The sequence below is a fragment of the Camelina sativa genome, chromosome 2 (genome assembly GCF_030686135.1).
Source record: "Camelina sativa cultivar CO46 ecotype springtype chromosome 2, ASM3068613v1".
NCBI classification, from domain to species: Eukaryota; Viridiplantae; Streptophyta; class Magnoliopsida; order Brassicales; family Brassicaceae; genus Camelina; species Camelina sativa.
The window spans coordinates 3,014,399-3,125,081 of NC_141881.1; the positions used below are offsets into that span (position 1 = coordinate 3,014,399).

The 110,683-nt window shown below is 35.2% G+C and overlaps 11 protein-coding genes, 1 long non-coding RNA gene, 4 other non-coding genes and 6 pseudogenes across 21 annotated transcripts; 9 read left to right on the forward strand and 13 right to left on the reverse strand.

The window, feature by feature from the left end:
• The first annotated feature begins 6,353 nt into the window (after nt 1-6,353).
• On the forward strand, nt 6,354-9,899 carry LOC109126295 (uncharacterized). The gene is made up of 5 exons (XM_087465677.1): nt 6,354-7,368; nt 7,486-7,686; nt 7,780-7,898; nt 8,061-8,431; nt 8,672-9,899. The coding sequence occupies exons 1-5, from the start codon at nt 6,354-6,356 to the stop codon at nt 9,897-9,899; spliced, it is 2,934 nt and encodes a 977-aa protein (XP_087321803.1).
• Nucleotides 9,900-10,209: 310 nt separating this feature from the next.
• Nucleotides 10,210-10,988, forward strand: LOC109126293 (secreted RxLR effector protein 161 pseudogene; annotated as a pseudogene).
• A 411-nt stretch (nt 10,989-11,399) lies between these two features.
• Nucleotides 11,400-12,074, reverse strand: LOC147948189 (putative lipid-binding protein AIR1 pseudogene; annotated as a pseudogene).
• Nucleotides 12,075-17,920: 5,846 nt separating this feature from the next.
• Nucleotides 17,921-18,543, reverse strand: LOC147948190 (putative lipid-binding protein AIR1 pseudogene; annotated as a pseudogene).
• Nucleotides 18,544-25,962: 7,419 nt separating this feature from the next.
• Nucleotides 25,963-29,508, forward strand: LOC147948191 (uncharacterized). The gene is made up of 5 exons (XM_087465697.1): nt 25,963-26,977; nt 27,095-27,295; nt 27,389-27,507; nt 27,670-28,040; nt 28,281-29,508. The coding sequence occupies exons 1-5, from the start codon at nt 25,963-25,965 to the stop codon at nt 29,506-29,508; spliced, it is 2,934 nt and encodes a 977-aa protein (XP_087321823.1).
• A 310-nt stretch (nt 29,509-29,818) lies between these two features.
• LOC147948192 (secreted RxLR effector protein 161 pseudogene) lies at nt 29,819-30,597 on the forward strand (annotated as a pseudogene).
• Nucleotides 30,598-31,008: 411 nt separating this feature from the next.
• On the reverse strand, nt 31,009-31,683 carry LOC104716155 (putative lipid-binding protein AIR1 pseudogene; annotated as a pseudogene).
• Nucleotides 31,684-37,500: 5,817 nt separating this feature from the next.
• On the reverse strand, nt 37,501-38,203 carry LOC104716163 (putative lipid-binding protein AIR1 pseudogene; annotated as a pseudogene).
• Nucleotides 38,204-49,561: 11,358 nt separating this feature from the next.
• On the forward strand, nt 49,562-49,627 carry LOC147948193 (small nucleolar RNA U49). Its single transcript, XR_015586454.1, has one exon. It is a non-coding gene; the product is annotated as a small nucleolar RNA U49 (small nucleolar RNA).
• Nucleotides 49,628-49,732: 105 nt separating this feature from the next.
• LOC147948194 (small nucleolar RNA snoR2/U65) lies at nt 49,733-49,888 on the forward strand. The gene has a single exon (XR_015586453.1). It is a non-coding gene; the product is annotated as a small nucleolar RNA snoR2/U65 (small nucleolar RNA).
• A 59-nt stretch (nt 49,889-49,947) lies between these two features.
• Nucleotides 49,948-50,031, forward strand: LOC147948195 (small nucleolar RNA snoZ7/snoR77). Its single transcript, XR_015586430.1, has one exon. It is a non-coding gene; the product is annotated as a small nucleolar RNA snoZ7/snoR77 (small nucleolar RNA).
• A 133-nt stretch (nt 50,032-50,164) lies between these two features.
• On the reverse strand, nt 50,165-51,040 carry LOC147948196 (uncharacterized). The gene is made up of 2 exons (XR_015573528.1): nt 50,844-51,040; nt 50,165-50,752 (listed from the first exon to the last, which is right to left on the reverse strand). It is a non-coding gene; the product is annotated as an uncharacterized LOC147948196 (long non-coding RNA).
• Nucleotides 51,041-63,276: 12,236 nt separating this feature from the next.
• Nucleotides 63,277-64,247, forward strand: LOC147948197 (heavy metal-associated isoprenylated plant protein 47-like). Its single transcript, XM_087480000.1, has 3 exons — nt 63,277-63,503; nt 63,610-63,685; nt 63,995-64,247. The coding sequence occupies exons 1-3, from the start codon at nt 63,495-63,497 to the stop codon at nt 64,138-64,140; spliced, it is 231 nt and encodes a 76-aa protein (XP_087336126.1). The 5' UTR covers nt 63,277-63,494; the 3' UTR covers nt 64,141-64,247.
• A 267-nt stretch (nt 64,248-64,514) lies between these two features.
• On the reverse strand, nt 64,515-68,954 carry LOC104716179 (external alternative NAD(P)H-ubiquinone oxidoreductase B2, mitochondrial). 2 transcript variants are annotated; one of them, XM_010433563.2, is made up of 10 exons: nt 68,146-68,954; nt 67,503-67,782; nt 67,166-67,369; nt 66,758-67,008; nt 66,411-66,627; nt 66,203-66,307; nt 65,841-66,116; nt 65,614-65,735; nt 64,962-65,081; nt 64,515-64,872 (listed from the first exon to the last, which is right to left on the reverse strand). In XM_010433563.2, the coding sequence occupies exons 1-10, from the start codon at nt 68,232-68,234 to the stop codon at nt 64,785-64,787; spliced, it is 1,752 nt and encodes a 583-aa protein (XP_010431865.1). In that variant the 5' UTR covers nt 68,235-68,954; the 3' UTR covers nt 64,515-64,784. The 2 variants fall into 2 exon arrangements, with proteins under 2 accessions (XP_010431865.1, XP_010431858.1); XM_010433556.2 differs by having other exon boundaries at nt 67,166-67,372; nt 68,146-68,505.
• Nucleotides 68,955-70,784: 1,830 nt separating this feature from the next.
• LOC147948198 (uncharacterized) lies at nt 70,785-71,711 on the reverse strand. The gene has a single exon (XM_087465719.1). It carries the CDS (start codon nt 71,709-71,711, stop codon nt 70,785-70,787), a length of 927 nt encoding a protein of 308 aa, XP_087321845.1.
• A 5,374-nt stretch (nt 71,712-77,085) lies between these two features.
• LOC104747811 (F-box protein At4g05010) lies at nt 77,086-78,559 on the reverse strand. The gene is made up of 4 exons (XM_010469511.2): nt 78,523-78,559; nt 77,817-77,989; nt 77,653-77,727; nt 77,086-77,554 (listed from the first exon to the last, which is right to left on the reverse strand). The coding sequence occupies exons 1-4, from the start codon at nt 78,557-78,559 to the stop codon at nt 77,339-77,341; spliced, it is 501 nt and encodes a 166-aa protein (XP_010467813.1). The 3' UTR covers nt 77,086-77,338.
• A 1,612-nt stretch (nt 78,560-80,171) lies between these two features.
• On the reverse strand, nt 80,172-82,061 carry LOC104716193 (vacuolar protein sorting-associated protein 28 homolog 2). 3 transcript variants are annotated; one of them, XM_010433590.3, is made up of 3 exons: nt 81,805-82,061; nt 81,499-81,571; nt 80,172-81,025 (listed from the first exon to the last, which is right to left on the reverse strand). In XM_010433590.3, the coding sequence occupies exon 3, from the start codon at nt 80,956-80,958 to the stop codon at nt 80,326-80,328; it is 633 nt and encodes a 210-aa protein (XP_010431892.1). In that variant the 5' UTR covers nt 80,959-81,025; nt 81,499-81,571; nt 81,805-82,061; the 3' UTR covers nt 80,172-80,325. The 3 variants fall into 3 exon arrangements, with proteins under 3 accessions (XP_010431892.1, XP_010431885.1, XP_010431899.1); XM_010433583.3 differs by having other exon boundaries at nt 81,499-81,581; nt 81,805-81,868; XM_010433597.3 differs by lacking the exon at nt 81,499-81,571 and having other exon boundaries at nt 81,805-81,935.
• A 441-nt stretch (nt 82,062-82,502) lies between these two features.
• Nucleotides 82,503-84,122, reverse strand: LOC104716216 (uncharacterized). The gene is made up of 2 exons (XM_010433606.2): nt 83,505-84,122; nt 82,503-83,244 (listed from the first exon to the last, which is right to left on the reverse strand). The coding sequence occupies exons 1-2, from the start codon at nt 83,974-83,976 to the stop codon at nt 82,634-82,636; spliced, it is 1,083 nt and encodes a 360-aa protein (XP_010431908.2). The 5' UTR covers nt 83,977-84,122; the 3' UTR covers nt 82,503-82,633.
• A 3,332-nt stretch (nt 84,123-87,454) lies between these two features.
• Nucleotides 87,455-91,198, forward strand: LOC104716230 (uncharacterized protein At4g04980). 2 transcript variants are annotated; one of them, XM_010433619.2, is made up of 8 exons: nt 87,455-87,795; nt 87,993-88,376; nt 88,497-88,592; nt 88,739-88,862; nt 88,944-90,087; nt 90,160-90,325; nt 90,404-90,721; nt 90,790-91,198. In XM_010433619.2, exons 1-8 carry the CDS (start codon nt 87,730-87,732, stop codon nt 91,009-91,011), a joined length of 2,520 nt encoding a protein of 839 aa, XP_010431921.2. In that variant the 5' UTR covers nt 87,455-87,729; the 3' UTR covers nt 91,012-91,198. The 2 variants fall into 2 exon arrangements, with proteins under 2 accessions (XP_010431921.2, XP_087336123.1); XM_087479997.1 differs by having other exon boundaries at nt 87,478-87,795; nt 88,722-88,862.
• On the reverse strand, nt 91,143-92,617 carry LOC104716221 (uncharacterized). Its single transcript, XM_010433611.3, has 4 exons — nt 92,386-92,617; nt 92,241-92,310; nt 91,569-92,141; nt 91,143-91,464 (listed from the first exon to the last, which is right to left on the reverse strand). The coding sequence occupies exons 3-4, from the start codon at nt 91,711-91,713 to the stop codon at nt 91,268-91,270; spliced, it is 342 nt and encodes a 113-aa protein (XP_010431913.1). The 5' UTR covers nt 91,714-92,141; nt 92,241-92,310; nt 92,386-92,617; the 3' UTR covers nt 91,143-91,267.
• A 3,587-nt stretch (nt 92,618-96,204) lies between these two features.
• LOC147948199 (small nucleolar RNA R71) lies at nt 96,205-96,311 on the reverse strand. The gene has a single exon (XR_015586246.1). It is a non-coding gene; the product is annotated as a small nucleolar RNA R71 (small nucleolar RNA).
• A 5,185-nt stretch (nt 96,312-101,496) lies between these two features.
• On the reverse strand, nt 101,497-102,988 carry LOC104716247 (uncharacterized). Of its 2 annotated transcripts, XM_019229697.2 has the most exons (5): nt 102,791-102,988; nt 102,641-102,704; nt 102,424-102,532; nt 102,006-102,301; nt 101,497-101,920 (listed from the first exon to the last, which is right to left on the reverse strand). In XM_019229697.2, exons 2-5 carry the CDS (start codon nt 102,700-102,702, stop codon nt 101,863-101,865), a joined length of 525 nt encoding a protein of 174 aa, XP_019085242.2. In that variant the 5' UTR covers nt 102,703-102,704; nt 102,791-102,988; the 3' UTR covers nt 101,497-101,862. The 2 variants fall into 2 exon arrangements, with proteins under 2 accessions (XP_019085242.2, XP_087332810.1); XM_087476684.1 differs by having other exon boundaries at nt 102,641-102,988.
• Nucleotides 102,989-110,683: the final 7,695 nt, after the last annotated feature.

Here is a 110,683-nt window from a genome sequence, read left to right on the forward strand (position 1 = left end):
GTGACCAATTATCATGCCAAAAGGAGATACGTTCCCCATTTTTAACCTCATATCGAATATAATCAGCAGCCACTGTGCGGTATTTAAGCAGTTTGCGCCACATCCAAGAACCTGAGGTGGTGTTTACTGGAACTGACCAGAAAGAACCCTTTTTAAATAAATATGTCCGAAGCCAAGTCGCCCATAGTGAGGTTGAGGATAATAGTCTCCAAATGAGTTTCAGGCAGCTTACCTTGTTGACTTCTTGCAATGACCGCAGACCTAAACCACCCTCATCTTTAAGCTTACAGACGTCATGCCAAGAAACTTTCGCTTTTTTGGTGTTAAGTGATGGCCCTGACCACAAGAAAGCAGAACACAAGCCATCTATCTCCTTAATACATGCCGTTGGCAGTCTAAAAGCGGACATCCAAAAATTAGTTAGGCTGTGGATGACTGAGTTTATGAGTTGCAGGCGACCGGCAAAGGAGAGATAGCGACCTGTCCAGCTGCTGAATCTATCTCGAATGCGTTCAATGAGTGGTGTATAGTCCGAGGTTGTCATACGTTTGGTAAGCAGAGGAAGACCAAGATAATGAACAGGCAGTGTTCCGGATGCAAAAGGAAAAGAGCTAAGAATTGTTTCACGATCAGCGAGTGTAACTCCAGCCATATACAGTGTGGATTTCTCCAAACTAATATTAAGACCAGAACTCTCAGCAAACTCAGTGAATACCTTGAGAATGCCCTCAATTGATGTTTTCGTGCCATCTGTGAAGACCAGCAAATCGTCTGCGAAACGCAAGTGTGTGAGTTTAACATTTTTGCAGCGTGGATGGTAGCCAATGTGCCTCTCCTGAGCCGCTTTATCCAGCATTAACGACAGCACTTGCATGCAAATAACGAAGAGGTAAGGCGATAAGGAACAACCTTGCCTAAGTCCTCTTGCACTTTGGAACAGTCCTGACAACTCACCATTAACTTGAACCGAGAAAGATGCCGTGGTAATACAAAGTTCAATCCACCTAATAAACTGTAACGGGAACTGCAAGGTGCGAAGGATACTGAACAGAAACGGCCATTGAACCGAGTCAAAGGCCTTGGAGATGTCAATTTTGATAGCACTTCTCGGTGAGATTGTTTCACTGTGACAATCTGCAACTATCTCTGAAGCCAATAGAACATTTTCCATCAAGAGACGGTCCTTGACAAAAGCGGATTGGTTTGGAGAAATGAAATCTGGTAGCAACCGTTTAAGCCTATTCGCAAGAATTTTTGAAATCACCTTATACGTCACATTACAACAGGAGATAGGCCGATAGTCTTTCATTTCTTCAACCTCTTTCTTCTTAGGGATTAAAGCTAGGATCGTCGTGTTGACACCCTTTGGTATGAAACCAAACTGGAAAAATGACTGAACAGAGGTGATAAAATCCTTCTTAACTATCGACCAAGTCACGATGAGGAACTCAACAGTATACCCATCAGGCCCTGGGCTTTTATCTTTCGGCATGGAGAACAAAACATCTTTGATCTCTGTTTCTGTCACGTCCGTCACCAGTGTATCTTGATCTTGTGCAGAGCAACGATAGCGTAGCAACTCAGATAAAGCAGCCTCGTTAAACGGTTGATAATTAGCTATCTTGTGTCCAAGAAATTCCCGGAAAAATCTCTCTGCTTCAATTTTTATAGACTCTTGCGTGTCTGCTATAATACCACCAGGGCAGAGAATTTCTTTGACCGCATTTCTAATCTCCCAAGCCTTTGCTGCACGATGAAAAACCTTGTTATTTCCATCTCCCACTTTTAACCAATGCAGTTTTGAACGCTGCTTCAAAAAATTTTCCTCCAGCCGCAAAACAAACAACCACCTGTTATAAGCTACAGATTCACACCGCATAGCCTGATCAGTAGGAGTTTGCATAGTCTCCATCTGACATGCACATAGATGCTCGAAAGCCTCCTTTGCCTTCTTTTCCAAATCACCAAACCTTTCTCGACTTAACTGTTTTATTTTCGGCTTCAGAGACTTCAACTTCTTTGAAAAACGAAACATCGCTGAGGTGGAATGGTATAATTGATCTGTATCTTCCCAAAATTCTTTTACCATTGGCAGGAAATCCGGATCTTCAACCAAGGCATTCGTGAACTTAAACGGCCGACGAAGCTTTGGTTGCTCTCCCCCAATCTTGATCCGACACCTTAAGTGATCTGAGCATCCCCCAGCCTCAAACACACCATAAGACTGTCGAAAAGTAGTGAGCCATGAATCATTTACAAGAATTCTATCAAGTTTTTTGCAAATGAGACCAAAATCCGGCTTATTACACCAAGTATACAAAGGACCATGAGACGGCAGATCACTCAATGAACAATGCTGCACAGCCTCTTGGAAGTCATGCATTCCCGGAAGCACTGTGGGATTAGTGTCGTAAAGAGAATGTTCCTCTGCCTTTAATATGTCGTTAAAATCGCCAAACACCATCCATGGCTTATTACGAAATAATGGTGAATCTTGGTGGTATTTCAGATCATCCCATAACACTTTGCGGTCCTCCACACCGTTTGATTTAAAAAAACACTATGATTTGATTATTAAAGAACACTTAGTTTGATTTAAAAAAAAAGTTTTCATCATTGTCCAAATTAACTGGTAATCACTAAAAGTTTATGGTTCTAACTTTAATAAACAACTTAGGTGTGGTGGTAATAATTTATATATCCATAAAAGAAATTTGGTGGTTGAAGTCGATCTTGATACAAATTTACGAATTATATCAATATGTACAGGCCTTCACGATATTATTCAAAAGTTAAACAAATATATTAATTTTATTTTAGAAATTAATTGTGCAAAGTCTCATAAATTATGTATTACCGTTGTAATATTATATATCCGAATATCCATAATCAAATCCCATACTTATCATCTTGGTTGAATTACCTTTTTTTTTTGTTGCATGAAGATTTTTTTTTTGTTTCTTTCAATGAGATAGATTACTATCTACAGAGTATTATCTAAAGCCTTAGATATAGTATGTGTGTTATCCGTTATTTTAGAAGGGGATGATTCGGTTGGCGAGTTTTACTCTGTTGTGTTGACTAACAACTATCAGCAAGCTGATACAGGGACTAAGATGATTCACAAAGGGAAAAACACAAAAAGTAGAATCATTTCAAAGGGGATATCGGCTGGGCACTCAAGAAACTGTTACCGTGGTCTTGTTCAGGTTCAGTCCAGAGCTGAGAATGCTAAAAATACTTCGACTTGTGACTCAATGCTTATTGGTGAAAAAGCAGCTGCTAATACCTATCTTTACATCTAGGTAAATATATCTATGATCTAATCTTTATTAGAGACTCTGCTCAGAAACTAGGCACCGAGGCTATGTTTGGTGCTTTTGATAGGGTGGCTAAAGAGATGAGTGTAACTGAATACAGTGCCATGATTGGAGTTTACTTAGAGCATGCGGAGAAAAGCAATGATCTAAATTATGCTTTTGACAGTGGCGGACCTACGTTCAAGTAAACCAGGTCATGTGACCTGGGTAAATTTTAAAATTTTCCTAATGGTTACTGAGAAAAAAACACATATACTCTCATCAAAAAATTTTTTTACTTGTGTTTGACCTGGTATAAAATTCATCCTGGGTCCGCTATTGGCTCTTGACCATGTCGAGAAGGCTTTTGAGCTTTAGAAATCCATGAGAGATCGCAGATTCTTTTTTGAAGAAAGAGTTTACGGTCCTCTTCTTGATTATTTGATTGATATGGATATGGTAGAGGAATTCCATAGATTTAAGGATGTGATTAGTGAGGCTATTCCTGGTTTGGTTGAGAGACTTGGTTACTATGAAATGCTTCTTTGGATCCAACTTGGCTACGGAGAGAAGATTGAAGAACTTTGCAGTACAAATGATGGTAATAAGGGGGAAAGCTTACAAGGTTAGCCATATTCAGTTTATGACAACTCTGGTGCATGTTTTGTGGAAAAGTGTTAACCTTTTTGTTTTATCTTCAAATAACAAAAAAAATATCTGCTTGCACTATGTAAGAAAGACCAAATGTACCATCTTCAGAGTCTCTTAGAGATGGTAGATGTCACAAAAGTTCATTCGTCGGACCTATTGTCAAACATATTTGAATACCTTGGGAGGTTTTCATTGGATTCTGTTGCAAGAAATTTCCTGTGTGAACTAAAAGAAAGTTGTAAGAGTGCGTTTGACATAATCCAAGAAAATTTTCTTGATGTTGACTTATTGTACAATAACATGCTTATGCTTCTAGAAAGTCATTGTTATAGCATGTGTATTATGTATTTCATTAACATGCACAGATGAAGGAGTGAAGAACGTTTCAAAGTTACCTACGATACACTAAAGATTTAATTTGGTCTCATACTGTTAAATTATAAAAACTATGCAAACTTCACATTTCTATACGAAATTCACAAAAAAACTTCGAATGTGAATAAAGGAAGTTATTGAAAAACTACATAATATTAATTTACCCGGTGTTTTGTTTTAATATACCAGATATAACCCGACGTTTGATATAATTTACTCTATTTAGAAAAATACTTAGGTTCAACCTCGCTTGTATTCACCCCTCTTCTCTCAGTCAATCAGAATCATGTATATAATATTTTATTTAAAAAATAAATTAAAATTAAATAAAAAAATAAAACAAATTAACGAAACAAATTCTGTATACTTTTAATTAAGGAATGTTAAATATTGGCTTGGTTTAGATTTTACAATTAAAATGAAATTACATGTCGGTTTGGGTTTATAAATGAGAATTAAGGTTTAGATTTTACAATTAGAACGAAATTATATGTCGGTTTGGGTTTACAAATGAGATGGTTAGGGTTTAGATTTTACAATTGGAACAAAATTATATGTCGGTTTGGGTATACAAATGAGGTGGTTAGAGTTTAGATTTTACAATTAAAAAGAAACTATATATCAGTTTGGGTTTACAAATGAAGTGGTTAGGGTTTAGATTTTACAATTAGAACAAAATAATATATTGGTTTGTGTTTATAAAATAGCGGTTTGGATTCTTTATTTTACAATGATATATACATATTTTATTTCCTCATTTTATAAAGGGTGAATACATAGGTTCACCCCTAGGGGTGAATCCAAGTATTGTCCCTCTATCTATAACGAATGACCTACATACATACAATATATATCACACTATATAATTTATATTCAAAATCAAAGATGCCCAATCTACCTATAATACAAAATCAGATATAGGGTATAACAAAAAAATATTAGAAAAAATAATTGATCCGTAGTGTACCACCGGATAAAACCTAGTTAATATTCTAAAATTAACTTAATCTTGTTTTTTTGAGGTTTAACCGACTCTTGGCTTTAGACTTTTCGTACCGTCGATCTTATTGTAAGGCCTGATTTTGATTAATTCAAAGACACCACGTTTTAGAGTTTCAGAGTACTATGTCGCTAGATGCTATAAACACTGTAAACCATGCATGGCTTTTTGATGCAGAAATAATCAATCAAAATGTCAACCAAACCGTCATAAAGCTTTAAACGCGGTACAAAGACAAACGGTTTGTCACAAACCCCAGATTCTAGGTCAACCAAACCGTCAACGAGGCTGCAACACGGCTAAACCAGAGAAGCACCTAGCTCACATTGAACTAGTTATGCGCGTTAACGCAAACACCAAGCTTCAAAACATCTTTTGGGCATGTCTCGACGGCAGGAGCGCTTCGGGTTGGCTATGGTTTGTAAGAAGACGATGGTGGACAATGGGAAGGGGTGGCTTCAGTTAGGGAAAAGAAGAGGATGTTAAAGGCAAGGAGCCAAGGAAAGTGGCAACAGAGTTATTAGGATACATGAGGATTGGTTATTGATTGGTTCACAACCGGTTAACCCTGGTTCAATTAGTTTGGTTCATATGTGTTAGTATATAAGAAGATGAGATTAAGAGAGTATGGTCAAGCTTTGTAATATACACTTTATTTTCCGATAATAAAAAGTTTGTTAGAGCTCTCTGAAGCTCGCTTCTCCTCTTTCTTCTCTGTTACCTTTTCCGGTGTATCAGAACTTTAACATGGTATCAGAGCAATGCTCTTAAGTCTTCCGCTTCGATTGATATCATCATAATCTTTGTGAGAAGCTCGATTGAGAAAGATGAGTTGTTCAGTTTCGTTTCTTCGGATTGTGAGAATTCCTATCGCAGCGATTTTAGAACTTTTCGTTGGTGTATTCTTTGGGTTTTTTATTCTGCTTTTCATTTCTCGCCTTTGATTGACCTTGATCATGGCAAATTTCTCAATTTCTTTTATCAATTTCGTCGCGATTTCTTGAAACTTTCTTATTCTTTCATTGAGAATGGAATCTTTTGTTCCTCTTTCTTCGGGTAACCCAACAAATTCAAACTCGCGTGAGACAGTTGAATCTACGCGTTTTCAGATGGATCAATATGAGAATCCCTATTATTTGAACAGCAATGATCATGCTGGACTTGTTTTAGTCTCTGATAGGCTTTCTACAGCTTCGGATTTTCCATCTTGGAGGCGATCTATGTTGATGGCATTGAATGTGCGTAACAAATTGGGATTCATCAATGGTACGATCTCGAAATCTTTGGAATCTCATCGTGATTTTGGCACTTGGTCACGTTGTAACGACATTGTGAGTACCTGGTTGATGAACTCAGTAGATAAGAAGATAGGTCACAGCTTGCTTTATATTTTTACTGCTGAGGGAATGTGGAAGAGTATATTGTCTAGGTTCAAGCAGGATGATGCACCTAGGATATTTGCGATTGAGCAGAAACTTAGCAAGATTGAGCAAGGTTCTCTTGATGTTACTACCTATTATACATCTTTGGTTTCTTTGTGGGAAGAACACAAGAATTATGTAGAACTTCCGGTTTGTACGTGTGCGAAGTGTGAATGTGATGCAGCTGCTAAGTGGGAAAAGCTACAGCAGCGTAGTCGAGTGACTAAATTCCTTATGGGTTTGAATGAGAGTTATGAACAGTCTAGGCGTCACATTTTGATGTTGAAGCTAATTCCTACCATCGAAGAGGCTTTTAATATGGTCACCCAAGATGAGAGACAGGGAACTATTAAGCCACTTACTAGGGTTGATAATGTAGCTTTTCAATCCTCGGCACCTATTTCTTTTGATGCTGATGGTGCTTATATTGCTGCTTACAATACAGTGAGACCTCAGAAACCTGTCTGTACACATTGTGGGCATCTAGGACATACAATTCAGAAGTGTTATAGACTTCATGGTTTTCCTCCGGGGTACAAGACAAATACTGGTGGCTATAAGGGAAATAATATGAATTCATCGTCTTTCAACCCTCATATGCAGAATACTCAGTTGCAACCTCGTATGCCTCAAAGTCAACCGAGAATGCCTTAGGATCCTATTCAGAAGGCGAATACTGTTGCTAACGTCTATGCAGAGCAGGTTCCATATTCTTTGATTGGTTCTTATCCGTATGCAGCACCACCTGAATCAGTTCCTGTTTCTGCTATGACCTCTAGACCTGATGGTAGTGCTTTTCAGACTCCACTCTTTACTCCGCAGCAGTTACAACAAATTTTATCGCAATACAATATTCCAGTACCAGCTCCAGAGACTGCGGCTACTTCTAATACTGCAACTGTCACTGAACATGGTCTCATGGCTCAAGCATCTACTTCTGGTACTTTACCTTTTCCTTCCACTAGTTTACGATATGAAAATCACATCCTTACATTTCATAAACTTGCTTTATCTTCTCTTCAGAATTTTCTAGCCCCTAATGATTGGATTATTGATAGTGGGGCGTCTAGTCACGTTTGTTCTGATTTAGTGATGTTTAGAGAGTTAGTTCCTGTTTCTAGTGTTACGGTGACTTTACCAAATGGTACGCAAGTTCCTATTACACACACAGGCACCATATGCATTTTACAAACATTGATATTGCATAACATTTTACATGTTCCTGACTTTAAATTCAATTTGATTAGTATTAGTTGTTTAGTTCAGAATCTATTTTGTTCTGCTCATTTCTTTCCACATTGTTGTCTTATCCAGGAACTTTCTCAGGGATTGATGATTGGGAGGGGTAGACTCATCAATAATCTCTATATTCTTGAGACAGAACAACAGACCCTCTCACCATCGCTTCCTGCTGTTTGTTCCTTCTCTGCTTCTGTGTTGGCTGATGGAGTTTTGTGGCATCAGCGACTTGGACATCCATCATCTGCAGTTTTAAAAAGTCTAGTTAGTTTGATTCCTTCTCTTCGATCAGTTTCTTCGAATGTTTCTCCATGTCAGATATGTCCATTAGCAAAACAAAAACGCTTAGCTTATGTTTCTCATAATACTTTAGCTTCTAAACGTTTTGATCTAGTTCATATGGATATTTGGGGTCCTTTTAGTATTGTGTCTGTAGAAGGTTTTCGGTATTGGTTGATGATTGTACTCGTGTAACCTGGGTTGTTACGTAATAAAAGTGATGTTTCAACAGTCTTTCCTAATTTTCTCAAAATGATTTTAACACAATATGGATCGAAAGTAAAAGTCATACGATCTGATAATGCTCCAGAATTAGCATTTAGTGATATCATCAAAGAACATGGTATGTTGCATCAATTTTCTTATTGGAATGAATGTGTATTAACTGCAGTTTTCTTAATAAACAGAATGCCTTCACCATTGTTAGATGATAAGTCTCCTTTTCAACTACTTAGTGATAAGCTTCCTGATTACACAATGTTTAAAAGTTTTGGTTGCTTATGTTTGGCATCCACTCACACTCATGAAAGACATAAGTTTTCTCCTCGATCAAAACCCTGCATTTTTCTTGGCTATCCCACTGGTTACAAAGGATACAAACTTTTGGACTTAGAGTCTCATTCAATTTTCATTTCTCGTAATGTGGTTTTTCATGAAACTGTGTTCCCATTTAAAACATCGGATTTGTTAAACAAGACTATTGATATGTTTCCTAATAGTATCTTACTGATGCCAGCGCCTTTACATTTTGTTGATTCTATGACTTCCCTTGATAATGTTGACATTGATATACCTGAGAACACTGATACATATCATACATCTGCATCACACACAACACAATTGGAACCTCGTACTGTTTGTGTAGAGCTTCCTCCCATAGCACAGGATGCAGTTTCTGATTCTCTACCTATTGCTAGGCCTAAACGAACGGTAAAGGCTCCTTCCTATCTCTCTGAATATCATTGTGCTCTAGTTCCTTATATTTCTTCAGAACAATCTTCTATTCGTCTTTCTTCTTCTCTTTCTTTACCTACTACAGTCTTTTCTCCTAAACACCATACTACACCTTATCCTATTTCTTCTGTTCTTTCTTTGGATCGTTTCACTCCTGCTTTGCAATCTTATATTTTCTCTTACAGTCTAGAGACTGAACCCAAAACCTTTGCCCAAGCTATGAGATCAGAAAAGTGGACTGATGCAGCTGGTGAGGAGCTTCATGCTCTCGAGCTTGCTAATACTTGGGATGTTGAGACTTTGCCTCCAGGTAAAAATGTTGTTGGTTGTAAATGGGTGTTCACTATTAAGTATAATCCTGATGGCTCAGTGGAACGATACAAAGCGAGGCTAGTTGCACAAGGCTTTACGCAACAAGAAGGTTTGGACTATATGGATACATTCTCACCTGTGGCTAAACTAACAAGTGTAAAATTTCTCCTTGGTGCTGCTGCTAAACAAGGATGGAGTTTGATACAGATGGATGTGTCTAATGCCTTTCTTCATGGTGACTTGGATGAGGAAATTTATATGAGTCTTCCTCAAGGTTATACTCCTCCACCGGGTGTTGTCTTACCTCCTAATCCGGAATGTTGTCTTCGAAAATCACTTTATGGTTTGAAACAAGCCTCTCGGCAGTGATATAAACGATTATCTTCGGTCTTCTTGGGTGCTAACTTCATCAAATCTCCTGCTGATAATACTCTCTTTGTCAAAGAAAGACCAGGATCTTTTATCGCTGCTTTGGTCTATGTGGACGATATAATGATCGCAAGTAATGATAATCAAGCGGTTGAGAGCTTGTAGGTTTTGTTGAAATCAGAATTTAAAATAAAAGACCTTGGTCCGACAAGATTCTTCTTAGGATTGGAGATATCTCGTTCTTCTCAAGGCATTTCGGTATGTCAAAGGAAATATGCCCAGAATTTGTTGGAAGATGCAGGGTTACTTGGTTGTAAACCGAGTCCTATACCTATGGATCCTAGTCTTCATCTTACTACAGCTATGGGAACTCCTTTGTCTAATCCTCGTTCTTATAGGGAACTCATTGGACGGCTACTTTATCTCACCATTACCAGACCTGATATTACATTTGCCGTTCATCAATTGAGTCAGTTCATTTCAGCACCTTTGGACATTCATCTTCAGGCAGCTCACAAGGTTTTACGGTACATTAAGGCTAATCCTGGCCAAGGACTTATGTACTCTGTTGATAGTGACTTGAGCTTGAATGCCTTTTGTGATGCTGATTGGGGGAACTGTAAAGATACTAGGCGGTCTATTACTGGTTATTGCATATATCTTGGTAACTCGCTTATCTCGTGGAGATCAAAGAAGCAAGGAGTCACTAGTCGGAGTAGTACAGAATCTGAGTACCGTAGTATGGCTCAGGCGACATGTGAACTCATTTGGTTGCAGCAATTGTTTAAGGATCTTCGTCTTCCAGTTCCAGGACCAGCTAAACTCTATTGTGACAACAAGTCGGCTCTGCATATTGCTATGAACCCTGTTTTTCACGAAAGGACAAAACATATAGAGATAGATGGTCACACGGTTAGAGATCGGATTAAAGCAGGTACTTTCAAAGTCTTCTATGTTCCTTCGGAGAATCAACACGCTGACATCCTCACCAAGCCACTTCATCCAGGTCCTTTCTATGGATTGCTTTCTAAGATGTTATTATCAAGCCTGTATCTTCCAAACCAGACATCTTTGAAGCTACAGACTTGAGAGGGGCGTATTAGGATACATGAGGATTGGTTATTGACTGGTTCACAACCGGTTAATCCTGGTTCAATTAATTTGGTTAATATGTGTTAGTATATAAGAAGATGAGATTAAGAGAGTATAGTTAAGATTTGTAATATATACTTTATTTTCCAATAATAAAAAGTTTGTTAGAGCTCTCTGAAGCTCGCTTCTCATCTTTCTTCTCTGTTACCTTTTCCGGTGTATCAGAACTTTAACAAGAGTTTCTAAAGAGCCATTATGCTTAGCGTTTTGAAACAATATTGAGAGAGTGTATTGGTCAATATTAATAAGATAGGTGTGTACCGAGTACGGACCATGTGGTTAGCCCTAGCCCCTAGCAACTAGGGTAGTTTAGCTGGCGATCTGAAGTAAAGCGTTTGGAACGCAATGTTAAGTGTAATAAGTGAATTATTTATCAAATTTTAACGGCACGGTTACAAAAAGACGGAGGAACAATAAAGCAAAGGAGTACATACTTGCTGGCGAAAATAAAATAAAGGGAGTACAGACTTGCCGATTACAGATAATCCATTATTGCATGAGAACGTACGTTCCTTATAAACAATAATCCAAGTAAAATACAAACAAAAAAAAAACCTTAAAATAAAACGAGAAGATAAGACAATAGGTTCCAGATTCATAAACTGTATGTTATAAATATTCAACTTACGCGCACTGGAAGTTCGTTGGGGCTTTTCTACCGCAAATATTGAGGAGTACGCTGAGATCGATGGGAAGGTTAAGGTTGATTCCAAGAATGTTAACCTTGAGCAAAGTGCATAGGCAGGCTGCAGCCTCAAGGTCAACCAAACCTTGGATGAGAGAGCAGCATGGCTTTACAGGTGGGTTTCCCAATGTTAGGTCCACTAGCTTGAGAACATTGGCACAAACACCGAGCTGTAGGGAATCTTTAGGACAAGCCGCAGAGGTGTAAGTGACAAAGAGAAGGTTGAGAGAAAGGAAGAGTGCAAGGGAGGTTCTTGGAGCCATTGGTTTGTGGAGTTGTAAGGCTCAAGAAATAGTAGTGAGTTTAAGTTTGTTTGAGATTGGTGGAGATAAATGTTAAGTGTTTAGTGGGTATTTATAGGGTTTTCATTAGGAGAGAAATGTGAAGGTTCTGATTAGTTGATTAATTTTTTTTTTTATAGATATGATTTGATTATTAAAGAACACTTAGTTTGATTTAAAAAAAAAGTTTTCATCATTGTCCAAATTAGCTGGTAATCACTAAAAGTTTATGGTTCTAACGTTAATAAACAACTTAGGTGTGGTGGTAATAATTTATATATCCATAAAAGAAATTTGGTGGTTGAAGTCGATCTTGATACAAATTTACGAATTATATCAATATGTACAGGCCTTCACGATATTATTCAAAAGTTAAACAAATATATTAATTTTATTTTAGAAATTAATTGTGCAAAGTCTCATAAATTATGTATTACCGTTGTAATATTATATATCCGAATATCCATAATCAAATCCCATACTTATCATCTTGGTTGAATTACCTTTTTTTTTTTACATGAAGATTTTTTTTTTGTTTCTTTCAATGAGATAGATTACTATCTACAGAGTATTATCTAAAGCCTTAGATATAGTATGTGTGTTATCCGTTATTTTAAATCATGTGCAATTTCTAATTAGAATACATACACAGTTTTATTGTTACAATTATTTTTTTTCTTATTTTTTCCTATAACTAAGAAAGAGGTTCTATGCCAAATTTTGATACGTTTCTTTAAACACAAGCCAACCTTTAATAAGTTACATATACGTATCAATTATCACTGGATTGTGACCTTTTATATAGACTACATACTCCTATTAGCACGTTACTAAAGAACAATTATTCACAGATCGTTATTAGTACAGCACCAAGTAATAAGCAAATATATTACCTACATTGCAAGTGAGTATATGTATCTAGGTTTTTTTTTCGTTTTTTTCATAACTAGAAAAGTTGAACCCAAATAGCGTTAGTTCCTTTAAAAGACGCAAATTATAGTCAGACATCTATTTCTGTGAGTTTTTGGCAACCTCGGCCAATATACGTAACTAAGCACATCCCAAGACTAAACGGTTCTTTATTCCTTCACGCTTGTCACGAAGCAGACTTCTATGACCATTATTTCTGAAACATCATTTGCATGTGATAATTGTTTACTCATTATAAACATCATTAGTCTACTCATAATCTCACACAAAGACAAAGTTTATGACTTCATTTGCATGTGATAATTGTTTTGGTAAATCTCAAATGGTTAGACTTATAAATCATTCCTTATAACAGGGGTTACAAGATGGACAGATAGACTAGTTTGGATATTTAATAATAATAATAATAATAATAATAATAATAATAAGATTTTAATGTCCAATTAAAATGATTTGATAAGTCTAACCTAATAATAATCGTATAGTTTCAACGTCATCCTTTCCCCATTTTATTAGATGGTTTAAAACAACACTGAGATCAAAGCTCAAATTTTTAGTGTGGAAAAAAAATGAAAATCCCAATTCGAGTAACTTAAAATTTAGGAATACTTATGCGCCCAATTGCAACTTTGCAATGCATGCAATCTTCTCCAATCCAATATGAATAATATAAAAGAATTCGTTAGAGTAGATCCAAAATATAATCTATATATTAAGGTGTTATAACGAGAAAATCGTCGTTATTATTTCTCTTTTGGATAATAAATTTTTTTTTTTTTTTTTTTGTCAACGATAATAATTTTCTATTATTTATATTGAATGAGATATATGTTCGAGATCATACTACTTATATCCTTTTCCTGAATATATAACATAGTTTCGTAGATAAGTCGTGTTGATTTTATTATATTCCGTAATAAAATAAGGTTGAACATGCCAAAATATGGTTCACGGCAACTAGCTGTACGTAGGAGAGATCGAGAATTTAGCTTTCCCTTCGACAGGCTAGTAACAATATGAGAATCATCATGCCAAATCATTCAATTTATTGATCAAATATTTATATTCTTAAACTTAATATTGAATTTCCTCTTTAATTATCTACATAGCATTTCTAAAAGAAGTGAAAAGTGAATGAAGTTGATATTTCGGGCAAAGAAGTTGATATATATAGTTCAAATAATTTATACCAAGTAAGATATTGTGGTGATTCTAGTATTGTACGTTGATTATGGCTAAGTTAAATTTTAAAAAACCATAGCAAAAAAAAAAACGGATAAATATATGTTTCCATTCGAATTTTTCTATATTAATAGGAAATAAGTAAGAAGTGTAGTAAATATTATAAAATATCTAACAGAAAAGGATAAAAAAAATACTTATGTACGGTTACATACATGTAATAATGGCATAAATCAATGCATATAAACAATCATCAAGTGAAAACGAAGTTGAGCTTTTTCTGCGGATCCCGATGGACTGTCCACTGCTCTTTACAGGCACTGCCATGACAACCTTATCAATTTCACCTAGTCATTGTTTGACAGAGACCAATCCGTCTAACACCAAGCTTTTCGTGGCAAATTTTGATTCCTCGAGTATTTACCTGATATACTTAACCGCAAGGCAGTATATGCGGAGTCAAATTCACAAAGACCAATGATACACTAAATATTTGCGAGATTTGTAAATAGCTAAAACATTGGTTTCAGAAATTGTAAATAAAAGTGCAAGAAATAAAAGGATTTAACTTATGAGATTAAAACATTGGATCATAGGGTATTTCAGAGATCAATGATCAATAGGGAAATGAAACAAGGAATTCAATAGTTAATAACTATTCTAGAACATGAACACAAGATTTGACTAACCCTCTTTCAAGGTATTATCACTAAAATTGACTACTCAATTACTAAACTTTCATTTGTATCTCCTAATCAAATTTGCATTCAAACAAGTTCACTAAGTTCACAATATCCCCTAACATCAACTTTCACAGGTTAGAGAAATATGGCTCAATTCATATTGGATCATGCATTCTATCGAACACTTATGATGCATAAAAAAAACTAGAATATAGAACAAGGTGATCAGTCCTATTCTAGCATTAAGAGCATATGAATCAAAGAACCACAAAAAAAAAAATAGAACTCCCAAGCAACAATTAAACCATTAAATCATTTGATCCCCTACTTAGAACCCTAATACCCAATTAGGTGACTAATTACACATATTGAAAGCAACAACACAAAGAGATGAAGAAGAGATAATTAAATTGATGAAATTAAATGAGGAAAGAGTTTAGAAATCTTCTCCAAATTGTCAAAGAGGATGAATCTCTAATCTCCAGAAATGGCTTACAAAGTCTCCAGGTGCAGAAAAAATCAGAAAAGTAGAATATAGCTTACTAATTAGGTTTTCGGGGGTATTCATACTCCTATTAACATAAAAGAAATAAAATAAAAATGAAAATAGAAAAATTTAGAAAAAGGAAGTAAGTATCTGGATTATAGTCAAAATGACAACACACTTGTCCAGAATTTAGTAGACTTGTGCATAAATTTCAGCAGACTTCACCAGACTTGTGTACAACATCACCAGACTTGTCTACAAACTTCACCAGACCTCTCTAGACTTCTCCAGTCTTGTCTACAGACTTCACCAGACTTGTCTACACACTTCACCAGATTTCTCCAGACTTCATGATTCAGTTCAATTTGGAGATGTCCAAAAGTCACTTCTTGCTTATTTATTCCCGTTAAGCTCAAATCCAACCAAAATGCTTCAAATCTAACACATTGTCTTCACACCTAATCACAACTCAAGAAAAAACCAAAAAAACACAAAAAACGGAAGAAAATGCGACAAATGACTCAAAACAATAGTAAATAAAGGACAAAAGACACCAAAAACACAATACATCAAATTTATCGACAAACTGTGACCTTTCATGTGACATTTGCTTCTTAGATAGTGTCTCAAAGCTCTGTTGGATCATATTTATTATCTATATTTGTTTAGTATTGGGGATTGTCTTTGTTGTAATTTTGATTTCAAATTTGGATTTTTGTATCTTCTTTCCTATACTTGAATTTATGAGAATGAATCAAGTATTTTGACAAAAAAAAATAAAAATAGAAAAGTAAAAGTGTAGTAAAAATTTTACTACAAACAGATCAAAACAATAATCAAGTGAAAACGAACGAAATTGAACTTTTCATGTATGTTCTCTGAAGGCGTAGATCTTCTTTTTTTTGTTTTTTTTTTTAAAGTTGACCCGATATTTTTGGGATGTGCATGATGCTTAGGTTTTCATAAGATATTATTGTTACCAAAAAACATGGTTCACACTTCATAATATTCGTTAACTAATCATAACCCAAACTCGCTATACATTAGTTCAAATATACAAATGTAACGGTCTCTATTGGATTCTCATTGGGTCAGAATTTTTAAATGATTTAGAAAAAAAGGAAAAAAATAACGATTTATTTTATTATGAAATTCAGTCTACAAAAATATATAGTTAAAAGCTATGTTGCATGGGAACGGAAACGGATACGCGGAAACGAAACGTTTTGGAAACAGGAAACGGGTTTTTCCAAAAATTAAGTAATGGAAATGTGTAGGAAACGTATATACATATATATATATATATAAATATATATATATATATATAATAAATCCCCAAACATAAAAACCATATTAAAAAAATCTGAAACAACACAAATTCAAAATATAAATATTAAATAGTTTAATTAAAAGTAAAACTGTAAAAAAAAAAATGTTCAAAATCAAATTTTTTGACCAGCCATATATTTAGGGATTTTAACTTTTAAGCTACTAATTATATTATATTTATTTATCACTATATGTATCATGAATTGTTATATTTTCAATTTATTTATTTATTAAATTTTGAAATTATAAAAAAAAGTTTCCGTCGTGTTTCCAAAACGGAAACGAAGTTTCCATCGTGTTTCCAAACAGAGATTTTTAGGAATCGTGTTTCTGTGACTTATTTCCGAGTTTCCACGAGTTTCTGTTTCCGAAACGTGTCGGAAACACGAAACGCACCTCAAAAAGAGTTTCCATGCAACATAGGTTAAAAGAGTCATTTGCGTTAGAAAATCTCACATCGACAATGACTTCTAAAATATATTATCTCAAAAACAATGATCAATTTACTCATTACAAATTAATTTTGATTGTGGATCTTACAAAACCTAATAATCTGTATATATATATTTAACATATATAATCCAAACTCGCTACAGCTATACATAGTTCGCATATCAAACATTAATATTCTAAAATTAACTTAATCTTGTTTTTTTGAGGTTTAACCGACTCTTGGGTTTAGACTTTTCGTTCCGTCGATCTTATTGTGAGGCCTGACTTTGATTAATTCAAAGACACCAAGTTTTAGAGTTTCAGAGTACGTTGTCGCTAGATGCTATAAACACTGTAAACCATGCATGGCTTTTTGATGCAGAATTAATCAATCCAAAATGTCAACCAAACCGTCAATAAGCTTTAAACGCGGTACAAAGACAAACCCCAGATTCTAGGTCAACCAAACCGTCAACGAGGCTGCAACACGGCTAAACCAGAGAAGCACCTATGCTCACATTGAACTAGTTATGACTTATGCGCGTTAACGCAAAAAACAAGCTTCAAAACATCTCTTGGGCATGTCTCGACGGCAGGAGCGCTTCGGGTTGGCTATGGCTTGTAAGAAGACGATGGGAAGGGGTGGCTTCAGTTAGGGGAAAGAAGAGGATGTTAAAGGCAAGGAAACTGGCGACAGAGTTTCTAAAGAGCCATTATGCTTAGCGTTGAAACAATATTGAGAGAGTGTATTGGTCAATATTAATAACCATGTGGTTAGCCCTAGCCCCTAGCAACTAGGGTAGTTTAGCTGGCGATCTGAAGTAAAGCGTTTGGAACGCAATTTTAAGTGAACAGTGTAATAAGTGAATTATTTATCAAATTTTAACGGCACAGTTACAAAAAGATGGAGGAACAATAAAGCAAAGGAGTACATACTTGCTGGCGAAAATAAAATAAGAGTACAAAGTTGCCGATTACACATAATCCATTATTGCATGAGAACGTAGGTTCCTTATAAACAATAATCCAAGTAAAATACAAAAAAAAAAACCTTAAAATAAAACAAGAAGATAAGACAATAGGTTCCAGATTCATAAACTGTATGTTATAAGTATTCAACTTACGCGCACTGGAAGTTCGTTGGGGCTTTTCTACCGCAAATATTGAGGAGTACGCTGAGATCGATGGGAAGGTTAACGTTGATTCCAAGAATGTTAACCTTGAGCAAAGTGCATAGGCAAGCTGCAGCCTCAAGGTCAACCAAACCTTGGATGAGAGAGCAGCATGGCTTTACAGGTGGGTTTCCCAATGTTAGGTCCACTAGCTTGAGAACATTGGAACAAACACCGAGCTGTAGGGAATCTTTAGGACAAGCCGCAGAGGTGTAAGTGACAAATAGAAGGTTGAGAGAAAGGAAGAGTGCAAGGGAGGTTCTTGGAGCCATTGGTTTGTGGAGTTGTAAGGCTCAAGAAATAGTAGTGAGTTTAAGTTTTTTTGAGATTGGTGGAGATAAATGTTAAGTGTTTAGTGGGTATTTATAGGGTTTTTATTAGGAGAGAAATGTGAAGGTTCTGATTACTTGACTAATTTTTGTTTTTATAGATATGATTTGATTATTATTATTATTTTTTTTTTGAATAAAATGTAAAATTTATTCGAAAAAAACATTGTTACATCAAGTGCAGCTTGAGGCTGAGTGTTTTTGAAGTTTTAAACATGATTTTAGACTGTACAAATTTTAAAGAAATAACGGTGTAACCCCAGCTATCTCCTCAAACGCGAAGCTAGCCATCGCTCCATACAGCCAGCAAATTTTCCGGTGGTTGGAAGGGAAAGCAGCCGATTGCGTACTTGTCTGTCAAGGCGTGTAACGAGCAGAGTGGAGATTATCGGTGGCTCCCCATGTCGGCGGTTATTTCTCTCTTGCCAGAAGGATTGTAATGAAGCATGGAAAGTATAACGCAGCAAAAACAGAGTAGGGGTCCCCAACGAAGTATCCCGGAGGAGAGATAAGTTGGTTTCCCAATCTGTAGAGAAAAGTCGTGCAAGAAGCTGAGAGGTGAGGCCTGACCATACATCCGTCGAGTATGAGCAAGTGAAAAACAGATGGTTGCGGGTTTCTTGTGGTGCACCGCATAGAGAGCAAGAAGCATCAATCTGAGCATTCCATCGTAACATGCGATCTCCTGTAGTCAGGCGATTTTGTGCGGCGATCCAAACCATAAAGGAGTATTTGGGCGTGGCCTGTTTGAACCATACACCGGTGGTCCACGACTTCCTCTGACCAGAAATCCGGGTACGTTCCCAGGTCTCCTGTGTGCTAAACTTCTGCTTGAAAACATCCCCTTTCCCTTTCCAGAGAACCACATCCTCTGCTTCTACCCGTCCTCTGTTTCGAATATTGTCTAATGCTTGTTCCATTTGGTTCAAATGATCCACACGATGACGTCTCGGTCGATGATTGAGAGCCTCCGCAACTGTAGCATGAATTGTGATTCCCATGTCGATAGTTCCCCGTTGTCCAGCAAGATTAAGCAAGCATCCCAACGGTGACCAATTATCATGCCAAAAGGAGATACGTTCCCCATTTTTAACCTCATATCGAATATAATCAGCAGCCACTGTGCGGTATTTAAGCAGTTTGCGCCACATCCAAGAACCTGAGGTGGTGTTTACTGGAACTGACCAGAAAGAACCCTTTTTAAATAAATATGTCCGAAGCCAAGTCGCCCATAGTGAGGTTGAGGATAATAGTCTCCAAATGAGTTTCAGGCAGCTTACCTTGTTGACTTCTTGCAATGACCGCAGACCTAAACCACCCTCATCTTTAAGCTTACAGACGTCATGCCAAGAAACTTTCGCTTTTTTGGTGTTAAGTGATGGCCCTGACCACAAGAAAGCAGAACACAAGCCATCTATCTCCTTAATACATGCCGTTGGCAGTCTAAAAGCGGACATCCAAAAATTAGTTAGGCTGTGGATGACTGAGTTTATGAGTTGCAGGCGACCGGCAAAGGAGAGATAGCGACCTGTCCAGCTGCTGAATCTATCTCGAATGCGTTCAATGAGTGGTGTATAGTCCGAGGTTGTCATACGTTTGGTAAGCAGAGGAAGACCAAGATAATGAACAGGCAGTGTTCCGGATGCAAAAGGAAAAGAGCTAAGAATTGTTTCCCGATCAGCGAGTGTAACTCCAGCCATATACAGTGTGGATTTCTCCAAACTAATATTAAGACCAGAACTCTCAGCAAACTCAGTGAATACCTTGAGAATGCCCTCAATTGATGTTTTCGTGCCATCTGTGAAGACCAGCAAATCGTCTGCGAAACGCAAGTGTGTGAGTTTAACATTTTTGCAGCGTGGATGGTAGCCAATGTGCCTCTCCTGAGCCGCTTTATCCAGCATTAACGACAGCACTTGCATGCAAATAACGAAGAGGTAAGGCGATAAGGAACAACCTTGCCTAAGTCCTCTTGCACTTTGGAACAGTCCTGACAACTCACCATTAACTTGAACCGAGAAAGATGCCGTGGTAATACAAAGTTCAATCCACCTAATAAACTGTAACGGGAACTGCAAGGTGCGAAGGATACTGAACAGAAACGGCCATTGAACCGAGTCAAAGGCCTTGGAGATGTCAATTTTGATAGCACTTCTCGGTGAGATTGTTTCACTGTGACAATCTGCAACTATCTCTGAAGCCAATAGAACATTTTCCATCAAGAGACGGTCCTTGACAAAAGCGGATTGGTTTGGAGAAATGAAATCTGGTAGCAACCGTTTAAGCCTATTCGCAAGAATTTTTGAAATCACCTTATACGTCACATTACAACAGGAGATAGGCCGATAGTCTTTCATTTCTTCAACCTCTTTCTTCTTAGGGATTAAAGCTAGGATCGTCGTGTTGACACCCTTTGGTATGAAACCAAACTGGAAAAATGACTGAACAGAGGTGATAAAATCCTTCTTAACTATCGACCAAGTCACGATGAGGAACTCAACAGTATACCCATCAGGCCCTGGGCTTTTATCTTTCGGCATGGAGAACAAAACATCTTTGATCTCTGTTTCTGTCACGTCCGTCACCAGTGTATCTTGATCTTGTGCAGAGCAACGATAGCGTAGCAACTCAGATAAAGCAGCCTCGTTAAACGGTTGATAATTAGCTATCTTGTGTCCAAGAAATTCCCGGAAAAATCTCTCTGCTTCAATTTTTATAGACTCTTGCGTGTCTGCTATAATACCACCAGGGCAGAGAATTTCTTTGACCGCATTTCTAATCTCCCAAGCCTTTGCTGCACGATGAAAAACCTTGTTATTTCCATCTCCCACTTTTAACCAATGCAGTTTTGAACGCTGCTTCAAAAAATTTTCCTCCAGCCGCAAAACAAACAACCACCTGTTATAAGCTACAGATTCACACCGCATAGCCTGATCAGTAGGAGTTTGCATAGTCTCCATCTGACATGCACATAGATGCTCGAAAGCCTCCTTTGCCTTCTTTTCCAAATCACCAAACCTTTCTCGACTTAACTGTTTTATTTTCGGCTTCAGAGACTTCAACTTCTTTGAAAAACGAAACATCGCTGAGGTGGAATGGTATAATTGATCTGTATCTTCCCAAAATTCTTTTACCATTGGCAGGAAATCCGGATCTTCAACCAAGGCATTCGTGAACTTAAACGGCCGACGAAGCTTTGGTTGCTCTCCCCCAATCTTGATCCGACACCTTAAGTGATCTGAGCATCCCCCAGCCTCAAACACACCATAAGACTGTCGAAAAGTAGTGAGCCATGAATCATTTACAAGAATTCTATCAAGTTTTTTGCAAATGAGACCAAAATCCGGCTTATTACACCAAGTATACAAAGGACCATGAGACGGCAGATCACTCAATGAACAATGCTGCACAGCCTCTTGGAAGTCATGCATTCCCGGAAGCACTGTGGGATTAGTGTCGTAAAGAGAATGTTCCTCTGCCTTTAATATGTCGTTAAAATCGCCAAACACCATCCATGGCTTATTACGAAATAATGGTGAATCTTGGTGGTATTTCAGATCATCCCATAACACTTTGCGGTCCTCCACACCGTTTGATTTAAAAAAACACTATGATTTGATTATTAAAGAACACTTAGTTTGATTTAAAAAAAAAGTTTTCATCATTGTCCAAATTAACTGGTAATCACTAAAAGTTTATGGTTCTAACTTTAATAAACAACTTAGGTGTGGTGGTAATAATTTATATATCCATAAAAGAAATTTGGTGGTTGAAGTCGATCTTGATACAAATTTACGAATTATATCAATATGTACAGGCCTTCACGATATTATTCAAAAGTTAAACAAATATATTAATTTTATTTTAGAAATTAATTGTGCAAAGTCTCATAAATTATGTATTACCGTTGTAATATTATATATCCGAATATCCATAATCAAATCCCATACTTATCATCTTGGTTGAATTACCTTTTTTTTTTGTTGCATGAAGATTTTTTTTTTGTTTCTTTCAATGAGATAGATTACTATCTACAGAGTATTATCTAAAGCCTTAGATATAGTATGTGTGTTATCCGTTATTTTAGAAGGGGATGATTCGGTTGGCGAGTTTTACTCTGTTGTGTTGACTAACAACTATCAGCAAGCTGATACAGGGACTAAGATGATTCACAAAGGGAAAAACACAAAAAGTAGAATCATTTCAAAGGGGATATCGGCTGGGCACTCAAGAAACTGTTACCGTGGTCTTGTTCAGGTTCAGTCCAGAGCTGAGAATGCTAAAAATACTTCGACTTGTGACTCAATGCTTATTGGTGAAAAAGCAGCTGCTAATACCTATCTTTACATCTAGGTAAATATATCTATGATCTAATCTTTATTAGAGACTCTGCTCAGAAACTAGGCACCGAGGCTATGTTTGGTGCTTTTGATAGGGTGGCTAAAGAGATGAGTGTAACTGAATACAGTGCCATGATTGGAGTTTACTTAGAGCATGCGGAGAAAAGCAATGATCTAAATTATGCTTTTGACAGTGGCGGACCTACGTTCAAGTAAACCAGGTCATGTGACCTGGGTAAATTTTAAAATTTTCCTAATGGTTACTGAGAAAAAAACACATATACTCTCATCAAAAAATTTTTTTACTTGTGTTTGACCTGGTATAAAATTCATCCTGGGTCCGCTATTGGCTCTTGACCATGTCGAGAAGGCTTTTGAGCTTTAGAAATCCATGAGAGATCGCAGATTCTTTTTTGAAGAAAGAGTTTACGGTCCTCTTCTTGATTATTTGATTGATATGGATATGGTAGAGGAATTCCATAGATTTAAGGATGTGATTAGTGAGGCTATTCCTGGTTTGGTTGAGAGACTTGGTTACTATGAAATGCTTCTTTGGATCCAACTTGGCTACGGAGAGAAGATTGAAGAACTTTGCAGTACAAATGATGGTAATAAGGGGGAAAGCTTACAAGGTTAGCCATATTCAGTTTATGACAACTCTGGTGCATGTTTTGTGGAAAAGTGTTAACCTTTTTGTTTTATCTTCAAATAACAAAAAAAATATCTGCTTGCACTATGTAAGAAAGACCAAATGTACCATCTTCAGAGTCTCTTAGAGATGGTAGATGTCACAAAAGTTCATTCGTCGGACCTATTGTCAAACATATTTGAATACCTTGGGAGGTTTTCATTGGATTCTGTTGCAAGAAATTTCCTGTGTGAACTAAAAGAAAGTTGTAAGAGTGCGTTTGACATAATCCAAGAAAATTTTCTTGATGTTGACTTATTGTACAATAACATGCTTATGCTTCTAGAAAGTCATTGTTATAGCATGTGTATTATGTATTTCATTAACATGCACAGATGAAGGAGTGAAGAACGTTTCAAAGTTACCTACGATACACTAAAGATTTAATTTGGTCTCATACTGTTAAATTATAAAAACTATGCAAACTTCACATTTCTATACGAAATTCACAAAAAAACTTCGAATGTGAATAAAGGAAGTTATTGAAAAACTACATAATATTAATTTACCCGGTGTTTTGTTTTAATATACCAGATATAACCCGACGTTTGATATAATTTACTCTATTTAGAAAAATACTTAGGTTCAACCTCGCTTGTATTCACCCCTCTTCTCTCAGTCAATCAGAATCATGTATATAATATTTTATTTAAAAAATAAATTAAAATTAAATAAAAAAATAAAACAAATTAACGAAACAAATTCTGTATACTTTTAATTAAGGAATGTTAAATATTGGCTTGGTTTAGATTTTACAATTAAAATGAAATTACATGTCGGTTTGGGTTTATAAATGAGAATTAAGGTTTAGATTTTACAATTAGAACGAAATTATATGTCGGTTTGGGTTTACAAATGAGATGGTTAGGGTTTAGATTTTACAATTGGAACAAAATTATATGTCGGTTTGGGTATACAAATGAGGTGGTTAGAGTTTAGATTTTACAATTAAAAAGAAACTATATATCAGTTTGGGTTTACAAATGAAGTGGTTAGGGTTTAGATTTTACAATTAGAACAAAATAATATATTGGTTTGTGTTTATAAAATAGCGGTTTGGATTCTTTATTTTACAATGATATATACATATTTTATTTCCTCATTTTATAAAGGGTGAATACATAGGTTCACCCCTAGGGGTGAATCCAAGTATTGTCCCTCTATCTATAACGAATGACCTACATACATACAATATATATCACACTATATAATTTATATTCAAAATCAAAGATGCCCAATCTACCTATAATACAAAATCAGATATAGGGTATAACAAAAAAATATTAGAAAAAATAATTGATCCGTAGTGTACCACCGGATAAAACCTAGTTAATATTCTAAAATTAACTTAATCTTGTTTTTTTGAGGTTTAACCGACTCTTGGCTTTAGACTTTTCGTACCGTCGATCTTATTGTAAGGCCTGATTTTGATTAATTCAAAGACACCACGTTTTAGAGTTTCAGAGTACTATGTCGCTAGATGCTATAAACACTGTAAACCATGCATGGCTTTTTGATGCAGAAATAATCAATCAAAATGTCAACCAAACCGTCATAAAGCTTTAAACGCGGTACAAAGACAAACGGTTTGTCACAAACCCCAGATTCTAGGTCAACCAAACCGTCAACGAGGCTGCAACACGGCTAAACCAGAGAAGCACCTAGCTCACATTGAACTAGTTATGCGCGTTAACGCAAACACCAAGCTTCAAAACATCTTTTGGGCATGTCTCGACGGCAGGAGCGCTTCGGGTTGGCTATGGTTTGTAAGAAGACGATGGTGGACAATGGGAAGGGGTGGCTTCAGTTAGGGAAAAGAAGAGGATGTTAAAGGCAAGGAGCCAAGGAAAGTGGCAACAGAGTTATTAGGATACATGAGGATTGGTTATTGATTGGTTCACAACCGGTTAACCCTGGTTCAATTAGTTTGGTTCATATGTGTTAGTATATAAGAAGATGAGATTAAGAGAGTATGGTCAAGCTTTGTAATATACACTTTATTTTCCGATAATAAAAAGTTTGTTAGAGCTCTCTGAAGCTCGCTTCTCCTCTTTCTTCTCTGTTACCTTTTCCGGTGTATCAGAACTTTAACATGGTATCAGAGCAATGCTCTTAAGTCTTCCGCTTCGATTGATATCATCATAATCTTTGTGAGAAGCTCGATTGAGAAAGATGAGTTGTTCAGTTTCGTTTCTTCGGATTGTGAGAATTCCTATCGCAGCGATTTTAGAACTTTTCGTTGGTGTATTCTTTGGGTTTTTTATTCTGCTTTTCATTTCTCGCCTTTGATTGACCTTGATCATGGCAAATTTCTCAATTTCTTTTATCAATTTCGTCGCGATTTCTTGAAACTTTCTTATTCTTTCATTGAGAATGGAATCTTTTGTTCCTCTTTCTTCGGGTAACCCAACAAATTCAAACTCGCGTGAGACAGTTGAATCTACGCGTTTTCAGATGGATCAATATGAGAATCCCTATTATTTGAACAGCAATGATCATGCTGGACTTGTTTTAGTCTCTGATAGGCTTTCTACAGCTTCGGATTTTCCATCTTGGAGGCGATCTATGTTGATGGCATTGAATGTGCGTAACAAATTGGGATTCATCAATGGTACGATCTCGAAATCTTTGGAATCTCATCGTGATTTTGGCACTTGGTCACGTTGTAACGACATTGTGAGTACCTGGTTGATGAACTCAGTAGATAAGAAGATAGGTCACAGCTTGCTTTATATTTTTACTGCTGAGGGAATGTGGAAGAGTATATTGTCTAGGTTCAAGCAGGATGATGCACCTAGGATATTTGCGATTGAGCAGAAACTTAGCAAGATTGAGCAAGGTTCTCTTGATGTTACTACCTATTATACATCTTTGGTTTCTTTGTGGGAAGAACACAAGAATTATGTAGAACTTCCGGTTTGTACGTGTGCGAAGTGTGAATGTGATGCAGCTGCTAAGTGGGAAAAGCTACAGCAGCGTAGTCGAGTGACTAAATTCCTTATGGGTTTGAATGAGAGTTATGAACAGTCTAGGCGTCACATTTTGATGTTGAAGCTAATTCCTACCATCGAAGAGGCTTTTAATATGGTCACCCAAGATGAGAGACAGGGAACTATTAAGCCACTTACTAGGGTTGATAATGTAGCTTTTCAATCCTCGGCACCTATTTCTTTTGATGCTGATGGTGCTTATATTGCTGCTTACAATACAGTGAGACCTCAGAAACCTGTCTGTACACATTGTGGGCATCTAGGACATACAATTCAGAAGTGTTATAGACTTCATGGTTTTCCTCCGGGGTACAAGACAAATACTGGTGGCTATAAGGGAAATAATATGAATTCATCGTCTTTCAACCCTCATATGCAGAATACTCAGTTGCAACCTCGTATGCCTCAAAGTCAACCGAGAATGCCTTAGGATCCTATTCAGAAGGCGAATACTGTTGCTAACGTCTATGCAGAGCAGGTTCCATATTCTTTGATTGGTTCTTATCCGTATGCAGCACCACCTGAATCAGTTCCTGTTTCTGCTATGACCTCTAGACCTGATGGTAGTGCTTTTCAGACTCCACTCTTTACTCCGCAGCAGTTACAACAAATTTTATCGCAATACAATATTCCAGTACCAGCTCCAGAGACTGCGGCTACTTCTAATACTGCAACTGTCACTGAACATGGTCTCATGGCTCAAGCATCTACTTCTGGTACTTTACCTTTTCCTTCCACTAGTTTACGATATGAAAATCACATCCTTACATTTCATAAACTTGCTTTATCTTCTCTTCAGAATTTTCTAGCCCCTAATGATTGGATTATTGATAGTGGGGCGTCTAGTCACGTTTGTTCTGATTTAGTGATGTTTAGAGAGTTAGTTCCTGTTTCTAGTGTTACGGTGACTTTACCAAATGGTACGCAAGTTCCTATTACACACACAGGCACCATATGCATTTTACAAACATTGATATTGCATAACATTTTACATGTTCCTGACTTTAAATTCAATTTGATTAGTATTAGTTGTTTAGTTCAGAATCTATTTTGTTCTGCTCATTTCTTTCCACATTGTTGTCTTATCCAGGAACTTTCTCAGGGATTGATGATTGGGAGGGGTAGACTCATCAATAATCTCTATATTCTTGAGACAGAACAACAGACCCTCTCACCATCGCTTCCTGCTGTTTGTTCCTTCTCTGCTTCTGTGTTGGCTGATGGAGTTTTGTGGCATCAGCGACTTGGACATCCATCATCTGCAGTTTTAAAAAGTCTAGTTAGTTTGATTCCTTCTCTTCGATCAGTTTCTTCGAATGTTTCTCCATGTCAGATATGTCCATTAGCAAAACAAAAACGCTTAGCTTATGTTTCTCATAATACTTTAGCTTCTAAACGTTTTGATCTAGTTCATATGGATATTTGGGGTCCTTTTAGTATTGTGTCTGTAGAAGGTTTTCGGTATTGGTTGATGATTGTACTCGTGTAACCTGGGTTGTTACGTAATAAAAGTGATGTTTCAACAGTCTTTCCTAATTTTCTCAAAATGATTTTAACACAATATGGATCGAAAGTAAAAGTCATACGATCTGATAATGCTCCAGAATTAGCATTTAGTGATATCATCAAAGAACATGGTATGTTGCATCAATTTTCTTATTGGAATGAATGTGTATTAACTGCAGTTTTCTTAATAAACAGAATGCCTTCACCATTGTTAGATGATAAGTCTCCTTTTCAACTACTTAGTGATAAGCTTCCTGATTACACAATGTTTAAAAGTTTTGGTTGCTTATGTTTGGCATCCACTCACACTCATGAAAGACATAAGTTTTCTCCTCGATCAAAACCCTGCATTTTTCTTGGCTATCCCACTGGTTACAAAGGATACAAACTTTTGGACTTAGAGTCTCATTCAATTTTCATTTCTCGTAATGTGGTTTTTCATGAAACTGTGTTCCCATTTAAAACATCGGATTTGTTAAACAAGACTATTGATATGTTTCCTAATAGTATCTTACTGATGCCAGCGCCTTTACATTTTGTTGATTCTATGACTTCCCTTGATAATGTTGACATTGATATACCTGAGAACACTGATACATATCATACATCTGCATCACACACAACACAATTGGAACCTCGTACTGTTTGTGTAGAGCTTCCTCCCATAGCACAGGATGCAGTTTCTGATTCTCTACCTATTGCTAGGCCTAAACGAACGGTAAAGGCTCCTTCCTATCTCTCTGAATATCATTGTGCTCTAGTTCCTTATATTTCTTCAGAACAATCTTCTATTCGTCTTTCTTCTTCTCTTTCTTTACCTACTACAGTCTTTTCTCCTAAACACCATACTACACCTTATCCTATTTCTTCTGTTCTTTCTTTGGATCGTTTCACTCCTGCTTTGCAATCTTATATTTTCTCTTACAGTCTAGAGACTGAACCCAAAACCTTTGCCCAAGCTATGAGATCAGAAAAGTGGACTGATGCAGCTGGTGAGGAGCTTCATGCTCTCGAGCTTGCTAATACTTGGGATGTTGAGACTTTGCCTCCAGGTAAAAATGTTGTTGGTTGTAAATGGGTGTTCACTATTAAGTATAATCCTGATGGCTCAGTGGAACGATACAAAGCGAGGCTAGTTGCACAAGGCTTTACGCAACAAGAAGGTTTGGACTATATGGATACATTCTCACCTGTGGCTAAACTAACAAGTGTAAAATTTCTCCTTGGTGCTGCTGCTAAACAAGGATGGAGTTTGATACAGATGGATGTGTCTAATGCCTTTCTTCATGGTGACTTGGATGAGGAAATTTATATGAGTCTTCCTCAAGGTTATACTCCTCCACCGGGTGTTGTCTTACCTCCTAATCCGGAATGTTGTCTTCGAAAATCACTTTATGGTTTGAAACAAGCCTCTCGGCAGTGATATAAACGATTATCTTCGGTCTTCTTGGGTGCTAACTTCATCAAATCTCCTGCTGATAATACTCTCTTTGTCAAAGAAAGACCAGGATCTTTTATCGCTGCTTTGGTCTATGTGGACGATATAATGATCGCAAGTAATGATAATCAAGCGGTTGAGAGCTTGTAGGTTTTGTTGAAATCAGAATTTAAAATAAAAGACCTTGGTCCGACAAGATTCTTCTTAGGATTGGAGATATCTCGTTCTTCTCAAGGCATTTCGGTATGTCAAAGGAAATATGCCCAGAATTTGTTGGAAGATGCAGGGTTACTTGGTTGTAAACCGAGTCCTATACCTATGGATCCTAGTCTTCATCTTACTACAGCTATGGGAACTCCTTTGTCTAATCCTCGTTCTTATAGGGAACTCATTGGACGGCTACTTTATCTCACCATTACCAGACCTGATATTACATTTGCCGTTCATCAATTGAGTCAGTTCATTTCAGCACCTTTGGACATTCATCTTCAGGCAGCTCACAAGGTTTTACGGTACATTAAGGCTAATCCTGGCCAAGGACTTATGTACTCTGTTGATAGTGACTTGAGCTTGAATGCCTTTTGTGATGCTGATTGGGGGAACTGTAAAGATACTAGGCGGTCTATTACTGGTTATTGCATATATCTTGGTAACTCGCTTATCTCGTGGAGATCAAAGAAGCAAGGAGTCACTAGTCGGAGTAGTACAGAATCTGAGTACCGTAGTATGGCTCAGGCGACATGTGAACTCATTTGGTTGCAGCAATTGTTTAAGGATCTTCGTCTTCCAGTTCCAGGACCAGCTAAACTCTATTGTGACAACAAGTCGGCTCTGCATATTGCTATGAACCCTGTTTTTCACGAAAGGACAAAACATATAGAGATAGATGGTCACACGGTTAGAGATCGGATTAAAGCAGGTACTTTCAAAGTCTTCTATGTTCCTTCGGAGAATCAACACGCTGACATCCTCACCAAGCCACTTCATCCAGGTCCTTTCTATGGATTGCTTTCTAAGATGTTATTATCAAGCCTGTATCTTCCAAACCAGACATCTTTGAAGCTACAGACTTGAGAGGGGCGTATTAGGATACATGAGGATTGGTTATTGACTGGTTCACAACCGGTTAATCCTGGTTCAATTAATTTGGTTAATATGTGTTAGTATATAAGAAGATGAGATTAAGAGAGTATAGTTAAGATTTGTAATATATACTTTATTTTCCAATAATAAAAAGTTTGTTAGAGCTCTCTGAAGCTCGCTTCTCATCTTTCTTCTCTGTTACCTTTTCCGGTGTATCAGAACTTTAACAAGAGTTTCTAAAGAGCCATTATGCTTAGCGTTTTGAAACAATATTGAGAGAGTGTATTGGTCAATATTAATAAGATAGGTGTGTACCGAGTACGGACCATGTGGTTAGCCCTAGCCCCTAGCAACTAGGGTAGTTTAGCTGGCGATCTGAAGTAAAGCGTTTGGAACGCAATGTTAAGTGTAATAAGTGAATTATTTATCAAATTTTAACGGCACGGTTACAAAAAGACGGAGGAACAATAAAGCAAAGGAGTACATACTTGCTGGCGAAAATAAAATAAAGGGAGTACAGACTTGCCGATTACAGATAATCCATTATTGCATGAGAACGTACGTTCCTTATAAACAATAATCCAAGTAAAATACAAACAAAAAAAAAACCTTAAAATAAAACGAGAAGATAAGACAATAGGTTCCAGATTCATAAACTGTATGTTATAAATATTCAACTTACGCGCACTGGAAGTTCGTTGGGGCTTTTCTACCGCAAATATTGAGGAGTACGCTGAGATCGATGGGAAGGTTAAGGTTGATTCCAAGAATGTTAACCTTGAGCAAAGTGCATAGGCAGGCTGCAGCCTCAAGGTCAACCAAACCTTGGATGAGAGAGCAGCATGGCTTTACAGGTGGGTTTCCCAATGTTAGGTCCACTAGCTTGAGAACATTGGCACAAACACCGAGCTGTAGGGAATCTTTAGGACAAGCCGCAGAGGTGTAAGTGACAAAGAGAAGGTTGAGAGAAAGGAAGAGTGCAAGGGAGGTTCTTGGAGCCATTGGTTTGTGGAGTTGTAAGGCTCAAGAAATAGTAGTGAGTTTAAGTTTGTTTGAGATTGGTGGAGATAAATGTTAAGTGTTTAGTGGGTATTTATAGGGTTTTCATTAGGAGAGAAATGTGAAGGTTCTGATTAGTTGATTAATTTTTTTTTTTATAGATATGATTTGATTATTAAAGAACACTTAGTTTGATTTAAAAAAAAAGTTTTCATCATTGTCCAAATTAGCTGGTAATCACTAAAAGTTTATGGTTCTAACGTTAATAAACAACTTAGGTGTGGTGGTAATAATTTATATATCCATAAAAGAAATTTGGTGGTTGAAGTCGATCTTGATACAAATTTACGAATTATATCAATATGTACAGGCCTTCACGATATTATTCAAAAGTTAAACAAATATATTAATTTTATTTTAGAAATTAATTGTGCAAAGTCTCATAAATTATGTATTACCGTTGTAATATTATATATCCGAATATCCATAATCAAATCCCATACTTATCATCTTGGTTGAATTACCTTTTTTTTTTTACATGAAGATTTTTTTTTTTTTTCTTTCAATGAGATAGATTACTATCTACAGAGTATTATCTAAAGCCTTAGATATAGTATGTGTGTTATCCGTTATTTTAAATCATGTGCAATTTCTAATTAGAATACATACACAGTTTTATTGTTACAATTATTTTTTTTCTTATTTTTTCCTATAACTAAGAAAGAGGTTCTATGCCAAATTTTGATACGTTTCTTTAAACACAAGCCAACCTTTAATAAGTTACATATACGTATCAATTATCACTGGATTGTGACCTTTTATATAGACTACATACTCCTATTAGCACGTTACTAAAGAACAATTATTCACAGATCGTTATTAGTACAGCACCAAGTAATAAGCAAATATATTACCTACATTGCAAGTGAGTATATGTATCTAGGTTTTTTTTTCGTTTTTTTCATAACTAGAAAAGTTGAACCCAAATAGCGTTAGTTCCTTTAAAAGACGCAAATTATAGTCAGACATCTATTTCTGTGAGTTTTTGGCAACCTCGGCCAATATACGTAACTAAGCACATCCCAAGACTAAACGGTTCTTTATTCCTTCACGCTTGTCACGAAGCAGACTTCTATGACCATTATTTCTGAAACATCATTTGCATGTGATAATTGTTTACTCATTATAAACATCATTAGTCTACTCATAATCTCACACAAAGACAAAGTTTATGACTTCATTTGCATGTGATAATTGTTTTGGTAAATCTCAAATGGTTAGACTTATAAATCATTCCTTATAACAGGGGTTACAAGATGGACAGATAGACTAGTTTGGATATTTAATAATAATAATAATAATAATAATAATAATAATAAGATTTTAATATCCAATTAAAATGATTTGATAAGTCTAACCTAATAATAATCGTATAGTTTCAACGTCATCCTTTCCCCATTTTATTAGATGGTTTAAAACAACACTGAGATCAAAGCTCAAATTTTTAGTGTGGAAAAAAAATGAAAATCCCAATTCGAGTAACTTAAAATTTAGGAATACTTATGCGCCCAATTGCAACTTTGCAATGCATGCAATCTTCTCCAATCCAATATGAATAATATAAAAGAATTCGTTAGAGTAGATCCAAAATATAATCTATATATTAAGGTGTTATAACGAGAAAATCGTCGTTATTATTTCTCTTTTGGATAATAAATTTTTTTTTTTTTTTTTTTTGTCAACAATAATAATTTTCTATTATTTATATTGAATGAGATATATGTTCGAGATCATACTACTTATATCCTTTTCCTGAATATATAACATAGTTTCGTAGATAAGTCGTGTTGATTTTATTATATTCCGTAATAAAATAAGGTTGAACATGCCAAAATATGGTTCACGGCAACTAGCTGTACGTAGGAGAGATCGAGAATTTAGCTTTCCCTTCGACAGGCTAGTAACAATATGAGAATCATCATGCCAAATCATTCAATTTATTGATCAAATATTTATATTCTTAAACTTAATATTGAATTTCCTCTTTAATTATCTACATAGCATTTCTAAAAGAAGTGAAAAGTGAATGAAGTTGATATTTCGGGCAAAGAAGTTGATATATATAGTTCAAATAATTTATACCAAGTAAGATATTGTGGTGATTCTAGTATTGTACGTTGATTATGGCTAAGTTAAATTTTAAAAAACCATAGCAAAAAAAAAAACGGATAAATATATGTTTCCATTCGAATTTTTCTATATTAATAGGAAATAAGTAAGAAGTGTAGTAAATATTATAAAATATCTAACAGAAAAGGATAAAAAAAATACTTATGTACGGTTACATACATGTAATAATGGCATAAATCAATGCATATAAACAATCATCAAGTGAAAACGAAGTTGAGCTTTTTCTGCGGATCCCGATGGACTGTCCACTGCTCTTTACAGGCACTGCCATGACAACCTTATCAATTTCACCTAGTCATTGTTTGACAGAGACCAATCCGTCTAACACCAAGCTTTTCGTGGCAAATTTTGATTCCTCGAGTATTTACCTGATATACTTAACCGCAAGGCAGTATATGCGGAGTCAAATTCACAAAGACCAATGATACACTAAATATTTGCGAGACTTGTAAATAGCTAAAACATTGGTTTCAGAAATTGTAAATAAAAGTGCAAGAAATAAAAGGATTTAACTTATGAGATTAAAACATTGGATCATAGGGTATTTCAGAGATCAATGATCAATAGGGAAATGAAACAAGGAATTCAATAGTTAATAACCATTCTAGAACATGAACACAAGATTTGACTAACCCTCTTTCAAGGTATTATCACTAAAATTGACTACTCAATTACTAAACTTTCATTTGTAATCTCCTAATCAAATTTGCATTCAAACAAGTTCACTAAGTTCACAATATCCTCTAACATCAACTTTCACAGGTTAGAGAAATATGGCTCAATTCATATTGGATCATGCATTCTATCGAACACTTATGATGCATAAAAAAAACTAGAATATAGAACAAGGTGATCAGTCCTATTCTAGCATTAAAGAGCATACGAATCAAAGAACCACAAAAAAAAAAAAATAGAACTCCCAAGCAACAATTAAACCATTAAATCATTTGATTCCCTACTTAGAACCCTAATACTCAATTAGGTGACTACTTACACATATTGAAAGCAACAACACAAAGAGATGAAGAAGAGATAATTAAATTGATGAAATTAAATGAGGAAAGAATTTAGAAATCTTCTCCAAATTGTCAAATTGTCAAAGAGGATGAATCTCTAATCTCCAGAAATGGCTTACAAAGTCTCCAGGTGCAGAAAAAATCAGAAAAGTAGAATATAGCTTGCTAATTAGGTTTTCCGGGGTATTCATACCCCTATTAAAATAAAATAAAAATGAAAATGAAAATAGAAAAATTTAGAAAAAGGAAGTAAGTATCTGGATTATAGTCAAAATGACAACACACTTGTCCAGACTTTAGTTGACTTGTGCATAAATTTCAGCAGACTTCACCAGACTTGTGTACAACATCACCAGACTTGTCTACAAACTTCACCAGACTTCTCTAGACTTCTCCAGTCTTGTCTACAGACTTCACCAGACTTGTCTACACACTTCACCAGACTTCTCCAGACTTCATGATTCAGTTCAATTTGGAGATGTCCAAAAGTCACATCTTGCTTATTTATTCCAGTTAAGCTCAAATCCAACCAAAATGCTTCAAATGTAACACATTGTCTTCACACCTAATCACAACTCAAGAAAAAACCAAAAAAACACAAAAAACGGAAGAAGATGCGACAAATGACTCAAAACAATAGTAAATAAAGGACAAAAGACACCAAAAACACAATACATCAAATTTATCGACAAACTGTGACCTTTCATGTGACATTTGCTTCTTAGATAGTGTCTCAAAGCTCTGTTGGATCATATTTATTATCTATATTTGTTTAGTATTGGGGATTGTCTTTGTTGTAATTTTGCTTTCAAATTTGGATTTTTGTATCTTCTTTCCTATACTTGAATTTATGAGAATGAATCAAGTATTTTGACAAAAAAAAAATAAAAATAGAAAAGTAAAAGTGTAGTAAAAATTTTACTACAAACAGATCAAAACAATAATCAAGTGAAAACGAACGAAATTGAACTTTTCATGTATGTTCTCTGAAGGCGTAGATCTTCTTTTTTTTGTTTTTTTTTTAAAGTTGACCCGATATTTTTGGGATGTGCATGATGCTTAGGTTTTCATAAGATATTATTTGTTACCAAAAAACATGGTTCACACTTCATAATATTCGTTAACTAATCAAAACCCAAACTCGCTATACATTAGTTCAAATATACAAATGTAACGGTCTCTATTGGATTCTCAATGGGTCAGAATTTTTAAATGATTTAGAAAAAAAGGAAAAAAATAACGATTTATTTTATTATGAAATTCAGTCTACAAAAATATATAGTTAAAAGTTATGTTGCATGGAAACGGAAATGGATACGCGGAAACGAAACGTTTCGGAAACAGTAAACGGGTTTTTCCAAAAAATAAGTAATGGAAACGTGTAGGAAACGTATATACATATATATATATATATATAATAAATCCCCAAATATAAAAACCATATTAAAAAAATCTGAAACAACACAAATTCAAAATATAAATATTAAATAGTTTAATTAAAAGTAAAACTGTAAAAAAAAAAATGTTCAAAATCAAATTTTTTGACCAGCCATATATTTAGGGATTTTAACTTTTAAGCTACTAATTATATTATATTTATTTATTATTATATGTATCATGAATTCTTATATTTTTAATTTATTTATTTATTAAATTGAAATTATAAAAAAAGTTTCCGTCGTGTTTCCAAAACGGAAACGAAGTTTCCATCGTGTTTCCAAACAGAGATTTTTAGGAATCGTGTTTCTGTGACTTGTTTCCGAGTTTCCACGAGTTTCTGTTTCCGAAACGTTTCGGAAACACGAAACGTACCTCAAAAAGAGTTTCCATGCAACATAGGTTAAAAGAGTCATTTGCGTTGAAAATCTCACATCGACAATGACTTCTAAAATATATTATCTCAAAAACAATGATCAATTTACTCATTACAAATTAATTTTGATTGTGGATCTTACAAAACCTAATAATCTGTATATATATATTTAACATATATAATCCAAACTCGCTACAGCTATACATAGTTCGCATATCAAACATTAATATTCTAAAATTAACTTAATCTTGTTTTTTTGAGGTTTAACCGACTCTTGGGTTTAGACTTTTCGTTCCGTCGATCTTATTGTGAGGCCTGACTTTGATTAATTCAAAGACACCAAGTTTTAGAGTTTCAGAGTACGTTGTCGCTAGATGCTATAAACACTGTAAACCATGCATGGCTTTTTGATGCAGAATTAATCAATCCAAAATGTCAACCAAACCGTCAATAAGCTTTAAACGCGGTACAAAGACAAACCCCAGATTCTAGGTCAACCAAACCGTCAACGAGGCTGCAACACGGCTAAACCAGAGAAGCACCTATGCTCACATTGAACTAGTTATGACTTATGCGCGTTAACGCAAAAAACAAGCTTCAAAACATCTCTTGGGCATGTCTCGACGGCAGGAGCGCTTCGGGTTGGCTATGGCTTGTAAGAAGACGATGGGAAGGGGTGGCTTCAGTTAGGGGAAAGAAGAGGATGTTAAAGGCAAGGAAACTGGCGACAGAGTTTCTAAAGAGCCATTTATGCTTAGCGTTGAAACAATATTGAGAGAGTGTATTGGTCAATATTAATAACCATGTGGTTAGCCCTAGCCCCTAGCAACTAGGGTAGTTTAGCTGGCGATCTGAAGTAAAGCGTTTGGAACGCAATTTTAAGTGAACAGTGTAATAAGTGAATTATTTATCAAATTTTAACGGCACAGTTACAAAAAGATGGAGGAACAATAAAGCAAAGGAGTACATACTTGCTGGCGAAAATAAAATAAGAGTACAAAGTTGCCGATTACACATAATCCATTATTGCATGAGAACGTAGGTTCCTTATAAACAATAATCCAAGTAAAATACAAAAAAAAAAACCTTAAAATAAAACAAGAAGATAAGACAATAGGTTCCAGATTCATAAACTGTATGTTATAAGTATTCAACTTACGCGCACTGGAAGTTCGTTGGGGCTTTTCTACCGCAAATATTGAGGAGTACGCTGAGATCGATGGGAAGGTTAACGTTGATTCCAAGAATGTTAACCTTGAGCAAAGTGCATAGGCAAGCTGCAGTCTCAAGGTCAACCAAACCTTGGATGAGAGAGCAGCATGGCTTTACAGGTGGGTTTCCCAATGTTAGGTCCACTAGCTTGAGAACATTGGCACAAACACCAAGCTGTAGGGAATCTTTAGGACAAGCCGCAGAGGTGTAAGTGACAAAGAGAAGGTTAAGAGAAAGGAAGAGTGCAAGGGAAGTTCTTGGAGCCATTGGTTTGTGGAGTTGTAAGGCTCAAGAAATAGTAGTGAGTTTAAGTTTGTTTGAGATTGGTGGAGATAAATGTTAAGTGTTTAGTGGGTATTTATAGGGTTTTCGTTAGGAGAGAAATGTGAAGGTTTTCATTAGGAGAGAAATGTGAAGGTTTTTTTATAGATATGATTTGATTATTAAAGAACACTTAGTTTGATTAAAAAAAATTTTCATCATTGTTCAAATTAGCTGGTAATCACTAAAAGTTTATGGTTCTAACTTTAGGGGGTGTTATTGGATGGAGGTTTTTAATGGATTTGAATTATTAGTGGATTTTAAAGTTCAATAGATTTCTAATGCATTAGACGAAGATTTGATGTCATTATAGGTGGATTTGAAAAGCATAACTGATGGATTTGAAAGTTACTACTAATGGACTTTTTTTTTTTTAATTTTGAAGGTAAATAAAAAATATTACTTATCTATAAATTGTGTTGTAAGGAACATCGACGTACGCTTCCTCTCTTCCCTATGCATGGTGAAGATCACATAAATGGTGCCAGCTGGAAGAATGGCAAATTGGACAGTCGTGATTGACGTACGCTTCCTCTCTAGTGATCTATACGTATTGTTAAATGATACTTGATATTAAAGTTGATGCAGAGCTCCAATGATCTATATGTATTCTTAATCAATGATCTATACGTATTCTTAAATGATACCGTCGATGAACTGATGCAGAGCTCCAATGATCTCCCATACCGTCGATGAACTAAGGATGGCAAGTTCAACTGAACGTGATGACGATGATGACGGTTATGACGGTGATGACGATGATGATGATGGTTATGACGGTGATGACGATGATGACAACGGTTATGACGGTGATGACGATGATGACGACAAAGACGAAGACGATGATGACGACGAAGACCAAGAACGATGATGACGACAATGACGAAATGACTAGATGTTATCGATCGGGAGAGATACTTATGAGAAGTGTGAGAGATGAAATACTTAAAAATTGTTAGGATTGTCTTTGTTCATGTTTTGGATGTAAAATACTTTAAAATCTAAAGTGAAACAAAATCCATTGAAAATAGAATAACAGCAATTTGGTAAGTGATTTAAAATCATCCAACAAATGTTAAATCCAATAACAGCAAATTTTAATGTACTTTTCAAATACCAAATTGAATAACGCTGGATTTCAAAATACATCAAATTCTTTTAAAATCTATTATTCAATAACACCCCCTTAATATATAAACAACTTACATGGTGGTAATAATTTATATATCCACCAAGAACGATGATGACGACAATGACGAAATGACTAGATGTTATCGATCGGGAGAGATACTTATGAGAAGTGTGAGAGATGAAATACTTAAAAATTGACGACGAAGACCCCCTAAAAATGACTAGATGATGACGACGAAGACCAAGAACGATGATGACGACAATGACGAAATGACTAGATGTTATCGATCGGGAGAGATACTTATGAGAAGTGTGAGAGATGAAATACTTAAAAATTGTTAGGATTGTCTTTGTTCATGTTTTGGATGTAAAATACTTTAAAATCTAAAGTGAAACAAAATCCATTGAAAATAGAATAACAGCAATTTGGTAAGTGATTTAAAATCATCCAACAAATGTTAAATCCAATAACAGCAAATTTTAATGTACTTTTCAAATACCAAATTGAATAACGCTGGATTTCAAAATACATCAAATTCTTTTAAAATCTATTATTCAATAACACCCCCTTAATATATAAACAACTTACGTGGTGGTAATAATTTATATATCCATAAAAGAAATTTGGTGGTTGAAGTCGATCTTCGTATCTAATTAACAACAATACAACTCCCAAATTTACGAATTATATCAATATGTACAGGCCTTCACGATATTATTCAAAATCGTGTCAAGCTTCTACTCCGTGTATACCTTCTCAAACCGGTGAAAAACTCAGTCTTGACTCCTTTTCTAACGCCAATGCGTCTTATGACAGTGGCTACTTCTCATCCGTTGATTTGTTTTATGGAAGAGTTTGTCGACAATCTTAATTTTACATGTACCAAGATTTCTCCAAATTTCTGGTTCAAAGTTCTCAGGAACCTTTTGCCTACTATCCTTATTTTTGCTTTGTCTTTTTGTTGTTGTGGTATTGGGGAATGTCCTTGTTTTTTGTTTTCTAAGCTTTGTTTATATGAACCTTCTCTTCTTTGAGTAATGAATGCAAGTTGTTTGACTATCTATTATCTAAAGCCTTAGATACAGTATGTGTGTTATCCATTATTTTAAATCATGTGCAATTAAGAAAGAGGTTCTATGCCAAATTTTGATACGTTTCTTTAAACACAAGCCAACCTTTAATAAGTTACATACACGTATCAATTATCACTGGATTGTGACCTTTTATATAGACTACATACTTCTATTAGCGCGTTACTAAGAACAATTATTCAGGTCGTTATTAGTACAGCACCAAGTAATAAGCAAATATATTACCTACATTGCAAGTGAGTATATATATGTATCTAGGTTTTTGTTTTTGTTTTCGTTTTTTTCATAACTAGAAAAGTTGACCCACTAAACGTTAGTTCCTTTAAAAGAGGGAAATTTTAGTCAGATATCTATTTCTGTGAGTTTTTGGCACCCTCGGCCAATATACGTAACTAAGCATATCTAAAGACTAAACGGTTCTTCGTTCCTTCACGTCTGTCACGGGGCAGACTTCTATGACCATTATTTCTGAAACATCATTTGCATGTGATAATTATTTACTCATAAACATCATTAGTCTACTCATAATTTCACACAAAGACAAAGTTTATGACTTCATTTGCATGTGATAATTGTTTTGGTATCAAATGGTTAAACTTATCAAATCATTCCTTACTAGTAGATACCCCGTGCTTTAAGCACGTGTCAACATTTTAAAAAAAAAATTATAATATAATAATAAAAGTTATTGTTATATATTTTAAAAAATTTTATTTTGTTTGAGATAATATTTATTTTTTATTGTTTTGTAAATCTATTAGTCTATTTGAATACTAAGTATTTTAGAATATTATAGTATTTTATTTTTGACGTATATTACAGTTTTATATTGTTTGTTTGTTGTATTTGCATCATTATTTTGTGAAATATAATGTAGAATTTTAATATTATAATTGTGAGAAGATAAAAATTATTAATTTATCATCTATATAAATTTAGTTTTACCAACCCGCCAATGTGGAAATTAAAACATACATTTTCATAAATTTATTAATATATCTTTGTTTTTAATAATTCAAATCACAACATATGCAGAAAAATTCTACATTTTATTAATCATAAGTATTATATGAAAATTCCAAAAAATTGTAAATAAAATAAAATAAAGATGATAGGAGAATCATAATTTGAAAGCTTAACAAAATTTTCGAAATTTAGTTATTAAAAATAATTATATTGTATATTTGGATATAAAATCTTAGTTTTTAAAATTCAGATTGATTTAAAAAATATTTAGTAATTTCGTCCATAATTTATTAGAGAGAGAAAATATATTCTTTTCTAGATTTTTTTATATTTGATCTATGGTATTTTTTTGTTTTTTTTAATTAATTATATCTATTTAAATTAATTAATTAAGCTTAATTAAAATTTTCTAATGGCAATTGAATGTAATTTTTTTATACATTTTAAGGTTAGTTTCATATTTGTACTTTCCAACTAAAATAGTAGAATAACAGATAGACTAGTTTGGATATTAAAAAAATATATATAATTATAATACTAAGATTTTAATATCCAATTAAAATGATTTGATAAGTCTAACCTAATAATAATCGTATAGTTTCAACGTCAGCCTTTCCCCATTTTATTAGATGGTTTAAAACAATACTGAGATATCAATTATTGTGGTGATCCTAGTATTGTACGTTGATTAAGGCTAAGTTAAATCTTAAAAAAACCATAGCAAAACAAAAAAAGGATTAATATATGTTTCCATTCGAATTTTTCTATATCAATAGGAAATAAGTAAGAAGTGTAGTAAATATTATAAAATATCTAATAGAAAAGGATAAAAGAAATATACTTATGTACAATTACATACATGTAATAATGGCATAAATCAATGCATAAAAACAATCATCAAGTGAAAACGAAGTTGAGCTTTTTCTGTGTATTTTTCTCTTTTTGAAAGTTGACCCGATATTTGTGGGATGTGCATATATTTGATTCACATATATAACCAATAGTCTACCAAATAAACATGGTTCATATATAACCAATAGTCTACCAAATAAATATTCGTTAACTAATCATAACCCAAACTCGCTATACTTGAGTTCTTATTACAAATATATCCATGTATTTTCGATTTTCATTCGGTCAGAATTTTAAAAAGAAAAATAAATATGTTAGACTGGGTCAAAATTTTGAAATGAGCTATAAAACGGAAGAAAGAAGTCAATGGATTAATCTAGTCAGAGATTATTAAAATAAAAAGTGCACAGCTTGTAAAATAAATTTTGAAATCAAAGATAAATTAAAAAGAAAATTGGATGTTTTAGTAATTCTAGTATTGGTAAGGACATAGACATTTAACTTACTCAGTTAGGAATCCATATTATTATGTTATAAGTCCCACACATACTAACTTAAATATGTAAGAATTACGAACAAATGAGTATGAAAAGAATAGAGAATGTGATAGAATGATCAAGAGAGAAAGGGAGAAAGAGAGAGTGACTAGGTTAAAATAGAGGAGAATGAAAGATTCTCATTCCTTAACAAATATTGACCTAGTTACAATCTATTTATATGGATACAAAGAGATCAACAAAAGGAAATTTCTTAAACTATACAAAACGACATATAAATATATATAACTAAGGATTTATCGTCAAAAAAAAAAAAAAAAAAAACTAAGGATTAGCGTGTTCATCTTAATACTCCCCCTCAAGCTTAACCGTGTGAAAGCAGTTGAGCTTGGAACTATGAACACCCACCTCATTAAAAACCTTAGTGTATAAAACCCATTTGGGTCAAAAACACACTAAGGGAAAAAGAGTATGGGGTCAGTAGTTTAGGGTCTTAGCTTGTTGCCTAGTTAGGTCCATGAGCCTGACTTTGGAGTGTATATACTCACAAACCTTTGAACTTGCTGCTTTGGTGAAGATGTCTGCCAATTGTTCATAACTCTCGGTGTGGCATGGTAAGATCACTCCAAGTTGAACTTGCTCCCTGACTTTGTGACAGTCCACCTCTATGTGTTTAGTTCTTTCATGAAATACTGAGTTGGTTGCAATGTGAATAGCAGCTTCATTATCACAGTGCATTGTGATCGGTTTTGAAGTGTTGATGCCTAGGTCCTTCAAGAGGGCTTTGAGCCACATTAGTTCGGTTGTGAGCTTCCTCATTGCCCTGTATTCTGATTCAGCACTTGAGAGAGAGACCACTTTTTGCTTTTTTACTCTTCCAAGTGACAAGGTTTCCTCCCACAAATGTGCAATAACCCGTTGTTGAGCGTCTATCTTCACAATCTCCAGGATAATCTGCATCACAGTATCCTACAAGCTCCGTATCTTTATTACATCCCATCCAAATGCCTTGTCCAGGAGCTCCTTTGAGATACTTAAGTATGCGGCTCACCATCTCCCAATGATGTATTGTTGGCTTTTGCATATGTTGGCTTACCTGGTTCACAGCAAAGCATATATCAGGTCGAGTTGTGGTGAGATAAATCAGCTTACCTACCAACCGTCGATACTGTTTTACATCTTCGAATGGAGCTTCTTCAGGCTCCTCCTTACGGTTTGATTTGTAGTTTTCTTCGAGTGGTGTCTCAACTGGTCGTGATCCAAGCTTGCCTACATCTTTTAAAAGATCAAGTGTGTACTTTCTTTGTGATAGGAAGAGTCCTTCTTCAGAACAACACACTTCTATCCCAAGAAAGTACTTTAGTTCTCCAAGATCTTTAATATCAAATACAGATTTAAGGTACTGTTTGGTATCTTGAATGCCTACCTTGTCATTCCCATAAATGATAATATCATCAACATATATGAGAATGACTATAATACCTCTTTGGCTTGGATACATGAACAATGTGTGATCAGCTTCTGATCTTCTAAGTCCTTTATCAATAAGTGTTGAGCTAAGTTTGATACCAGGCCCTTGGAGATTGTTTTAACCCGTAGATGGCTTTCTTGAGTTTGAACACCTTTCCAGGTCCAATAGTGCCTTCAAGACCCGGTGGTGGTCTCATATACACCTCATCCTCCAGTTCTCCTTGTAGGAACGCATTCTTCACATCCATCTGCCATAATTCCCAAGAGAGGTTAACAGCTAGTGAAAGAACTACTCTTACCGTATGAAGTTTGGCTACTGGTGCGAATGTCTTGAGATAGTCTTCTCCATAGGTTTGGGTGAATCCTCTAGCTACAAGCCTGGCTTTATATCGTTCTATCCCTCCCCCCCCATCACTCTTGTACTTTATAGTAAATATCCACCGAGATGTCACAGCTTTCTTTCCCTTTGGTAAATCAGCTTCATCCCATGTATGATTCTTGACCATTGCGTCAGTTTCATCTCCCACAGCATCCCTCCAAACTTTGTGTTCTTTAACTTCCTCATAACTTTGTGGAATCCAATGTTGGGCGATTTGAGTAAGAAAGACTTGATGTTCGACAGGAAGGTGTGCAAGAGTGCAGACTGCTTGTATAGGATGAGCCACAGCCTGACTATTGTAGTAAACACGAGTATTTTTCTTGAGACGTTCACTTCTGCGGAGTGGGATAATATCGGTCTCCACCACTTGATGTGGATCCTCTTCTGTTTCGGCTTCTTCTCCTTCTGAGGTAAGGTCATCCTCTGATGTAGGATCCTCACTGTTATTAGTACCAAGTGAGTTTAGATTTTCCTCACGGTTATTGTTAATTCTATCCTCGTCTTGATGTTGTCGAGCATGTTCTGCTGGTGAACTACTCACGTCTTCAGTTGTTGATTCAGGATGATGTAGCTCAATCAGTTCGTTGTCAGAGGCACTCGGCGATTTACTGATGATGGATGACGGTTGGGGCTGGTTATCTTCAACTCCAAGCCTCTCTAGAAGGATTTGAAGGTTGTTTGCTCTGTCAGTTTGAGAATAGGAGAGATCTTTCAAGTCTTCCCAGTTCTTTTCATCATAGAACCCCTTGGATTCTAAGAATTTTACATTCCTTGAGACCAAGACTCTTCTAGCTTCTGGTTCATAGCATTTATATCCCTTTTGTGTAGTTGAATATCCAATAAACATGCTCTTGACACTCTTAGCATCGAGTTTGTCACGTTGTTCACATGGTTTTAGGACATAACATACACAACCAAATACACATAAGTGATTAATAGATGGTTTAATCTTGTTAAGCACTTCAAATGGAGAGATATCACCCAATATTTTTGTTGGGGTTCGATTGATCAGATAGCATGCTGTGACGACTGCATCTCCCCAGAACTCCTTTAGTACATTTGAGTGAAACATCATGGACCGAGCAACCTCCATAAGATGTCTATTCTTACTTCAGCTACACCATTTTGTTGAGGCGTATAGGGGCAACTTGTTTGGTGTACAATCCCATGTTTGGCCAGATGTTGTTTAAACAGATTACTTGTGTACTCCCCACCATTATCTGATCTAAAAATCTTTATCTTAGTATTAAATTGGTTAGTCACATAATTCTGAAAGTTTAGAAAAGCTTCAAGAACTCGATCCTTAGATGGAAGCAAAGTTAACCAAGTGTATTTCGATTTTTTATCAATAAAAGTGAATTAAAATATTTCTGATTTTCACGAGACAAGCATGGTGATGTCCAAACATCAGAATGAATTAAATCAAAACAATGCTCATACATAGTAGAAGAGTTGGGAAAAACTGTTTTGCAATGTTTACCAAGGATGCAAGCTTCACAATCATTATTTAAAAAAAAAAACTAGGTAAAACTAGTTGCAATGCACGAAAATGTGGATGACCAAGTCTAGTATGCCAAATTGGACCATTTGTCTCATCGATTATTGACTTAAAGCAAGAAGATAAATCAGTAGTGAGATTCGAATCCTCAAGCACATAAAGACCATCTTTAGTGCTTCCTTTGCCAAGAAATTTACTTGTTTCAATATCCTGAAAATACACATCATTATGACCAAAGATTGCATAACAATTAAGATCATTAGTCACTTTCTTAACAGATAACAAATTCGAAGTGAAGCTAGGCATGTAAAACGCTTTAGAGGTTCTATCAAACAGATTTAAATTTCCAATTCCTTTAATCGGTATCTTATCTCCATTTGCTATGATCACATTCCCTAGAGTTGGTTTGATATCACTAATTAGCTTAGAGTCACTAATCATATGGTGAGAAGCTCCAGAATCCACAATAAGAGGTTTCATAGCATTAATAGTGAGATAAGCGTTACCAGAAGACTCTTTTAAAGCCTTGATGAGAGCATCGAGATCGGACCTCCTCACCAGCTCCGAGGAGGCTGCTAGTGCTACTCCATTACCTCCAGTGGTTTGAGTCGTCACCTGAGCTTGACCTTCACCATATCCACATGCTTGGTTTGCCTTTGGATTAACACTTCTTGGTCGGAGGTGAGGATGAAGATTCCAACATTTATTCTTGAAATGACCCGGTTTCTTACAATGGTCACATATGACACGGTTCCTCCCATCATTTTTGTAGTAAACCTTGTTTACTACAGCAATCTCTCCATTGTTGGCGGTGATAAGATCTCCTTTAGCTCCAAACAGACCAATCGAGTCATGCTCTTTTTGAATTTGATTACACACATCTTCGAGACTTGGAAGTTTATCTGAACGAAGGATATGTTTGATGAGATCATTGTAAGATGAGTTTAACGTCAAGAGAAGACAAAACACTTTATCTTGCTCACGACGTTCGTTTAGGATCGCTGGATCCACCGAGCTAGGTCTTAACATCTCTAACTCTGCCCAAAGAGATATGAATTTCCCAAAATGTTTGGTGAACTCCATCTCTTCTTGATTAAGGTTGTTGATGGCTCTCTTTACCTCAAATACACGGCTGAGGTTTGAGACATTTTCAAACACATTTTCAAGGTATCCCAAAGATCCTTAGCCGTCTCGCAGTAAGAATACGACTCGAGGATCAGAGCATCCAAGGAGTTTTGGATAAAAGCCAAGACACTTTGATTCTCTTGGAACCATTTGTCACCATCACAAGCCACGATCTCCTTTCCTTCTTGTATAGTCGTTATCTCCTTTGTAGCTTCATAATTCTCAATTTGCTTCCAAAGTCCACGACCACACAGCGCTGTTTTTGTAGTCCATGCCCATAGCAAGTAGTTTCCACCAATATTTTACGTGTTCATCTAATATGACTAAGGATTGGCGTGTTCATCTTAATAAAATCAAACCAATATTTTGCCAAAAAAATAATCGGATCGATTAAATGAAAAATTTTTAAGACTTAAAATGGATCCTACCGAACTGTGACAAAATTTATTTTATAAAAAAATTCAGTCGAGTCATTTGTGTTGAAAGTATCACATCGGAAAACGACTTCTAAAAAACATTATATCAAAAACTTTAATCAATTTACAAATTAAAAGATTATATCAGACCTAATAATCTGTATAAATATAACAGTCATAATCCAAACTCGCTACAGCTATACATAGTTCCCATATAAAACATTAATATTCTAGACTAGGGGGTTATTGGTTCTATGATTTTAATGGATTTAGAAATCCAACCAAAAATCATGTGTTATTCAATCATTGATTTTAAAATACTTGTCAAAATTATGTGTTATTGGTTCTATGATTTACAAATACTTGTTCAAATCCCATGTTATTCATTTAATGATTTGTTTTTGGATTTCAAAATCCACATTATATTTTAAATGGATTTGTATGGATTTGAAAGTGTAAAATAGAAGGATCCAAATCCAAGGATAAAACATGTTATTTCAAAATTCATGTCTTTTGATTTCTAGAATTTATAATTCCATATAGAATTAGAAATCATCTATCCAATAACAAACTTACTCGTGGGGTTTAGTGGATCAGTCCGCTGACGTTGATTCAATCAAAAGTACTAATGGGAACAAATTTTGATTTTTGTAAAATAATTTATATTAACAAATTTTTGGAGTTCAGAGTTCGTAGCTTATTTTCTAAATAAATAGAGGATTTATAGGAGTATAGTTTATAACCTTTTTCAATATTCTATAACCCCTGTTGCTAGTTGCTATAAACTGTTAAATTTGAGCTTATAACCAAGGACCACATGTGGGATATTAACACGCCTCCTCGAGATGATAACTCCATCTCGAACCGATCTCACTTAGACCGACAATAAACCCCTTCTTGGGCCCCCATTACTCGGGTTAACAAGAGGCATGTTTGTATCCACTTTTCTATGTCCACCAGAATTTTAACCTTGGGCTTTGATACCATGTTAAATTTGGGCTTATCTTAGGCTTCTAACTAAAAAACCAATTGGCAATTAGTAGATTGACCCTAACCCTTTATATATTAATGATAATCCCTTTAAACTTCAGATGTGGGACTTGGATTGTATCCCAACATAAACATTGTACAATGCATAGCTTTTTGATGCAGAATTAATCAATCCAAATGTAACCTTACCGTCAACTTCTGAGTCAACCAAACCGTCAATAAGGCTGCAAGACGGCTTAAGCGGAGGATTCAAAGCATCTTTTGACTCTCGTTCACTAAACTCTGCAACTTGTTCGATTCAAACTCCATTTACTCTCCACCTGCAACATTGTAACACAATTTTACTCATTATTCTTCAAAACAGAGCAGGAAACCCCCCATAAAACATGAGTACATAACAAGACAATACCTTTCTCTAGCTAAGATTGTAGGCACAACATGAAACGGGAACCGCAGCAAAAAGATCAACTCCTGGAAGAATCATCCATGTGGGGTTTCCTAGGGGACATGATATCCACACGTTGGAGCACACTTGTTGAACCAATGGTTTGGTTCAGTATAAAACAATGGTCTTCGTAGCTCGAGCTCTCTGATTGCATTCCTCCCCTTGTCATTCTCCACGATCTCTAGTGGCCCCAAAATACATATGTGCTCTTAATGGGCCACACGGTAACTCGATCAAACACTGAGTTTTCAACTTTTAAGTTATGCTCTTTAAAAAAAAAATAACTTTTAAGTTATGCCGCCTTATACACGCTAGGGCTTTGACTTATGCCGCTTCATACACGCTAGGGCTTTAAGTTATGTCGCCTCATACACCCACTATATAATAAATTCAGACTCTCTTCTCTGTCTCTAGCTCATATCTTCAACAACTTTTCTAGCTTTGTTAACCTAATTTTAGACAATTCGTTAGTTTATTTTGTTATTCCCTGTTTGCTGCAAATCGTTTTGTTTCGATACGAAATTTGATTTTTTTTTTTTTTTTACCCGATGAAGAAGAAATCCCAAAAGATAGGAAGTGCCGTATGACACTTTACACAACAGCGTGACTGAATTTGGATTATTGCATCCACTGTTCTGTGTCTGCTGTGTGGTTGATTTGACAAGGGTCCGCTGAGGGTTTTCTGTTTTTTGTTCTAATTAAATTAATTGAAATAGTCCGATGCCACGTTGACGGTAGCTTTATTTTGTTGGCGATGATCCAAGTCGATGCTATATTGGACATAAACAAATGTTCGTGTTTCGCTTACTGATAGGAACCTGTGGATCTTGTTTTTTTCTTACGATCTACGGAGCCATGGCGATTACAATTTAATTTGTTTTTCTTGTGAAAAAAAAAAACTAATTTCGATTTGATTACTGGGGAGATTACCGATAATGACTATTACTAAAATATTGGAATTACCGTCTGAGTATATTACTTTGATGTGAAAAACGCTGGCTTACCGCGCGAGGCTTTTCCCAATTCGTAATTTTTTTTTATTTTTTTTTAAACTGAAAGTTTTTTCTTGTCAAATTATTCAATGTGACCTATAAACCAATTAGAAATTTGTCAAGTACCAGTAAGAGTTATGAAACGAAAAAGGTGTTCAACAAATTGTGTTAATGACTGTATTAATAAAGACTAATAGCATTCATAATCAATAGTCTGTTTTAAGATCTTATTGAATTTAAATAAACAAGAAGATCAAACTGAAAATTGAAGTAAAATTTGAGGGGAAGAATCTTTTGAGGTGTTAAAAGTGTAGAACTCTTCATCACCTAACAAGCCATGCCTTTGTCTTTCTTTGACTTTGTCTTTAACAATCTCGTTATGTTATGCGTCCCTTTATTGAGTAAAGAATTGAGATGCCGAGAAAGAGGCCAACTGGTGATCATTGACATGTTGTTCATGTTTGTGAATTGATAAATCAAAGACCAAACGCAGCTAAAAGAAGAGGATCACAGAAAGATATTGATATATTTTTTAGTGAGATGATGATATTGTCTCATGTATCTTTGTGATGGTCTTATACCAACAAGTCCAAAGAGGACTCAGTCTAATGCTGCGTATATGGGGACTTATACCAACAAGTCCAAAAAGAGCCCCGTATTTGTCTGCTCTAATCGAACCATGAGGCCTGTAGTTACTTAAACAACACGACGGCTTTCAACTCTCGTTAATCCTATATTCCCTCTACAAACACAATTAACACCTTCATTAGAGAGCACGCGTGTTAAATGTAAAAAAACATATACTATAGCTTCCAAGGAGTTACGTTACTTACACTAGAACTGTAGAATCTGCGGCTGTTCCGAATAGACCATCAAGATATAATACAAAAGAAGGTGCGAGATGTAGTCTGCTTTAAAATAACCATAATTCCTTACATGTTCTAGTAACCAACTTGCAAATTCTTTTTCTCTAAGCAAGGTTAGATTATCTCCACTTATGCCAGGATTAGCAGCAACCATGAATTTATTGGACAACCTACATAAAAAAATATCCCCTTTATAATAAAACGGAAGTACACAACATTGTTTTGGTAGACTTTATAATTTTAATAAATGGTTACAAATAGGTTATACATAGATTATGAATTAATCCATATATTAATTGTTACAAATAAAATCTTAATTGTAACAGAAAATCTTAAACAAGTTATTTCAAATTGATAGTTCATGGATATTCCAAACTTTATTTTCGGAAGATCACATATATGGTTCCAAATATCTAGAATCACAATATTACCAATTTATTTTTCACAGATTGTATTCATAAACCACATCAATAAAAAAGTTATTAAAGGGATAAAAATATATTCTCAATCATAAAAAAGGAATCAAATCTCGCTAATTTAACAAGATTAATTGTGATCTTCGGGATCGTATTCAGAAATTAAAAATTAAACCTTAATGCTAGATTAGGACCATGCTAGCTAGAGCATGGGTTGAAATCCCTTTTATTTATATTATAATTTTAGAGTAAAATATAATTTATATGATTGATTTTAAAAGTTTTTAAGGTCCTAATCTAACATTAATCGTGATCTTCGGAATCATATATTATAATATAAATAAAAGGAATTTCAACCCGTGTTCTAGCACGGGTCCTAATCTAGTTAATTATTAAGAAACATAACAATGTTTTATGTTTAGCCACTAATTAATGAAAATGTAACATGTTTTTCACGTACCTTTCAAATGATTTTAACAACATTTATTTACAGTTTAACAATCATTTAGTGTTATAACAATTTTTTTTGTTTATATTCATGTTGTTTCATAGATTAATTAAGTGGTGGACATGAGATGGATAGACATGAAGTAATCTTATGAAGAATATTTAACTATAAGTTAAAATAGTTATCTACTTTATAAACAATACAATCATTTCCAGTTTTTAAGGATTATTATGAAATGTTCAAGATGTAATTGATTAATTTATAGAATAAAGTTTTTAATTAGTAGTTTGTTTTTTCCTTAATAAAATACAATAATCATTCTCTATGTAAAAGTATATTTAACTGGTTAATCAATGTATGTTTGATAAAAAAAATATCATAATACCATTACAATAGTTATGACTTAAATTATCGTAGCAATTTTGTAAATGTTTGAGACAATTTTTGTCATAATTTAATTTGTAATCGTAGTATTATGACCAAACAATTACGAACTTGTTATAATTTTTTTTCTTCCCAATAAAGTATCTAAAAGATCACAAATGTGTGACAAATAATTTTGTCTCAAATGAACGTCACTATTTGTGACTACATATTTGTAATAAAACCGTCACACTTGTTACGATTAATAATATTGACACTACTTAGTAGTTAATGGTGAGAATTTTTAGTGACGACTTAATCCGTAATAATATTGTAACGAAATAGTTACGAATTTATGACTAAAAAAATGTCACAACATAGTATCTAAATGTCACAAATTTGTGACAATTTTTTTTGTCTCAAGCTAACGTCACAATAACCCTTTTTTATTGTAGTGCCAAGAAAACTTGTGACTTTGTTTTGCTGCATTTGGAAAATTGGAAAAAAGCTAAGCCAGTGGAGAGGAGAAGTAAAAGCAAAGCTAGTACTGGGAAGCAAGTTAGGAGCGCCATCTTATTAAGAGAATATGTAAATTTTAATATTAATCATAATCCAAATGGTCAAAAAACAAATTTCAGCATAGTCAAAATATCAATAAACAAATCCCGCTGAAATTGAAAAATTTCGCTGTTAAACCATTGTATGAAGGAAGGCTGAATGTCTTATTCCATGTGAGTATTACATTATATATAGCATGTACAAAGGTAATTAGGTTAAGATAAATAACTCTCCTATCGTTTCTATATATACATCACCTACACGCCCCCTCAAGATGGAGGGGCTTTAGTGACTCCAATCTTGGAGACCAATTCTTGAAACCGAGGTCGAGAAAGAGCCTTGGTTAGTGGATCAGCCAATTGATCATGCGTGGAGACGTGTGTAACGCGCAACGTACCAGCTTGAACATTGTCCCATATGAAATGGTAGTCTAGCGCAAGATGCTTCATTCTTGAGTGAAAAATATGATTCGCCTCAAGATGTGTAACCCCAATATTATCACAGTATATCACGGGCACCTCGGGGATGACCACACCAAGTTAAGTTAGAAGAGACGATATCCAACGGATCTTAGACGCTGTGTTCGCAACAGCCCGATACTCCGCTTCAGTGGATGAGCGAGCAACGCCTGTTTGTTTCCGTGAGGACCACGAGATCGGACTTCCCCCAAGATAAATGACATAAGCGTTAGTGGAGACAAACTTGTCGGTGTCACCTGTCCAATCTGCATCAGAAAAACCACGGAGAGTGAATCCATGAAGAGAGAACGGTGTGTTGACACGGAGAAGGATGCCGTGAGATTACGTGCCGGCCAAGTAACGTAGAACCCATTTCACCGCATACCAGTGAACATCAGTGGTTTGGTGTAGGAATTGTGATAGGCGGTTAACGGCAAAAGCAATATCCGGCCGTGTGAAAGAGAGGTATTGCAAACTACCAAGCACGGCACGGTACTCACGAGGATCAGGAAGAAGCGTGCCACTGTGGAGACTCAATTTCGGATGCGGGGACATTGGCGTAGAGACCGGTTTAGCATTCAGCATTCTCGTCTTTATGAGTAAGTCGACAATGTACTTTTTCTGCATAAGATGAAGACCTGCCGAAGTTCTTGTAGCTTCGACACCCAAAAAATACTTCATTTCCCCAAGGTTCTTCAGAGAGAACCGATCACCAATCATGCGAATGACATTAGCAAGCAATGTAGTGTTGCTACATGTGATCAACATATCATCAACATACACCAAGATATAAATAGTATCATGACCCTCATGCTTGATGAACAATGAAGTGTCCGCAACCAAATTTTTAAAACCGAGATGAAGGAGATAGTGTCTCAGTTCCAGGTACCAAGCTCGCAGAGCTTGTTTGAGACTGTAGAGAGCCTTTTTTAAACTACATATGTGGTGTGGGTGATCAGGATCAATAAAGCCCGGCGGTTGTGTGACATACACCTCATCATGTAAACGACCTTGAAAAAATGCATTGTTCACATCAACTTGTCGAACATGCCAACCTTTGTTAACCGCAACTTGGAGAAAAGAACAAACCGTAGTGGACTTGATAACGGGACTGAACGTATCAGTGTAGTCTCGACCAGGTTGTTGATGAAATCCACGAGCCACAAGCCTCGCTTTATACCTATCAATAGAACCATCAGCTAAATACTTAATACTAAAGATCCACTTACACCCAACAATATTTTTGGCTTTAGTCAGAGGCACCAGCTCATGAGTTCCATTTCGTATTTGTGCATTTATCTCCTCACACATGGCATTACGCCACTTAGGATCACGCAACGCTTCAGCCACCGTCTTCGGTATTGATGGTTTAGGTGTGGTAAAGTAATACGATCTCCCTAGGATAGAACTCCGATGAAAGGCTGTAGACTAGTGACTGGTGGTGAGGTTCGATGGTGATGGTGCGAAAGTGACAAATACGATGGAGATAGTGATGATCGAGTGATAGAACAATGATACGATGGAGATAGATGTTTAGGTGGTTGTATGGATTGAAACAAAAGTGAAGAGTTTCTGAATCACAAAGTGTATAGAAACTCAGAATTCAAGAATGCATTCAAGGATTCGAATTGAGAGAAGAAAGATTCAACAATAGTGTTGTTAAATAAATCTTCTTCGCTAAAGAACAAGAGGCGTAGCTTTGGGGTTTTATAATTAACCCTAGGCTCGACACTCCAAACAACAGGCAGTTTAAAATAAAACAGCAAGACGTTTTAAGGAAATAAGAAAACAGCAAAACGTCTAATTGACTTGTAGTAGTGCAGAAGTCACTTGTACTAGTACAGAAGTACATTATTCCCCATTGGTAATGACTTCTAGATAACTCGACGTAGTGATCCATTTGCCTCATTAAAAACCATACTGAGAAAACCCATTGGGACAAAACTCAGCTATGGGAAAAAGAGTACAAACTTCACACCTAAGTTATCTAGTTATCATTACCGGGTGAAGTCTTCAAGGTGGATATGTTGAAGACTTGGATCCTCGGTAGGTCAACTATGAGTGAGTGAGCTTCCTTGGCCATCTCCTTAGCTCTTGAACGAGTGATCCTTTCCACCATCTCCGGTTTCTCTGCAGCCTCTGGCTCCGTGCTTGCCACGATCATATCATCCTCCCCCTCTTCAAAAGGATTTGTCCTCAAATCGGAATCTGCATAGTAAGGGAGCAAGTCAGAAACATTGAATGTTGATGATATGGTATACTTACCTTGAAGATCAATCTGGTATGCATTGTCATTGATCCTCTTGATGACTTCAAATGGGCCATCAGCTCGTGGTAGAAGCTTGCTCTTCCTCTCTTCTGGAAACCTATCCTTGCGTAAGTGAATCCACACTAAGTCTCCTTCTTCGAAAATGAGCTCCTTTCTCCCCTTGTTTGCATGCTTCTCGTATTGCTTGGTCCTTTTCTCTATGTTCTCCTTAGCTTTAGCATGTATCCTCCTCACATGTTCAGCCTTTTCTTTGCCATCAAAGCTACACTTCACACTTAAAGGTAAAGGAATCAAGTCTAGAGGTGATTGTGGATTAAAACCATAAACAATTTCAAAAGGAGAGAATAGAGTAGCAGAATGCTTAGCGTGATTATATGCAAACTCAACATGTGGTAGACATTCTTCCCATGACTTGAGATTGCTTCTCACTAAGGTTCTTAGGAGTGTAGATAGCGTCCATCTGTTTGCGGGTGACATGTGGTTGAGAATGATAGCTTGGTTCCTAATTTAGCCCATAACGTCCTCCAGAAGTGTCCTAGAAACTTTGTATCTCGGTCTGAGACGATTACTTGAGGCATTCTATGTAGACGTACTACTTCCCTGAAAAACAAGTTAGCTACAATAACAGCATCGTCCGTCTTGTAACTTGCAATGAAGTGAGCCATCTTGCTAAACCTGTCAACCACAACAAAAATCGAATCTCTACCATTTCTGGTTCGAGGTAAGCCAAGAACAAAATCCATAAAAATATGAGTCCAAGGTTGAGAAGGAATAGGGAGAGGAGTGTACAAGCTGTGGGGCTGTACCTTACCCTTCGCCATTTTGCAGATATGGCACCTAGAACAAACCTTCTCAACGTCTTTCTTCATTTGAGGCCAATAGAAGTGTTCTTGCAGTCCAAGTAGAGTCTTTGACACTCCAAAATGTCTAGCTAGTCCACCTCCGTGAGCTTCTCTGATCAGCAGCTCTCTCATGGATCCTCTTGGTATGCACAATCGATCCTTATAAAATAGATATCCATCCTGCCTATAGTAGTTTTCAAAAGCAAACTTATGACATTTGCCATAGCTCTCAGCAAAATCGATGTCAGTTTCATAAAGTTCTACTATTTTCTCAAATCCTTCAAGCTTAGAAGACAAAGTAGAAACGAGAGTGTACCTCCTGGATAATGCAGCTACGACTACATTATCCTTACCTTTCTTGGGCACAAGCAAAACGGGTTCTGCCCATGGACTGAGACTCTCTCTAATGTGTCCCTTATTCATCAGCTCCTCTACTTGCTTCTGAAGTTCTTTAGTCTCTACTAGATTTGTTCTGTAAGCGGGTCTGTTCGGTAGTACTGAACCTGGTACCAAATCGATATGATGCTCTATCCCACGTGTTGGCGGCAAACTTGGAGATATCTCTTCTGGAAATACACCCTTGTACTCCTCTATAATTTCTATCATCTCGCGTGGAAGCTCTTCTGCTGGCTTAGTACTAGTGAATGTCTCCTTATGCACAAACATGAATTTGGTCATCTCTGGATCAAATAGCTTGTTGAACTCGCTGTGATTGATGTACAGGCTGTGAGACACTTTCTCTGTATCCTTGCGGTTCGTGTGAAGCTGGTTCTTGTAGATTTCGCTGGGTGTAAGTGGTAGAAGAGTAACTTTATGTCCCTTGAATTCAAACGATCACTTGTTGGTGTGGCCATCATGAACCACTTTTCTGTCGAACTGCCATGGTCTTCCCAACAGAATATGAATGGACTTCATCGGAATCACATCACATAGCAGCTCATCCTCATACTTCCCAATCGCTAGTTTCACCATCACTTGCTGCGAAACTGTTAAAGCTCCCTTGTTGTTCAACCACTGTAGCTGGTAAGGTCTTGGATGTGAAGTGGTCTTGAGATTAAGCTTCTGTACCATCTCTTCACTAGATGCATTAGTACAGCTTCCACCATCAACGATCAAGGTACAGACCTTGTCTTGAACCATACACCGTGTGTGAAATAGGTTCTCACGCTGTCCTCTATCATCTGGATGAATCTGAACACTTAAAGCTCTACGTGCTACCAACATCTCTCCCATGACTGCTGGTTCACCTTCTTCACCGAATTCAGACTCTGGTTCACTCTCTGAACTGTCTACTGGCACAATATCTCCTCCTTCTTGAAGAAGAAACATCTTCTTGTTAGGACAGTCTCTGGAATAATGCCCCATTCCTTGGCATTTGAAACACCTGATATGACTTGTAGAGGTACTACTCTTGGGCTTGTAATCGATCTTAACCTCTTCTTTGACTGTGGTTATCACGGGTTTGCTATCCTTGGTGAGTGCGGGTTTACTGAACTCTCTCGGCTTGGACATGTTAGGCGTAAATGTAGACCTCACTCCCTTTCTCTTGATCTGCGATTCAATCAACTCTGCCTTATGTACCATTTCTTGCACATCTTCATAGTCCTGCAACTCTACCTTGTCTTGAATCTCTCTGTTTAAACCTCCAAGGAACCTCGACATAACCATGTCTTCACTTTCTCTTAAATCAGCCCTGATCATAAGTGTTTCCAGCTCTTGATAGTAGTCTCTAACAGACTTAGTACCTTGAATGAGACGCCTAAGCTTGTTGAGAATCTCTCTCTGGTAGTGTGTAGGCACAAACTTCTTTCTCATCTGCGTGACTAACTGTTCCCATGTAGTGATAGCAGGCTCTCTCTGTCGATGTCTAGTAAGTCCCAACTGCTCCCACCACAACAAAGCAAAGCCATTGAATTCAGATATGGCTATCTTCACCTTGTTCAACTCATAAGTACCTTGAACCTGAAAATTAGATTCCATCTTCCTTTCCCAGTCTAGATAAGTCTCTGGATCATTGGTTCCATGAAAAAAAGGATACTGAATCTTGAGGTGCTTCAGCTGCTGCCCCAAAGGATCATAATCCCTACCATGATCTATGTTTCTGTTTCTCCACATTGTTTCTTGACTATGATCTGAAACTTCTTCTTCTTCAGAATAATCTCTATCTGACTCAATGTATATTTGATGCCCAGCTACTTGTTCAGCTCGTCGTGGGCGTGTAGGGTCTCTACCAGTTCTGCGATGCTCTCTTTCTGTGCCTTGAGTGCTTCTTCTCTGACTGAAACAAGTCTCTCTTCCCCCAGTAGGTGACTGAACTGTCCAGATCCGTGTCTGTTTGGAGGAAGTTCCCACGTGAGCCTTCCCTTTAGCTAAACGAAGGGCTTCATTAGGACTAGGCGGGTCTGAAGAACTCTTATCTGAAGCGCTAGTTGCTTGAGCTATATCTTTGATTTGCTTCTCAAACTTGTTACTGAGCTGCTCCATCTGTTGCTGAAACTGAGTAGACATTGTCTTATTTGCTTCGGCAATCTGCTTAGACATGGCTTTGTTCAAAGCTTCCATAGCTTCTGGAGAAAACTCCATTGTACCTGCAAATTAAAGAAGGAACTCGAAGTAAAATGTTCCTTGAATGAGAGAAACGAAAATAAACTCTAAGACTCTGAATTTTAAACAAGAAACACACGACTACAGACCTAGTGTCGGGCGACACCACAAGAGAATCGATCGACACCCAACCCTATAACTAACAAACTCAAAATAATTAAACCCTAATGCAATCAAATTTCGAAAACAACACAAAACTAAATCCTAAACTCACAGAACTCGATCTAGGCACAAACGAATTAACAAAAATCAAACCCTAAAACTAAACAAACGAAATTAATCAAAAACACAAGAGATTAGGGTTTAGAATGGCTTAGCCTTTGGCACTGAGTTGGCTCTGATACCACATAATACGATCTCCCTAGGATAGAACTCCGATGAAAGGCTGTAGACTAGTGACTGGTGGTGAGGTTCGATGGTGATGGTGCGGAAGTGACAAATACGATGGAGATAGTGATGATCGAGTGATAGAACAATGATATGATGGAGATAGATGTTTAGGTGGTTGTATGGATTGAAACAAAAGTGAAGAGACAAAAGTGAAGAGTTTCTGAATCACAAAGTGTATAGAAACTCAGAATTCAAGAACGCATTCAAGGATTCGAATTGAGAGAAGAAAGATTCAACAATAGTATTGTTACATATAACTTCTTCGCTAAAGAACAAGAGGCGTAGCCTTGGGGTTTTATAATTAACCCTAGGCTCGACACTCCAAACAACAGGCAGTTTAAAATAAAACAGCAAGACGTTTTAAGGAAATAAGAAAACAGCAAAACATCTAAGTGACTTGTAGTAGTGCAGAAGTCACTTGTACTAGTACAGAAGTACATTATTCCCCATTGGTAATGACTTCTAGATAACTCGACGTAGTGATCCATTTGCCTCATTAAAAACCATACTGAGAAAACCCATTGGGACAAAACTCAGCTATGGGAAAAAGAGTACAAACTTCATACCTAAGTTATCTAGTTATCATTACCGGGTGAAGTCTTCAAGGTGGATATGTTGAAGACTTGGATCCTCGGTAGGTTGAATGACCCGTCAACTATGAGTGAGTGAGCTTCCTTGGCCATCTCCTTAGCTCTTGAACGAGTGATCCTTCCCACCATCTCTGGTTTCTCTGCAGCCTCTGGCTCCGTGCTTGCCACGATCATATCATAAAGTGGGCATATTTTTGGTTAGGTTTGACAATATTGTTTTTGGCACGGGTACGCATGGCATGGTTATTGGGAGGTGGAGGCGAAGGAGAGGGAGAAGGACTTTGCGAGGGTGTTGTGTTGGTGGTGGATGGCGATGTCGTGGAGATGGGAGAAGATGAGTTTGGTGATGAGGCTATTGGGCTGTGTAATGAATTTGGGCCTGGTATTGATGTTGGGCTTGGTGGTGATGGTGGAATAATTGAATGTGATGAAGACGATGACGTCGACGTTGCGGATGATGGTTGCGGTGATGGCGGAGGAGTAGGCGTTGGAAGTGGTGAAAGTGGAACCGGCGGTTGAGGATCCGCGGGGGAGTCCGGGACATGAGCTTGTACGAGTGAACGAACCGGAACTATCGTTGAGGCAGGTTGAGACGCTACCTCTGATGATTTTTGGAAGCTCGATACTGGAGGTGAGTCACGACGCGACGGTGAAGCAGCAAACGAAAATGCCGATTCGACAAAGTGGACGTGCCGTGATGTGTAAACCCGACCAGAGAGTGGACCCAAGCACAAGTATGCACTTTGAGTAAGAGAATACCCCAAGAAGACACACGGTAAGGAACGAGCATCAAGTTTATGTGATGTGTACGGACGCAACCAAGGAAAACACAAACAACCATATACCCGAAGCTTATGATAATTTGGTACGTCACCAAACAACTTCTGAAACGGAGAAGTATGATTCAAAACCGGAGTAATCATGCGGTTAATGAAGTAAACAGTGGTGGAGAAAGCATAACTCCAGTAAACTGTAGGCATCGATGCAGTGCTAAGAAGCGCAAGACCTGTTTCAACTATGTGGCGGTGCTTTCGTTCTGATATCCCATTGTGCTCTGGAGTGTGTGGTGGTGTAGTAAAGTGACTGATCCCACGTAGAGCCAAGAACGACCGTAACACGATAAACTCCCCTCCGTTGTCAGAGTACAACGTACCAACTCTTTGCTTGAAACGATTTTCTACCAACGGTACAAAGGACATGAATATGTCTTTAACTTGAGATTTGAGCTTCATCGGATAGAGCCAGGTATAACGCATATAATGATCAACCAACACCAAATAATTTAAAACCATCAATGGACACAATCGGTGACTTCCACACATCAGTATAGATGTATTGGAGAGGATGATGAGACGTAATGGTATTAATGTGAAACGGGAGTTTATGACTCTTATTGATGAAGCAATCAGAACATGACAAAGGAGGTTGCAGAGATGTTGAAACAGGTAAAAAAAACTTGGAAACTAATGTTTTTAAAACAGGTAACGCCGGGTGACCGAGTCTTGCGTGCCAAGAAAGAAGGTCCAGTTTGGTTGATGGTGAAGCAAACAACGAGACCGGTGATGAAATATTGACAGGCCACTCGTACAGCTCATTTCTAGTCCCCCCCTTGGAGCAAGCGGACCCCCGTTGCAAGATCCTTCACCTGAAATTGGTCGGGTGAGAATTTCACCGTAACTTGATTAGCATTACACAGGCGATAAACCGATATTAAGTTCTTTTTAATGTCAGGAACATAAAGAACATTGTTCAAGGATATATCACGTGAGGAGGTGGGAAGAAAGGTTGAACCAGTTTGTGATATAGGGAGTGTAGACCCATCAGTAATGGTGATATCCTCTCCTCCATTGTAAGGTTGGTGAAGAGCTAAGTTGTTGAGGTCCGATGTTACATGATGCGTCGCACCGCTATCAAGAATCCAAGGATTAACATCATAACCGGACCCGGTGACAAGATTTGCCCGTGAATGCCAAGGAGCATAGGCACGAGGATGGCTCGAAAAACCGCCTTGATGAAGCTGAGAGCAGGTTCGAGCACTATGACCATGAATGCCACAGATCTGGCATCTGCCTTGGTAGCCACGGGACATGCCCTTGTCCGAACGAGACATACCAGTCTTGTTGGGAGTCGAGTAGTTGGACCGGTATTGTTGCTTGTGGCGTTGCTGATTGCGATTACCAGAGCCACCAGAGGAACCACCACAAAAGTTGACCGCATTGGTAGTGGCTGGGAAGGACGGAGGAGAAGTAGCAGCAATGGTCTGAAGTTTAACCTCATGGTGTAGTAGTTTTTCGTAAACTTCAGGGAGAGTTGGTGTTTTCTCCCGACCTTCAAGTTGATCAATCACTGTTTTAAAGTCATCGGTCAACCCACGAAGAACAGCCTCAACTTGATCTTCATGAGCCATGGAAGCACCCAACACCGCAAGCTTATCAAACCGCATTGTAAGACCAAGGAAATAGTCATCCACCGGTTTGGTACCTTTCTTCCACGCCTGGATCTGGTGACGTATCTGTTGAATGTGACTGCGACTTGGTGCAGCATAGGTGGTTGTGAGTGTAGTCCATATCTCGGTGGACGTGGTGGCTCGGGAAAGGAGAGGTTGGACAGTGGTGACAATGGTGCCTAGAAGAGAGCTGTAGATCAGGCGATCCTGACGTTTCCACAACGTGTAGTCAGGATTGGGAGTCGTTACACCGTCGGTAGCGACTGTAGGAGGTGGTACAACGACAGATCCATCGATGTAACCTGCGAGATCATATCCATTAAGGAAAGCATGAACCTGGCGGCTCCACATGATGAAGTTAGAAGCAGTGAGCTTCGTGACGTTAGACATATTAACGCTAAGGAGTTGAGGAGTATTGACGATAGCAATAGTCTCACTCGTGGCCGACATTGTTAATACAGGACGACGGTGGAAAAATTTTGTGTTGTGTATTAGGTATAGATCGTAAGCTCTGATACCATGTATGAAGGAAGACTGAATGTCTTATTCCATGTGAGTATTACATTATATCATGTACAAAGGTAATTAGGTTAAGATAAATGACTCTCCTATCCTTTCTATATATACATCACCTACAACCATGACCGGCGGTTCAACCCGTTTTATCCGGTTAACATCACTTTTTAGGTTTTATATATTTTCAAGTTTGCTTAGATCTTTTCATTGGTTTGACATTACTTTGTATTAAGAGGTCAATAATATTCGTTTTTACTCGGAAATACGACCAGGGGCCACTTTTATTAGTTTTCTTTTTAGGCCATCTATAATTCAGGACCGGTCCCGATGGTACTGATCGTCTGACTTTTAGATGTGCATGAAAAAATACATATAACCCTTATATTACCGGACCAAAACTAACCCTTGTGAGCTAAGCTAGTACTAGTATATTTATATTGTCCACTTAAACGTCAACACATTTTATACTATATTAAAGGACTTAACTACGAAGCAGTTGCATGAAAAATTCCTCTGCTATTTCGTGGCAATTAATAGAGAAGAAATATGTATATGCGTGTTGAGCGATATGTGCCACGATAAAATGAGACAAGCACTGCCTTTATATATCATCTATTCTCTCATTTCTTTACGGAGTCACGCGTAAAACTATAATCACGTAAACCAAAAGAAAGAATTAAAAAAAAAAAATTCATTTTATCTCCCAAGAGGTTCCAAAATGCCCAAGGTACGTATATACGATTAACGTTTTTTTGCACTAAAAGTCCAAAATATATACGGAAGGTTTAGCAATCTGTTCGCTAGTATTACTCATTTAAAAATTTCATGAGCAGAAAATCTTGATGTCGGTGAGTATGAGGTGCGAAAAATGTCGTTCGGAAGCTCTCAAGATCGGAGCCAAAACCACTGGTACGATATCCCATTACACCTTAACTAAACAAGATTTTGATATGTAACAACAGGGCAGCAAATATAATTAAAATAAATCTTGAATACATTAAAATTGCAAATAACTGAATCCTTTATATGGATATGTGTAATTTATATTTGGGGTTCCGTAATCTATCAAAAAGAGAATTTATAAATGTCTCCGGAACCGGCATTGGGTTATGTTTATATGTATATAGCAAATTATGTTTGTTTGTTTCATCCTCTTTTGCTTGATTTTTCTCATTAATATACTTTTAAACTATTGGTTGAAAAACAATGATGGAGCAGGAGTGACTTTTGTGGGAATAGAAGGAGAAGAGAAAGACAAAGTGGTGGTGATCGGAGAAGGTGTCGACGCTGCATGTTTAGTTGTCCGGCTTCGCAAGAAAGTTGGTTTCGCTGATCTTATCAGCGTTGCAGATGTTGACTCTTAGAAATACAAGTCTTTATTCTAGTATTACATTCTTTCTTAAACGCTTTTCAACGATTGATTATGTAATTTCTCAGTTTTCTTTCAGAAACCATATACAGATTTACATAATCGCAATTTTCTCTAGCCATCTAAGGAACAAGACAGTTTTAAAGTTTTTCTCTAATCATTCCATACTTTCTATAATAATTGAAAGTGACTAATTAAAACCAATTAAAGCTAATCGATGATATTAAAAATAGCTACATTTTGGGAAAACAAAAACCATGATAATGAAGAAAAAAGATAAGAGAGAGTAAGAAATAACAAAAATCCATTTTGTTATCGGCCTATACAAAAAATATGAGGAAGGAGCTTAAGAAAAAAAAAGGGGTGAAATAAAAGTAAAAAAAGGCCACCTGAAAAATATTAGCAAAAACAGAGAGTGCAGTTCTCGGGATTAGGGACGATATGGCCAACGTAAGAGGCAATCTCTCCTCGTTACGTGTGGTCATTTATTTTATTACAAAATTATATAATAAAGCCGATTTGGAATTTTTTCTTCCTTTTCAAAAGGGAATCAAAATTTTGTACTCATGAGAAAGTTAGTGTAGAGAGATAGAGAGAGAGAGAGCTGTATTGGCTGGCATTTGTGGGGGGGGGTTTTACTCAGATGCTACTTGAATCCCTACCAAAGATGAAACGCCTCATCCAATCTGAAACCACAAGCACTCTCGTACGCCAGCTCACTTGCTTACTGTTCCATACCAAAATGTTTTCTTTTTTAAGTATAAAAACACTTGTTTGTAGATTTGTTTAGAAAAGAAGTTTTTTTTGTTTTTTTACCTTGCGTAGACGGAATACCACAGCCACTGACTGCTATGTCCAATAGACACCCAATCTCCTGGAAGTTGTGCTGCCGTTTTTTCCCCTCCCAGTGGTGCAAATTGTCCCAAATGCTTGTACCTGTTACACCCGCCAATCCGATTTTTAACCAAACCGAAACCCAAACATCATCCAAACAACAAAACCGGATTTCACAATTGTTTTGATTTGTCTATATCCAAAGGACCCAACCCCCAATTAAAGCGGGGCCATAAATGAACCAAAACTTTGATCTCTTTTAAAATACTTCAAACTAAACTTGTACCAAATGGATCAAGACGATTACAAGTTGGTTACTACACTTTCAGTAAACAAGAATATTGATGTTGAGGAATTTCCAAAACACAGTGCAATTTGTTAGTCTACTTGTGTATTAGGCAGTGAGGTTTACTGTTTTGGAATAGCCTCGACTCTAGCTAAATACTACGAGTCATGGGCATTGGACCATAAGGGTGTAGAAAAGATGGAGTTTATGACTTATATTAGGTAAGAAAAAAAGAAATGTTAGGAAGCACATTTAGTGAGTTTATATTAGCTTAAATGTATATTAGTTAGGGTGGATCAATCAACAAAAACACTCAGATATTGATTCAGATTTTTTGGGAGGACTAACCTGAAGGGACGGAAACGGTGACGACCTTCTCCTCTCATCCTAATGGGACCTTCTGGATTCTTCTCACACTCTTCCATGCGATCAAAGCATTTAGCTAGGTAAGCACCTTGCTGCGCAGCAACCTAAAAAATCCACATATAACAACCAATTGATAAGAATCCAGCAAACAAGAGTTTTTACTCAAAGATGAACAAAGACTTAAATAGCTAAAACTCCAACCGAAGTACCTGTGCTGTAGCTGGAAGAAACTTCACTTGTGAGTCAACCTGAGAAAGAGCAGATTTGAATTCTTCGATCTTTAGGTCGATGTTCTTCTTGGAACCATCATCAGTTTCAGCTTCTTTTAGAAGATCAGCAATGCCCCGCATACGTTTACTCTTCAAGTAGAGCTCCACTTGAGGGTATCTAACACAAATGTCATCCATTGCTTCTTGAAACTCTTTGAGTGTTAGTGTCCCAGACTTGTCTTTGTCTGCTTTGCTAAATATAGCAGAAACATCTTCCTGCAACATGAAGCCATTGATATTTTTTGGTTTATAATCTAAAACATTAATCCAGAATTTGGGAAGCAATATAAGCGTCAAGCTACCATGACTTTGCGCTGGTTAATTGTTGCGCAATCGCCAAGGGCATATATGTTATCACATCCTTCTACGCGAAGCCATTCATCAGTGGCCAGAGCACGTCTATTACCCTGCAATTACAAGAAAAATTCTTAGAGCGAGTTGATGAAACGTGTTTGCTAGGAAATGTAGAAGAATGTACTGTGTGAGTTTATCAAGAGCACATTACTTTACCTGACCAATTTGTTTCATAAAATCTTTTATGACAGGACGAGTTCCAATACCAGTTGACCAGACAATCATTCCATAAGGAATTGAGGAAACCTCTCCTCCTTTGGTTTTAGCAGATATATCTTTCTCATTCACTTTAGTTACCATCGACCCAAGTTTCACATCAATTCCATCTCTGCTAAACTTTTCTTCAGCAAACTCAGTGATTCTCTTGTCAAACCTGTGAAAGAAAAGCTTTCATGAATCAATATACAATGTTTTTATGGAAACATGAAACTTAAAAGATTGCTCACGTACAAAAGAAGAAGAAGAAGATTGATATTCAGAAGTTTAGAGGTAAGAAATTCTACATGGTCAGGATGTGGTCTGCGGCCTCCAGAAGAGTGATCTGCACTGAACCCTTGGCTCTAGGGTAGAGACTCACTAGATCCTCAGTAACAAAATCATGCAGTTCAGCAGCAAACTCAACACCTGTTGGCCCACCACCAACAACCACAAAATGCAGAATTCTCTTCCTCTCTTCATCGCTTAGTTCTGGTAGACTTGCCTTCTCAAAGGAATCAATTACAGTTTTACGGATTTTCTGAGCATCTTCAACTTCCTACAAGCAGGTATTGAAACCAATAAAAGCATCAGAACTTTAACAACCATACAAATGATCAGTCAATATATATGCTTTTTAGCTGTAAACTATCATTGCTTACCAAAAACACATACCAAGAGGTTACAAAAGGGAGTTAAGAGCCAAGAAAACTTACTTTCAGAAAATGACAGTTCTCCTCCACTCCGGGTATGTTAAAGGTGTTAGACTGAGCTCCAGTAGCAATTACAAGGTAGTCATAATCGACAGAAAATTCTTTCTTTCCATTTGAAGCAAGGCCTTGTTTGGATCGGCAATACACTTTCTTGCTTGATGGATCAATTTTGAAACATTCTGCCTCCAGGTAAGACGTATCAACATTCTTCTATTTGTAAAGGCAGGAAACAAAGCGTGCATTAGCATTTTAAAAATTGTAGCAATCAGAATATGAAAAGAAGACAAGATTGACATTTAAACTTTAGTCATATATATATATATATTTACAGCAGAATTACCTTTCTTCCAATGTTACGAATAGGCTCAACAACGCTGCGAGCTTCAACAGTTCCACAGGTAACACTAGGTAGCAAAGGAGTGAAAGCAAAGTAGTTTCGAGGCGAAATAATCTGAACCTCGTATTGAGAATTATTCAAATTCTTCAAGAAACTAGTTCCAGCCCAACCAGTTCCGAGCAGCACAACCTTCTTCTTCTTGGTTCCAGTTTCAACAACAGCAGCAGAACCGTTCGATCCATAAGATGCGTTTGCCTCAGAATAAGCTATAAGTCCACCACCACTATAAAAACGATGTTACAGTACATATCATCAGTAACAAACAAAAAAAAAACTTAAAATCTAACTCAAATCTTTGCATTTAGAGACACAGAACATAACGAAACCTAGAAAAATTATACATCTGAAAAAAAATCTGAGATCTGGAAAATTCGACTATCATATTATACGAAAATCAAATGCGTTCTTCCTGAGAGATTCGGTATGTAGAAAAAAACAAGTGTAGCGTGAATCATACAACCTAGAGAGAATATCTAACTTTTTTTTTTGTTTGTGAGGAAACTGTTCGTACGTAGTAGAGGATCTGTGGTAAGGTTTCAACAACAGAACGCAGAAATGAGAAATAGAGAGGGAAGCAGGAAAGGACCTGATGGTGGAGACGACGATGATTCGGGTAAGAGAAGGATGATCTTGAAAAGCTTTGGAGAATCTCTCGAAGAAACTGAAACTTCTCATATTCGTTTGTTCTTCTTCGATTCAATCGCAGAGGAGAAGAAGAAGAAGAAGAAAGATTTGTTGACAACAACGAACAGTAACGCCAAGTATCCTGGAGAGAAAGGGAAATAGAGAAGAAAGAAAGAGATCTGGAGGGGCCAACACGACGAATGAGACGGTGGAGAAGTAGAGTTTGGCGAACGTTTTGGTTGACCACGTGTCCTCCGTGGAAAATATCAGTCAAAATTTTAAAAAATGGAAAGAAAATAGAAAAAAACAAAAAAGCGAGCTCAACGAGGTTGGGATTGGTTGAGAATATTTTTTTTATTTATTAAATTGTTTTCTTTAATATATTTATCAGTTTCGTCACGTATTAGTTATGACATTTCAAAAATATTAATATTGTGACGGTGAGAATATAGAAATATACAAAACGATCTAGGCTTGGTGACCAAGGCCAGCCAGATCCTCTATGAATCTGACCATCTCTGACCATGTTACATATACATTATAAGGAAATCGTGACGACATTACGTTACTATTAGAGAACAAATTCAACTTTGTTTGTTAAAAATAAAAAAATAAAAAAAAAATAAGATACTTGAAGGAATCAAATAATAGTCAACAAAAATTTGCTGCCATAAGAAATAAATAATACTGTAGTCAGAATATTTTTCTGTAGCCCCAGTATAATAGGAAACTGAACTACTTGCCAAAAAATAAAAAATTGTTCTCGTATATACAACGCAACTATATTTTCATTTATTAGTATTTATTTATCTTCGGCATATTTGTTTTTCTAGCTATAATTCTACAACAGAAATATTTCATGAAAAAATATCAATCTGATAACGATGGGAATTTGAATCATCTTTTTATCTCCATCTTCTTCGGTTCTTCCCATATCAAGCTCACATTTTCCGGTTAACTCCACTCATCAATAACGGGGGAATCGCTTGTCCAATTCGGAACCGGAATTCAAATCCGGTTTAAAGATTGGTAACAGTGGGAATTTAAATTTCTCCAAACCTCACGAACCGGGTCCGAACTTTTACATCAATAACCGGGGGGGAAGTCAAGTTCGGAGTCAGAATTCAAATCATATTCCAGTTTAATTGACCTTTCAATCCTCATGAACCGGGTCAGATATTTTCTTCAATCATAACCGGGAATTCGCGGTTCAATTCGGGATTGGAATCTAAATCAGACTCCGGGTTGAACCGGATACATTGATGAACATTGACATAACTAATCATCAAATGACAGATATAATTTTCGTTACATAATTATAAAATGGTAAATACTACGTTTAATAGAATGTTAGTAATGTTTTAGTTAATCTTGGAGTACTATTTTTATACATTCATAGCCAGGTGTTTAAGTTTTCAGAATGATAACAAATAGCTTAATCATGTTTTATAACGTCAAAATGACATATTGGTACATCACTTAAATAACTCTAGTCACTTTCATTTTACTAAAAGGCTAGTGTATTATTCATAGTTTATAACTTTATATGATCTTTGGTGTATATTAGACTCCTTGTTACAAGATCATCATGCATTGATCCTTTTCTGATTTTTTCCCAATGCAGAAATAGTTTTTGTTTCAGGTTTTCTTTCATTTAATACAGTATTGTTCTTATGTGTACTTTTGTCTTCGATGTCCGAATGATCTCCTATATAATAAAACGGAAGTACACAACTTTTTTTGGTAGACTATATAATTTTTATAAGTTGATTACAAAATAGGTTATAGATTAAAGTTTATGCGTTGGACCTAGAAAGCCAACTGCCGCAAAATGTACCACGCCCACGCCGTCATGAACTTAAGAATATCCCAAAGAATCCTCTTAAAGAAAATATTCCAATAATTTATACAATTTCCAAAATAAAATCTTTAGTATTCCATGTATTGTTACAAAATATATACTATTAGGCATAAAATATACTGTTAGGCATAAAAAAAAAAAAATTCTTAACAATTTATCACACTTAATCGTGATTTCTGAGATTTGTGCTGTTAAAAATAAAATCTTACATAAGCACGGATCATATTAAAACACTTTCACCAAACATGTTCAAAAATTAAAATGAAAACAAACAACAAACATAACTATTTCTCATATCTAAAATTTCAAAATTAACAATATAAAACTTACAAAATAGGTATTTTTTTCAAGTCATCATATTTAGCATATGATTTTATTGCATAATGTTTTATCCAAATTTTTTTTTAAAACAATCATATAAATTATATTTTATTCTAAAATTATAATAGAAATATAAAAAACTTAACACGTGCTAGAGCACGGGTCCTAATCTAGTTTAAACTATTATAGTGAGATTACTTATGGTTTAAACATTTTCTTAAAAACGAATCACTCTTTTTTTTTTGTCAACTGATGTTGTATTGATAGATAAAAGTTCCACCCGATTTACAATCAGAACATACTTCCTATAGATCAAAGGTATACACTTCTACCTTGATCGGCTAATTGAACCCAAAAAACCAACAGGCCTATACATAATTTCCTTGTATAACCCACCCTACCAACTTTAAAACTCAAATTCAATCAGAGGTGTGAAGACTTTCCTCCGTAAACAAACCATTTAACCAAGACGGATGGCCTGTGGCCACATACAATTGCAACATACAGTCGTTAGTGACACTCTGAGCTATGATCGAAGCTCCTCTGTTTGAAAATGAGTTTTCCAAAAAGAATTTCCATTCATTAATAGACTTGAGAGACAAACCAACCTTCATAGATTGATATCTAAATGAAGGAGAAGCAGCAGGATTGGTAATCGCATTTACCAAAAACACTTCCTGCAACCCAAAAACCACTTTGTTCACCTGGTGACTAGCCATGCTATCAATTGCCCACAGCAATCCTCTGAGATGAGCTTCTTGTTTATCCCTACAACTGGATATAGCTCTTCTACTATGTAACAACACCACGCCTGCATGATTTCTCAAAACCCATGCACAACCCGCGAGTCTATTTCTGTTTGACCAAGATAAGCCAATATTACATTTTAACCAGTTTGAAGGCGAACGCATCCAACCTTTCCTATTCCTTCCCCGTCTAACATTCTCTCGACCCCTATCTGTTGCTTCTGTTCTCTCTTGCTCCATCTCTCCTTCCTCGTCTACCTCTTGTGCCTCCACCCAGTCCCCCCAGTCATCTCTTATCTTTTGAGCAGATTCCAAAGGCAAGAAGTTTTTTCCTTCAAAGGCGAACATATTTCTGTTCTTCCAAATTCTCCAAAGCGTCCACGAGAATGACTTTCTTAGTTCATCTGGCCACAAAGGGTTTCTAATATTCATTAGGAGGTAATGTATATTAGAAAAAACCGATCCATTGTGGAACCCATCTTCTGGTGAAGGAATTCCGGTTAAAGCCCAAATTTGTCTCGCCAAAGAACAAGAGAATAATACGTGATTAACCGATTCAGGCTCGCCTCCACAAAACTGACACCTAGGATCCACATTCATACCTCTTCCATTCAACTTTGATGCAACAGGTAGAGCTCCACATAACACTTTCCAGAGAAAAACCTTTAACTTGGGGTCAGTATGAAGCTCCCAAACTTTGGCTTTAAGATCATTCGTAGATGGTTGTTGATTTGCTTCAGTTTTGACAAGAGAATTGGAGGATTGATAACCCAACCAATATGCTGACTTAACCGAAAAATCACCATTTTTGTTATGCTTCCACGAATAGAAATCTTCCTCTTCCGTTGCTGGTTTGATCTTCATTATTCTGAGAATATCATCAGGGAAACAAAGTTCCTGGATTTTCTGGGAATTCCAGCTACGTCTCTCCACGTCAATCAGCTCAGAAACTCTCAAGTCAAGATTGAAAAAGTCATTTCTCCTCCAAGGTGCTTTCCATCCCTCTTCATCTTCAATCCACTCATCTAACCAGACCTTGAAAGATTTTCCATTTCCTACATTCTTTTTTAACCCTTGAACTAGTAAGTCTCTTCCAAACAGAATGCTTCTCCAAGCGTAGGAAGGTCTCGGTCCTAAGGGAGCTTCTAGGAAATGTGACTGAGAGAAATACCTACTCTTCATCATTCGAGCAAACAGACAATTAGGATATTGCAGAAATTTCCATGCTTGCTTGGCTAACAAAGTTTGGTGGAATGTTTGAATGTCCCTGAAACCTAAACCTCCTTGATCTTTCGGTAGACAAAGTTTCTCCCAACTTAACCAGTGGATATTATTTGAATGCTCAGTAGTACTCCACCAGAAATCCGCCATTACAGCTCACATGTCGTCTTAGGGAGCTTAAAACATGACATTACAAAGACTGGCATCGCTAGCGCGATTGACTTCAAGAGAACTTCCTTCCCACCTTGTGACAGCAATCTAGAATACCAACCAGAACACTTATCTTTCACCCTATCTTTAATGTAACCCAATAAATCGACTTTTGAGCCAGAAAAACATTATGGCATTCCCAAATAGGTACCAGCTCCTCCTTCATTGAGAATACCCATCTTGTTCTGAATACTGCTTTGATATCCTGATTAACCTTGGACCCGAAAGTGATGGAAGACTTACTGAGGTTTATGGCTTGACCTGAAGCAGCTCCATATCTATTCAGAGTGTCTATTAAAAAGGAACATTGAGTGACTGAAGCTTTACACATGAAGAGGCTGTCATCTGCAAACAAAAGGTGATGAACCTCCAGACCTTCCTCTATGAATTTTATGCCTTGAAGTAGACCATTTCGTTGTCCCTGGTTGAGTAAGTGTGTTAAGCCTTTCGTGCAAAGCACAAACAAGAAGGGAGACAGCGGATCGCCTTGTCTGATGCCTCTTTGAGGAATGATCATTCCAAAAGGCTGATCATTTATTAGAACCGAAAAGGTAACCGTCGAAACACACATGACCCACTCTACCCATTTAATGTGGAACTAGATTAGGATCAGTGCTAGAGCACGGGTTGAAATTCCTTTTATATGATTTTTTTAATATAATTTATATGATTATTTTTAATATTTTTTTGAATAAAATATCATAGGACCCGTGCTAGAGAATGGATTGAAATTCCTTCCATTGTCATTTTTATTTTTTGTGTGTTTCGGTATGAATATGAGCAATGTATTCTGGTGAAAGGAGATTTGCATGATTTTTATTGAAAGTTTGGAAGATTTTCATTGAGATTTTATTTTCAATTGCAGAATAAGGTCTTGGAAATCACGATTAAGTGTGATAAATTGCCAAGATTTTATTCCTTTTTTTTATGGTTCACAGTATAAATCTGAAATATTATCTTTAAGATCTTTGGAAACAACATGCTCTAGCAATAAAAATCTTCCAAAGATAAATTTCGGTTGCACCCACTATTTAACTTGTAACCAATTAATTTATAATCTATTTGTAACCAACTTATTAAAATTATATAGTCTACAAAACAATGTTGTGTACTTCCGTTTTATTATAAAGAGGATCCCATAACTATCAACAAGGTCCTCAAATCACTCTAACTAGATAATTATTGAAGGTCTATAATTTGTTTTTATGAAAAGAACAAAGTTTTATAATTTGTTGTCACTGAATGTTACTCGTTAAAACTAGACAAATACTCCTTCCATTTCAAAATATAGGATGTTTTAGTTAAAACACGCATATTAAGAAATAATTACTTTAAAAAAGTTCAACCAATTAAGCACAAGACTATATAATATGAAATATAAAATTTATCTTAAAGCTGCATAGAAAATCGGAAAACATCCTATATTATGAAACAAAAATTATTCTTTAAACATCCTATATTATGAAACAGAAGGAGTATTTTGTAACTAGACATTGAATATTCGTAATATTGATTTATTCATGTGAATGTGATGGCCGGGTAGTTAATTTATTAGTAGCACTTTTTTTGCTGGTCAATGCCAAAAAAGGCGTTTTCCGTTGAACTCATCTTCCCTTGACCATTAAAAACTTTAAATGACGATTATAAAATCTAATTGAGTAACCTTCAATCCAAAGTTAGTCACCTGTTCAAAAAAAAAAAAAAGTAAACTATTTGGTTGGTACTTTGTTAACTTAGTGCATGTTCCACGTTTCAATGATACTATATTTTTGTATTTCAAGGAAGTAGTGACACTAGGTTAAATCATAATCTTACTCTGTAGGTTAGTGGAAGATGATGGAAGTTGGTAGGTCATTAGTTATCATGAGCTATAATTTAATGAATAATTAGGCCTAGCAAATCGGAGGATTGCGAGAACTTGTTGGGTCACCAAAACATTGTTAGTTGGAGACTAATGACCCACTTAGACCTAAATTTGACCTTGTACTTTTTAGGGTCCGATTCAAAATACAGCATTGACTTTCAGTTCTTTCTAAAAAACAAAATTGAAAGTTTTTTTTGTGGAAATTTTCAAAAATATTTCTAATTTTAGAATAAACTAACGGTAGTAAATTTTATGCTTTTAGACAGTTTCTAGTTGTTTTGTTTACCTTCTAATCATATATTTCAACCATTCGTTTATGAGTTGTTCCATCCAGCATCCGCTACTCAATTGAATTGACAATTGAAATAGTGGTTCGAAACCAATTACGTCTAAGTTTTATATATTAATTAAATTATCATAAAGACATATTTAAATGTTAGAATAAAAATTAATAGGTAATTCTCATAAATACCACTAAAATAAGTTTTTTTAAAAAATATACCACATTTTAATTTATTTTCCAAAAATACCACTAAAAAGTATTTTTCCGAAAATTAAACTAAAGTTTTAAAATAAACTAATCTCTAAATTCTAAATACTAAACTCTATCCCCTAAAAATTATACTCTAAAACTATAATTGTCGATCCAAACCTACAGAAATATTTCTACATCCTTAAAAATCAATTTTTTTGTGTTTATGGTATTTTTGGGAAAAAAGTTTTGTAGTATTTTTTGAAAAAAAACCTAAAATGTGGTATTTTTGTAAAAAAAAACTTTAAGTGTGGTATTTTGAGGAATTTCTCAAAATTATACCAGTTTCAAAAAAAAAAATTGGAGTAAAAGTAAATACAACTTAAATTATTATTAAAAAGGTGAATATACAATAACATGTAGAACTATATAAAGTTGAAATGTAGAAGCCCTTTATAAAACGCAATTTTTGTAAATATCACTCAAATAAGTTTTTTCCAAAATTGTCACTTTTAGGTTTATTTTCTAAAAATACCATTAAAATGGGTTTTCTTTCCAAAAATACCATTAAATTAAACTAAAGTTTTAATATCCAAAACCAAACCCTACATCCTAAAAACTAAAATCTTACCCCCTAAAAACTATCCTAAACCAAAAATTCTTAACCCAAACCTAGAAAAATAAATTCTATATCTTTAAAAATCAATTATTTGTAATTATGATATTTTTGGAAAAAGTGTGTTATCTTTGAAAAAAAAAAACTTAAAGTGTAGTATTTTGGAAAATTTTAAAATATGATATTTTTGAGGAATTTTTTTTTTTTTTTTTGACAACAACATACAAGATTAACTCAAATAAGCCAATTGGTAAGGAATTCCTCTTTGTAAAACTGAAACTGAGAATTTAATCTGTTTTTTTAATCAATGATATTAGTAAAAGACGAACAAGTTGAAATATAATTGATCATAGCAATTCTTTTTTTTTTCCTGTTCTTTTTTGGTATCCAACAGTTTTGCGAATCAGACAAATGCAGATGATCAGTGACCAACATTAGAATTTGGATTTAACAAAGAAAATTAAAAGACAATTGAATTCGGATGTGCATGATAAAGATGCCACGAAAGTGTATAAACTAAAAATCCACATGAGACGTTAGAACCATTTTCGACCGACCATGTGTCATTTAGTTGGTTTGAACTCTACACGAAATGATCAACACATTGGATTTGCATTATTGTATGGTTTAGGCTGGATCCACGTAGTTCGGACTAAAGCCACTTTAGTAACCATTTTTCTAACATGAAAAAAGAATGGATGGTTCTACACTTTCTACCACACTTACAACAATTTCGAATACGACATTTTTGGGAAGTTTATAGAGAAAGAAGGATCATGGGTTCGATTATTTACAACTTTCCAGATAACAAAAATAGCTGTCGGTGAGGTTTGTAATATATAAAAGAGAGAACTTTCGTGAAGTGAATGTGAAGCTACATTTTTTGCTATTTTTATAGTATTCGCCTCTCTTTTCTTTGTACAACCTACATGTGAAGAGCAACTTATTAAATAAATAAAAAAACAATCCATTTTGAGCTGTGGATCGGAGTGAATATGCATAATACGGCATAAAGTCTGCAAAATAATTTAATCTGACACGCAATTGATTTATATACATAAATAAGCAAATCTTTAAGATTCATCCACATTCACAATGTGTTCGCTTACATGTTACAGATTAAAAAGAAACGAATATAGGAGGAGAAAGTCAAGAAATAGCAGAACTAACATAAATAATTTTAAACTATATTACTATAGTATATGTTATTATGTTTTAACTTAAAACTTTTAAGTAACATGTATGTTTGTAGGTTGCTTAATTAGGTGTTTGGCAGGTAATTAAATATTGAACAACATAAATAAATTGGTTAGAAGGTATTTTTATCAGTTACAAAAATTCCAACTTTTACTTATTTTCTTTGGAAATTAAAAATCCAATTTTGACCAGAGGGAACTTCTGGACCATAAATTGTTACATAAGCAAATATTTTAGATTCATTTAATGGTGTTCATTTGCATATAAATAATTTTCAGAAATAGGAGAAAGTCAAGAAATAGCAGAATGAAAAGAATCTTAATAATTCTTTAACTGAAACAAGGACAAAAATCAGTACTTAGGATACTCTGATCACAAGCCAAAAAAAAAAATATATATGAAAACATAATTTTATTCACAAATAATATATTTAATAAACCTTCCAAAGTCTGCAAATAATTTGTTATATTCACATGATGATCAGTAAACATAATAATTAGAAAAGCTTCAACGAATAAGAATTGAAGCAAAAGCAAACTCTTCTATGTCTTCTTCTTGTTCTTTCGTCATGTTCTGTCTTCTGCACACAAAGTTAGCTGAGATCGAGCCTCTTTCTTTCTTTCTTTCTTTCTTTCTTTCTTCAATCATCATTTAAACAATACCATAGAGATCTTGGACAAATCAGATTCTCGATTAATAGTCCTCCTTCTAATGGGTGCATTAGGTGGCTCCATTTCATCACTTTGACTACTCGAATCCCAATTCGAATTTGAATCTTCCTCCATGATTAATACCGCGTCTCTAAATGGAAGTCTCTTTTTTGGTGTGCTATAATCAAAATGCGACTTCTTCGCTTCTATTACCTAAAATATTCAAAAATACAAAACCACCCCCATTAACTCTCTTTCTTAGCTTATTTAGAAATACTTGAGTGATCCAAAAAAAAAAAAAAAAGACTTACAGCTTTTCGTATAGTTTTAGATACTCGTTTTAGTGTGTCTAGGTCCTCGTGATCCACATGACAAAGCACTCGAATCTGTAAATTTGATAAAACATATCAAATCAAATCCAAAATCACAGAGGAAGAGAGATTTTTTTTTTTATTTTAAAAAAATGGAAACATACCAAAATATCCAAGAAAGATTTTATTTTTCTTCGTAACAGAAGTAAGAAACTAAAAAGATTATGTAAATCGTTTTCAGAATCTGAAACTAAAGATTTGATTAGAGAGAGGAAAAAAATTAAATTAAGGAAGAATTGGAAAAAAAAAGAAAGAATAAAAAGCTCAAATGGATCAGCTTACTTATAAAAAAACCTTCCATTTTTTTTTCCGCGTTTGCCGGTGAATTAAATAAAAATCAAAGTATGACACGTGGAGTTATATGATTGGTTAACTGAGTAAGTGGTGATCGTGGTCTTATAGAAAAGGGCAGTGTCGGTTTTTTTATCACGCTGGAGTTACGAATCACGTGAGGTGAGGAACACGGGTTTAATCGGTGTGTCTTTTAGGTGATCGTGCGACACGTGTTTTCAACGGTGCGATTTTGTAATTTAGTGAGGAAGGTTGACTTGTACTTACTGCTCTCATTGGATTCCGTTAAAAGGAGGCTGACATTCTCCACGTGGGAATATAAAGCATTTATTTTAAAGTTTTTTTTTTTTTTTGAAAAGTTTTGGGAATTTACGAATATGCCTTACTTTGCGGTTAATATTTTTCATTAATCGAAATTTTATTTTTTGGAAATAAAAAAGTTTGGGATTGTCATATAAAAGATAGAGGGACTTTGGGATAGTCAAAGTGATACAGCACAGAAAATTAGAGTATTATTACCGTGTTTAGTTTTGATCCGGTTTATGTCCAAGTCCATGAGTATTATTTATTGGTAGATAATTTAGGTAGGCAATGAAATATATAAAAGAAATTTTAATTGTTACTTCTTCTTTCCCTTATAAATGGATGTTTTGGGATATTATTTGTTTAAAAAATTTGCAATGTTTGTTTGTTCAAATAGCTGGGAAAGAATTTACAAAAGAAATAATCATTCATAATTGATTTTCTACAATTTTGAATTAATTAAAGTTAATATTTTGTAAACTTCAAGAAATAATCATTCACAATTGATTTTTTACAACTTTGAATTAATTAAAATTAATATTTTGTAAACTTTTTTAAAGGTTGACTTGTGTGCTATTACTGCTCTCTTCTCATTGGATTCCGTTAAAAAGAAGGCTGACGGCGATCACTTGATTCTCCACGTGTGAATATAAAGTATTTATTTTAAAGTTTTTTTTTGAAAAGTATTCGAATTTACGAATATGCCATGCTTTGCGGTTAAGATTTTCCAATAATCAAAATTTTAATTTTGGAAATTAAAAAGTTTGGGATTATCATAAAAGATAGATGGACTTTGGGATAATCAAAGTGATGTAGCACAGAAAATTAGAGTATTATTATCGTGTTTAGTTTTGATCCAGTTTATGTCAAAGTCCATGAGCATTATTCATTGGTGATAATTTAGGTAGCCAATGAAATATATAAAAGAAAATTTTAATTGTTACTCCCTCTGTCCCTTATAAATGGATGTTTTGGGGTATTTTTTGTTCAAATAAATTTAAAAAATTTACAATGTTTATTTGTCCAAACAGCTGGAAAAGAGTTTACAAAAGAAATAATCATTCACAATTGATTTTCTATAATTTTGAATTAATTAAAGTTAATATTTTGTAAACTTCAAGAAATAATCATTCACAATTGATTTTTTACAATTTTGAATTAATTAAAGTTAATATTTTGAAATAATCATTAAAATATTTAAATTTATGAATTGTTATTAGTCTAAAATTAAATAATATATTTTTAGTGAAAGAAAATAATGTATTTAAAACCAGCAATTATTATTTTATTAAAATGTGTAAAAACTTCTAAAAACGTCGATCTTCTTGAGACATAGAGACTATTTTGGTTTTTCAGCTTAAATTTTTTTTCAAAAAAAAATCATTAATATTTTTTAAATATAGTAAAATATTCAATTTGAGGTAACAAATCTATAATATTTATGGGAATTGGGTGACAGCTCTACTAGCTAGCACCATATATGGATTCTTCTTTGGTTCATTTTAGATTTGCAAAATTTTTAATAAGAGGAATGTTTCTGTGGAAATAAAGAATGCAACAGAATGGCAAGAAGAAGAGCATTAATCAAGGCACCTGTTATGTCACGTACGAAGCAGCACATCTAGAGAGAATCGTCTATTTATTAGATAATACAATTACTTCCCAATTAATATCAATTCAAATAATATGCTTCTTAACTAAAAAGATTTGATTGATGATTCAAAATATTGCATATACTTTGATGATGACATCGCCGTGATTTTTTTTTTTATATATAATAAAAACAGAGTCTAAAATAAATATGTGAAGTGTTGCGTTTTGAAGAATAATAACGCCGAACAAAGATTGGGCTCAAGCACGAACGATAGTACATGTAATTTGTACTTTTCATATAACCAAAATATGGTACACAAGCACACTCAACTCCTCGTGTAAAACTCTCTTTGGAATTACTACTAAACTAGTATAAAAGAAAGACCATGGACACAAAAACAAGAGAGCAAACCTACTACACTGGATTCAGTTACCAGCTTTAGGCAAAGCTGCCATGAAAGAGTTGTAAGATGACTCCAGATCAAAGTGAAGTTGCCTTGACTGCTGTTCCGTAAGCTCATCAGCTGCTCCCATCTTAGACAACCTCGAAAGCCATTCTTTCATCTTCGTCTTCCCTTCGAAATCCGGCGGTAGAATACTCAGTTTGTTGAGAGAAGCCGACAGATCAGACAAGAGAGGATAAACCTGATCGACAGCCACCATGTTTAGTTTCAATGAATCCATCGACGTGATGAAGTTCTGCACACATTCAGCAACGATGGATGCCGAGTTCGAAGTAGTTGCTGCTACGGTAGCTCGGTGTTCCACTGTGGCGGGAAGACCTGATGTCACGAGGCGGTATATAGCAGCTGGACAGTCCATTTTGTACGTGTCTGCAAATCTTTCAATGTTTGGCACCGTGTCTTTGAGTGTAGCGGATAGTGTTTTGAAGTGGACAATGAGTTTCTGGCATTCGGATTCGTACTCTGAAGGATTGATTAGGTCTCTGATATAAGCTTTCTCCAGCTTCTCTGTAGCTTTGATGATCGCAAAAAGCTCTGCAAAATTCTCGTACATCTCTCTTTCCCGCTTGTCGTTCCATAACTTGACCTCTGCCATCTTCTTTTATCTTTAGAGCAAGTCAGTCTACGGAGATTAGAATGGGACAGGCACAAGAGGTTCCTTTCTGTATCAATGACCACACAAACCAAAGTTAAAACTCTACTTTTAGCAATTGAAGAAAACATCGAATCAACTAGAACCATCATCCATCAAGAGGCTAATAGTTCTTCACTAAAGCTTCCTAAATCTCGTTAGAAGCAATCAAAATCTCAGATTTCTTGATCCAACAGACTCAAAGTTAGAACTCTAATTCCTCAAACACAGTGATATGAGTTTGAGATTTGATCAAAACAGCTCAAACAAAGAAGAAAATGGAAACCCAAAAATCGAATCATCTCTAAACCCTTTTAAGAAGCTAACCTCTCCACTAAGCTTCCAATATCTTAACATACCCAAGTTACAAAATTTAGCAGATGACCATCGAGCAAAGAAGAAGACTCATAAAGCTAAGCACTTTTTCACTAGCTTTCCTAAATTCTCACTCGCTAACAGAGTCAACGACGATTAGACAGAGACAAAAATGGAGATGTTGCTTACACGAAGGAGAGTCTGAGTACAGAGCTCGCTTCAATTTGATGACGAGATCATCACCAAGTATAAACGAATCAATCTGTACCAAACTTAAGCAACAATTTAGAGGATTAATAGATTGATTCAAGAGTCTTGTCAGGTGATTGGGGTCAATTCAAAACCCTAAATTCAAGTAAATTAGGGAAAATTTACAATTCATTGGTTAGTGATTCGAGATTGAAAACATGGCAATATCTGAAACAAAAAAATCCATAGCGAAGAAGCTTCGTAAATCAGACGACTTTAGAGTAAAAGAGGAAAAAAAAAACTGACCTGAGAAATTTCAACGGAGGACGATAATTTTTTTTTTCTGATCGGGGAATTGGTGAAGGGAAGATCACAATTAATTTGAATAAATCTTGGACCGGTTTCTAATTTGATTGTGGTCGAACCGGTTTTACTACCGGATCAGGGTGGGTCTATAAACAAATGGTAATTTTGACTATGAAGGAAAATGCAAAATATAGTTTTTTTGTTTGTTACTTTTGCCAAATTCCCATTAAAGATTATAGAAGCAAAATTTTGTGTATAAAATAAGGGATGCGTAAACGAGAAAGACTGTATGAAATAGCCCTCTGATGAATGACCATAAAAGAGTTTAGAAACACAAAGATTTTGAAAAAATTTTGTATTTGAAATTACTTTTGTATTCATCTGTAAACAAGATTGTAACATGTAAATTTATTCTTTAAATCACTATAAATGGGATTTATAATAACCACAACCAAATAGGAGCTAGAGCTAAAGAAAATGGTTTTTTTTCACAACAAAATAAAATAGAAAAATCTTATAACAATAAATAGACTGATAAGAAAGAAAAAAACGTCATTCACATTTTCAGAAAAGTAAAAGATATTTGTGTGTGACAATGGTCCATTAATCTTAGACGCAATACCATGTGACCACGCGCGAATGACTTCCAATTATTGACTATATGGATTGAGATACATACTCACTATGGACAATTCATGTGATCAAGTAAACTGAATGTAGTAATATGTGGATTTGGTCACAAGATTTACAAAATTAAATCTAAAGACATACACATATCTTAATTACCATAACATACATCTAACCAACCAGATATATGATACAATGAAGACTAGTCGTCGCCGCGACCACGGAAAGACTTGAAACGTCTTATAGACTCCGACCTTTGCAATTTCATCTCACCCTTGAATTTTGTAATGAAAGCTTCTACTCGTGAGTTTAGCTCGTCTCTTCCCATTGATAACTCTTTTTTCAACTTCACCCACGACGGAATCCTCTCCATCAACTTCATTCCCGGCCTTGCCGGAGACGAAGGAGGCCTTCTCGCTCGGGAAGATGATGATGACAGCGACGACAAAGATGGAGTAGCCCTCCTAGCTCGAGATGGTGATGGCGATGTTGGAACTACACGCCGTCTAACAGGCGAAAGCGACGATAGGGACGGAGTAGGCCTCCTCGCTCGAGATGGCGACGGCAGTGTTGGAACTACACGCGGTCTAACAGGCGATAGCGACGACAGAGACGGAGTAGGCGTCCTGGCTTGTGACCGTGACGGTGACTGCGGCGACAATAAAGACGGAGTAGGCCTCCTGGCTTGTGACCGTGACGGTGACGTTGGCATTGTTGTGTCTTGCAACGTGTTAGGTTTCTTTGGTTGCTTTTCAGCTTTGACTCTCTCCCACATCTCCTCCATTGTCTCGTTCTCGTCACCGGATGTGTTATCTGTTGATGTAGTTATTATCTATTCATTATTTTATACGTAGATGAATAATTTAACTTTATTTACCCTAATTAAGTCTCATATTCTTCGTTAAAAAAACATGAAGTACAAACTTATTAAAATCTTCTATTTTTTTTAGTCATTTACCATGATATTAAACTGAAAATAGTAAATGACTAAAAATATAAAAAATAAAGATTTAGATTTTTTTAATAAATGTTTACTTCATATTTGAGACGGCACGTAATAGCTAGATATATACCTTGTGGAAAAGTCTTTACAGGAGCAGTAGGTGGACGTCTGATACCGACGAGTTTCTCCGGCGCCGTTGGAGGAAAACGAACCTCCGAAGAAGAAACCCCATAAGATTCTCCACTCTCTGATCTCACCGGAAACGTTTCTTTCTCTTGAACCTTATTATTGTATTGACCAAACGAAGAACTGGATGAGTTATTAGAAGAACGGTCACGGTCATGGTTATGATGATCATCTTGTTCATAACGATAGGTATCATCATCATGGTGATGGTTTGTGGCCGGAGAGTCAGAACCGTTGCCAAAGAGTGTAGCGGAGGCTGCGAGAATGAAGATGATGCCGTTGATGATGAAAAGAGGGTTTAAAGTAGGGAGAAAGAAGCGAGCTCCGGTGACGGAGATGTTTGATACCGATCGGAGCATCAGTGATATGACTCCGACTAATCCTGAAGAAATGATCCATGTCCACGAGGTTGACATTAATTTCTTGGAGTTGTTGTCTCTCTTTTTGTGTTTTTTTAGACCCTTTACATATATAGTCCTATTCCTCTTAATTAAAGTATTTTCATGGTTTGCATGTATTGAAGTGAAACCAAGAAGATAAGTATAAGAAATGAAAACATATTTATACTTGTTTTAATTTCTTATCAGTTTGTTTGTTCTGTTAAATTCAGATTAATTGATTAAAATTTCTCCATATAGACTTTAAAATTGGATTTAGTATGTAACTCATGTCGACATTATTGATTATTTGATCAGGTCAAGATATTTATATAGTTCTATCATATCTCACGGCAGAAGAGATCGTAAAATTAGTTTATGATACTTAATTGGAATCTATCAAGAGCTAGATAAGGCTGATACGTATTTTTTAAGAGATGACAAAGAATTATTATTACTTTGATAAAAAATTATTTTGTCCTTTTGTAGGATTATATATAGCATTGTAAATTTGGTCCCAAACTATTAAAACTCTAAAGTAAAATAAATAAAATTTCTAAGAACGCATGGAAGTTTATCGAAGACTGTATGCATAGAACATGTACTTTTGAATATTAAATGAGAGTAACCAAATATCTTGTTACATTTTCCATCGTGACATGAGTGTTTTTTATATGTGAAACGTAAATTTAGATGGCGACGTAATGACATAATTGTATTATTTAACTAATTTTTAAGTAGACCAGCTTGGTCAATATGATGGCCTTTTGAGAGACGTACTTTTGGAATATTTAAAAGCCAAGGGCCAATGGAAATTTCACCATTCTTACATGTACATCTAGCTAGTATTCTAGTGTGTGTGTGTGTGTATGAAGTCAAGTAAATATACATTATTTACACTCCACGTTGCATGCTATATATGTATCATACATAATGTATGTATTAATGTATAAGTCATGATACATATATAATGTATACACAATTAACGCATACATTGGTTTTCATACATATCTAGGATTTTTTTAAATCAAACCGAAATTGACAATTAATACAAGGAACCAAAAATTAATTATACATGCATGCACGGATGCACCAATTTGTATATAGGGCGGTATGATGAGTTTTGCAATGATATCCCTCTTCAACAATAGTATAAGAACAAACTCTTCTAATTTCTCTACTCAATGCAACAGGATCAACGCCGAGAACAAGGTGGACGAGACTCTTTTGATTCAGTACGTGGAGAACTACACTTGGATCATCTTTGATCCTGAGTTTCACAGGAAGGTGAAGAAGGAAAAGAAGGCCAAGAGGGAGAAGGAAGAGAGAAGGAAGAGAGAGAAGGACGAGAAAGCTGCGATGATGCGTACGATGATTACTGCTGAGAAGAAGAAGGAAAGGAAAGAGATCCGCGGAAATCCAAAGGATCATCTAGAAAACCTATTCGCCGCCATTGAAGACCTCTGTCTCTCTCGTCTCATGCATGACTCTGTTTTTTTTTTATTTTTGTTTTCAAGTATTCAAACTCGGTCGGTGGCAGATCCAAGACAATATTTGGTATGAGGCACTTAAATAATATAGTTAATAAATATATATATATATATATATATATATATATATATATATATATATTTTTATGTTAAAGTATATATTTTGCATTTTTAAATATATTCTAATATATGAACTATGAAGTGCAAAAAATGAGCCAAATTTTTTGAAAGTATTGTTTATATTGGTTTATGATTATGCTTAATTAGATACATATTTAATTTATTAATTAGAAAATACACAGTTACAAACTTATAATTCATTATAAAATATAAATATTTGTAATATATTTAAAATTATTTATCTTATCATATCACACAAATTTCAAACCTAAAAAAATAAATTAACTACAAAAGAGATAATATATTTTCAATAGTTTATTACTTATATTTTTAAAAATTAAGATATATGTCTACTTTGTAATAAAAGAAATGTGAATAAAGTGAAAATAGAAATAATTGCATATAGTTTTATTTAAGAAAATGCCATAGGTAAACAAACTTCCAATAAATATAAAACTGGCCAAAAGGAAAACAAAAATATATAAAGTAAGTGCTAATTAAAATTCGAACTCAGGACCTGATACTTATTATTGGAAACAATTACCATCTGAGCTAAAGATTCTAATGAGGAGATGTTAATAGCAAAACTTTAAAAACGAGTATAGGGCACGTGCCCCACCTCTTTATGATGTGGATCCGCCCATTACATAAGTTGTTTAGCTCATCGATTAAGATATATGTGTGTTCTGTTTGACTGTTTCCATAATTGGGCAGAAAGTGTAGTTACGTTTATAATATAAAGTTTGGTGTGGAAAATTCGTATCAATACAGCTAATTTCATTTTTAAAAAGTTCTCATGGAGAATGATGGTGTATGAGGTTTCGAGCCTCTTTACCTGTAGAGAATTTAGAATGGGTTTTCATCACCTAAAGATCTCATCTCAGTGGGTTACACACATCATTTTGAGTCATTATGACGTTGGCCATTCAAATCCATGTCGAGTGACGAAAGAATTTGCATCGCTGTATAATTCGAATTTTGACTTATAAATTTTCATGTTGAAGGTCAAAACTCAAAAGTTAAGCATTCGAGTCTACGACACTCGTTTTGAGTAATGTTTACAATTCTTAGCAAGAACATGATATATGTTTAATTAACAAATAACAAGTTAACTTGCTGTATAATTGTCTAAATCGATTAATTTCTGAATTCCTTCAATCGACCTCTTTCTTTTTTTTTTTTTTGGTCATTAGAGGTTTGGATGAATTTATATTTCTGTAATTATGGTCCGTCAGATTATGCCCTGCCACGGAAGAGCAGAAGATGCATTATGCATGGACTGTAATAAGATGTGAGCAGCTTACTGTGAAAACTCATCATATTATATATAGCTCGTTAGTCGTTATAACGATTACTACATAGTAGTTGTTTATACTTCCATATTTATTTATGTTTTACCCAATTTTATTTTGAGTTAGTACTACTGAGCCAACTTGTCATATTTAATAAGGGTCTATGACTCAATCCACACCACACACTTGAATGGGTTGCTTCTTTGTCAAGAAACTGATTTAGGTTTATGCAGATGAACCCTTCGATCATCTGCTTTTCTACTTATATCTCTTCAACTTCTAAAGTCGATTTGAATGATAGCTGGACTTAGTAAATCTAATTTAAGAAAAAAGCGTTCTTAGGTCGCTTGGAAATCAATCTTGTTTTAAAAAAAAAACTAAATTTAGCCATCTTTGCTTTCAGAGAGATGAATGATAGGACTCTATCTATTTTCAACCGTTATAAAAAGGTCTTACGAAACATAAGAATAACAGCTAAACTTCAATGTGATATGTACTCTCTGCTCCTACAAAATTTAGCATAACCTTCAGGAGAATTCAATGTGTTTTAATATAGAATTAACAGCAGTGATAATAATAGTCAAAGATTCCTATCATTCGAAACTTTCTAATAATAAACCAAAAGGGTTAGGAATCGAGATAGATAGAGACAGATATGGATACATTCTAAGATTTTTCAGACTGATTTTGTTTCCGATTTTTTCTTCCATTCTTTTTTTTTTTTTTAAGGGTTGAAAGAACAAAAATAAAACACATTTCTTTCTTTCTTTCTCCTGAAAAAATATTAATTAAGAAAGAGAATCCAATCTCTTTCTAATGGATTCTCCTAGTTCAACCCTTTTTTTTGGTTGAGAAATCGATTTTTTTTTTTTTCGATTTCAAAACTCGCAATGTCAAGCGGGAGGCTTTGCGGCTTCACGCCGATAACCTTCTGTCGAAAGATCACAAAGTTGCAGGTTTTGTTTTCTGTCTTCAAATAAAGTTAACATCAATGGTTCTTTCTTACATTTACTTCGTGTTTGTATTTTACGCCTTTATTATTATACGTATATATTTTGAAACATTTTTTTTATAATATAAATTAGACGTTTTTTTAACTGACTTTTGCATGCATTTGTGTTAATTTGCCTCTTTACAATGTTGCTTTTAATAGGTCGCAAGAGGGCTAGCTCTAAAAAGGCTTATTAGAGGAAAACACGAATTTAGACGAACAGCAACATCAAAGAACAATGTTGATCAGAAAAAGAATAATAAAGAGATCAAACGCACAGCTTCACAAATATCTTCTGTTGTCGAAGCTTCTCCAAAGAGTTTGCATTCTACAAAACATGTTCCTACTCCCCGTGGGGCGGCATCTCCTATATCGGCAAAGAATGCAAAGAATCAAGTGAATCCACCGAAAAATAACAATTCGGATGGTTCTTCGCCAAAATGTATGGCAAATTTCATCTTGATGGTGGAACTAAGGAAGAACATCTTTGCTTTCAGAGATATGATTGATTTACCTTCTCTTGATGGTTCTCTATCTGTCACCGAGGTAACAAACCTTTCCCTTAACACATTTGTGTCCAGTTTCTATGATCATCCTTATTTGAGAGTGTATATATATATATGCTAAAACCTTTGTTTTTGTTTATATGTTTTTGAGTGTTTATAGATTATAACACAAACAATGAAGGATTTACAAAAGCTTTCTCCTGAGATTGTAACCATTAATCAATCTTTTGTAATGGAAGGAGCTGACATGGATAAGGTACACACATATATGATTTTTAACAGATTTTGAGTTACTTTGAAAACATCCCAACAACAACAAAAAATAAAAATAACAATTTCTTGAGTTAGTGTCATTTGTTTACTTGATGAGTCTTGTTAATCCCAGAAATGCCCCAAAAACAGATGTTGATTTTCTTCTATGAAGATCTCAGAGCTATTGGGGATTCTTGGATTATGGATAGTGACTGGATTTATCGATCCAAGTACAAAAACAGTGGTGTTGGCAAGAATAAGTCTGATCGTTTAGGTTTGTTTACTAACACACTATTTAGTTGAGTGTTTTGGTTAACATATTATAGACTAAGTTTTTTTTAAAATGTTTGCACAGTGGAGCATGTATTAGCAGCTCTTGATGGACTAATCAAGACGACAAGAGAAAGGTTCGGTATGATGGATCATGAATCTGAAGGAAGAAAGAGTTTTACACCAAAGAGTGTTTCATCGGAAGCAAGAAGAAGCTTTACAAGATCTGTTTCTTATTCAGAAAGTAACAACTCTTTTTACCCATCTCCATTAACACCAAGATCAGTACTTCCGGGGACAATGCTAATGTCTAGTAGTAACTCAACATCTCCAAGTCTTTGGAACTTGAGAGCTCAAGCTTTGGATAGGTTAAGCCCTGTTGATTTGAAGCGGTTTGCTATGCAGATCTTGTCACAAAGAGACTCAGAGAGTGTTAATGAGATGAAGATTAGTATCGAAGAAGAAAACGAAGAGAGTGATACATCATTAGTAGAAAAGGAAGAAGAAGAAGAAGAAGATAATGATTCCTCTGTTTTCGAAACAGAGAAGCATGATATTGAAACAGAGGATCATAGGGAAGGTTCTGGAACAGAGCATGAGACTGAAGCAGAGCATGAGATTGAAGAACATAATCACATCGATGGTTCTGACACAGAGCCTGAGATTGAAACAGAGCATCATCTTGTAGGTTTTGAAACAGAGGACCATAGTGAAACCACAACTTCAGAGACTAACTCAATAGACTATTCTCAAAAAGAAGAAGAATCAGTACCTCGATCGCCTCCACCTCCGCCACTTCCATCACCGCAATCGCCGTCACCAATGGCCTCAATGTTAAACGACAAATCTACTCTTCCCTCGCAACCACCACCCCCACCTCCATCACCACAGTCTGAACTCAAAACTCCGGCTCCTCCACCGCCACCACCTACGTCAAAATCATCTGAAAGTGGAGCTTTTTGTCAATTTCCGAGACAAAATTCAATGCCGGCACCTCCAGCACCACCAGGTAGCGTAAGATCTTTGCGTGCTAAGAAAGCAACTAGCAAACTGAGAAGATCAGCACAAATAGCAAATCTCTATTGGGTTCTCAAAGGGAAGCTTGAAGGCCGAGGCGTTGAAGGGAAAACAGGAAAAGCAAGTAAAGGGCAAAAGAATGTTCCAGAGAAATCTCCTGTTAAAGGTGCACGATCAGGAATGGCGGATGCACTTGCAGAGATGACAAAGAGGTAAATGACTTGCGTCACAAGTCATATCTATGTTATATTTTGAGTTTACTAACTCATTCATTTGTGTCATAGGTCAAGTTATTTCCAACAAATCGAAGAAGATGTTCAGAAATACGCTAAATCAATTGAAGAATTGAAATCTTCAATACAAAGTTTCCGGACAAAAGACATGAAAGAATTGCTAGAATTTCATAGCAAAGTGGAATCTGTTCTTGAGAAACTAACTGATGAAACTCAAGTATGTTTTCTCCTTGTGTTCTTTTTGAATCGGCTCGCGATTTCTAGCTGAGATGTAAATTTTGGTTTGGTTATCTAGGTTCTCGCGAGGTTTGAAGGTTTCCCTGAAAAGAAACTAGAAGCAATAAGAACAGCAGGTGCCTTGTACAAGAAGTTAGATGGGATTTTAGTTGAGCTCAAGAACTGGAAGATTGAACCTCCACTAAACGATCTTCTCGACAAGATAGAACGTTACTTCAACAAATTTAAAGGAGAGATTGAAACGGTTGAGCGAACAAAAGACGAAGATGCTAAAATGTTTCAGAGATACAACATTAACATCGATTTCGAAGTTCTTGTTCAAGTCAAAGAAACAATGGTTGATGTTTCATCAAATTGCATGGAGTTAGCACTAAAGGTATTTATATATACATAAGCAAGAAACTGATTCTTGAGGATGATTGATTGACGCTTTATGTTTTCTAGGAGAGGAGAGAAGCAAACGAGGAAGCAAAGAACAGTGAAGAAAGCAAGATGAATAATGTGAAGGCAGAGAGGGCTAAGAGGATGTGGAGGGCATTTCAGTTTGCTTTCAAAGTTTATACATTTGCAGGAGGTCACGATGAACGAGCAGATTGTTTAACAAGACAACTTGCACATGAGATTCAGACAGATCCTGATCAAACCGATTCATCGAACATGTCTTGAAAACCAAAGAAAAAAAAAAGGCTTCATCAGTTGTTTTACTCTTTGAAACCAAGAAGAGATTGATGCGTGAAGATGATTACAAAATTGTACATTTTTGTGTGTCTCTAGTTTTGATTTTGACCAATGCAAAGAGACAGGAATCAGATTTTTTTTCATTTCATATATATACATATAATTACATGACAAAGAAGCAATCAAGCAAAATCTTAAGAAACGAAAAAAGTCAACGTAGAGGTCATCATTGAGAAGACAAGTTTCAAAAGAATCCACCAAAGTCAACGACATACTCTTCTTCAAGAACATTATCTTCCATGACCTTGTCGTTAACTCTATGATCCTCTCTTTCTGTATCTTCTTCGATCATATCAATGTCTTCTTCTTTTTCTTGTAGAGGTTCTTGAGAGAAGGCTATTCTCTTTACTTCTCTTTCATCATCTTTCTTAATAATCGTATCTGTCAATATCAAAAATCATTGTGATCGATCTTATTAGAGTCAGTTTTAGTAGACGAAACACAACGTTAACCTTGAGTATGAGTTTTGTAATAGAACAACTTACTTATCTTTCTCTTGCCTAAAGAAGTTTCTTCTTCATCTTCTCCGGATTGAAAAATATTTTTCACTTCTGGGATCTCTTCTTTGTTTACATCCATAGGAGAGCTTGAGAGTTCATAGGAAAACATAATGATCTTGTCTTTTGACATTTCGAGACGAACATATCTCTTTACACAAAAAAACAAAAGCCTAGTGGATAATGATGTCCTATAACGAACTCTGGTTATGAAGTGAATTATTTAAAGGACTTTCAAATTACTAGAATATCCTCGGTGTAGCTCTCTATTCAATGAGTGATGGACCTTGATGGTTATATATAGGAAATAATACTAATCTTGTCAACGTTTCCAAACCACTTTGCCTCAGGCTGCTAGTGGGAAGCCATTGAGACTTCCTAAAACTTGATTATACCTTTCTAACTCTTTCAAGAAGGTCCGTATACATACTCATGAAACCATCCTTCTTCTCTGCTAAAAGCTAAGAATTTGAACCTTCTTCTTCTTCTTCTTCTTCTTCTTTTTCTTCTTCTTCTTCTTCTTCTTCTTCCCTTCTCTTTATCATGCCTTTTCAATTCATACTGTAATCATAAATCCAAAATTTCAAAGTGTTATTAATCTCAAAAATACTATCAATGGTTACTGTTTTTTTTCTTCGGTAGATTTTCAACGTACAGTACCTCTACAACCATGTCACTGAAGCCCTCTGGCTTATTCGGCAATTTATCATCTTCCCTTGTCTCCTCGTATCTTCAAAAAATCGCAATTTGTTTGATGGTTAATCAAATACACAGTTAAACAAATTTCAATTATTTTACTACTTACCTGGCAGGTAAAACGTTATCCATGGCTTTCAACTCTTCTGGCTATAACTCACCTCCACTCGGTCTGTCTTTTGCCCTCTCATCATATCAACCTGTGCTCCACACCATAAACCGTCACTTATCAATTGTAAGATAAGCAAATTAAAGATCCATAAACACCGAACAAGAAATCTCGAACTCACTACCAATATACTTAAGCTAGAAGCCTAGACTTTACATTTAGTCCCAACAGCATCAACAGTTCAACACAAATTATAGCTAATATATTGAACCTTTAAATTTTAATGAGTTGAATAGTGAACTCAAATTTCAGGATGCACTATTGAAACCCTCAAAATCTTTCACATATTTTATTTAAATTCTAATAATTTATATATCTTACAAATCATTCTATTAAATTCAATTATTTGAAAGATATCTATATAAATTCAAACACACTAAATTAAAGTTGAAATTATTAATATATGAAAGATATACCATTTTTAAAAAATTATACAACAGTAACATTAATCATAATTTCTTAAAACCACACTAATTAATCATATATGTGAGCATTATGGAAATAAATATATTGAGTAATTTTATATCTTGTATTTTTTTTGTCTTAAACAAAATTATATATTAGTTTGTGTTATCGGGCCTGTTTAGGAGACTCACTGCGACAGCAGCCGGCGATCAAAAAATTACATTCACATCTTCTTCGTCTTTTCTTTATCTCTTTTCTATTCTCCAAAATCTCTGTCGCTGCGACTAGAATCAAAGAAATTTGGAATCGCTGAATGAAACGGTGATACCAACCAACCTTTTATTTTGAAGTAGCGACTATCGCTGATTTTTTTATTTTAAAAATCTATAAACCCAAAAAAATCTATAAACCCAAATCAAATTATCATTACCAGAAATTTGCAGATCTGTATTATTGTATCTTCTTCTCCAATTTACTGATATGTACAACACAACCGAGCTTTAAAAAATAAAAAATAAAAAACTCAGTCGTTTTGTAACAAGTCGCTACTAAGAGTCGCACAACTCGAAAACGAACAGGCCCATCATATAAGGTTTTGTATTTATTAATATTGCTTGATATAATTTTTTTGATTGTATGTTTTATATATTTCTATGAAATTTTTATCATTATAACTACTTATTAGTAATATTGTGAACTATAATGTAAATATATAAAATTTTAAATATGAATTTGAGGGTGTACCATTGGAGTACTCCAAAGTGACCCTCAAACTTTTATTCTAAAGGTTTATTCCCTTTAAAATGAAGGTGATACTGGAGATGGTCTTATTTGCATCTAACTCTCAATTACTATTCTCCATTTAGAATATGCTAACCAAAGGAGAAGCTATCCAATTAAGACAATCTACCCAATTAATTTTAAACACATCAACTACAATTTGGTCATATTGCTTACCTTTTTGGCTCCTGTGTTCTCTTGGATACCAGTTTTAATGACATACTAGATTATGATCCGCGCGATATATTGCAGGACAATTTTTTAGTTTATTTTTTTGTTTAAGCTGTCCCAAAAGAAATAAAGATCTAAAAATAAAGATCTAACAACCTAATTAAAACGAACCATGAATTCTTCTTGAATAACCCCATAAAACCCAACAAATAAATTAGTCGCTCATGATGCAAAGAAACGACATTTATATTATTAAGAATAGCATAAAAAAAGATTCAATAAACAAAAAGAGTTCAAAGGAAACATCTCTAGATGTCACTGATATATCATGGTTTTGTGGTTTTTTAACCATGATATAAAGAGTCTTTTAGTGTCTTTTGATGTGTTTCTAGGATGTTTTTGAGTCTTAACAGGTTTTCTGGGATTTTGGTATGGATGGAGCAAAATGGAGCAATTTGGATCATTTTGGAGCTTTAATTCGGAAAATCAGCTTGGAGTCGAATATGAGAGAAGGCATCGATCGACACCTATATGGCATCGATCGACACCCTTGTTGCCAACGAGAAAAAAACAAAGTTTTGGAAGTTTTACAAATCTGCCCCAAAGTTTTCCAAAATTGCAACACAAGTCTCTTACGTGTTTTAGGACATATATATAGTATTTTTAGGTTTTGCAAACCATTAAGTTATATTCTATCAAGTTTTATTTTTCCTGCAACCCTAAGAGATTTTTGAGAGCTATTGGAGAGAGATCTGAACTCTTTGAGAGAAGAATTTCTAAACTCCTTCTTACTCTTTTAATTTCAATTGCTTATTATTCAGAAAGATGTCTTGTTCTTCATTGATTATGTCTGAGTAGTTTGCTTGTTAGGTTTAGGGTTTTCACAGGGATTTTATGAATTATTAGATCTGTTTATTGAGGATTCATTATCTTGCTAGATCTTCATCATAGGTTGTTCTTCATATTAATCTTTGATTGGCCATCTAGAATTAATACTTTAGGAAAATAAATTGATATGAGAATATAATTGATTTTCCTGATAAAACCTTTTGATGAGCAAAATTATTTCTTGCAAAGAGATTTGATTTAATAATTTTGTGAACAATCTAAACTTGATTTTATTGCTGATTTTTAACCTAGAATTTTACAAAGAGATTTGGATTTTCTGGTTTTAAATTTAGATATCATTTGCAGTGAGAACTAATTTAATTTACAAAAGTGTTTAGAGTTCTAGATCTGTTCTTAATTGCTTGAATCCTATTTATTCCCTGATTTAATAATTCATAATTTCCTGAGAAATTCCCTAGGCCTAGCTTTTTGATCCCCTGAATTTACAACAGCTTTTATTTAATATTTTGTATTGCTTTTCTTTATTTAAATCAATTTGTTTAGCTTAATTATAAAACTCTTTAATTTATTGTGTAGTCTTGAGTCTTTGTAGAATTCGACCCCTAAGTATTACAGTGATCTCTTAATTTGACAGAGTAGCTCTAGGGTTAATTTGAGCATATCAAATTTTGGCGCCGTTGCCGGGGACTCTTTGATCTACCATTAGATTTGAGTTTTAGATTTTGTCTAAATTTTTTCTTTTTATTTTCTACTTACACGTTTTTGTTTTTGTGCATGCCTCCTAGACCTCACACAAGGAGCAACAAGTCTGGTCCTACTGTGAATTTGTCAAACCAAAAGTTGGGAAAACTTGAGCGTGAGAACAGAAAAACAGCCAAATCTCTGAAGATGGTTAATCCGATCATTCTGATGCATGATGAGGCTGGTGTTTTGAGGGATCAAGAGGGCCACTTGCGCAATGAGCAGGGCCAAAAGCTTGATGCAGAAGGAAACGTGATTGCTGAACCTGTTGTCAACGAGCAGACTGTCGTGAACCAGCAAGCTGGTGTCGTTGATGATCCGAATCTTGGTGTCGATCGACACCAACCAGGTGGCATCGATCGACATCCACCTGCAGCAGACATACGTGGAGCTGCCAACCACGTCCAAAACCCGGTTCGAAGATAGGAGCACAACCGAGACTTGATCAGGACCATTGCTGACTACAACCGGGCTGATCTTGTGTATGAGAACCGGTCCGCTATTGTTCCTCCTCCATTCCAGAGGAACGATTTTGAGCTGAAACCTGCGTACTTTCAACTAGTTGGGCAGAGACCTTTCTCTGCTTTGCCCAATGAGAAGCCCTTGGACCATATTGAGCATTTTGAGGATCTGGTGACTAGCATCAAGGCTAATGGGGTGACTGAGGACTACATCTTCTGCAAACTCTTCCCTTACTCACTTGCAGGAGAGGCATCTTAGTGGTTGAAACAGCTGCTAGCTGGATCATTGACAAGTTGGCGTGATGTCAAGGTGGCTTTCCTCAACTACTTCTATGATGATGCAATGTCAGATGAGTTGAGAATCAAGCTGTCTTCTTTCAAGCAAAGACCAGATGAAGCTTTCAAAGCAGCTTGGGTGAGATTCAAGGCTTACCAAAGGGACTGTCCACACCATGGGTTCTCAAAGGTTCAATTGCTAAGTATCTTCTTCAGAGGGTGTGACTGGGAGTATCAGTTGGCTTTAGATGCTGCAAGTCATGGAAATTTCAAGACAAGACTTCCAGAAGATGCTGAATGTTTGATTGAGAACTTAGCTGCTAGCAATAGTACTAAGAGAGCAGATGCTGAAAGGAAGAGATTACACGGAGGATATGATTCAAACCAGTTAGCTTCTGTTAATGCTAAGCTGGATTCAGTGCATAATCTCCTTGTGGGCAAGAAGTCAGTTCACTTTGCTGCTGAAGTTGAGACATTTGAGCCACAACCTGAGACAAGGAATGAAGAAGCCGATGTCAACTTTGTCTACGGAAATCAGGGTCAGAGATTCAGTAATCAGCAAGGCAACAGGCCTTACAGTGGGAACTTTTCAGGCTACACTTCCAAGCCAGAGTATCAGCAGCAGCAACAAGGCACTGGGTACACAAGGACTTATGGCAACAATTCATATCAGTCTCCTCCTCCAAAAACAGCTAAAAATAGTAAGATGGAAGCTATGCTTGAGCAGCTTTTGCAAGGTCAGGAGCAAATGACAGTGACTTTCAATGGGAAACTTGACAATGTATACACTGATCTTAATGAAGTTTGAAGCTTTGAACATTCATGTCAAGAAGCTGGAAAGTCAGGTTGCACAAACAGCTGGATCCGTCAAAAGGCAAGAGGGTTTTCTTCTTGGAAGAACTGAATCAAACCCCAAGCATGCTTGTAATGCCATATCTGTGAGGGATGAAGATGATGTTGAAATTGTTTCTGCAGAACAGGGTGAAAAATCGTCAAATCTCTCAACTCTAGATGATGGTGTCGATCGACACCACCTAGGTGTCGGTCGACACTCCTCTCAGACGAACCCAGAAACTGCAAAATCTCAGGTTCCAGCTGCTGAAAGGGTCTACAAGCCTAAGGTTCCTTTTCCCAAGCCAAGAAAGTCTAAGCAGGAGATTGAGGAAGCTAGATGCAAGGCAATGATGGACAAGGTGATGATTGAGATGCCATTGATTGATGCAGTAAAGCTTTGACCACCACTAAAACGCTATGTCAAGAGAATGGTATCCAATGATTTGAGCCCTGAAGAAGGAGCCTTGCTAACTAAGGATGTTAATGCAATTCTGTTGAACCAGCCTGTTCAGAGGAAGAAGGAGAGAAAGCAGGAGGAGGTTGTCTCTAAGGAAGTGAGTGCAATCATTCAATGTAGGACTGCTAAGAAGTTACCAGATCCTGGAAGCTTTGTACTTGATTGCTCAATCTCAGCAGGAAGGTTTTCTCACTCACTTTGTGACCTTGGCTCTAGCATCAACTTGATGCCACATTCTGTTGCTGTGGGACTTGGGATGACATAATTCAAGCCAACTCAGATTTCTCTTATCTTGGCTGATCGCTCCCGAATAATTCCTGAAGGTGTTTTAGAGGATATTCCAGTTAAGGTTGGCAACTTCATGATTCCCACTGACTTTGTGGTGCTGAAGTATGATCAAGAGCCTAAAGATCCTCTCATCTTAGGAAGATCTTTCTTGGCTACAGCTGGTGCAATCATAGATGTGCAGAAAGGACACATAACACTGAATGTGGATGGTTTGAGTATGAGTTTTGAGATGGATAAACTGAGGAGAGCTCCTACCATTGATGGACAGACGTTTTCTGTTGAGAAGATTGCTCAGATAAGCTACAGAGAAGCAAATTTACGAGCATCAGAAGCAGTGTCGATCGACACCACCAAGAGGGTATCGATCGACACCCCTCCACGACCAAGACAAAGCTTGTCCAAAACTGATGCTCCAAGTCAGAAACCTGTTCCCAAACAGAAGAGTCACCAATCCACACTCCAGAGCCCTCAGGTAAGGCCAAGGTATGCTTTTCTTTCTCCTAAACTTCCTCCTATCATCAACAAGAATTTCAACGAGATAAAAACTGTTTTGCAGTTAACCAAGCCACGAGATTATCGTAGAGCACTTGTTTCTTCTGTTGATGATTTTGCAGGACAGAAAAGATACCCTCCCATACCTACATCCCGCCCTGGTCCTATTTCTAACATCCTTGGCAGACCTCATGCACCTAAAGCTTATACACCACCTTGGATGAAGAGGACTTCAATGCCATGTTCTGCTCCTCCGGATGCCTGAGCTCCAACACAGTCAAGCTAATGACTGAAAACAAGCGCTTAGTGGGAGGCAACCCACTGGTAGGTTTTTCTTTTTCTTTTGATTTTGATTTTGATTTATTTTATTTTTATTTTTGTTTTCCTCTTACTTGATAACACTGGGGACAGTGTTGTTTAAGTATGGGGGAGGTTAGTTACTAACTATGTTTTCTGTTTTTGAGTTTCAGTTGTGTCAGTCAAAACCATAAAGTTTGAGTCAAATTTTTCAAAATTTTTCTTTTTGTCTTTTGGAATTATGATCTTGACTAATGATTTCTCTTATTTGGCTAACACTCTAATGATTATTTGTTTATGCTTGATCTCAGAACTGAAGCTTAGAAAGACTATGAGCCTTATTCAATGGATATCTGATTGATCTAACGTTGTCTCAACTTTTATCAGGATTTTAACCGGACTTAGTCTCTTACTTTGGGGTTGGAAATCAGTGGACTAGACTTCTTCTTCAGGCCATACAAGACAGTGCAATTTTTCAAAGTATGTCTCCCCTCTCTCTTCCCTTCAGTGCTTTTTAAAAAAAAAAAATAAGAAAAGAAAAAAATTGGAAGTGAGAAAAGGGAGAAGAAAGGAGATGTAAGAAGAAAGTCTTGGCCTGAAGAGAGTCCATATGCCACTGATCAATACACCCAAGGTAAGAATTCACCTTATTTGTGCTTTAATATTGACTAATGAGATGACAATGGAGATTTCAGAGATTCCAAAGGATTGTGGGATTTGAGTAAGGAATGTTGATGCTTATCATGGTTAAGTATAAGAAGTAAGTTCTTGAGTCAGGTAAATGAAGAGTATGAATAAGAATAATCTGCAATTGAGTGAGTTCCCTGTTTTCAAACCTCTTTCACATGTCTAAGCTTATGTTTTGCTTGAGGGCAAGCAACGATTAAGTCTAGGAGAGTTGATATATCATGGTTTTTGTGGTTTTTTAACCATGATATAAAGAGTCTTTTAGTGTCTTTTGATGTATTTCTAGGATATTTTTGAGTCTTAACAGGTTTTCTGGGATTTTGGCATGGATGGAGCAAAATGGAGCAATTTGGATCATTTTGGAGCTTTAATTCGGAAAATCAGCTTGGAGTCGAATATGAGAGAAGGCATCGATCGACACCTATATGGCATTGATCGACACCCTTGTTGCCAACGAGAAAAAAACAAAGTTTTGGAAGTTTTACAAATCTGCCCCAAAGTTTTCCAAAATTACAACACAAGTCCCTGACGTGTTTTAGGACATATATATAGTATTTTTAGGTTTTGCAAACCATTAAGTTATATTCTATCAAGTTTTATTTTTCCTGCAACCCTAAGAGATTTTTGAGAGCTATTGGAGAGAGATATGAACTCTTTGAGAGAAGAATTCCTAAACTCCTTCTTACTCTTTTAATTTCAATTGCTTATTATTCAGAAAGATATCTTGTTCTTCATTGATTATGTCTGAGTAGTTTGCTTGTTAGGTTTAGGGTTTTTCATAGGGATTTTATGAATTATTAGATCTGTTTATTGAGGATTCATTATCTTGCTAGATCTTCATCATAGGTTGTTCTTCATATTAATCTTTGATTGGCCATCTAGAATTAATACTTTAGGAAAATAAATTGATATGAGAATATAATTGATTTTCCTGATAAAACCTTTTGATGAGCAAAATTATTTCTTGCAAAGAGATTTGATTTAATAATTTTGTGAACAATCTAAACTTGATTTTATTGCTGATTTTTAACCTAGAATTTTACAAAGAGATTTGGATTTTCTGGTTTTAAATTTAGATATTATTTGCAGTGAGAACTAATTTAATTTACAAAAGTGTTTAGAGTTCTAGATCTGTTCTTAATTGCTTGAATCCTATTTATTCCCTGATTTAATAATTCATAATTTCCTGAGAAATTCCCTAGACCTAGCTTTTCGATCCCCTGAATTTACAACAGCTTTTATTTAATATTTTGCATTGCTTTTCTTTATTTAAATCAATTTGTTTAGCTTAATTATAAAACTCTTTAATTTATTATGTAGTCTTGAGTCTTTGTGGAATTCGACCCCTAAGTATTACAGTGATCTCTTAATTTGAGAGAATAGCTCTAGGGTTAATTTGAGCATATCAGTCACAAAAGTAACTTGTCTCCCAAAAAGCAATGAAAGTATGAAAGAGATTAGAAAGAGAAGAGATTGGTGACTTCGGTGATGGCTTCCAAAAGGAGCTGAGAGAAGAGAAGCTTCGACGGCTGTGGAGTAGTCTCTGGTCGTCTTTAGGGCTGCTGCTGGAGGCATGACTCAATCACAAGAAGAGCACAATAAAGTCACAATTATAACTCTAGGTCTTGAAGAGTATTTATATATAGAGTTTTGTCTTTGATTAGAGTTTGTAAGAGAAAAGTTGTCTTATCTTCTTGAGTGCAGGAATAGGAGTGCGAAAGACTCCTCTGGACCCTCTTGAAGGTTTGGACCAGACCATCGTGATGGTAGCTGGTCTAGCCTTCAACTAAAGCCCATTAGCTAGATGTTTCTCTTCTCGTTGGTCTATGACACGTCTCTAATAAATCAGGCATATCTTCTTGATGACGGAATAGATTAACTTAATTACACTTTGAGGAGAACGATGATGCTTCCAGGTTTCCATAGACACCAAGTATAATAAAATAGGAGTTCATGAAGGTTTTCAAAAGTGGCCATTACTCTAAAGATCTGAATCTGTCATGAAACATGTTTTCATTGTATTTTGGTCTTTTTTGCTTTAAAACTTTCTTGAAACCTAAAATATTTGATAATAGACTTTTTATACCTGAAATCATACCAAACTATTCCTAATTGCATATGAAAACTATAGATAAAATGGTAAAATAATGATGTTATCATATCTTCTATTAATATAGCTTTAAACTTTGAAACAGGAAATATTTTATACACAGTATTTTTTTTTTTATGTAGTTACTAAATTTTTGATAATATTGTTTGATACAATTTTATTATATTACAATCTTATGTTTGCAATTACATTAAGAAAAACTCTTTAGATCAAATCTCAAACTCTATAAAATATGATATACATAAGTTCACTCATATTAGGAAAATGTTTAAATTTCTGTATTATTATTTTTATTAATATAGCGTACCACTTTCTGATTTCTATATTCTAAATTTCTGATTACGTAGTAAAACTTTTAGGAAAAGTTAAATTTAATGACAACTGCCGGTGAGAAGAATCAAACTCACCACCTCTCTTATTCTCATACCCACTTTAAACTACCGTTCCGTTCCGTTCCGGTAGTTAATCGAATTGGGCGAAAAACACAAACTTGTATTGCTTGGTTTCAGGGCCCCACTAGTAATTGGACAAGGTGAAACCTTCGGAGTTTGGACAGTCTCAGTGGACACTTAAAATATTTCCTTTAGATGTGATTCCAATGCTCGCAAGGACGACAAATTATCTTTTCTGCCAAAATTAAAAAGTAAGGCTTTCACAGAAAATAAATTAACCATCATATTACAGGAAAAATATATCCTAATTAATTACTTACCTAAGCATTAATAGAATGTCGCATTGGAGAGTGCCTAAAAATTTCGTCCCTTCATTGCGTCGGTTTAGCCTCTCGAAAAGCACGGTATATGTTGGCCTGAGGGCGTGTCCAAGACTCCACCGAATGCGATTCAAAGGGCCATCGAGAACCGTTGTAGGTGTTTCTGTCCGGCTAATGATCTTGAGTTTGACGTACTGATCAATGAGTTCTCGGACATAAATCCTGTCGATGTAATACTCTTTGGCCAAGATAAGCAATAGCTTCTTACGATCTTCGCATGAGAGACTCAAGTAGGCCTACGCACATGCAGGAAAACTCATCAACCCCGAGTATATATCCGTACACACTCACTACACACATGACACATATTCCTTGTAAATATGAACAAACACACAAATGTACAAAATCTTATCCTTACCACTCTGAATTCATCGAGAACGGTGTCCAACATATTGGTTCTACTCATTGAAATAGCCAAATGCATCTTCTCACGCACTTCATCAAAGTCGCCGCTTTTGGATAACCCTCTTTATCAATTTAAAAAGATATGAATTACAACTTTTTTTTTTTTTTGACGATGATATGAATTACAACTTTATCATCAGTATTGAGATGGAATTATCAAAATGCATTACCCTTTGTCGTCAATAGTAATAGGAAGATGAATAACGTGCGATGGCTGAAAATTCGAGCTCATTACTATATAATAAGAACAACACATACGTTTCATACGGTAATTACTAACTAGATTCAAACCAGAGATATAGTCACGTAAAAAATCATACGTTCTATTGGGTTCGTATGCCTAAACGTTCAATATAATTTGAAGGGGGAAAAAACACACGACGGGTGCCTATTACGACATAATGTTCACAAGAATCTTATGCTTGCTCAATACTTTTACGTTGGCCAATCCACACCAGGAAAAACAAAAGAATAATAAAATAAAACAAATACAGAGCATATGAGTTACTGCTCACTGCTCGTAAAAAATAGTATGCTGGGTTTTTATGCTCACTGCTCGTAAGAATATAAATAATGAAATTTGCTAATTATCATCCGTGTTTTACTAAGTCACAAAATAATTTATTTATGAAAGCCAAAATCTTTGTTGCCCATTTTTAGGATATTGTTCATTCTCATAATACCTGATTTAACGCTAAGAAAACAGATCAAGATGCGTAAGTGCCCATATTGCGGCAACTGTCATTAACACATCTTCTATTTATTGAAGTAGGAATATTATAGGAGGATTTTGTTTATGCATTTGCCCGAGAATTTTTTTTGTGAACACCGAGTCGCACAACAGGAAAAATTGTCCACATCCGCAAATTAGCTACAAACATGTTGTGACTATGTAATTTTGTACAACAAATAAGACACAATCTTGAAAGTGCAAAATCCTTAACTATTTTGTGTCTAATTTGTGGCCATGGATACAAAACCACAAACATTTCTTGTTATTATTTGTGGCACGATAGCTACATATAGCCACAAAATTTTTGTAACTATATAACCACGACATAGTCAAACATATCTTCTGGCAAAAGATAACTACGTGCAACCGAAATTTGTAAATATTTGTTGATATAGCCATGGAACTATCCTCACTATATGTGGCAAATGCTTTGCTCATGATTTGAAATGAATCCATACCTCTTATCATTAACTATGAAAAAAATCATAGTATGAATCATGCTTTACTCATGGTTTCATCGACGACAAATCAAACTTAAAATTTTGAAATCTTCCAAGAAAAAAAAAACAAGTGTTTGGTGTTAATCCAGCAAATGAGTTTGACATTCATGCTTCATGTTAAGTGTGATTATAAGATGATAACTGTAGAGCATAACCGCATGTCCAAATTATACGTTTGTTTTCACATTTCCGTGTAATTAAATGGGTTTTCGGCCTTCTGGACACATTTTCGTTCTCATCACGTGATCACTAATCAGTCGCCAACGAAAGTAAACATGTATACTCAAATTTGAAACAAGTACGTATAAATAGAAATGAAACAAAAACAACAATTAAAGGAACACATACCACAACAAATGCAAAACTATGCCAAGTGGGAAAAGACGGGAGGATGGCAGTATACGCAACCACGCCTCAAACCAATACGTACTGGAAATATACGCAACCACGTTCTCCGGTATCACCTAAACCAGAAAAACTATTTGGACTGGGAAGATCGAACTGCCTAACACAAGCCAAGCCAAGCCAAGCCAATTACTTACATTATAGTTGATGAATCATGAAACACGAAAGTCACTTTTTTATTTATTTCACGTACGTTACTTGATTTGTGACCACTCCGACTACATCCTAGGTAGTTTGTTTAGATAATAATTTTGCTCTGTTTTGAGTTATTTTTGAAAAGTTTAATAAGCGTGAATTTTTTTCTACGCAGAGTACAATGAGCGAGCTGTTTTTGGAGAAGTGAAAATTTTCACTTGTGATTCATGTTTCCACTGATCATGTGACATCAATTCTTGATCATCCCATCTCGAAACTCATTAAAACCAATCTCCTATAAATAATTATACGATTAAGATTATTTGTGTGCTTTATATAGTGTTGAAGATATATTTTGTAAACATATCTTCTTTGTTAACTAGAACAAACATTACATGCATCATGCATGCAACCGTCAAATGCATAGGTAGTGCCGTAGTGATCATGGTCTCTAACTTCATTCATATTCATCAAAATTTCATTTTCAATAAGTTATATTGGTAACCAGATTTCAAATTAATACCACACATATATAACTAGGTTTGAACTCACGGTACACTGCAGAATAATTGTTTATTATATGTAGATATATCTTATATAATATGAGAAGGTTTTTTTTAACTTTTGCTAAGGAGATGACACTTGGCTAACTATTTTTCTGACACCTGTACTTTTTTCCTTTGGACCTAATTAACTATAATTTGGACCTAATTAACTAAAGACCCATAAAACCCAAAAAAAAAAACTATCAACATTTTTTTCCTCTATTTTTTAATAAGAAATATATGCAGCCTTCAAGAATCTAGAGTCACCTTATATCAGTGTGTGGTTGGTTTCATCTTAGAACTAAACCAATATTAAATTAAATTTATAGGTTTGAATTTTTGGGTTTAATTTCTGTGTTTGAATCTTATATAATTTTCATAGGCACAAGCAGAATCAAATTTAAATAAGATGGTGGGATGGTATTATTTAAGTAAATTAGTTTAACTTTTTAAAAAATTGTTTATATAAAATTAAAATTTTGAGCTTATTTTCTGGAAACTACGTAAGATTGTGAGATGTTTTAATCTAATTCTATAATTATTTTCTTAGATTCACACTTATTATTTCAAACATCATGGTATTTTTGAATTACATAAAATTTCTAAGTTTTCATATTAGGAATTTCAAAATAAATTATGAACATAATCAGTTATGTTTTAATTTGAAATAATACCATCATTTTATGCATTGCCTTATATCTACCCACTATTTTTCCTCAATTTTCATTTTTGTTTAGATTACTTCTCATTTTTAACTTATTATTTTGAAACACTTGCAAATTTATGATAACTAATATTTGATCTCAATCCCTTCTCTCTTTTAAAGGTTCAAACATTCTATAAAGTTTGGTTTTCTAAAAACACCCTATTACTATACAAACACATCCTCTTTCAAATTAATGTGAAAACTAAAACATTTATTCTCTATTCTATCCTCGATTCAATTTCCAACAAACAACAAAACACTGGTAACAATAGTATCGTTGTTCGGATAATCCATTTTTGTGAAGTTCCTAACTTTAGAAGAAATATTATCTTACTAAGTCTTGAATAATTTTTCCAAAAATGTAAATTATTTTTATTATTGTTCATCTTTTGATGATTTATGCAATCATTTTAAAATATTTATAAAAGAAAATAAATAATTGTATGTGTATTTGATTTTAAAAGAATTTTAATATATAATGATGATTCTTAGAGTAAGAGTTGAAAGAAACCTTACTATATTATATAATTTAATACTAAAGTAAAGTTTTCTTTTGGCAAGCTCCAAAAGATTATCATTTGATGATCTCTTCTTTCACAAGTGTTATTTTGTTTCTGTAAATATTTAGTGTAATTCAATTGAATTTACATAATAATTTTTTCTCTTAACAAATAATTTGATGATTAAATAATTTAAGGATATAAGATTATAATATATACTAGATTTTAACCTATGGTACACCGCGTGCATATAGTTATTATTATTATTTATATTTTATATTGTATTTGTGTATTAAATATTGGATGTTTTTCAAATAGAGGAATAACTAAATTTTCTGATTGTTTGTGCAGCTAAATGTTTATATTAATTTTTTTAACCCGAAATATACTTTATGAACATCTGTTTGTTATATTTAATTTTTTTTGTTTAGTGTTTAAGATTCTATTTTGATTTTAATTAATATAACAGAAAATAGTGGATCTATATACATAGTAAGTCATTTATATACTATGATTAAGTCATATTTTACCTAATGATTTAATTATTTTAAACAATCTTAGTTAAATCAATTTAATTTTTATATGTCAAATATTCTGATATTAATAGTGTTGACAAATAATAAAATAAGGATTTAACCCGTATTAGCACAAATTTAATGATATTTTATTAATTTCAACATGTCATTTTTTATAAACTATCTACTATATAACCATATTATATAGTATTTTAAAATTTTTAATTTTACAGTAATATTTTCAAATTTTATTAAGTTTATATTTATTAATTATAATATTTAAATAGATGTGAATCGAAGTTTTTCTTACGTTAAGAATCAAAGCTCACAGGTTTTGGAAAACAAAATAGTAATCAAATTGTTGTTTTCTTTCTTTGCAAAAGATTCATAGAAAGAATATCTTCAATACAAAATAGAATGTTTAAATATATCATAATTTCTGTTTCCATATTGATTTTGCTGTATTTTTTTTTTAAGTTGGAATAGTATGTGAAATATTTAGTAAACAAAATCTGATGTAATGCTATTTTTGGAAAATTTTTAGGGATTAACTTTGTAAATATATATAAATAAAAGGGTAGAACCCAAAAATATAATTAAAAATATATATATATATATATATAGATATTTGGGTTGTATAAAATAATATCGTAATAATTGGCTGTTTTAAAAACTAAACTTATGGAAAACTATGAAGACAAATCCGTGCGTAGCACGGAACAACTCCTAGTATATATATATATATTCGATCTTAAAATTTTTACTCGGAGTGGTATAATATTGTTTTTTCTTTTTCATATTGTAATGTTGCTCTATCAGTTTCTTTTCTTGGGCAAAATAACTATAAGTTTTTAATAGTCCACATAATTATTTAAAATAAATATAAGGTAAAATAAGCAAATGGTTCTTAATTTGTCAGCCATTTTTCTCAGACAAATAAAAAAAGAAATAATTTTATTTAAGAGAATTTGAAGTAGATTGTTTTAATAAATCCATTATAGAAATTAGAAAATGTAAAATACTTATACTGAAAACACAAAGTTTGACAATGTAAAAAAAAATAAATAAATAAATAAATCTAACTCCTAGATAAGCTTATTCCACATACTGACGTACGACACCTTCGAAGTAAGCGGTGCCTTATTCCTTGAAATGAAGTTTACCATTAGCTTCTCGTGGATAAAATACTCACTGCAATCCCATGCTTCCCAGGAGCGCGTGAGTATATAATTTCCTGTCAGAACATAACATTTAAGAAGCTAGTGCCACAAAAGGAAAGGTTACAAACCTGTTCTACAATAGAGTTATCAATTATAGCCACCCCATAGTTCCTTTGACATTCTTCATCGACGGTTTGAGTTTACAAATGAAATGGTCAGAATTTAAATTTTCCAATTAGAAAAAAATTATATGTCGTTATAAGTCTACAAATGAGGTGATTAGAGTTTAGATTTTACAATTATAACAAATTATATATCGATTTGGATTTACAAATGAGTTGGTAGGGTTTATATTTTACTATTAAAACGAAATTATCTATCGATTTGGTTTATAGAAAAGCAGTTTATGTTTTTAATTTTACAATGATGTATACAGAGTTTATTTCTTTATTTTATAAGAAAGTGAACAAAGAAATTCAACCCTAGGAGTGAACCTAAGTATTGTCCATTTTCAATACAGCAACTGTAATTAGTTTCCAAACACCTTTTTTGGTATGAAATCCTTAAAAATACAACCTATAGAGATCATTTGGGTCATATATTTAGAAAACATGATTTTATCATAATATTTCCATTTTATAAGAAAAAATAATAATTAACTATGATGTTTTATGCCCAATTAATATATTCCAATTACATAGGATGAATTTACCAAGGTTCATTAGGTAGGCTAACAAAAAACGTGTGGACAGTTGTACTTACGTGAGCATTGATAGAATGTCTCTACTTGGAGAGTGCATAAAAACTTGACTCCTCCGGAACTTTTGTGTAGCCTCTCGAAGAGAATATAATAGTCTGGCCGGAGGGAATACTTGAGATTCCGCTCAATGGAGTATAATGCATCGAGATCATCATGCGGTTCCCTCTCATTGCCTGGGCAAATCTCGAGTAGTCTGATGAGATATTGTTCAATGAGTTGTTGCACTTGAATGTCATCGACATAATCCAAGAAGTAACTTGTTCCGATCATTACATGAGAGAGTCAAGCAGTGGCGGATCCAGGATAAAAATTGAGGGAGGTCAGTTACAGGGAAAAAACTAAAATTTTGTCATATTGGAGGTTCGAACTCGGGTATGGGGAAGTCAACAGTACATAATTTACCATCTGTGCTACTAAAATTTTATGTAAATACATGTAAAAACAAACTATTTATCTAGTTTACCCAGGTCAGATGACCCAACTACTTCCTTAATAGGTCTGCCCCTGGAGTCAAGTAACCCTTCATGGATGTTAAAGAAAAAAACTCATCAAGACCATATATATATACCTATGTTAATATATAGCACGACTATACTAAGCCATTACCTCTTTGAAATCATTCAAAACAGAGTCTAATGCCTCGTTCCGACTAACGGAGATCGCCAAGTGCATTTTCTCAAAAACTCCATCAAAATCCTTAACCGCATTTCTAGTTAAACAACCCACGTTTCAAATTTAAATTTTTCTTGACTACTTATAAAAATATTACGTAGTTACCATAATTATTGCAAATAACTAGAAATATGTAAATTTTTTCGCTACACAAATAAAAGTAGTCTAAGTTGTTTGGGAACCTCTGTCAACCATAAAACACATATTTAGAACTTAGAAGTCGTCCATCAATCGATCAACCTTTTCAGTATGAGCTTTCGATTTCCATCTAGATATTAGAATTACAAAACGTTTGATGACTTGAAAAACCATAGCAATTCCAGTGAGGATTCAGAGAGAGCACTTAGGGCCTGACTGGTTCAAACGCTGCGGTTGCGGAAGATTGCAGAAGTGGGTGATTGCGGTTTCAAGCGTTATTAAGCGTTTTGAACGACTGGTTTAGCGGTTTAAAATTGGTGCGTTTGCGGGAGGTTTACGACTTGTTGACCAGCGGGTGTGATATATAATTATATAAATATTTTAAAATATCAAAAACTTTATTAAACTTGATTTATAATTAAAATTCATTAAAAAAATATTAAACTAATTACTTAAAAAACAATAAATTTTGTAGTGAAATACTTATTACTTTATGCATTTGGCTTTTTACCAAAACTTTAATCAAGTAATTTGATAAATGACTAAACATATGTTTTAGATCGTAGATCTTCTTTCTTAAATCTCACACACTCAATAAGTTATGTGGGGCAGTATTTGCATCGGTAGTAATGATCAAACGAGAGTTGACAAGAGTCACTCGTGATTTGTTTTTATATTTTTCACAAATAATCTTATTTTCTTAAATTTCTGATGAAATGTTATATTTATTTAGATTTTTTTGAACTTATGTGCGATGTGCCATTAAATTTATTACATCAAGTTTTCCGGGTTATTGCTAATTGAAATCTTATTTTCTTCCAATTGTTTATTTTTTAATATTTTCAATCGTATCCGTACTTCATTTTCTCCCATCCTTAATGAATAAAATAGTTAGGTAAAAACATTCATTATCATTGATTTGTTTCAAGTTTTTTCAAAAAAAAAAAAAATTCCAAACGCAAACGCCCGCAACCGCAAACGCTTGTGGGAAGCAGCTTTTGGAATTCAGTAGTTTGAAGCGGCTGGAAGCGATTTGAAGCGATTGAGAGCGGTTTGTGTGATTGGTACCAATCGCTAGCAACTGCTACCACCCGCAAACACTGCGTTTGCGGGAGGTAGCGGAAGAACCAATCAACACCTTGCTCGTACTTCATCTACGAAAATAACGTTCTCATTTGATGGCCTTTTGATGATACCTTCTTTCTTATTAACACTTTTTTCTTTGTTTGATAATCCAAAAAAAATCTTCTTCATCGTCCTTTTGGAATAACGAACAGCTTTTCAATGTGATAGTATTTAGTGTTTGAAACTGTAAAAGAAAAAAAGCCGGACTTGAATTTTTATGTTTTTTTTTTTTTTTGTTAAAGGACTTGAATTTATGCTTATCCATTAAATAACGAATTTTGTAAAAATCACATTTTCACAAACAGATTAATATCTTGCA

Bases quoted from the DNA above. Each gene is read 5' to 3' on its own strand.
- LOC104716216 (XM_010433606.2), bottom strand. From the start codon at position 83,976: ATGTCAACCTCGTGGACATGGATCATTTCTTCAGGATTAGTCGGAGTC. The intron at 83,245-83,504 runs GTATATATCTAG...CTACATCAACAG, and splicing joins TGTAAAGACTTTTCCACAAG to ATAACACATCCGGTGACGAG.
- LOC147948198 (XM_087465719.1), bottom strand. From the start codon at position 71,711: ATGAATGTGGATCCTAGGTGTCAGTTTTGTGGAGGCGAGCCTGAATCG.
- LOC104716247 (XM_087476684.1), bottom strand. From the start codon at position 102,735: ATGAAACGTATGTGTTGTTCTTATTATATAGTAATGAGCTCGAATTTT. The intron at 102,533-102,640 runs GTAATGCATTTT...AAATTGATAAAG, and splicing joins ATTACTATTGACGACAAAGG to AGGGTTATCCAAAAGCGGCG. The intron at 102,302-102,423 runs GTAAGGATAAGA...GCATGTGCGTAG, and splicing joins TTCTCGATGAATTCAGAGTG to GCCTACTTGAGTCTCTCATG.
- LOC147948191 (XM_087465697.1), top strand. From the start codon at position 25,963: ATGGAATCTTTTGTTCCTCTTTCTTCGGGTAACCCAACAAATTCAAAC. The intron at 26,978-27,094 runs GTATGCCTCAAA...ATCCGTATGCAG, and splicing joins GAATACTCAGTTGCAACCTC to CACCACCTGAATCAGTTCCT. The intron at 28,041-28,280 runs GTATTGGTTGAT...CTTAATAAACAG, and splicing joins GTGTCTGTAGAAGGTTTTCG to AATGCCTTCACCATTGTTAG.
- LOC104716179 (XM_010433556.2), bottom strand. From the start codon at position 68,234: ATGAGAAGTTTCAGTTTCTTCGAGAGATTCTCCAAAGCTTTTCAAGAT. The intron at 67,373-67,502 runs GTAATTCTGCTG...CTTTACAAATAG, and splicing joins TTCGTAACATTGGAAGAAAG to AAGAATGTTGATACGTCTTA. The intron at 65,082-65,613 runs GTTAGTCCTCCC...CGGGTGTAACAG, and splicing joins CACCGTTTCCGTCCCTTCAG to GTACAAGCATTTGGGACAAT.
- LOC109126295 (XM_087465677.1), top strand. From the start codon at position 6,354: ATGGAATCTTTTGTTCCTCTTTCTTCGGGTAACCCAACAAATTCAAAC. The intron at 7,369-7,485 runs GTATGCCTCAAA...ATCCGTATGCAG, and splicing joins GAATACTCAGTTGCAACCTC to CACCACCTGAATCAGTTCCT. The intron at 7,899-8,060 runs GTTCCTATTACA...TGTCTTATCCAG, and splicing joins CTTTACCAAATGGTACGCAA to GAACTTTCTCAGGGATTGAT.
- LOC104747811 (XM_010469511.2), bottom strand. From the start codon at position 78,559: ATGGACTTGGACATAAACCGGATCAAAACTAAACACG. The intron at 77,990-78,522 runs GTAATAATACTC...TTTATAAGTAAG, and splicing joins CCGGATCAAAACTAAACACG to CTGATCCATTTGAGCTTTTT. The intron at 77,728-77,816 runs GTATGTTTCCAT...TCAAATTTACAG, and splicing joins AATCTTTCTTGGATATTTTG to ATTCGAGTGCTTTGTCATGT.
- LOC147948197 (XM_087480000.1), top strand. The intron at 63,686-63,994 runs GTACGATATCCC...ATGATGGAGCAG, and splicing joins GATCGGAGCCAAAACCACTG to GAGTGACTTTTGTGGGAATA.
- LOC104716193 (XM_010433590.3), bottom strand. From the start codon at position 80,958: ATGGCAGAGGTCAAGTTATGGAACGACAAGCGGGAAAGAGAGATGTAC.
- LOC104716221 (XM_010433611.3), bottom strand. From the start codon at position 91,713: ATGTCAAAAGACAAGATCATTATGTTTTCCTATGAACTCTCAAGCTCT. The intron at 91,465-91,568 runs GTAAGTTGTTCT...TGATATTGACAG, and splicing joins TTTAGGCAAGAGAAAGATAA to ATACGATTATTAAGAAAGAT.
- LOC104716230 (XM_010433619.2), top strand. From the start codon at position 87,730: ATGTCAAGCGGGAGGCTTTGCGGCTTCACGCCGATAACCTTCTGTCGA. The intron at 90,088-90,159 runs GTAAATGACTTG...TTTGTGTCATAG, and splicing joins CTTGCAGAGATGACAAAGAG to GTCAAGTTATTTCCAACAAA. The intron at 90,722-90,789 runs GTATTTATATAT...TATGTTTTCTAG, and splicing joins GCATGGAGTTAGCACTAAAG to GAGAGGAGAGAAGCAAACGA.